The sequence below is a fragment of the Aphelocoma coerulescens genome, chromosome 2, assembly GCF_041296385.1.
Source record: "Aphelocoma coerulescens isolate FSJ_1873_10779 chromosome 2, UR_Acoe_1.0, whole genome shotgun sequence".
Classification (NCBI taxonomy): Eukaryota; Metazoa; Chordata; class Aves; order Passeriformes; family Corvidae; genus Aphelocoma; species Aphelocoma coerulescens.
In genome coordinates this window covers 101,927,380-102,071,558 of record NC_091015.1, presented here as the reverse complement: position 1 = coordinate 102,071,558, position 144,179 = coordinate 101,927,380, and the positions used below count along the sequence as shown (strand labels likewise).

At 38.3% G+C, this 144,179-nt stretch overlaps 1 long non-coding RNA gene across 2 annotated transcripts; it reads right to left on the bottom strand.

Annotated features, from left to right (window-relative positions):
• Nucleotides 1-41,705: 41,705 nt before the first annotated feature.
• Nucleotides 41,706-87,278, bottom strand: LOC138105833 (uncharacterized). 2 transcript variants are annotated; one of them, XR_011148719.1, is made up of 3 exons: nucleotides 87,227-87,278; nucleotides 51,863-52,024; nucleotides 41,706-42,692 (listed from the first exon to the last, which is right to left on the bottom strand). It is a non-coding gene; the product is annotated as an uncharacterized lncRNA (long non-coding RNA). The 2 variants fall into 2 exon arrangements; XR_011148718.1 differs by lacking the exon at nucleotides 87,227-87,278 and adding an exon at nucleotides 52,414-52,477.
• Between the last annotated feature and the right edge of the window lie 56,901 nt (nucleotides 87,279-144,179).

Sequence of the window (144,179 nt, the reverse complement as noted above, 5' to 3'; positions counted from 1 at the left end):
CTCTCCATTATACATATATGCACCTAGTTAGTCTGCTGAGCTCATGACACTTATTACTGATTTGCACTGTTGAAAAAGTAAAGGAAATTTGACCCTCAACGTGCAAATCTTGTATTATCCACCCCAACTTCTTGATAGACCATGATTTCCCTTTCCAGTACATATGGTTTTCCAGAACCATCTCTTAAACAGGACTGTTTCTACAATTTCTTCGTTTTTGGTGGTGGATTGGGTGTAAAGTAGATATTATTCTTAGAGAAGCTAATGTAATATTTAATATAGCAATTGATAGCATTTTCCTAACAATCTATTTCTCTTCTCGTTGTCTTAATGGTGGTCTTGCACAACTTCCACTGCTCACTGAAATTTAAGCTTTTAGAGGATAGAGTACTTTCAGCCTTAAATGTGCCTTAGAGTGAAGTCTTCCTTATATCAAATGTTGGATTCACTGGTTAAAATAGAACATTTACCTCTGGATATGCAGCAAGGTAAGAGAGTCTTTTGTTTTAATTTATGCCACTTTGTAAAACAGATATTAAAATGCTCTGGGTTTGGTAGTTTTGTTTTAGGTGGTTTGGGTTTTTTCTCCATAAAATATTAATTTGGAGGCCTCCAAATAGGTTCAAATGGAAATTTCACATCCATTTCTGGGGTTTTTTTTCTTTTTTAATGTTTAAGAAGATGCATAGGTAGTCACATCTTGTACTGAGTATGGAACCACTCAGCACATTGCTGCATGCTGACTTAGAGAAAGAACCTGACATATCTTAATTGTGTGACAGTGCATTTGTCACCACTAATTTTGAAACTGATTGCATTGGAATAGTTAGGTTATGAATGCAAACAAATGCCAGACAGCTGGAAGAGTGTGATAAGTCTTGTTTGTCTTCAAGGTGTGCCACTGAAGTAGTCTCCTCAGACTGCGGCTTTCCTTTCCTTTCCTTACACTCAACTAGCATCATCTTAAAAAAAACAAAAAACAAAAAACAAAACAACAAAACAGAGAAAGCTGTTTTAAATAAAGTTACAAAACAACACAGACACAAAATAATCATTGTCATTATGTTACACATCATACCAGATAAAAACATATTACAAAGGTCACAGCACAAGTAATAGCTCTCAAGAGGTAGTTTCAACGAAGAACAGCTTTTACATGAGTGTTTTTCTGTAAGAATCTTCAAGAATCATCATTTCATTTCCAATCCTTCAGAATTCTATCAATAACCATTTGGTTTCTCGACCCAAGTTTCCTTTACAGCAGCGCAATCAAAGCTATATGTACTGTTGTTAGGCATAAGTCATGGAAGTTAAACCTCCAGAAGGAGACATCATATTCTACTGAGGAACTCCAAGAAACATGTGGGGATTTGGACTGAGAAGCAACCAAACATGAACTACCAGTAAAGTGTAATGGCAAACAGCATATAAATAGGGAGAGGGGTGGCGGGGATGCGTGTACGCCCAAGCAGGGGACACCTAAAGGAGCCAGGAGACTCTTTCACTTCTCTGAAGAGCTGCACTAAAGCAGTGCTGAATCATTGCAAATTGTCATGTCCCTCCTTTTGGAAGGATGTTGAAGATACTGTGAGGTTACAGAAAGTAACAATAGAAATGATCCATATGCTGTATAAACTGCCATGTGGTAAAACATTAAAGGAAATCAAGCGGTTTGGCTTATCAGAAGAAAAACGAAAAAATAAAAGCTCAAGGGGGCTTAATTATAGTTGTGTAAGTACTGGTGCACTGAAGTGGCTTCTCATCTACTAAAGAAAGCATAAAAAGAATCAACAGCCATAAGCTAAAGAAGACAGATAAACTCATATTTAGTATTAAGTTATGCTTTTACAGCGACACTAGCTACCAAGGGAAGTGGTGGATTCTCCACAACTTAATATACCCAAAGCATGGTCTGGAAGTCTGCCTGGAAGATATGCTTTCGTCAAACATAAATCACTGAGCTCAGGAAATAAATCTATATGATCTAATGGTTTTTTCTAGCCCTTAGATCCCATGTATTTATAAAATGTGGTATAGATTAAAATTTAACTAATAGCTTAGAGACTTTCTTTGGTTTCTGTTAAATTATTGTCTGTTTTTAAATACTTAGTGGGTATCACGGCCTGTCTCTGTTTTCCCTAAGAGTCTGGCGTCAATTCAGAAGTATTTCTCTTTAGAGGATAATTTTAAAGGCAGCTAAAGCCATACTACTCACAGATGGTCATACTGGACTGAAGAGCAGTCCAGAAAAAAATGTATGTTTCATATTAGGATATCTCCCTAAGCTGAACAAAAAAAGAGTTTGAAGCAAGGGTATGTGTTTTGAAGTTTATGCTCTTCCACAGGTTACAGAATTTATTTCAAACAAGGGCAAGAAAAGTTCCAAAGGTTATTTTTAATTCCTTTTCCTCTTTACCTAGAACTTGTTGAAAAATAATTCTTCAAGAGTATTTTTTTCTTTTACAAAGAGCTATCGATGGACCTCCCTTTAATCAATAAGGAGATAAACACACCAATATTTAAATGTCTGAAGTTTCCACTGCTGTAATATGTAATCATGAACTAAGAGGTTTGGAAAATTTCACCCTCATGTCCTCAAAGTGGCTATCATTTTCAATTAGGACAATAATATACATTATTAAATATTCTTAAAAGAAAACTAAGTATGAATGTGATCACTGAAAAATCATTATTTCAATCTGAGAGATATAAGGAATCAAAATACAAATACAAATCACAGATAAGTGGAGAAACTAGCAAGTTATTAGTATTTTCTGTCATTCCCCAATTTCCCTCCTTTTAATATTGCTATTGTTACTGCTGTGGTTCTCACTTGTGACTGTAATTAGAATCTGCCAGGCATTCTTCAGATACAAAGGAAGGTGTAGATTCTGTTTGGAAGTGCATATTAATGATCATTGTGTTTCATATTGTTTCCATTTTTAAGAATATCTAAACAACGAAACTTTAAAATGTTTTCACTTATATGTGGTGGAAGTAATCACTGTTGGCAAAAGAGAGATCAAACACGGACCAGGCTTACAAATCTTTCTTTCCCATAAAGATCAATTCTGCCACACATGGAAATAAGGAGCATGCATTCTCGACAGATACGCTGATCCTTGCCTTTGTTATGGAGTGAGCTTGGACACATGGTGTGCACTGGTCTATGAATTGCCCTGGACTGACAGGAAGCTGAGCAGATGCTTGAGGACTGTTACAGACACTTTCACCCTCTCTTGGTGGCTTGAGGCATGACCATATTCCAAGTCAGGGTCTCTACCACCACAAAGAGGTTTTGAGTGAGGGAGGTTAAACCCACTGAAGGAACTGCTTTGTCCCAAAGGCACTGGTTGACTGGCGATGGAGTTGGAGCTTTAGAATTCCAGACCCTCTGCTTTGAGGGTTTATACCTTCCCTCCAGCACCAGTATAAGATCTTCCACAGCTACAGCAATCTGAAAATTGTCATTCTTCTTTTGATGCAAATCAACTTGGACAAACAGTCTGTCAGAAATATGGAGTGGCTGAGGTCTGCTCTGTGTCTCTAAAGGTACTGTGCTCCTGTACAGTCCTCAGTACTGTATTTCTCCATGTCATGTGGATCTTCACTCACCTGACAGTATTCATATGGCCCTCACGTCAACCCTACAACTGTTGAAATGGTGGCATCTTGACTACATCAGTAGCTACCCTATTGATTTTGCAACACCCATTTTGTTCACATCTCAGAGTCTGACAAAGGGAATAGATCCATTTCTTCTTTCTTCAGAATACAGTGTCTTCTAAAAAGTCAGAATTCCAGCTCTTGCCACAAGGAACACCAAATGCTCTCTATACCCTTAATCACATAGCCATTTCAAATAGTTGAGGACCACAGCTGCTTTATAACAAGGTCCAAAACTCCTGCACTATTGGGGTGAAAGGTTAATTTAGGTGGACAAATGAATCACACAGGACAGACCTCTGAGACAGATACACCTGACCTTGGATAGGAGGGTTAGTGAAGTCTACTGAGCCATGATCATTCTGCATAAGGATGATGACTAGCCATATCACAGCATCACAGTCAGAGCTGGAAGGGACTTCTAGAGATGATCTCATCCCAGCCCTCTGCTAAAGCAGGTTCACCTAGAGCAGCTTGCACAGGATTCACATCCAGGCCCATTTTGAATATTTCCAGAGACACTCAGCAACCTTTATTGACAGCCCCACATTCTTTTGCCATGCCTTTGAACAGCCTGATAATCTAGATAAATCTTCAGTTATACAAGAGCCAAATGTTATAAAATAAAATGCAGGCGATTATGGCCGTATCGGTCTAATGGAGGCCATGTTTCCATGTGCAGTGCACTTCCATTCAGTGCATTTTAACTAAAAACCCCCTTGCAGTAAGCTGTGGGAAAGCAGTAAAGCTAGAACCAAGCTCTACTCCCTGGAGGTGCCTGTGACAGCAAGGTGTGTGACAGTGGCACTAAAACAGCATTAACTTCACATGGCACTCCCTGCATCCTTGCTAACTTCCTGAAGGAAGTCTACCCCAATACCAAAGTGTAAGTTAGACTCACTGCTGGATATGTTCACACAGAAAGAGAAATTTGAAAATGCTTTTAGCCTCCTCTGCTGTGCAGTTGCTGCACACTGTGCTGATATGTGGGATTTTCTGACTGAATGGCAGTAGGACTGCTCTCACCATTGCAGGACGTCTCAGCTGATGTGCAACCACTTGCACCCAAGTTCCCCCCTCAGACAATTGCAAATTCAGAAACTGCTGGTCTCATTTGTCCTTCGTATACAGGGCCAGTTGTGTTTAAGCTGCCCACAGCTGTGTTATTTCTGTTTTATAGATGCTGCGTAAAGCTAGACTTTTACTCAGAATTTTAGAGACTATGCAAAAAGTATGATGAAATCCTGAGCTGCAGGCACTCTGGCCACGTTACAAGTATAGAAATGGTTTCTAAATGCAGTTAAAATTATGAAAGCTCTATTATTCATGATGACACTGATTATCTGCCCCCACACCTCACTGACAAATTCAGCCACTGCTTTTATATGAGATATCATACTTTGTCCACAGACAGCCCTAGAGGTAGGAATTAATTATTAAATACTGGTTGATGATAATTACATGATAACTTTATTGACCAAAATCAGAAAAGAATGTGTGATGTGTTCTAAATCTTCTCTATAAAATGAGTCCTCTGAGAAAAGAGAATGTCTATTCTGAAACAAAAAATTAGCTCTTATATAAAGCATCTTTAGAAACCCCTTTGTCAAAAACACTAGCATCATGTTCTTAAAGCATAAAATGGGAGAACACATTTTAATCCAAATGTTTTCCTTGTCAGCACTAAATTAAATCTAGATAATGAAGCAGAACAGTAATTCTAATTCACTACTGAGGATCACATACAAACTGTGTGTCCCTGAATAAATTCATATTTAAATTTAGTTTTGTATATTCTTGGGTCTTTCAATACCCACCTTTCCAGAAAAGGCATCTGACTTGTCTTCAAACTGAGTGGTCTTAAATGAAGCTTCCAAAAATCAGATAAACTTTACCAAAAAAATCCAAAACTTCTCATTATATTACATTACATTATTATTCCTTACAATTGCAGTCAGTAATAATTTTAATGCTACTGATTTGTTCTCTACAATTTTAGAAGAAAAAGTTTTTCATCAAGTACTGCTACTACTTTTCTGATTCATTTTAGATATCCTTGCAATAATAGAATTTCCAGCTTCAAGGGGGAATGTAAAGAGAATTTAGGTGAAAAATAACAGGTTTGATAGCTGCATGTTGCCTATTTCAGAATGTTTTAATTTATATCCAGGGTCTACGACTTGCACTTAACAGTATTTTACACCTACACAGAACTAAATAAAGAGATAGGAGGTATGGCAGGAATAAAAATCCACAAACATAGAGGACTGTTTGAGACAAAAGTACGAGAAATTAATTTTAAGATGCATATCAGAAATCAGACTTATAACAGAAAAACAAGGTGTCTCCGAACCCCAGCAAAATGCTGCCCTAGCATTTGAACAAAGCTTTAATCTTAGCATCATCCAAAGTGGTAAATTCTCCCAAAGAATGGGCCTAGAGACTGATATGAAATTCGATGCAAGTGACAATGAAAGGTAGGGCTAAACAGCCTAGTCTGGTGCTTTCCTAAACCTTGGCAGTCAGTGTGGCTCAGTCCCTGTTCACCTGCAGATCCCAGTCATCCTCACCGCATAACTCTTACTCTGTGCCCAAGTTCTGAGCACAAGACAAGCATTTCCTTCCAAGAGGAAAGTCAGTTGGGTTGAGAGGACAATTTGCTGTGGGATACAGGCCTTACAGATAGTCTTAGGGCACACAGTATCATCCGTGATACCTACTGAATCAACACAGACTAGTTTCAGTTGGGGGAAAGGGCCTGATTCTGTTGGAAAATCAAGGACTCAGGCACACAGCATAATATGGCACTGCATCCCTCTTACATTCTGAAGGAATGCTCCCCCAGGATAGTGACATCTATGCACACTTGCATTGCACTGCTGCCATGGCCTACTCAAGCACATGCAGCAGAGTCAGGGATGGCAGAAATGGCAAGCAGTTGGTGGACTCAGAAGAGAGCCTGTTGTCTCAAACAAGGCTGCCAACATGTTTCCCCCATGGTTTGCTAACTTGAAGCCTCTCCATGTGGTCATATGCTAAGTATGAAGCAGGGCACACTAGACAGATTTGCGGGTGAGTAGATGCAAGAGCATAGGGGGGGACAGGTACTGAGCCAGACCATGAGGAGAACTGATACACCTTGAGGACATAAACAGTCCACCTTTATCTAGTGTCTGCCTTGAACACAACAACATGGACAGCATTCCTGTCCAGCTGGCCTAGACGTCAGAACTCAGCCCTGACCTGGGTCACATGACTGTATAGATATATCTTTGTCTTAATTTGGGATTGATAACCCCAAGCGCAAATGTAAGGAACTCAGTACCTCCTTCTCTCCCTGTCCTTTAGGAGATGAAAAAAATCACATGCCTTGACGTGAGAGGTATTGGAAGAAGGTTGTGGGGGATGCAGAATAAGGGCTGTCTATTTTTATTCTAGAAGTGGGCCATCCATCCATTTCTCCAGGATAGTAATGCTTACTACAAGTGTAATCACTGTAACTGAATCATTATGTTGTCTAGATTTTTCTTTTCTCTCCTACTGCCTTGTTCAATACTCTGCCCTTGACAGTATATCTTTCCAAAGTCTGTTTCACTGAATAGTCTTTAGACAGTTCTGGTACTTTTTAAATACCACATTGAAAGTCAAGTCAGATAACAGATGGAAATCATATATAATGGCAAGAGAACAGAATTAGTGGAAGCTTTATAACAAAAACGCTATTTAGAAGAGAAATGATTAATCAGTATTGGTTGGAATCTCCTGTAATGATGAATAATTCAATATATAACTGGTAAGAGTATCACTAGACTGTATCCCTATACATTTGGTTCATCTGAGGAAATCGCTATGTAAATAGAAAGAGCACAGAAGCACTCCAAGGCCTCTGTAACAATGGGAAATTCTTTATTTAAATGATGGAATTAACATCAGCCTGAGGCTTTCCTGTGAATTTCTGATGCAAAGCTGCAATTTGCATATCTGTGAGTGTGTATGATATAGATTATCGCATATAAATAAAGATCTGCAGAGCTCTCTGAAATTTTCCTGTACGGATCTATGAGTAAGTAATAATGTACTGCCTATTTTGGATTTCTCTCTGCGTAAAGGGGCATTAACTGCTGAGCATACAAGAGTAATTTAAATTAGTGTTGTGTAGTATATGGGTGGGCAGCAGTCTCTCCACAGTGGCCCTGTAGCGCTTCTGTGCAGGAGCAGCAACAGCCCAATCCAAACTGAGAGTTTGGCCCCAAATATCTCCCTTCCCTGATTTCCCCTATCTCTGAAATTACCTGTTAGTATCCTGTGGGGTGGAGGACAGCTGTGCCTGTGGTGTTGCCTTCCTGAAACTCTAAGCAACAACAAGCAGTAACCAGGCAAAGTTCAGCTGCATGTGTGGCAGCAAAGGAACCACCCCAAAAAGCCTGTGAACTAACCCACAAGCAGCATCCCATCCCTCCCAGTGACTGACAACAGATGGCACCATCGCCGGCACCCTGCCTTAGGCAAGGGGAGAAGAGAGCCATCAAAACCAGGTAACTAACTCCACCTCCGACAGGGGATTCCCCAAAGGTAGGGCCTTTTGCTCCTTTGGCATCATCTGACAAAAGCAACAGAACAAGGTATGAAACAGCCTCAAAGGACAGACTATATAATCCTTGACCATGCACTAGCAACTGGCTTTGATTATTTGGCTGGACTGGAAACATCAGTGAGGCATTAACACCAATGTGGAAGATAGGGACATCCCAACGTGTGGGAGAGAGTCTTGATCCTTAAACCACTCCCACCTAGGATTTGAACTGCTGGTAACATCTGCATCCCCCTAGTAAGTTGTTGTCCAGCTATCCATGTTCCCCTTTGTTTATGTGGTGCCTCACTCTGCTCACCTAATCCTGCACTGATAATAGAAGTCATTATACAAATGAGAGGATAGAGCACAGATGACAACATAATCTATCATTTCTTCCTATAACTGTGATGCTGTATGACATTCATGCAGGCAGATCTGAAAAGAGAACCTTGACATATAAAGGGGCAGTACCACACTCACTTTGCCCATCATTGAAAATAAACACAAGGAGTGTGACAATTGCAAAAAACTGTGCTGCATGCCAGTGTTACTGTTCATAAACTTGACTTGTTTGACTTGCTCATAGACCATCCATTGGTCTATGAACTGTCACCTGTTTAAATGAGACAACTTTTTTTTTCAGAAATTAGAGTTCTAGGCTAGCTGAAGGATCTTCTATTGAAAAATTTTAACAACTGGAAGTGAATTTGGATTTCATCTTGGATTTCAAAGTGGATTTTGATTTTGCAGTTACATATTCAGGGATAATAATAATTGGCTAACAAAATACAAACTTTTCAGAAAAGAATGCAGAAATACAGTGTGTTTAAGACCTCACTTGTGATATGGATGGACTAGTTTTATGCCAGCTAGATAAGGTGTTCACTGAGAAGTAACTTACTCGAGGAAGATAACTAAAGATAAAACTTTTTTCATAAAAATCTATAGCAAGGATCCTTACAGAGGACAGTAAAAGGAGTAAAAGGCACCAGGATCACATGACATTCATACAAGAGCCTTAAAGGAACTCAGGTATTATGTGAACTACTACTGGTGACACACAGACTACAACTTAAAGAAATTTGGAGGAGTACCACTTTTATGTATGTGGTAGAGAACTGAAAGCAGGGTGCATTGGCAAATTGTTTAAACATCCAATGAAACCTGCTGATGAAACTAGAGAGGGGTTTGATGCAGCTTTAGTGAGAAATTCAGGTCCTAAAGATCTGCTTGAATCTGTTGAAGGTATGAGCAAGTATATGAGTAAACTGGAACAAAATGATACTATGTGCTTGAATTTCTGGGGGTCTCACCCAGATTTCCTTACCATTGCCTTCTAAAGAAAGAAAACTGTTATTGAACAAAAGGGAAGATGCAGGGGTATACAAAGATACAAAATAGTGTGAAAGGAAAGTTACAAGGGTGTGCCATGAGACTCTACACTGGCATCTATGCCCTTCAGCACACCACAAAAAAATGTTGAAAAGAAGGAAAATACCGAGATGACAAAGTTTGCTGAGACAGAAAGTTATTTACAATAGTCAGAATCAACACTGTGTAAAAAGCATGTCAGGGGAACATGCAGCTTAGTGACTGATCACATGACAGAATGTCATTAGAGATGCAATGCCAACACAAGAAAAAGGAAGGCATCCACAAAAAATGTTCTTTGCACAGTTTTGGAGTCTCTGTTATCTACTACCACTCACAAAGAGAGCAGAGAGCAGCTCACTGTTCTGTAGCAGGCAAAAAAACCAAAAACATTATTAGGAAAGAAAAACAGTAAACCAAAGTAAATTCATTATGCTACCATTATTTTTATAATAGTTCATACTCTGAATATTCATGTGGCTCTAGTTGTCTTGTTTCACAAGCTGACCTTACCCCAAAACACTCCAAACAGTAAATTTTAAAAAAAAAATGTAGAAAGAGGAAAAAATACAAAAGGGTGTGGAATAACACAAGGAAAAACAAACAAGACCAGGATTTTTGGCCTGCAAAATAACCTCCTGAAGAAGGATGTAATGAAGATCTGTAAAATAATAAATGTTCTTGACAAGGTAACTAGGGAACCATGGTTGATTTTTACCCCTGACAAAAGAACTAGGAATAGCAAAAAAAAAATCACTTTGAAAGTCTGAAACTAAAAGAGTATTTTCTTAATACAATGCACAACTAAATACTGGAAGTTAATGGAAGATGAATTTATTAAACCCAACAGCTATAACACATGATTTTCTGGATGCGATACATAGATCATAAATGAGTTAAATCAGTAAATCATAAAAAAAATCATAGGTTAAGTCAAAGGGATTATCACTATATGTTTTCTTCTCCTTAATACGAGCTCCATTTATTTTTCCACTGCCCAAGAGAGGTTAGACAGATCTTTGACTGGACCCAGACATCATGGGTCACCAAAAATGACCAACACCTTATAGTGGTAACCATATCACCCCCTTGCTCTTGCCTTGAACTTGGTGCTGAAATTCATGCTGAACTGCTCACAGGACTGCTGCTATCCACAAAATCCTGTCAAAGTACATTGTAAAGGAAGTAGAGACTCACAGCAATTCTCATTATGCTTTTTTCTTCCCACAAAGACTTTTCCACACATTATTGTGTACTAGCAAAATAGAAGACCTAACTGCTTCAGTTTTCACCTGACTACTACAGTATATTTTGAAATTCTACAAAAAAAGTTGTAAACACATTCAAACGAGTAAACAAGGAAAGAAGCATAGATTTGCAGTGAGTTAAGGGGCCGTGGTCACATATATTAGCACTACTCAAATGCACAGCTTTGCAGTACCTCACCTGGGCTTCCAGACTGTGAACACATCCATGGAGGATGGAGACACAGGAAGGAGTACTGGAATGAACAACAGATGAAAAGCAAAAGTCAAATGCTTAGTTGCAAGGCTTCATTTCTTGATAAAGTTGCTGGGAGGTCAGCCAAAAGAAATGAAAGAAAAGAAACAAGCAGCAAGCCAGAGGAGGTTCGTATTTGGTAAAGAGGAAATGTGTCAATACAAGGTTTTGGAGGTGACTGTGCAGAAGCAGAAGTGTAAGTGAAATAGCTTATTTTGATGTGACAGCATTCTTGCTAGATTTAAGGCAATAAGTGAAGTGTTGCTAGAAGGTTTCTAATAAGCAATTTAAGAAGTCCCAAGTGCCTGAACAAAATCTGTGTAATGAAGGGCATCAAGAGGATTCAAAGATGTTAAACAGGAAGGAAAACAAGCAGCACTATACATAGCAAGAGGTAATGAGAAGGGAGATGTAGAAGGAGCATCTGAACACAGCAGTTTTTGGTTTTAGTTTTCTAGGGCTACACCTTTTGCCACCCATAGCAGTGAATGCAGACCAGAGAAGAACAGTCACTCCAGAGTCATCAAAAGAAAATTAAGGCAGAGAGGGAAAAAAAAGAGTGAGTACAATTAGAAGAAAAGAGGAATTAGATACAGTATTCTTTTATTTTGAAAACTTGGGTATCTCTATTAAGAAAAAGATTATACTGAGGTAGCCAGAAATTACTTTTACCAAGGTTTGATGTTGTTGCTAAAAGCTGCCAGAACTAGGAAGCTGAAGACAGTTAAGGATATGAAAGTTGGGGTAGCAGCTTCAAACATCCATAGTGTGAGGTAAAATCACATAATGATTGAACCCTATCAGGAGTTTCTAGAGGGCAGAGAGATATAAAATTCCATGCTAGAGGACAGAAATAGCCAGAGTACTAAATAACACAGCACATAATGTGATTAATGAGGCAAATACTTTTAACAGGTTTGAGTTAGTAATTGAAACCTTGCAAAAGGCTGCACCCAAGAAACAAATTTATTTGAAGTCATCCTTGTTTCATCTTCTAATTTTATGCAAGGACCGGAAATTATGCATTTGTGCAATGCCCAATAAACTTTTTTTCTATATATTAACTAAGAGATAAAAAATGAAGAGGTTTTTCTGTCTGAAGTTTGTGAAGCAGCTGTTTACAGTGCGTTCTGAGGTTGAGAGAGGTTTCCTGGTATAAATCAAAGCCAGTCACATGCTATGTGGTATTTCCACTGTGTCCTTGATTATCTAAGAGCACAGCAAGTAATCAAGAGTATCTTTCCAGCTCAGCAGAAGCTATTTCCACTGACTTTCTCCGAAAAAGAGGCTCCACTTCAACTGAAGTATCTGCTGTAGGTGGAAAAATTGAAGGCTTTCTATTTTCCCCTAGGGGCTATGTGGCTTGTGTCCATCAGTAACCTAGCACATTATTAGCTACAGAAGTATTTACCAGTTATGGGAACCTGCTTTTCTTCTTCCTCTTCACTTACAAAACGCTGGATTTTATATTACTGTTCACAGATTGAATTCACACCAGCTTCACTGTTAAAATCCCTTTGTAAACATACACTCCTGTCAAGTGCCTGTGGGCGCGGCTACCAGTGCTGGAAGCCGCGGCTCTGCAGGGAGCGGGGAGGCACCTGAGGAAAAGCAGCTCTTTGCTGGTGGAGTGGTGCTCTGCTTCTGGTGCTCTCCCTGCCCAGACAATGCTTTCTCAGCTCACAACGGATGAGGCACCTCCTTCCCACCACCACATACTGGCTTCACAAAGGGTTGTCTTTCCTTAGTCTCAAGTTTCTCCTGAAGGATCAGACTGGTGTAATTTGAAGTCCTTATCCTTCCTTCCCAGTCTTCCCTGTTCTAGCATACCCAGGATACCTGTGCCTTTATCTCCTCTGGTATCTTCTCTGCTGAAAGCGAAAAAGGCATCCAGCACCAGACTCCAAACATCCAGAATTAACTGTCCAACCATCTTTAAGCATCAAACATCCAGCCTGGAAATGACTAACTAGAAACACAGAGCAGTTGCAAAACATTCCCAGAAACCCGTTCCTGTGCCTTAATTTTCCAACACTCAGGAGTGCTAACTCTCCAGACATACTGAATTTCATCTCTTAATTTCCCCCAGGTATTGAGAAAGGCATGTATTAGAAAATTTCAGTTTATACACGCCATCAGAAATACAGTTATTTGAAGTTTTGCATAGATCAATGTATCATTTCAGGAAGAAGCATTACATGGGATAGTAACTCCCAATATTTAAAAAACAAAATAAAAAAAAAGAAACAAATTAAATTTTCCCATGAAAGCTACTTAATATAAAGAGTGCCATCTGCTGGCACTGTTGAAGTGAGCCATTGTTCAGAGGCATCGAGGTTCAATAAAGTTTTGCTATGCCCTGGTAAGGGCACATTTCAACTCCAAGCTGTTTCACACTTTCAGTTTTATTTATTCATGGTATTGCCTTCATAGGAATAAAAGGGCAGTCAAGCACAGTGGTGTAGACAGCCCTTGTGTGAACAAGGGGGAAAAAAGCATCGTCTACTAATTCACATTTTTATATTCAAAGTGTGTTTTTGTTGTTTGGGGATTTCTGTGTCTATTTTGCTTTCTTTATCATCAATATATTTTTGAAACAATCATTTTGGAGAACATGAAAATTAAAAATTTATGAGATTTTCTAAAATACTTTGGGTGAGACTTTCAAAAGTACCTACTTTCCACTTCACCTTGTGCCAAATGTATTTGTCAAACAGCTTCAAAATTGTCAAACAATTGTCAAACAGCTTCAAAAATTCAACTTGCAGGTATCAGGTTGACAAGCATATTATTGATAAAATATCATTGTATACTTGCTTGGTTACATGAATTTTCTACAAAAGGATGTGGATTAAGCCTTCCTGACTCTTAAAATGCTCCTTAAATGCCTTTTAGAAGTACTGCTTCCTCCATAACCAGGATAAAAGAATGCTGCCCGCAATGAGATGTTGCCTGTGTCCTAGGTCCTGACCTGTGCCAACAAGGAGCTGAATAGTGAGAATAACTAGAGGGGATGAGGATGAAGGAAAAAGGAAGATAATGTACTACCTTCCAAAATACTCTTTTGTCTAAAGCCAGAGTTAATGTAACATTCCCCTTTGCTAGCTCAATGACCGCTTACTGAAGTCTACTTTGGTTTTGAGTGTTACCATTATTTTTAACATCTACACTTCATGCTTCCCTGGTGAAGTAAAAAAAAAAATCTTAGAAAGACCACATCCACTGCGGAGACAACAGACAACAGAGATTTTTATTATTATGAGACACCGGAGTTTCTGATTTCCAGCATGTTCACAGCACAAAGTACTTTATTGTCTTCCCTAAAAAATTTCCATTCAGATTGCAACTCACTCCCACTCCCTCCTCTTACTTTTTTAAAGGACATTACGTGACAAAGCGTACTAGAACAGTTCCTGAATAGTTAAGGTCCTTCCATCTCTCTTTTCTACTGATAACAGCTATTCCATTTTGCTTTTCTTAAAATGTTTTTTCACATCTGACTCTCTGTTTGACTTCCTCCACTTTATTGTGCAGTTCCTATGAATTATTGAGGCAGTTTCCAGTTAAATCTCACTATCCAAATGAAGCACTCCTATTTTTAACTACCCACTTTGCTATTATCCTCATAGCATTTACTTCCTCTCTGCTGTCCATTCTCTTATCAGTCAGGTTAGCAAAAAGCCAAGACGGCTGCTTTGCCAGGTACTAAACAGGCAAATATCTCTGCATTGGTGCTTTCACCAGTCTGATGATATACATTATCTTCCTAAATATTTGCCCTCTAGGTCTGGAAAATAGAAGAATTCCAGCAAAGCTCTTTGAACATCTTCTCCCATCTAGCACAACTCTTTGAGCTGCTCAAGGTAGTTTCTTATTCCTACAGTCAAATGGTGAACTGACAGTGAAAGGATTCTTCCCCAGCCTGTTTAGAATGACTTTCACACTCTGCCAGCCCCTCACAGCATTATGCTTGGACAGACATCACACAAGACTGTTTTCCATTTCCATCCACTTTGATGGCCAGTCTCTTAATATTTCTTATCCAAAAAAGTCATCTTTCAGAGCAGCCTTAGTTTCCTTTGAAACTTTGGCCTTCTCTCTCCCTTTTTCCTTTCTGTTTATCTGTTGTCTTCTGTTCTTCTTCGGCCACTAGCCTCTGCTGTTACCATTTATTCAATCTCTTCTTTCTTGCTGCTCAATATTCTGTCTCTAGAGGTTGCACCTCATCACTCCTTTCACAGAACAAACTCTTTCCATAGAGCAAACTCCTTCCACAGATTTTCCACACATTCTGGTATTTTCCTCTGACTTGTCTTCATTTTAATATATTTCTATAGGTCTCCTTTTCATCTGGGGATCTGCCAATCAACCCATCTGCAACTACAGTTATGTTCATGCTCTTTCCTTTCATCTTATCTGTCATATTCAAACACATTTCTGTATTCTACCCTCATTTCTAGCTGCATTTCAGTCTCTCACACTTTATTTTTCCTGAACATTATGAGATGACCCTTCATGCATATGTAAATTCTGTCAGAAACTCACTGAAGGATAACATACACTTACAGCTTCTGCATCCAGTCATCTTCATAGTTTCTGCCATAGTTTGGTCTTCTCCACTGGTGCCCAAGTTGATACATTTTTTTTCTTCCTTACCTTAGGTTTAAAATTGAACAAACCATCTGCATTCCAGTGTCCTCTCCAAAATTCTTTTACTAGACTCGTACCAGCCTCTAGTTGCTTTGATTCTGACACCTTCTTACCTACATTAGCCCACCACTTCATTTAGGGTTAACTCTGATCAAAGGCCATGATCAAAGACTTCCTCTTTGTGCTGTTTAAACTAAGCCATATGGCTTTGCAACACAGCTTATCTAGTCTTGTTTGAACTGGTTGTGCACTTCCACGCACAGCAATCACTTCCAATCATAGTAAGAAATTCATGTGGATTTTCTGATGCACTTATGCCAAAGCTCACATTACAGTTACCCCAGGCAGAGAAGCTGCCTGGTGCTTTGGAAGTCTGAACCAGAATTTCGCAACTCCTCACCCATCCAACAGTAAATACCTGGAAAAAGGTGGGCATGCTTTACTTCTGGGGCATTAGTTTGGTGGAGTTTCTTCTTTTTCAAATTTAAAACATCAAAAGAGAGTTCAAGCATGAACAAATGGACAGGTGATGCTGCTGATAATTTGAGAAAAACAAACTGAGAGTCTAAAACCTTCCTAATGAATCTGCAGATATTGATAAATACAGGGGAGGACTTAAAACAACATAATGTCCCTCTCAGTCCAGGCAGAGTGAGCTACCAATTAGAGAAGTCCTCTGACATGGCCAGCAATTTTCACTAAATAGTTCACTTGGGTCTAGACATTACTGATTCCCCCTTCACCTCTTTTTATTCTCAAAATAAAAATGTGTACCAAAATCTAAATTTGAACTTAACTCTGCAGAGGTAGAAGGTGAAAAAAGTGGATTTTCTTCTTAATGCCTAGAAGCATTTCAGTTGCAATAGAAAAAAAACCTTTCTGGAAAAACCCACCAGTATTCAAGATGTTACCCAACACTGCAATACATTACAATAATTTATAGGAAGGCCACCTCTGCAAAAAGAACCAGGACTGAGCCATAGAACTGGAAACACAACCTTTGATGAACTTCAAGTGTTTTTACATCTGAAACTTAGACCCTTAAATCACTGGATCAGAAATCCCTGTCATGCTGTCTTTGACCCCATGGTCTTTTCTTAGTTTTGGTGCTATAATTTTAAATTTTTTTTTAATCTGGAGACTGAAGTGCTGTATGCTATAGTTCCCTTCCCCTGGAATTTCACTTTACAATGATGTACTTATTATCTTGCTAATTTTTAGAATTTCTATCCTGAAAACATTATATTCAGAAAATACTAATGCATTCATGCAGCTCCCAGAACTCTAACAGCATGAACACTAATATATTGTACTGTTACAGCTAAAACTTGGACTAAAGAATCAAAATAAAATGTTTATAAATGCCATATATTAGACTGCCTGGTTTGTTATAAGGTAATAAACAGAAAAGCTTGCATCTAGTCATTCGTGGTTGTTAAATAAGATTCTTTGTGACTTGCAAAAAAACTAGAACACAATGAAGAATTATCAGTGCATTCTCCACGGAAGTCATCTACATGTGTTTATTTAATAAACAGAAGATGGCTTTATTATACACATTTGATTTCCATATGCAATCCTCTCCTTATCTGTCACTTGTATCTAAGCAGGGTGCTTTATACAAATCTGAAAATGAAAAATTCAGAGCAGGGCACAGGAAACTCATTTAATGTCGAGTGCAGTCAAAATCAAGATTTCTTTATTTGTAGTAACAACGCTGTTAAATCAGAAAATTACTCTCCTTTTCTGCATGTCCTTCTTCCTTTACAATTCAGTTGTTTGATCATAAATTGTCGAGTGCAATGACTTGTCTCCTCCACTTTCCACACTGGTCGAGACAGATTAAAAACTCCGGCATACCACCAACCAGTCTCAGCATACCATTAGCATATATATGAGATTTGAGACATTTTCTAATATTCTCCAGCAGAACTCATCTGTCAGCCAGGTGATGAATTATAAAAACTCTTAGCTTGTTTAGAAAAGAGGGGGAGAGTGAGAGAGAGAAAGAGAGAGACAGAAGAGGAAAACACAATCCCACCTTTCTTTTTCATTTTACCCATCCACCCTTGCAGTTAGTCATACAAATAAACACTAAGCTCAATAAAAGAGACACAGTGTGAGACATTTAAATACACGAGCAGCAGAGCACAATTAAAAGCTCATGGAAGGAGATAGAATTATGGAGTGGTCAGTGATCTACATAAATAATTTTTAACACATTTTTTTTCCACCTCATATTGACAAGGACTCCAGGTGCATTACAAAACCCACAGAACTATCATAAGCTGGTAAACCAGCACAAGGACTGTGTAGAAAGTAGTGGAATAATTAAAATGCAGAATTCATGCAATTTAGAGAAGATTGGGATATTTTTTGTAATTGTTTATGAGTTCAACAAGTTTTCATGCACATTCTGAAAATTTTGTGTATTCAACTAAAAAAAAAAAAAATTAGCATTCCTTATTTGCATTTCATTAACCTGTTTCATTTTTCTTCCTGACTAGAAGGTGGAAATTGGACAATGATTTCTTGTGATTTAAATGAAGAAACTATGAGCACTATGAGTAAGAAATAACAAATACATGATGTCACAAATAATGAATACTCTTTCAAATATGTCAGTAGATAATTACAGTTTATGAGAGCATTTGAAAACTATCAAATTGCTACATGGATGCTTTATATTAAAGAAAGGTTAATATCTATCATAATGATTTAAACAATCATCAACTCTCAATACTATTTGTACTATCTAATACTAACTAAAAATAATTTATATTTTCTGTGGACTCTTGGAATTAGAACTGGGAAAATATTAAAACATAGATACATATATTTTTCCATGGAAAAAAATTCCCAGGAACAAAGCTCTTCACAAGTTCTAGGAAAATTTGGTAAATACTGTTAAAAAAGGGAGAAAGGAGATCTTTTAAAACGTAATTCTATTTCATGCTAACATTTTTAGCATATTAACCTCAGACTGTGAACAAAAAGGGCTTTTTCCATACTTTGAAGGGTAAAAAATTGAGACAACCTTTTGTTTTCAAAATTGCACCTTTGTTTAAAAATTAACCTACTCAGAAAAAAAAAAAGAGAAAAATATTTAGAAGAAATTAACTAAAGCACTTATTTTTCATGAGTTGCACTAAAAAAATCATAATACATTCAAGCATATTACAGTGCAAGTATGACAAGACAAATTCAATTAGAATTTAACTAGAAGTTCTGTTAATAAATGTACAAGTGAAACAATGCATATAATAACTTGCTTTTTCCCAGAAATGCCTTTGAGATTTAGGGCACTACACATCAATCTGGCGTGAACTACGGAATAAAGACATCATTATTTTTTAGGTGGGAATGCGAATACAAAAAGTGACAGATTTATGTTGGTAAACAATTTGATAGAAGGTTGGGATATAATCCTATTAACAATAGTATGGCATTTGTGTTAATATACATGAGAGGTGTGTCAGAGGATAAAGGTTTTAGCCAGGAGAGTGATGACCTCTACGTGTACATGAACTAAGAAATTAATGTGTATAAATTATCTGAGGTATAAAAAAAGCATGATTAAGGAATAGTTATTTGGAACTTATATTGAATGCCAAGTAATCAACACTTTTCTGCTAAGCTGGGAAGCTTTTGAGAACACAAGTTAGCAGCTAGTGAGCTATTTTTCCAGTTGGAACACTTGTTCCATGCTTTAGTGATAAGCAGAGTTATCAAAACCATAATCTGGTTTCCATTTGCAGGCGTACACAATATCATTAATTCTTGCATTTTGAATGCTGAATTAATTTAAGGAACAGATATGTAACTGGTCCTTTCTCTACATGATAGTCACTGTCTGGTTGCAATACATCAGCATTTTCCAGGCATTTAATTTTGAAAATGATAAAATAATTTTTAAAAGTTTACATTCAGATGAATACTTCCCCAACCAAATACATCCATCTACCATCAAATAAAAGCAACAGCATGTTACTAGACACATTAATAGTCACTAATTAATAAACATAAAGATATATACACATGCAAACTATGGCTCAATAAGAGCACGATAAGAGAAGTAGCACACAACGGTTCTGTATTGCTAGGTTTCACTAAAGTCATAGAAAAGAAACATCCAGCTGTTTCTTTGTCCATTTAGACTGAATAAATTCAGTGAAATTACCAGCACAAGAAACATTACACTCAGGTACTTCCTCCTGATTTTCATTATGTTTTGGAGCTAAAACTAAGGCCCTTTAAGATTCTGAAAAAAAATCTACAATACTAAAGAAGAGTGCTCTAGGACTAAAAAAGATAGCTTTGGAAATCAAAACAGATGTTCTTGCAAGACTGCAAAGCCAGCGTTGTAGATTTAAATGATCCGGATAAGTTGCAAGCTGAAACTTTCAGAGATTTGCCAGCAAAACTTAGCAGTAAAAATCTGGTTAATATTAAAAGCAGAGATGCTTTTTCAACATAATCCTAAATGGATTTGTTGTATCTCATTTTCTTAAGCAGCTTCAGTGAAGAAGTGGAATGAGAAAAAGCAGCATGCTTTTATCATCTCCACTATGGAAAACGACGTAGGAAAAAAACCCCAAACCTGTAGGTCTAAATCAAGTCCCAGAAAGCTCCTATTTCTAATTGATTATAATTAGCAGTAGAGTACCAAATAAGAACATGGAATCTAAACTGACTTAAATCAACTTTGTAAACTCAGGCCCATCTGCTGGTCAAAGCTGAAACAAAGATCTCACATTTATGTTTAAGGAAGCTTGAGTCCGGCTGTGCACCAGGCATTAGAGCTGAGGACTTTCTTCTCCTAAAACACCACAAAAGTGTCTCTGCAAAACAGAAATTAGATTTTGCTTATAGGGTGGGTAATATATACTTAGTAGTTTTTCCTTTAACAGAGTCAAGCAAGTGGTTATTCTTCATTGATCCGTTCTACTATTCCCAGCTGTACAAGGAAAGAAGTGGAGAATAAAGCAGAGGCAGTTTCATTGTATGAAATAATAATCAAGATTATTGGCTGAAGAAGTCTTTTATCAATGCAAAATTCGTGGAGGAAAAAATATCACAGAAATTATGTTATTGGCACATTGATAAATGACATGCCTACTTAACTGGGATCACTGCCAAGGGATGGATCCAGCTTCATGCAGGGTTTCTGTCCCCCTTAACAGCACCAGCAGATAAAGTGGCAAGCAGTTTATTTTGTGGTGCTTGCAGATCTCTCCATATGTGGAACGGTAGGATAAATGTCCTTTAGTCATGCCATTATTGATCATTCTGGCATTAGTCTTACCAAGTCAAAGTCATCTAATATAGATGTTACGCATGTTGCAGTTGACTTAAAATGTTTAATTATTTGCCTGGGTGCTGCTTAAAATAATTTAAATAATCTCAACAAAGTGGAAATTAATATGTCATAATCAAGGTATTTTTTAAATATGGATAGGTACATTTCAAATGCAAAGACAGTAACAACAGACACATCCATTGCTGCCACAATGCTTTTGCCCCATGTTAACAACCATCCAGGCACACTGGTGTTTTAGCTGAACTTTCCACTAAAGCCCTGAAGGTAAGACTACATTCTAATACTGAGCAGCTTCAATGACTCAGAGGAAACTTACAAAACGTGGCTCTTTGCCTAGGTATTCTTCTATTTAGGAAGATTATTGATCCAGCTCGTCTCTAAACTCTGCCATTTCCCATCTGGAATAGCTTAGAGAAGGAAGAATGCATATCTAAGACCAGTTGTCTTTATAAGAAATTTATGATCATGGTGGAAAACAAGAAGGGACTGTATTCACCATCAAAATCTCTTTAAAGGCACCTTTTCATTGCAAATTATCGAAAACTGACCATTTCAACAGAACTTTGCTGAACCAAATTCCCCTTTCATTTTGACCTCTTTCACTGTTTGTTATTATCTCTTTCATTTTATCTCCTCTTTCCTTCTTCATTTTTTTTGTTTCCTTTGGCCACTTAATAAACAGACCTTTACACAACAAATGGATCTCCCATCCTTCCCTCCCAGGTTTCTCCCTCTCAAACTACTCTACATACAGCAGTGCAGTTATAATAGGAAGGGAGGAAAGTGATTCCAGCTCAGCCCCTCTGCAGGCAGCATTGTAGAAGATTTGAAGTCTTTGAGGAAGCCAGAGCTGGCTCAGACTTCTCAGTAATGTCAGCAAAATTGAATTTTGCCTTCTGAACACGACCTTGGGAGTGAGACACCCTTGCCATGGGTTAGGAAAATGCAGGGAGGAGGAGTGGCACCAGACTGAGAAGGACAGTGGAGAGCTCACAGATCTCTCCTGTCTGCACTGATGTGAGACAGTGCAGCACTGACTGGGTGTGAATCCCACCCAGGACCACAGGCTGCCCCATACATACTCACCCTTTCTGTAGTAGCAACGGCAGCCAACTCAGTCACAGTCATGTTGCTGCTCTAGACAACTCCTTGCTTTGCCTGTTTCTGGAGATAGTCCCATCAGCAGAGAAGGGCTTCCAATCCCACCTCCTAATGACCTGAGTGCATTCAGAAACTGCTTTGCTAACTATGAACTTCTCCAGCTGAATGCCAATAAAGTATTTTTCCCTATGTTTTCGGAAGTCTCATCCCAGCAGTCACTCTCCAGTACTATCTCCAAACACTTCCTGAATTCAGATTTTTAAAGGATTCAGAATCTGATAGAAGATCTACTTTCCTTCTTTCAGATGGTCTAAACTGCTCTTATTGATCAATCCTATTGATCTTTACTCAATTCTGATTGAGTAAAAGAAGCCAAGGTGCCCGGGAGCCAGCATTCAGCAGATGACCCGCAGTTTACAGTCTCAGATTTCGATCCACAGGCTCAAAGTAAGCCTAAGTCTTTCTTCAGATCCATTCATGTTTGGACAGCACAAAGTTTTATGTGAACCTCATCAATTGCAGTACACACATTAAACAGCAGGCCTGTACCTGGAGGTACAGGTGCACTTTACACAGCACTAACAGGCATGTCACAAGATAACAGCATGTCACAAAATAAAGTACATTTCTGTATAAACTTTCTCTGAAAAATCTTTTTGACCAACAGCATGTCACCAAACTTGCATGTGCAATGAAGAAGGACTTGGGTTAATGTAATGGTGAAATGGGGGGGCAACAATTGGAGCGTTATAACCTCCAAAAACATAGCATAGTATAAACTATCCTAATTGACATGAAGACTAACTGCACTGTGTTAAGGTGTAAAAAAAATGCTCAAATCCTGCTCTTGCCTGCTCCCTGATTACATAAGATCAACACTTTGCAAAACTGTTTCCAAAAGTCAAATTTTGAGAAAAGGCCGATATATTTTGTAGATAGTATTACACCCCAAAGACAGTATATTATCCTGTATTGAAAAATACAGGAATACCAAGACATCTAAACAAGGAATAAGGTAAGTAGATATGATGCTCATCTTGCTTTTATTGGAAAAACTTTATTAATTATTATTTTTTATTTTTTAAAAATTTATTTATTACTTTACTATACTACAATATTGGAACAATATTATTATGTTATAACAGAAAAAGCATAAAACAGGGTACAAAGGTACAAAGATAACAGTTAATTATCCAAATTTCTGTATAATTTATTTCATTAGATGCATGTAATTATAACTACAGAATTATTTAGACCTATTAAGAGCTAGAATATAAAACTAAGCTTTCTTAGGTAAAAATAACATTTTTTACAACATGTTCAGTTTCTTAAGTTATATTAATTACTTCAAGTATTTTCAAAACATACTGACAGCTAGATATGGAAAACTAATGCCTATTAAACAAAAAAAAAGAAAAAAAAATAAAGAACAATGTAATTTCTTTGTAGACCTTGAAACTATCACCAGCAAGAACAGGACTCCATAACCTTCCGATTTCAGGGGAGAATATCCCTGTAATTAAAATGGAACAGAGCTTGGGGAGTCAAGAAATTGCAGAAGAACAAAAAACATCAGGCTAAAAGCAGTAAATCAAGAGCTGACTCCAGGGAGGAAGGGGTAGATCAAGTGGGGCTGGAAAATGGGACTAAAATTCATAAGAGTTGGGCAGAGATGTGCAAACAGGAAAGCACAGTAATACAGCAGGAGAACTGAGAGGAGCACCCAGCAGAAAATGTAACCTTTGTATTCCTTGGTTCTGCTAGACTGTCTGGAGAATCAGAACCAACAAGTACTACATTACTTTTTTTTTTTAATTCATGTTCCTAATGTATTCAGAGTTTTGGAAATTCTAGGAAAATCTTTTTTCTATTTTAAACTTAACATTCATGCATACCCACTAACATGTTTCCAAAAAGCCTACATGGCTCAACTCTAAAGGCACTTGAGACATTCTACTTTCATCCAGAGGGGGACTGTAACCAGATCTCACACAAAAACATTTTACAGTAGGCTAGTTCTGGATTTCATTTGTTAAATTCTGCTATTTGTTATCTTTCTGGCTTATTTCCTATGAAGAAAGATGACTTTAAAGGGTCTCAAATACATATGTTAAGTGAGGACTTTGGTCAGGATAGAGGGAGTTTTCATGCCTATGTAAGGTCAGAAAAGGTCATTTGTGGTTGAGCATGTCAGAAATATTGTGGGAAAAGGTCCAGCTCCAGCTCAGGGAATTTGACATACATACATTTTTTAGGTTTAATCTGTGCTGTAAGATGCAGATCATATGAGTTCCACCTGAGCTGAGATGAAGACTCAGTCAATCTCTGACAAATGTCTGCTCTCCAGCATGATGTACAGGGGTGCCTACAGTCAACTCATATCTCCATTTTGGATGACAGTGTTTCCTAAGCCCTGAGATAGTCATGCAAATACATTACCTTTCTCATACTAACGCACATCTTACTCTGGGATGGGAGATGGTTGACAACATATGTGACTGTCTCTGTTCCGTCATGCACATATAGACCTTCCCTCAAGACATTTGGACAATGATGAATTCCATCTAGCCCAGTGCTCAGTCATACGCATGGTAAAATGTCTTTCTTTTCCAGAAACAGACTGCCAGAAAACTCACTCAGCTAAAAGCTAAGGGACCAAAGTGCTACATACTCCTGCAGCCTGCAGGAGCTGAAAATCATAGCTCTCACTTTTCCAGGAAAGACCCTTTATCCCTGGAATATTGATTAGGCTTAGGACCTGGTTCACCTTTCATCTTACCTGAAAAGGTGAGTGCAGTCAGAAAATAAAAGATGGGCTGAGTAACTCAATATGCAGCTTCAGCTTATGCAGTCTCAGCTCAGGTACCCAAATTACAGGAGCAGTAATACTCCACGTGCCATTGTCCCACACAGGCCAACATCCAGCTTTAAGCATTCTTCACTCTTTGAGTTTGTATCTCTTTATTGACTAGGTAGATATGGAGTTAGATAACTAGTTTATATGTCTTAAACTATCCTTGCTATGACCTTAGGTCTGTGTTCATTCAGGTGCTGTGTGTCCAACATGGGTTGTCTGATCCTGACTACGACTGCAGCCTGCTACGGTTTCAGCCCACTGCAGCAGCAGGAGAATGCTGGTAAGCATTGCAGACACTGTAAAAAACCACAGCATATCAAATAGAAATATGAAAAATTACAAAACACACCTGATGGTTGTAAAAGGGAGGATTAAAGTTATTCAGTGATTACAGTTGTTGCTAGTTTGTTCCCAACATAGTAGTCTACTACTTCATCCTCATGAATCCTTTTCATAAACCATTAGAAAAGGGTTACCATGTGCTTGGAATAATAATGCTATCCAGAATGGCAGAAATCTCTTTCTTAGCAAGAGAAGACATAAAGTCCATATCTTTCAAGACTACCAAAGACCTTAGCTCTCTTCAGGTTTATTTCCTACTGGTAAATGCAAAATAAGAAGAAGAACTAATTGCATTAGTAAAGAAAATGTTGATAAAATTCATTTAAGGAGTTACATCTCCTGCTACAACACCTGCAGTTAGCCATTTGACTCAATCTACTTCTTCATAATGCATCATAAAGCAGTAAGCATGGTAGGAAGAGTTTCAGTGACAGCCATAGTCATTGCTTGCCCTTGGCAAGACCCTGTCCAGTACCCAATGTCACAATCTAGCTATAGAAGTTCCTATTAAATAAAGTTGTGTTCAGACCTTTATGAACTGAATAGCAGTGAACCTAAATTATATTTTAATTAATCACTAAAATCAATGAAATATGTTCTCTCCAACAAGTGAGAGTTCTACCCATCATTTCTTCCCTCCGATATATTATAGATATGAATGTAGAAGTAAGTGAAACTACACCTCACTGGAATGAGGACAAGTAGTTTTATTCCCAGTAAAATTTGAGAGAATTGTGTAGGATGGCCAGATTGATGGTATTTACAAAGCCCTATCCTATGCTGTCACAGACAATCTTAAAGGATTGAGAAAGAATATGTTCCTGTGCACCGTTCATCTATCAAATCGGTATGTACCAATTTATCTCTTTTTCTGTCAAAATAAATTAAGCAACAATAGCAAATTTCTGCTGGCAAGTGACATGGTCAGAAGACTGGCACTAGCCTACACATGGCTGCAGTCTGGATCTCCCTCTCTCCTCAAATGTGAAACTTTCTTATAAAAATGTTCTGCGACTATGGAAATGTATCTGCATTCTATCCTCTCCTGAGTCCTATTAAGGTAACTGATAGACTTTAGATTACAGTGACTTGAAAAAAATTACTTTTTTAGTATAAAAAAAAAGAAGACATCCAGAGAATAGAAAAGAACAAAAACCTACCTTTTCAGTAAAAACAGAAGGCAACAGAAGCTTTGGAACAAGTGCTTGCCAATAGAAGGATTTCATGCTCTTGTTAATTAAAGGAACAAAGAAAAAACAGCGCAGCAGGCTGTATCCTACATAACAGCTTCTACTAATAAAAAGTAATAGACAATTTCCTGCATTCAATTCTTTTGAATACTATTATACAAGGTAATAGAGTTTTGGAAATGGAAGTCCTAGCAGCCTGTCAGAAAGAGCTTTCTTCCACTTTTTTTTATTAAATGACTAAGTGCAGCAGTCTGTGTCCTATCTCTCCCTCTTGCATCTATTGGATTGTATTATTTTACATTTTGATTGAAATGATGTCACCAGCAGATAAAAGCCTGGCCCAGGCATTGTAATTGAATCAGCCTGAGTTGTTTATTCTAGTGATCTACAGCAATGCTTTCCTTGTCCTAACACAGAATACATAAAAGATCCCCTCTTGTTTAACATGCTACTGATTAGATCTATTTTTTTTAGAAGAAGAAGGAATCAAATTGGGGGGTCGAGAGATTAAGAACTGGAGTTTAGGGGGAAAATTGGAAAAAACAGATGAGGAGAGACACCATCTGCAAAACTTTCCATGTGTGACTGAAAGTTTAAACAAATAAATTTCACATGACATCAGTACCAGATGCAAACAGATTTGATTGACAACATTTAAATAACAGTTAATGGGAACATCTACGATTTTTGGAAGGTTTTCATGCTTAGGTCCTAAATCAGACACGTTCAAATTTTTATTTTAAAATAATATTAATCTTGAAAGAAGAAATATTTTAAATTACTGGGGGGGGGGGGCTACTGCTATAAAAATACAGTGTGTTGGATACTAAATTATTAACATGTTCTGTTTTCAGTTAAAGCATTTTACATTTTAAAAAGAGTTAAAACAACCTTCCATTTCACAAGTTGTTTCAAAAGTTGCTTTCTTTATTAGTTATTTTAAGAGAAAGTCTGTATTTTTATGCTAAGTGCTGTTTCTTTGTTTTTTGTAGGTACACCCCCCCCCACATGCCCACATGTCCCTGCCCCCTCTCTGCCCCTTCCCCCCCACCCCCCCCAAAAGCTTCAGTCAAATAAAGGAAAAATTGCACTATTTTATATATATCATGTGTACACCTTCGCACAAAACTTCTTTAACTGCATTTTTGGTGGTGGTAGCGGTGGTGTTGGGTTTTCTGGTTTGGGTTTGGCTTTGGGGTTTTTACTTCTGGGTCTTTCCTTAAAATAAAGTACAATCATACAAGGTTTAGTAGTAGTGCCAAGATGAAAATAAGCCAAACCTATCAGGCATTTTCCAGAACTCTTTTCTAATTTAAACCTATGTTTTCAATTGTTTGCCTCAAGTCTGAAGCTGGAAGTTTATTTAATTTGCTGTCTGTAGGAGGAGGAAATAAAGATGTAATCTGAGAAAGTATTTAAGGGATAAATAGATTTTTTAATACAAATAAAGAACTACTTTATTAACAACTACAATTAATAAAATAGTCATGGAAATGGCTATTAAAGATATTAGTGAAAAATTCAATTTTGGAAACTTTTTACAATCCCATTTTTTAATATAGGCAACCACTGTAACAAGACTATTTTCCATAAGTGAATATTTAAGTCAGAAAAATATTTTTTTAAAAATAAAATAAAAATCCATCTACAATTTCTATCTACATATGAATTTACTGTTATTTCCTATTTGCTATAATGTATAAATTAAAAATACATTTCCTATATCATTTGCAGTCTGTTTAGCACTCTTAATGACCGAATTACAAAATTCACTTCCTAATAATTGCTGATACCTAACTAAAAGACCTTAGAGACTTTCATTTTTTTGTAAATCATTTATTGTCCTCAAGGTATCATTATCTGAAAGCATTTTTAAAATGCTTAATAATTTTAAAACTTATTAATATTTCTAGTCAGTGATGAACTCGGAGTTAGGAAGGTACAAGATGCACTATCTACATTAATAAATGTGTTTGTTTGGAGTGTATTGTAATGAATGTATTTTGACTGAAGTTAACCCTTTAATTTGCATTGATTAGATCAAGTTGGGTAATAGTCTTTACAGTTATCTTGGCTTTCAAAACTGCTACTCACTATGAAAGTACTCATTTCATAAAAACAAAACTGAAATAAAGAAGAAATTCATTCAGACCTATCATGAATGATTTTAAAACAAACCCATTGCTTCATTTATATACAAATGTGCATCACAGTTGACTTTTTAACATAGAGACAAACTGTTCTGTGACCACGTAGAGAGACCCAGACTCACCAAAGCGCCGATCCATATTCAGACCCCAGAGCTGGTTAAATATAATTTGCATCACAGAGGTTACACATTTGGTCTCTGGGAAAAAAAAAAAAAAAAGATAGGCAATGTTTATTTAGCCTCCCTTCAATACTCTCCAGCAGCTGCCTCAGGGAATAGCACTCAGAGGAACATCCCAATATGCCATGCTTTTTCTCACCATCACATTACTTTCTTGTTAAAGCATAAATGGTTGGTACAGGCAAATTGATTTCAACAAAGGAAAACCATTGTGAACATGAGCTCCAGCATTCAATCCCCTTAAACATGAACAGACATTTATTTATAATTCAGAGATGCAGAATTAATTTTTTAATAGCAATTTTCATGATTTTTGGAGTTTCCACTGTGAATTCCTCTGATGTCTGGAGGTCTGGCAAACATCCTACCACCATCAATGGGATTCCCTATTTTAATGGGAGTTGGTTCAGACACTGCCAGCAGAAAGGTGTGAAGAAAAAGAAAAGCCTATAACTTCCATTTATTGTTTGTAGTCATTTCCTTTTATTATTTGTAGACAGTCTCTTATGAGAGTCTTTCCTTGGGAGATTTGCAGCCACAAGCACATTTGATAAATCAGTTTAGGACTTGTGCAAGCTTATCAAAATCAAACTAAACTTTCAAACCTATTAAAGCTTGCAGAAAGAAATGTAAAGTGGCAAAACTTAATGCCAAGAAGGGAAAAGAGTGACCACAAAACAGAGAGCCAAACAGTAGTGCACTACTGATGATGTCTAAGCTGGAAGATAGACCCTATACCCTTCCTTCCTCCAGTGCTCTATGCATGTGGAAGTCATCTGTATTATCAACAAGATCACATAAGACAGTAATTTGTTGGGGTTTATGGGTGGGAACGGCAAAACTGAAGTTCAGAACATAGATTTCACATTAAATCATGTGCTTTTAAATCCTGAAAAAAACCATTTTTTTTTTTCCTGTCTTTAGCTCATTCAGGAACCTGAAAAGAGTGCTCAGCTAGCAGTGGTAGAAACATTACTAATATTTCAGGTCTGTCTTTAATCACAAAACTAGGTTTCAATACAAAATAAAAAGAGCAGCAAGATGCTGGAATTTCAAATACATCCTGTCTCTAACCAAGATATGGAATACAGGAAGAAATAAGGTGTTGATGATAAGAAATGGCAGTTTCCTTGATCAATTGTCTTGTTTTGGGTATAAACAATATCTCACAACCTAAATCAAACTCTTGCTAAAGCAACTCGAGTAAGAAACCAGATTTTCAAAAATGCTGTGACCCAGCAGAGTGCCCTGACGTCAATTATTTAGAAAGCTAATTGAGAAATCCAATATGCTATCATGCTTTTGAAAATTCTGATCCAGACAATGTAAATAACCGCCGAGATAGCCAAATACACGAGTCCTCCTGCTTTTTCTCAAAAAAATTCTGATACTGATACTTCAGCTGTGTTTTGTCTTTTCTTTTAAAAAATAATTAATTGTAGCAGCTATGCAGCTCCTTCATAAAAGCAAAACAAAACAAAAAAACTGTGTTACATTCTTACTATTAAGGAACAGTAAGAAAAAAAAACATAAAAATTAAGATGTTACCATGCGTCTTTAAAGCGTTATTATACACTAAAACAAAGGTAGAGACATGAATAATTCTTTGGGTATATATATGCATATATACACACATATATACATAAACATACACATCAGAAAAGCACAGGGTACAATTTCCTTCTATATTATTTATGAAAAGATCTAAAACCTGATTAATCACATTGTACAGAATGTGATTCTTTCATAAAATATACTGCAGTTGAGAGAAAATGTGTCTGTGTAGCATATTTTTTCGTCCAAAGTGTGAATATTAAAAAAAAAGTTTACATGTCATCCTGTTCCATCTTTGCATGTACTTGCTCTTTATCTCTAAAGCAGCATACGTTCCATATGAGAGAGGGGGTTGCCATGGTATCTGCACTTTAAAAAATTGAATAGCAGATCTAAAAGAAGCATAAAATCGATTTAACAAGTTGTCATGTAAGTTACCCTGGCCATAAGGATGAGGTCTATGCACCTATTTCTTCATAAAAATGTTTATTTAAAAAAAAAAACCAAACCACTAATTGTAATTTTTTTAGTCACAGAACTGAATACACTCTTTGTCATTAGGTTGGTCTCATCAACTTACGAATCAGTTGGGCATGCATGTGGATTTTCAATCACTTTTTTTCCCTTGTCTCTTAAAAAATACAAAAAGACACAGAAGCAGTAAAGAAATAACTCTAAGCAGTGATCCTAATACAGAAGATAAAATGCTGACATATAATGAGACAAAAATAAACCTAACTTAAAAATTCATTTATTAACTCTTACTCATTCTAAAGAAAAGATGTTTCAATAAACACCTTGAAAATGGGCACATTTCTTTTTTTAACTACTCAGAAGAGAAGGCTTCATAACTCTTATTTTGGGACTTCCTTCAGTCGCAGGCACAAACTAGTCACTTACATTTCCAGTGCCCAGTCTGCAGGGGAAGTCAGAGCGCTCTTGCCTAGTTTCACAGGAAAATTAAAGCAACTGTGGTTTTCCTTGGTTGGTTGGTTGGTTGGTTGGTTGGTTGGTTGGTTGGTTGGGTTTTGTTTGATTTGTTTTGTTTGCTAAAGAGAGAAAAATATGAATGGAAGACGACAGGTGGAAGATGACAGCTTGTTCCAACACTGCATCCTCTCAACTTCTCTGCAGGATAGGTTACCACCAACTCATTGAGTAAACCCCACACAGGATCATTACCTCTGCCAAACACCCTCCTTGGAGCAGTACAGCCTTTGGGAAAAAGTCTATGTTACCTAGCAACTACTAAGAGCCAGTGCCTTTTAATAAATTAACCCCTTCATATGAGAGTTGGTGACATCTCAAATCACAAAAGGACACTAGTGTTACAGTGGGGATACTGTAACACGCCTATATCAAACCAGGAGTCCCGTGGAAAAGAAATATATAAGGACGGATTCTTGCTAGATGTTTCAGAGATGTTTATTTCTCCAGCCGCATGGCCGGGCTCTGCCCAGGAACTGCTCAATCACGGACCCGAGGGTCCTTGCCCGCACAGGGAACACAAAACAACCAATGGGGAACGAGGCTGACCAGGGGCAGGGAAACCTCGTGTGTCTGTGCCCTCAGGGCCCCTCTCCCAGGGCCACATGGGAGGGGAGGGACCCCGACATTTCACCCGTTTTATTTTAATAAAAGGAGAATGAAGACAACTGGATAAACATAACAAGAACAGTTTCAAAACAAAACAAGCCACCCTCCTGAGTCTTTAAATGTCCAAACAGATTCTGTGGAACATCTTAGGGCTGATAGAAGGGAGACAGGACTCTCTGAGCAAGCTTTGTGGGGAAACTGAGGCAGGAGAGGGTTTAATTTCTTCCCTCCCCCTTTTCATCCCCCACTCGGCATTGGAAAAGGATTTTTGGGGAAACAATTATCAAAGGTATGGTTTTGTGAGGGAAACCATGGATGGAAAAACGGATTGGGAATACACTGGGGGTAATAGGACATAGGATAAAAGGGAAAGGTGGGATTAGGAAAGGGAGACTATAGGGGGGGTTTACAATGGAGATATTGTCTAACAGGACTACGATTTTTAGCATATATACTGCCTTTTACAGGAACACCATCAGGCCCAGTGACCTGCGATGCTTGTAACCCTTTTCTACCTTGTATGATTTTGAATTCCACCACCTCTCCATCTCCCAAGCTTGGGATGCATTTTTCAGGGTTATTCTTTTTAATAGCAGTTCTATGCACGAATATGTCTTGCTGGTTATCACATCTTGTTATAAAACCATAATTTTGCTTAACATTATACCACACTAGACATTTTATTTTCATTTTCAATGGGTTCAACTGTCAAAACTTGCCTGATGAAATCATTCCTGAACCTGGAAATTCTTTTAAGGATTGGATTTGTTCAGTGGAATACATAATCCCAGCTATGCTCAAATAGAATTATGCTGATCTCTTGCAAACCCATACAAAAATCAAAGGCCGCTTCACAGAGAGTTCCCAGAATTTTGTATGCCAAGTTTCCACCTCCATGGCTTGGCTAAAGTTAGCTCCCAGAACGGAACAGTCGTAAAACACAGCCAAGGTGGATGTTCAAGACAAAGTCCCCAGAGAAGCCAAAGACACTGCTCCTGGTGCAAGGTAGGTGTGCAGCCTTATTGACTTGCTCTCCACTACTCTGAATGTAAATTTCTTATTGAAATAGGAGATGAACATGAGTGGAAGTAAGAGAAGCTCTTTGGCTCAAGGATCCCAAATAGCTGGCATTATGGGGATTACAGAGCTCAAGGCAAATGCCAGAACTGTCAAATAGGGGAAAAATGAGTCAGTGTTAGGGAATACAGGCAGAAACTGTGCTAAAAGTAAGAAGGGGACAATCTCTCTACCTGATTATTTACTTATATCCTAGAACTCAACCATGGCTCATTGCTTGTCTAGGTTTGCTCTCTCTCAATGAAGTACCTCTAGATTAACAAACTAGCTCCCAAATTTATATAAAGTTCACCTATACCTACTGGCATGTGCAACCTGAGGAATTGGGATTCTCCCAAACACATCTCTCTATGCCATGATGCACCAGAAGAAGCATCAGAAAGCTCAGAGATCCAATGGTTGAACCACAGAACAACCATTACTGCAGGCTCTATCAAAAAGGACAAATGTGCCTCTTTTTAGTCACAGGCACTACCTGCACAACTCCTGTTATTTTCAGAGAGATGGAAACATTTATGTGAAGTTGGGTGAGAAGCTGAGCTAGCTTTTTTTGCTTCTTACAATGTGCTGAGTAGCAAAGATTTATTTAGTTTTGTTAAGGCAAGCTCATGTTTTCAATACTTTGTGTGGAAAATGAGGGAAGTATAATTAACTTCCACCTATCTAGAAGATCGCCATGCTTACAAAACACCTGAAGTATTCTACTGGATTTAAATCCAATGTCTTAACCAAAGAGTTCCCAGCTTCTGCCTGCAGTCTTTGGCCTAATTTATGGTACAAAAACAGTCTTGTCCAGTTATGCTCTAGCCATTAGTAAAACTCACTTGGCTTTTAATCCTAGTTCTGCCTCAGTAAGAAAAATGTCTAGTTGGCTAAGAGTTAAGATCTTTTCATGACATGAGTTCAGAAAACCAGGTTCATCTCCACGTCTCACAGTGTTCTGAAAAAGTATGTATGCAAGAGTAAAAATCCATTTCAGACAGAAGAGCCAATTTTGCACACTCCCTTTTATGCTTTATGCACTTTCCCTGAGACACCAAGCTAAACTTTATGGAACAAATTTAGGGAATTCTTTTTTTTTTTTTTTTTTTTTTGAAAGGAAATGTAGAAATTTTACCCAAAATGGTGAATTCAAGAATACATCTAAACCCAACTCTCCCCCACAAACATGGCAAACTCATGATAAAATTTGTAAAAGAGGCAACCCTGACTGACATGGATAAAAGGAATGCATTATTCTAGAAAAAAAAAGTGCCTTTGCTATAAATGACATTTCATATTTTAATTTCCATATCATTCTGAGCTTCTTTGCATTTTTTATTACTTTGGACTCAACTGTTTATATTAATACCCTCATCTTTCTACCAGCTAAGAGCAATTTATTTTGTATCTAGTAAGGCATTAAGTATTTCCAATTACTCCATCCAACACATGTTAGACATAATAGGTTTGTCAGCAAAGGACTGTCCATTTGGCTATTGTATTATATCCCTCTTCAAGTCTCTTAGTCTTCACTGCTTCTTAATAACCTAATTAATTTTAGGTCATGTGCATTTCTCACCACCATCCTGCTTCTTCTGCAGGAACAAAACATAAGAGTACCAGTAGAACCACCATAACTAATGTCAGGATTTTCTTCTTAAGACGTTTGATAAATTGTCTAAATATATATGTGCTTTGAGTTACAGGACTCATTAAAAAATAATCCTTTTTTAAGGCTGAGAACCATAATTAGATCAGGATTCGTGTCTGTCAAGTTGCCTTTTTTATATCACTAGATTAGGAATTTAATACATAATACATAATAGACCCCAGGCCTTCTCCAGAGCTACTTTGGGTTGGATCCACAGAGAAGGTAAGGGTAGAACGTATTTCAACTAATCTTTGAGGCCTACAAAGTAGCTATCAACATTTGAACTATACATTTGTTATTTTTTTATAGCCAGTGGATGAAAAGGCATTTCTGAGACACAGATCACTTTCTGAGAACTTTCTCAAAAGGTAGATGCCTCAGCTGGGTGAGAAAAGGGCACCCATGACGTTCGCTGGCTGTAAAGGGATTCTAGATGACTCCCCTAGGTCTGGAAGGACAAATCTGAAGTGAGGTGGAATCAGCCACATCCCAAGGGCTCAGAAGAAGTGCCTACCTGCAGATCATTCTCTGGACAGTATCTGTAACTGCTTTTGTCTTGATACAACAGCTGTGTCTATCTTCTAAGTCTAACAGGAATCAAATATGAGATTATCTTTTACATATATTAATTGGGTTCTGCTGTGGTAAGCCTTCAAACTTACCAGATCAAGCCAACATGAAAGTAATCAACTGAAGTACTGCACAGGTCCTAATCCTGCTGCTCGTTCTAAAGAAAACATAAAATATTTCTGGAAGATAAAATTCAGTTAATTTTTTTATAATGTCTGTTTTAGAGAAACAGAGCATGTATACATATAAATATTTAAATACACACACATATATATATCCATATATATATATATATATATCCACATATATGTGAAGTAAGTCAATAAAGGAACATAATGGGCACAGAATCAAAAGTTAGAAGAATTAAGCACGCAAATCTAAGTGACACTGGGAGTGTCAAAGTATTCTTTGGATGCAGATCTTCCCACCTTTAATTGAAATCCTACCACAAAAGAATTTGATAATATTTTCATTAACTCAATATTTTAAAATTTATCCGTAAATATCCTAGTTGCAATTTGCAATAGGCTTTGGCATTTTGCCCTGCCTACTTCCCTACAGTTTTGATTTTGGGCTGCTGGGTTTATTTCTCACTCTCCCATCTCAATGTTGTGACTTCTGTCTTACTCTGTGTCCTTTTCCTGGCAGGCTGGACAAACAGAAATAACAAGAAAATTTTGAGAGCAGAAAAGAACAATTAAAAATATGTATCACAAGCAATTCCTTTAAACTTGTTCTTGTGAAAATGCTGATTATGCATAACAAGCTCTTTGTGTAGAAGTATAAGGTCTCATGAATGTCTCCTACACTGGAAAGGAACAAAAGATTACTGAGCTGCTAAAATACCACTGTGAACCTGCTGTTTTGTTCTGAAAGCTTACATCCTAATTATAGCATTTTTCTTTTTTTCTTATTTAAGAGTCTTTTTTATCGCAGTGCAGACTGGACATAAACATTCCTTTGGATCCTGTGTGTAAATAATGAAAACATAAAAACTATGGATTTTTCCCCTATCAAGCAGGTTAATAGTTTAATTGTATACGGTTATTCTTACATTAAAAGCTGCATACCTGGCAAGCTTTATCGGGTAACAGGGACTTTTAAATGTGCCAATGTTTCTACAGAAGTAACGCGGGTCAATTGCAAAAGGGATAACCATAATGATTAAATCATTAAAATTTTGTCTATGCTTCACAGAGCATAGAGAAAATTAACTTCCCACCAACCTCATTTTTCTGCTGAACATGAAATAATGATTTTCTGCCAGTATAATTACAAAGCTAACATCTGATAGAGTCAGCATCCAGGGGGGATTATCACATGCATGAGTATTAGACCTCATTACCAGCTTGACTGCAAAATTATTACATCTTGTAATTGGATGGTGAGATTTATATACAGATTGGCTGGGTTCTCTGTAAGATTGTAATTACAAGCTTCGTTGGTTCGCTACTTATCACACGGTGCAGGAGGAGGCAAAAACAAGCAGAGGAAAGACCATTTCATTAAGCCATAACCCTATCAAGGGAGGAGCACTGTAACATCCCTGTATTTATTAGGCCAAACAGAGCTGTTTGCAGAAGGGGAGGCCATTTATTACCGCCTGACAAATGGGATTTCATTTATTTAACCTCAGTGATCTATTTCAGTAAAATGTACAAACGAGCCATCCATTTTATGATTCCGGAGTCAACGCCTCAATTATCTAAAGGCTAACTGACTGTTAAAGCACCCATCTGCTAGGATGAATTCATTGATTTAATTTGCTTCATGTTACTGAATGATTCTTAGCAGACAGGGAGGGGATGGAAGGGGAAGGGAAGAAGGGAAGGAAGGAAGGGGGCGGCTGGTGGTTTAGGAGAATGCATCAGAGTGATTCAGCATGCCGGTGTCTGTCTGCGTGTCTGCGCGCGCGCGCCACTGGGTTTTTTTTTTAATCCTTCAGCACAATAGAAGAAGGAGATCAATAGCAGCTTAAATTTTATGAGACAAGGAGTTAAGTTGTTCAGCTCGAGCCAAAACACCTTTGTTCTACCATAACAAGTAATCTGTGTGGCGGAATTAATATTGACAAGCTGGCTTCTTTGTAGCTAATTTTGTGGGTGCCTGAGCCAATCGGGAGCCTCGCAGTAATAGAGTTGTTATTAGAGTTCATTATAAAAGCTGTGGATCAATGGCTACACTGGGAGGGAGAGGACATGCTGCAGCAGAATGCATATGTATGCTCAAGGAAATGAAATCCTTTTAATGTCCTTGTAATAATTTATTCTATAGTTCTCTTTGGCATAAAAAAAAAAGGCTTTCAGAAACAAAATTAAAAAGGTTCCCTTGTGAGGCTTTTAATTTTATCATAACACTGAAACTGATAGGAAGAAAAGCAGGATTTCAGGGGTGGGGAAATTCAGGGAGACCTCCTTACCTAGCTCTGAGTTTTATTAGAAGTGGATTTTGTCTGGAAAGTACCACCACTCCCATTTTATCCAAATCACGCAGGCTGGTTTGTTGAAAGCTTATGCTGCTCTGAGCGTAGCATTGATGTCTTTTAAAACACCTCTTTTCTCCTTCCTCCCTAAACCCTCTGTCTCATTAAATCTGATTTTGACTTTTTTTTCTTTGATGAGGTGTCATTTTGTAGAAAACATCTTTACACTCAAGGAGAAGAAGTCACAAATAGCATGCTAAAGGCTTTTTCCCGTGTTTCTGGGAAGCAATGACCTGTATGCTGTGAGTTAGCACTTTCAGCAAGCTGACAACGAGTTCACAGAACACAGTTCTTTGTAAAAGGTTGCCTCTTTCAGCTGTAAAAGGGCCCTCCTTGATGTAAGTGTTCCCAGAGTAATAATCCATTTCTCTTGTGGCAGGCACCAGCTCATGCTATAATCTTTCCCACCAGCTCCAAATCAGTACAAGAAAGCTGTTTACTGGACAATTTTCCCTACATCTCAATGTCAAATGATACTGCATTAAAATGTGAGAATATCACAGTCTAAGAAAGGCAGGAGGATCAAAGGGAGCCCTCACAGTGAGTGAGTTGAAACAAATTAGCATCTTTTGGTTATGGTTTCCTAGATATAAAAATATGGCATTTTAGGGCCATAAGTTGTTTGCTTTTCTTCCTCTCCTTTATTTCACTATAAAAAAATAGCCATTTATTTTTTCCATCTCCCTATGCTTGTCTCTGCCAAAAAAATTGAATCACTTTCAATTGATGCAATTAGATGGGGTAAGTCCCTTGTGTAGACACTGTTGTTTCAATTCCAGCAGATATCATTAAGTCAATATAAGAGACTCTTCCACAAAAATAAGGCCATCAAGCATGAGCACAGTTCAGTCTGTTAGGTTTTTGGTTTGTTTTTTTTTCCAATTACCACATTTTTCTCAAGAATTGACAAAAACCAATCATTTCAATGTTCTCATTTCTTTTTTTTTTTCTCCAGGCATCTGTCTTAAAACTTAGATTCCTGCTATTTGGTACAGTAACAGAAAATATTCTGTGAGAGAAAACCAGTGAGTTAAAGAAACCTTGCCACCACATTTTCCACCGTCTTTATCTTCTATTTTCTCTTCCCAGCTAAAAGAAAGTAGAGGCAGAGTGTCTGGAAGCAGTAAGAGGAGGCACTGAGAATGAGCAAAAAGTTCAAAATACAGGCAATGTACAAAGGCAAAAATCTTAGGGAGAACAATTTTTTGTTAATTATAAAGTTTTGAATTTGGCAGTTTCTTTCTTTTCCTGTAACACAAACCCCACGCAGCAGTACAGGCTGGGGGCTGACAGCTGGAAAGCAGCTCTGCAGAGAAGGGCCTGGGGGTTCTGGTGAACAACAAGCTCTCCATGAGCCAGGAGTGTACCCGGGGGGACAAGAATGGTATGTGGGGGGGCATCAAGAAGAGCAATGCCATCAGGTCAAGGGAGGTGATCCTGCTCCTCTACACAGCCCCAGCGAGGTCACATCTAGAGCGCTGTGTCCAGTTCTAAAGGGCAACAAATTTGGCTAGGGGACTGGAGCATCTCTATTACAGGGAAAGGCTGAGGAAGCTGGGCCTGTTCACAGCCTCACAAAGAGCAGACTGAGAGGGAACCTCATCAACATAGAAGTATCTGATGGAAGAGGATGGAGGATGGAGGATGGAGCCAGGCTCTTCTTGGTGGTGTCCAACAATAGGACAAGAGGCAATGGGTAGAAACTGAGGCACAGGAAGTTCCAACCGAATACAAGGAAGAACTTCTTTACTGTGCTGATGACTCTGAACTGGAATAGATGCCATCCTGCTTGAACAGGGAGGTTGGACCAGATGACCCTCTGTGGTCCCTTTCAACCTTACCTGTTTTGTGCTTCTGTGATAATAAGCTTAAATCTCAGAATTTGACCTAAATATACCTTGATTGGAATTTCACTTTGAAAAAGGCTGAAAGAGGAAGTAAGTGTGACATACTCCCTTTTTCCCCTGTTTAAATAAATAATTTTTCCAGTCACCCTCTGTTAGTTCCTTTTCTCTTCATGACAGCTTATTTCTAATAGTGAAAGAATGTCAAAAGAAACCTATCTTTATGACTTGTCATGCTGTTCTCTGACATTCACATCCTTCCCAGGATCCTTCTGAGGGATCCTTCCGAACCTCCGTCTCGATGATTTCATTGTTCTTTGATGTTCCTTATTTGTCCAGTACAGAAAGCCTTTAAAGAAAGCATTTAAGGGAAAAAGAAAATTGGTAAATATATCTCAGAGGTCAAAAGGAGTTTCCATAGAAATAAAATTATTGCAAAATGAGTGAGATCCTTCAACAATAGTGAGAAAAAATAGCAAAAAACTTTTCAGCCACATAAGAGAAATGTGAAGTCACATCACAATGAGATTGACACAGAGAGTAAGGGCAACATGGATCTCACTTAAAAATTAAATTACCATCCTTATAGAAAATGGAGATAAAATACCATCCTTAGAGGTAAGAGCAAGACAGCTACCGGAAATGCAAAGCAGAATTTCCCCTAGCAAATTATTACTTATTAGATAGATATCTATTCTGGTAGGCCATCCTTTTATTAGCATACTCCTGTAAGTGCTCTGTGGTCAGAGATGCCAAGAACTACACACAGCTGACCTGTGGGAAGCGTAGTACAGAAATTGGAAAATTAATATTATGATTTCTCCTGTGCATCTGCCCTCACTAATTAATTTGTCAGGCCTTCAGCCAGACCTTCTTAGTGTACGTCCGAAGTTCCTCAGGACATCAAATTTCTTCTTGCAACATCATTTGGGACACTCCATATCAGTGTAACACAAGCACAGAAATCTTAAAAAGTTGGTTTTAGTTTTCCATTACCTTTCTACCAGATTTCACTGCTCTGAACCACTACTAGTCACTCTTTTTTATTGATTATTATTATTCTCCTACTTTACCCCATTTAAACTTTGAAAATTATTCTCTTTTTCTGCTTGATGGAGTACAGAAGGTCTCTTTAGCCTTGAATCCTTGATCACTGACTTTGAAAGTTACTTCTATACCTCACTGCAGTCTACTATAATTTCTATTAACATATCTACAGCTGAAATTCCTCCAGCACCAGATCAGTCTCTAATTCTCCTTGATTTCAATGGAGAGAGAGTTTCACGATGCAGATCTGATGCTCTGTCACAGCACTTGCTTATACTGACACCACTCCAATAATTTCACTGGGCCACTCCACACTTACACTAAGAAGAAAAGAATAATCAGACTGCTGTGGTAAACGGGTAGCTCATGGGAGAGACTTTCTTTGCCACATGTTTATCCTTCGTGGAGATGAGATAGACTGGGGAGTTGTATTTGCTAAGCTCTCTTGTCACTAGAAGAAATGTAGCAACCTTTAAGCTGCTGCTCTACCTGGATATCCCATAATACTACTACTACAGCAATAACTTTAGAACAATATACTTTTGGGTCTTTAAATGCAGTGGAATTTCTTTCTTTGGGGTTTCTGCCTGCTTTCTGAAAATATTTGAACAGCAGGGGAAGCCACTCACCAGAACACACATTCTCCAGCCTTGCTGCTCACAATCAACATGGGCAATAAACCACTGAATACAACTGTGTGCTGCATATGCAGCTACAGTAAAAGACATCTACTTTTCAAGTTTTAATGCTACTTGTCCTTTCACCTTACACCTCAAAACAGGCCTGGGGCAGGTATGTATTGCAGTATAAATAAAGGCCTTGGAACACACTATTCTTTAGTAAAATATGTGTTGTAATGAGATAACACTGCACCTCTAATAGTTTACCATATCATGAAGGCCTACAGTTATCTCAGTCTGAAGTCTGTCCAGCCTAGTCTTATCTACTCATTCAGTTATTTTTTTATTTACAAATTTTCAATACAACTCAATTGTCTATAAATAAACAAACAGATGCTCAGTGCCAGTTAGTTTGTCTTATTTCAATACAAGGGCCAACATTTTCACTAACTTTCATGAGAATAGCATACATGGTGAGATTTTTGAAAGAATGGTTTTTGTCTTTTACGATCTCATACTCTATCTAATTTACATGGACTAAGATACAAAGCATTTCACAAATTAAATATGTTCACAACTCAGAAAAGACATTTACCAGGGAAAAAAAGAATCAAACAATGTAGTCATGGTAACCTGTAATTAAAGATCAGATCCAAAAGCTTATCACAAAACTGGTATCTACCACACACACATGCTTTCTCATCTTACTAGAAATAAATTCTGGAGAAAAGCTGTGTCCAAAACCAGCAAATGTGGGTCGAAGGGTTCTTTAATAGCATGAGCTGGGTCAAAGAGACACCAAATTGGGATCTGCGTTGATAGTTCTAAGGAAATTTACTGAAAAGGCATGTTTATTGAATGTGCTTAGGAAGGCATCAAACTGTGGAGGTGTGTAGAGTACCAGATGTCCCTCAACAACTCTGTAGAAGCAAACATAGCAAAAACTCTGACCGAATAAGATAAAATCATGACAGCCGAGGTTGGAAGGCCTTTGAAAGACCACCTCATTCAACCTTTTATAGAAAAGGGAACCTAGGTGAGATTTGTTAGTAACCCAGTTGCATCTTGAAAACCTCCAGTGATTGGGGACTCTCACTCTTAGAGAAGTTGTTTAAGTGATTGATTGTTCTCACTCTGAAAATTTTCTTTCTCATGTCAAGATGAAACCTGTCCTGGAACCGGTTGCCCTTTGTCACCTCCACGTTGCTGCTTGTGAAGAGAAAGCCTCCATCCTCTTTGTAGCCACCTTTTAAGTACAGGGTGGTGAGATCCCCTGTAAGACTTTTCTTCTCCAGAGTGAAAATACTGCTCTCTTTCAGTTTTTTCTTCTAAGGCATTTTCTCCAGACGTTTGATCATTTTCATGGCTTCCTGTAGAGATGAGATTGAATATTTATAGTGTTATCACTTACTAGGACTCATAACTAGAAAAAGTAGTTAGATATATTTGGGAAGGACAGAGCTGTTGTTTGAGAGTCACCGTTGTCCCACCTGCTAACTCCACACCTGCCTGGTAATTACTTTGCTAATGGACAGGAAAAGCATCCTAACTAGGACAAGAAAGGACTCAGATAAGGGTTAGATTTGATCTAATAATCGAGAGATTCATGATCCCAAATGCATTTTCACCAAAAGACTTGGAATTCTGATGGGGCATTTGGGAACTACCATGTCTTGTAATAATGACAGTGGCACAATGATTAGTCCCCTGATCTACCTAAGTGTGTGCTTTTGGCTTTGCTTTAATCACTGGGTGAGCAAAAGACTCTGAGGATGTCATCTGTCAGACCAAAAAACCACCTGGTTGCTGAATGAGGAAAGCACTGCTCTGGAACTAGGTATTTTTAAGAATGTGTTTTCTATAATCTAGTTAAACGTAAGAGTATTTTATTTCTTAAGGACACGTTTCTTCCCCTGATTAGGAGGATATGATTAACATACTGATTTTAATGTAGCAGTAAATTAATTAATCATTTATTATCACTTAGGTAGAAAATTGGTATTCTTGGTTGTGCAACTAAAAATAATATTTTCAATAAAGCCTGTAATTCTGGTAATGAATCCTCAGGCATTCTTAGGAGTGACTTCACATGAACAACTCATATCACAAGATTAATACAAGACTAGAATAATTTTGTGTAACACATAAAGAGCTCTATCTTCATTTGCACAAAACCAAAATGAGCAAATGTCAGGAACACACCAGGACACAAAGGAAATATTTTTAAGTAAAAATTGGTAAACTCAGGTTTCTGCTTTTGCCATTATCTACAAATCGATATATTTTTTGAAACAATAGGGGATTATTGCTTCAAGGAAGATGAAAACACCACAGAATTAGCGAAGCACTTGCTCGTCAGGAGCATTTCCCTTCATTGTCCCTGTTCTATTTCGCCCATTGCATTTTTTTCATCAATATCATTTCTCTGCTGACAGTTAAGTGCCAATAGAGTCATCATACTAAAAGTCTTTGAGATCAAGAAAAACATACATCCAAACTACTGCTGTTTGTTATTTTGAGAAAAAGGGATTCATTTAACACATATTTTTTAAAGTCAGATGTTTCTAGATAGCAAGTTCCTCAAAAACATTTTCTAGCATTTCTTGTTTGTATACTAGCCTTGACAACTATGATCTCAAAGAAACCATCAGTGTTTGGGCACAGTCAGAAGCCCTTAGGAGTTCTGAAAACCCATGTTTTCCTGAATATAAACACCTTTGTGGAGGGTAGGGAGGAGGTGGGGAAGAGGATAAAATTAGTGATAAATTCTCCCCCAAAAAACTATTTGGAAAACATATTTAGAATTAGAGTCAGTACTTAGGCAACACCCCTCTCCTCATCAGCTTTCCATAAGCCATAATAGAGAGTCAAAATTAAATCTATTCACTTGTTCAGTCTTTGATGTAAGTGAAAAGCTCTATTCTTCAGTTTGTTCCTCTGCTTTCTGTGATTTCCTAGAACTCTTATTGAAGGACTGAGTAAGCCTAGGACTATTTAACTTCCAAAAGTCAGACAAGAAAAAAGGACTGCAGTTTGGCCACTTGGTCTCTATAACACTGCAGATCACTGGTGGGGACCAAACTGAGTTTTCTCTGTCACAGATACTTGCTTTAAGCAGAAGAGCACCCTCTCTCCTCATGGACACATGATTTGTGTTCCCTTAACGAAACTACCAGTTTCAGTCAAAATTAAATTGCAACATGGAACAGAACCTAGTATTTTGGCTCAATAAAGTAGTCACAATAGTTCTTATTGCCTAATTATAGTAGCTAATGGGGGGGAAGTTCATGGGACCTATTGCTTCTGTCTCTCAGATAAGTACACAAGTCAGCAGCCTGCAGTGCTGCATTCACCTGTAGGCATAGCAATGCTGAAATCTATTGTGCACAGCAGACCAGCTTCAACAAGGGACCAGGGAGCACTCACCTTGGAATATCCTACATCCCACCAGTGAAAGTGATTTCCTATTACAAGCACTTTACACCTCTTTTCCACTCTTTTACCAATTCCTATGCAGAAGGAATATGTATGCCCAGCTTTGCAAGGTCCTAAGTCCATGGGCTGCAAAGAAAGCAGTTTTTTCTTCCCTCAACCTTGGGAAAAGAGCACTTTCCTTCCACTAAAAATATCCACCAACCACTCTGGTTTTGTGTTTTTTTCTGTCTGTGAGTCATTTCTATGGTGGACTGAACATTTCTAGGAAAATAAATAAATAATGAACTTATATCACACAATTCATTTTCTTCCATATCTACAGTGACTGAGGCCAGCCTTGCAGGGACAGGAGCCCTGCTCACTAAACACAGAGCTCCTGGGGGTTTGTTACTTGACAAGACCATTCTTAATCATTCCTATCCCCTTCCTTTTGTGGGAAAGTGACAATGAAAAAAGAAACAGCAAAGCATGGCAAATGGAAAGCTAGGGAGAAGGGTGCATAGATAATACAACTCTGCATTCTTGTGAGACCAGGACTGAGTCCAGCTGAACATGGAGACAGTCAGGGTGCTGGTTCCCTATCCTTAGGATGCAAAGTGGGCATTGGCTCCAGCAAAAATAGCTGCCAAACTAAAAAGAGGAAAAGGAATATCTATGCTATCTCCCTACCTTGTTCCTTCACAGGATGGTTCCCTGCTCCCTCCACACCACATCCACCCAGCTCCTGTCAAGGCTAACTCAGCCCATGTCTGAAGAGAAAGGCATTTCCCCAGGGACTCTCCATGTGACTCTGGCCCTCAGGAGGCCCCAGATGCTTGCCATCTGAAAGGAGTGGTCCCATCCTACTCCAGGCACCAAAATATCTCATTACAGCTCTGAAAATAGCATTACATATATAACACACATATGGCATAACTTTCCCTCTTACACTGCAGGACTGTCAAATAAAGTCAGTGGAGTTGCAGTGATGTAAAATATGCATAAGTAAGGTAAAAATAAGACCCCTTTCTGCCCTCTGCAGCCTGATCATATGAGAAGCTGAACATTTCCCACTAAGTGCTTAGTGCCCTCTGCTCACATCTATTTGGTTTCAGTGAGAATTCAGCTAGCAGAGTTAATCTCTTACAACCTACTATTCTGATGCAATATGTTGCTCATATTCAGGAAATCTGAACTGAGTTTAGAAATTCCCAGGTCCCTCTGACAGTCAATAACTTACTATTTTAGTGCAATGAGCACATTAGCCCCGAACAGCTTGAGACTGCATTCTCCATTGATCAGATAAACAATTTGTGAGATATTTTATTACAAAATGATGCACCAATTTAGCGATCTTTTCATCAATGATGTGCTTAAATTGGATGTGAAATGCCAAGAAAGTTGCCTCCCCAGGGCATCATCAGCGAGAAATGTAAAGCAGAGGCTTTCAGTTAATATAGTTCACGTAGCAGAGTTTTATCTTTCAGTCAAATCAAATTTAAGTCAGCTGGTAATACATGTTTGACCTCCCATTATCTAAAGCTATAAATTGCATTGTAGTGATTTGTTAATCTCACCTTAAATATCCAGCAACCTTTATATCTTTTTTTTTTATGAAGCATGGAGGTTTCCTTCTTCATTTACTTATGAATCTATTAAGTACAGTTAATTACATCTCTGGTTTCTTGTGCCTACCCCAGTCATTCAAGAACCCTTACTTCTGTTGAATATAAAATGCATTACTGTTTCTAAATTCATTTAGGTATAGAATACCCCACTGTGGCTATAAGTGCTTTATTCCAGAGATAGCATGGATAGTCCCAATAGCTCACTTTCAGATTGCATCTCTGAATCACAAAAGAAGTGGAAAATGAATCATACAGTGTTTGTAATCTTTTCTCAAAAAGTATCTAAGCCTGTGTTAGCATATTTACTAATACAAATTTAATTAACAGAATGGCTGTCCTCTTTTATGTCACAGCCACTTCCTGTTGCACTTCTAACACAGTTTCATCTCGAAATTTCAGGAATGACACAAACCATCACGGTTCAATACACGACATAAATAAACAAGCAATATTTTTCATTTCCCTCACCACTGCTTTTGAAACAAGAAAGATATGGAAAACTATGTAATATAAAGGATATGCAGAACTACAGAAAATGAAGTATCTTCTTGGTATTTCCAGAAGAAAAAGTTCAGAAGTCAAAAGTCATGAGATTATGAGAAATGTATTTTTTTTAACATAAACATTCAGTCTCAATTATTCACTATAATCAGACTTTCTAAGAATTTCTTCACTTCAACATCTGTGTGATACTGAGTTTTGCCAGCTTTTAGAAATCTGCAGCCTGCAGTCAACACGAGTCCCTGGCAGAGGATCCAGAAAAGGCATAGTCCTGTGTGTTGGGCATTGTGAACAGCCCTAGGGAGAGATGCATCATAATCAATGTCATGGGGGTAAGAGCAGAGACTCACCAAACTCATTTAAAGGTGTAGCTACTAAGCCTTCATTAGATGGGTCCACTTTCAATCCTGGCTAATCTAAACAGGATTCAGACTACTTATATGTAAGATGTTAATTAGCAATGACTTGAGAGATGTAGTCTCTCTGCTTGCAAAATGAAAGAAACCTAGCTTTTTTATCCTGGCAATGCAGTTTTTCCAGCCTTCAAAGATGTCTCAGACAGACTTTTCTCTTGGCTTGATTAACAGGCCTTTCCTGTTAATTAATTAACATCCCTTTCCTCAGGTCAGACCCTCTCTGTCGGGGTCCCTCCCCCGCCATGGAGCCCTGGGAGAGGGGCCCTGAGGGCACAGACACACGGGGTTTCCCTGCCCCTGCTCAGCCTCGTTCCCCATTGGTTGTTTTGTGTTCCCTGTGCGGGCAAGGACCCTCGGGTCCCGTGATTGAGCAGTTCCTGAGCAGAGCCCCGGCCATGTGGCTGGAGAAATAAACATCTCTGAAACTTCTATCAAGAATCCGTCTCTATGTGTTTCTTTTCCACGGGACTCCTGGTTTGATATAGGCGTTACAGTATCCCCACTGTAACATAATGGTGGAGAATTGTGAGCAGAACGATCCCCAATCCCTAAGCGACTGATTTGTGTGAGTAAACCCTGGAAACTTTGGATTCCTCTTCTTGGTTTTGTTTTGCTATTCCATATCTAAACTATGGAGGAACCGTGGGAAAGAAATATATACCTCTCTTTGCCACATTAAGTTTTAAAGGGATCTCTCCCACTAACCAAAGCACAGGTGGTAAAGCACATATAGGCACAGCATTCAAACTTCATTATATTAGAGTACAGAGAACTTAAGATAATTTTATTAAGTCAAGCTTTATCCTTTGGTCTTCAGGATGTCTCAGAAGATTTAAAATCAATTTCTCCTACATCACCACTGTCCTTTACTTCAGCTATCGTCTTTGTTACTGTCTGTGTGGACTCCTCTTGCAAAAGAGCTCATGACACCAATAGCAAAAGAAAACACTAACACAACAAGAGACCTGTAATCACTCCTAAGCTTGCATTCGCACTCTGGGGACATTCAAATATCTAACCTATCATTTCACTTAGGCCACTGCATGTGAAAACCTTTACGATTGGATGCTAGAGATAAGCTCTATTGCAGGAGCTACCGCTAAAAAGCAGAGCTGTCAGTAAAACGCACAAAAACTCAGACAATTAATCTTGTAATTTATGATCAAAAAAGCAATACTGTTAGGTATTCAAAAGAGTTATATTCCAAAGAGTCATATTTCAAAGCGTTATTCCAGTAAAAATTCACATTAACAACCCTTTCTCTAGTACCTTTAACCTTGGTTCTCAATGTTTAGCACAAAAGTCAAACACAAAAAAATAAAATCAAGCTAGGAAAATATGTTCTGGCTCGCCTTTGCTTTTTGATACTGCTCTAAAGAGTTCTCTGTTCATTGCATCTCTCTGTATCACCAAGAATACTCAAGAACAAGCAAGAAAGGCAGTAATACATGGTATCACATAAAGAAGTGTCATGTGGCTTTTAGCTCATTCATAGCTTATCAACATTTTTGCTGAAGTATAGGTGCAACATTAATAAGCATCTAATTTGGAATTTTATGTTAAGAACACAGATGAGTAATTAGCAAAAAACTGTTGTTAGATGTAACATTTCAATACATTGGGGAGGGTGGGGTTGTGCTTAGTACTCATAGCAGCTTAACATTTGCTGAGTGTCTGAGTGTTAGTGGGGCTAACATCAAACACTAAAGAAGAAATCCTTGCTGGGACCCCAAAATCATCATCAGAATGTTAAAAAACCCAACCAAAATAAACAAACCAAAACAAAACAAAAAACAAACAAACAAACAAAAAAGTATAGAGAAAATAAGAAAATACTTTAAACTTGTCTTTTAATTTGATTTTTTTGGTTTGGTGCACTGTTCTAAACTTCTTCACAGCACTCAAATTTCTTAATGAAAACTAAGATGATAACATAATCACTCATGTCTGGGAATTAAGGACTTAAATAAATTTATTACTAAACTGGTACTAAATAATATTCTCATGGTATTATCAACTAATGAACAGTCAAGTCTCAGTACAAGCTACGTGACTCAGATCAGGTAAATTCTGAAATCTGAGTTCTCCAAGGCAGCTTCTGGGTACCATTCTATTCCCTGAGTATCAGGCACACTCACTGTAGGCACAAACCCTATTAGAGAGAGAAAGGGCACCCCACCAACGTGCACCCATGGATCCTAATGCAACAGTTCTACTCATGATACAGCTTCTCTACCAAAGCACTTGAAAGGTATGGTTCTGGGGAGCAGCCCAGAACATCTGTACTTATTTAGAATTAAAATCACTTTTGTAACAAATATACTGCTGTTTTAATTTTGAAAAAACTGAGCTCAGATAAAACTCATCTAAAGTATGAACCTTTTAACTACCATCACTCTTTCACTAAATGGTAAATTATCTCAGCTTCCAGATATACTTAGAAAATTGAGAATTCATTGCCACAAAATGCATACAAAGCCAAACTAAAAGTAAACCCATAAAGATGACCTTATCTTCACAAATGGGACAGAAAATCACTATCTAGAAGACACTGGAAGTATGTTACAGAAACATAGGATCATTTAGTTTGGAAAAAAACCTTTAAGATCATTGAGTCCAATTTAAAAGGAAAAATAAAGAGTTCTTCACTCTCTGACTGGCAGCAGTAATTAAACTCTTTGTCTTTCTATTTGAAAATATTATTGTATCTCTGCATATGGGAAAAAAATCCGTAAGAACAAAGAGATTTTGTAAAATATCCTGTAGTATAAGTTTCAAATGTGACAGAAGCAATCTGGCAGATTTATTATGGGTCAGGAGTCAGAGCAGATTTTTTGAAAAAACACCAGAAGTCTTATAAAACTATTATACTTTCTATGATGTTTTCAAAATTCAGAAGAATCTGCTTGTGAAAGTCTTGCAGGTTTGAGATAGTTTGTTTTGGGTTTTTTTCTCATTATTAGCTTTAGCATTTATTACACCCAAAAGTGATCCTATTTTTATCTCCACAGTCTGCTCTTGCTGTGTGCTTGCAAATTTCATAAGACTCTTTCAACTAAACAATTTCAATTTTCTATTCATACACTCAAGACTTCAATCACTATGGCTATTTGAAAAATTATATCACCACCAAGAGAAGACAAGAATTTATCTTTTGTAGGCTATAAAGAGGAAGATATTTATTTTCATTCCTGTAGGAGAGGAAGGTTGTGACAATAAAAGGTAAATGACAGCCACAGATTTCAATTGCACAGTCAAAAGCTGGGTTTGTTTTCAGAAAAAAACATGAAAATTGTCACACATTCTTACAGTTTTGCAGCTGCCATTTATATTCACAAATCCAGTCATGTGATTAGATTTATTTTGTTTAGTATCAAATCAAACTAAAAATATTACATCTACTTGTGAAAAAACTAAAATATGGGCATTTAAGACTGCAAAGACAGTGTTCACACGATCTTAATAATATTAACTCACACACATGGACATGCAGAATCAGACAGATTAGCATCTTTCCAAATAACTCAACCAATATGTTTTTTCAGATAACTGTACCAATATGGATAATTCTCATCAGCAAGGGTTTTTCATGTATTAAATGAAAGCATGATTCAATGACAGCAATGGAATCTGTCCTGGCACTTCTTGAAAGAGAGGAGCTCAACCATAATGTGGGATGTTGAAAAAAAATGTACCTGTTCTCACCTTGGAACTGCTCTGTACTAAACCTGATAAAAACCAAAAACCAAAAACCAACTATGTATATATATATATATATATATATAAAATATATATATATATACACACACACACACACACATATATATATCATTGAGTTTGATTGTCCACTGAGAGGAAAATTGTGTGGCTTTAAACTTATGTTGACTGAAAATTCAGATGCCTTCCTGAGCAACATGAAATTCAGGAATGCTATTGGATCTTATTTTAAAATTTGGGTTTTTGTTTAAAAAAATCAATGTTGCACAGTTGTGTTAAACAAAACATATGCCATTTTACTTCATACCACTATGCCAGACATAAACATTATTCACTTTTGAAATTCATAATTTTAAGAACATTGATAATGTATATGGGTAGCCAGGGAGTTACCAATGAAGTTGGAGAACAAAGATTCATAGAATAAGTAGCTCCACCATTGTCTACCTCCTAATATTACTGTGCCTCAAACTCTTGCACCACCAAAACAGCTCAGAAATTGTATTAGCACATGACCAAATCCACTGGGAAAATAATTTAAGCAGAAAAATTGAATGATACCTGGGTAATGTGTAAAAGCATTTCTGTGCAAGTCTGAAAATCCTGCCTGAAGCAATTAAGAAAGATGCCTTGACCAATTAAAACTACCCTAAAAGGTATAACAGCAGCTCTGAAAGCATTCCTTGCTGATTAAAGAAACAAGAAGGCCATGATAAATATAAATCAGAGTGTAAGAATTGTAGAAAATTGGTAACAACTTGGTAAAATAACTCAATCTATCATTATGCCAGAGCTATGGACAATTTAAAGGCATATTTCTCCATGAAAGCATACTTAAGGAAGGAGAGGCCAATCAGGACTTACTTTTTCAGCCCAAGGTGAAGAAAGCTTAGGCTTCTGACATCATTAAGAGATGTACTGCATTAGAATAGCAGCTCTGTTTATGGTGGTAATTCTGCTCCCCCACGTATTCTTGCTCATTCTATTGCCAGCTACACTATCCTGCTGTTAAATCTTCCTGAGTCCCTGCAGGAAAGAAGGAAGGATAAAAGAAGGGGCTGATGGACAGCTGACATCCAAATCACATTGTCTAATAACTGCTAGAACTTCCCTTCTCCCTCATTTCCCCAACGGTATCATCACACTTAGCGCGCTTCCACTGACTGAGTTAACGCATTACTGCGCCTTTCTTATTAGGCTTCATTTCATTTCCCTGCTCTAGCTACATAGCTAGATGTATGAATTTACTTTTCTGTCAAGTTTCCCCCTCAGTCTCCCAATCCCTTCAGCCCCAAACAGCAAAACATACACACACACACACACACACACACACACCCCCTCCTCTCTGTCAAAGTGCATTGCTGGTCCATGCCAATAAGAAACGCCCCTTCACAAAATCCTACTTTGCAGCCTACCTTCAAGCACAGTTCTCTCACAATGCCTACAGATAATGGCAGTCCGCAGTGGCAAGGCCAGGAGTGGTCTGAGATTTCTGAGGTGGTTAGGAGAGACAGAAAGAAAGGAACAACCAGGCAGAAGACATTGCATGAGTCTGAAAAGGAAGTGGCTCTAATACACTGTAGCGACATTAGGCACAGGTTTAACAAGCTTTGTTAACACATTTTCTCCGAGCACCCTGTGTGAGCAGGGCCCCAGTTTGCATTACCACATTTGCACTTGCCAATATGCTCACAGCACCTGACCTATTGCAGCCTTCAGTTGCATCTGGTCTGAAACACTGACTGTGAATTTTGGCTTTTCTTACACGTCCATGCAGTGTCTAGGGCAAGGTAGCTCTGAACTTTTATTGAGGTTCTTAAATGCTACCTTGATATAAGTGGCTAACAGAGACAGCAGTAAGAAGACTACATATTTAAGGAGCAACAACCATCTCACCACTTTGGTTGGTATAAATCCTGCAAGAACTATGGGCTGTATGACTCTACTAGCACATACGACTGTGCAGACAAATTACGTTTTTCTCAGTGGATGTCTACTTTCCCTTCAGCCACTGAGGTACTGGACAAGAACAGTTTAAATATAAATTTAAATTTTGTTCATTGGTTCCAGCTCATCTCTATTTCCAGTGTAATCGAACATAAATCTGATCACACAGCTTGGATAATATCATTGTTCACTTTATAGCCATGGCTCACCGTCACACTGGACAAGATCACACAGGGGATAAGGTCACGGAAACTCTCTGTGTGTCTTCTACCCTGTGATGTTATCAGGTACTCAACCCTAAAGCAATAGAAGTACACTGATAAAAGAGGGGAAAGGGAACTGTGATAATAAATCAACTCAACTGCAGAGAAAGTGCCAGGGAAAACAATATTGATTTTTTTTTACAAGTCAGCGCACAGATTTGTCAGACAAAAGAATAGAGATGTCAAAACCCACAGAATCAAACACACTAATATTAAGAGAAAAACATCCACACTACCTACAAAATACTAGAATATGTGCATAGCGATGTTTATCAGGAAGATGAATGTATTTTATCATACTCAGAAAATTTAAAGGAAATATTTATATGATCTGTATTTGTATTTAGCAGCTACTGTTTGCCCCACACTGATTTTGCATTAAGACATCTAAGTACAGTCAGACAGAAAGGGAGTCCACTGCAAAAGGAAAGTGCCTCTGGCCCAGCGAACAAAAGATGCTTCACTCCTCACCTAAGGGAGGTGACTCACTGGTCACCACCTCCCCAGGTGATAGCAAATTATCTTGCTTCTCTTCAGTGACTTAGAGGAGCTTTCTTTCTGAAATGGCCATGTTACTCTCCTGGAAATAGGGGAGTGGTCAGGGGAGGTCAAGCAGACAAGGCTATATTGGAGAGAGAAAACATTTAAGTTCTATTCCACTAATGAAATGAAGTATTAAAATTATATAACCTATTAAAATAAATATAGTAGACAACATCATAAACTTTGATTCTCTCACTGAGGATCATAAGCAAGTAGTAGTTACATGAAAGCTGAGTGTAAGAATAGACATAACTAGCAGTTCAGAGCAGTGATTCATCTGCTATCTAACACTTATCTTTAATAAATTCAGAGAAAATAAGGTCAGAATGACTACTACTTCAAATATTGTATCCTGCAGAACAGAAGTCCTTAAATTTCAAGCAGTTCTTCTTATTCGTATTCCCAAAAGCTGTTTGGCAAAATCAATTCTTTTAGAAAGACATTTAACATTGATTTGAAGACTTTATAAGGTGTAGAAATCATCAGTTCCACTGGTAATCTGTGCTAGTATTTTCATGCCTCTTAAATTACAGAGGCAAGATTTTCTCACCATAAAGGTATTTGGGCATTATAATCACAGCACTTTAAAATTTTCTTTTTTCGAAAAAGGGATAGACTGAATTCCTTAAAACTCTCATTATAACTCGTATTTCTCAGCACAAACATTATTTTTGTGGCTCCTTTTCTCAATAGTTCTAACCCTTTGCAGTTCTGGAGCTGCAAGGAGTTGTTACTCACATGGATGTGGGTTGCACCTGGAGATAAACTGATGTCATTTCCCCAATTCACAGGACTTCAGCACCTTTCATGCTACTGCCAGTAGGGTACCAGGAATACCCACAGCTACATGCCATGGAATGTGTGACAGGTACAAACTAATAGTGAACCACAAATCAGGGCACTGTAAGAACATTATGCTTTAGCAACAATTGATGTTCTTTAAATTGGACATGTTGCTTTCATTTGCTTGGCCTCGTTTTTATTACCATGTTTTTATTTCCACTGAATGAGAAGCAGTGCTAAAAAAGAAGAAAATGAACTGTGTTTCATCTTTGCAGGATGGTCACAAGATTCTTATTTAGGGAAGAAACTATAGTAGAAGTACCAGACCAGTTCTAGGCATCACTGGAAAGGTAAGCAGCAGTTTTGATTTTCAACACCTACTCTTCGCCAGCTGCCAACACACTAAAAGAATTATGATCTTTCAAATACTTTTGAATTTTATATGTACATTCTTTCCTGTGATAGGATTTTCGTTTTCTTTTCCCATCTTTTCAGTCTCTGAAAGGTTATTCCAAAAGAAGAAATATAATGCAGAGAAATATGTAGAATTTATTTTATTCCCAGTTATTTGATACTGCATCTCCGAATAGTGAGAAAATCCATTAAAATAGAGGCTGTAATGAAACTTCTTCTGACTGTAGTTTCCCCTTTGCAAGCTTCCCAAGCTTAAAACACGTCCATGCCATGAGGCACACAGCAGACCACTTGTGCCTGAGGTTCCCTTCTTGTAGGGACACTTCCAATTACTAAAGAAAAGTGAAGTGCATCATAGCCAAAGTTTTCATAGCTTCCAGCACAGTGAGGCAGCTGCCTGTGCTGTGAATCCTCCTCATAGCATGGGCAGCCCCTGGTCCCACCACGGAATTAGAACCTCTTCATGATGGGGACACAGCACACAATTTGAAACATGGGCTGATAAAAACGCCAGTATTTGAGACGGTTTACAGCTAATTTTGTTTGCTTGGCACAGAACCACAGAATGGGAACTGTCTTTCCACTATCTCTTCATGAAAAAATGGTAAACAAAATTTCAGAAGCAGAATCTGTGTCTTTCCTGTTTGTTTTAATTTTTGAGCCAAGTAAAATCGTGTTGAAGTGAGGGCTATTAAGGCAGCCATCCTTCAGCAACTTAAATGCTCTGATAGTCCCTAGAACCTTTAGGACAAAGGGTGATAGTGCTAAATACACTGTGGACAGGAGAAATACAAGCCACTGGATTAAGAGAGCAAGACTTTTGAATAAACACCTACATGTGATAAATGATACAAGCAGGAAATAACAAGTCTTGCTGAAAAAATACTTTTTTCCAATATACACTGGTTTGTACTTGTTCATCAGGCCTGTCAAACTTACAAAAGTTGTTTATTTGGATATTGTATGGGCTATTTACTACCTGGAGTTCTGAATTCCAACCCAACAGGTTGAGCCTATGGAGTCTTGGAAAAATTCCAAAAGCTCTAACACTGGATTCCTTGTACCTACCTTCGCATTTTTACGAAAACATCTAGACCTGATAAAACATTCCATGGAACCATACTTCTTAGACATAAACAAAATCCTATCTACTATTTTAGCAAGAAATTGCTAAACTCTTTCCTTAGAAATCTTTTTCCCACTCCACTATCTAATGATTAAAGTGAATGCTTTCCTTCCTTCTACTTTCCTGCAAAAATTAAGAGAATTCTCTCTGAACAAAAACCAAACAAATAAAAAATCCCTAATCATCCTTAAGGAGGTAGAAAAACCTCAGTTGTGTAGATGCAATTCAAGGTTTTTATATGACAACTTTATATTATTTATCTTACTAGAAACATTTTTAAATTACATTTATGTTTAAACTTCTTAGAAAAAAAACCCACACTCTACTGATTTCATCATTTAATGTTTGTTTGGTTTTTTTTCCCATTTCCCTTTATTCTCTTCCTGACTGTCCTGGTTTTGGCTGGGATAATGTTAGTAAAACTGAGTGCCTGTTCCAACTCATCCAGTCCTTCCCTGCTTTAGAGTCTCCTGCCTGGATCACTTTTCCCTATCTGCTGATATAACATCAGTATTGAATGGCAACAACCGAAATATTCATGACAAACTTATCTTGCTCAGTCTGTGCAGCTATTTGTCTGTTTTAAAGACAAGTTACTCTTATGAAAATCTAACAAGAACACAGCATGCCTGCTGGCATTTCTCCTCTGCACCAGCACATCTTATGAGCCTAACAAGGCTCATCCATCATCTGCACTAACCATGGACTGAGGTGAAAGGTCAGGAGTCAGGGATTGGAGAAAGTCAACTGTACGGGGACAGAAGGCATGCTGATAGGCAAAAGACTGTATCACTGTCATCTACTGGCAGCAGTGATTGACAAAAACAATATTGTTTGGTAATACATGACAATTATCCCTTTATTTCACATTTGCCTTTTGCTCTCCCCAGCTGGAGAGATGCAATAGCTACTGCTGAACGTCCATGAGAGACTTTTATGGCTTCTGCCATGTCTGTAGTGCACAGCATCTGCTCAGCTTTTAGAGGTGACTCCTTAGTGAGAGGCTCATGGTTTTAGGGTCCAGATTCAGTCATTTTGCCCTACACAGATAAGATTTCTTATTCCCCCAGAGGGTTCAACATCTGTGTAAAAGAAAATGGTCTTGCCACCATCTGACGTTCCTGATAGCACTGTTCTGGACATTTTTCTCTGCAAGGATGTTCTTTTAAAAAACCCTATCATGTTAGGCTTCCTTAAATCCCACAAACTTTATAAAATAAGCCTCCCTCTCTCTGAGCAGGGCTTTTCTTTCACTCCCAACTATCCATTCTAGAATCTGGGCAACAGTTTTCCAATTTCTAATTGCTTTCCATTATTCTAAATCTCTTAATCATAACATATGAGAGCCTAACCAATAAAAAACGTGCTCCAGTTTTTTTCATGTCATTTCTTCATAAAATTAAGGAGCAAAATAACAACAGTATATATGGGATTATTTTAAGAAGAGAAAGATGTCTCAGCAGTCTGCTAAACAATTGCATGTCCTTCTCTCTCAAAAAGATTCTATGTTATAAAAGTAGTAAAAAGTAATGCAAAGAATGTTTCCTAAATTACATGACCCTCCTTTCACAGTCCAATGAGCAAATGATAGGAACACTGATCTCAGAGGGGTGTTTTAAGAAAACATCCCTACAAAAAATATACAGAAATGTGGTATCCTGGATCTAAAGGGAATAGTCTCCATTTCTTAAATTTCTGATAAAGATAAATACAGAACCAGGATCTGTTACTGTCTTTTGAGGAGCCCAGTTGAAATTTAAATGCCCTTAAAATTTAAATGTCCTTAAAGAAATAATCAGGGTTTAAGCCCTGAAGGGATCTCTTAACCACTCAGCCCGACTTACTTTAACATTCATTATGTATCTTTCAGCTATCTTACGCTAGGCTGAAAAACTTTATCTTGGCGAAAGTACTGTTTGCCCAACAATTGCAGAGATTTTTGCCCTAGGACTTGCCAAGATGTGTGACGTGAAGAAGCCCCTTCCCAACCCACAGTACATGTCAGTGCCTGCCCCTTCTCGCTGCATGGTAGCAGCTCCCAGGGAGTCACTCTCATTGTGCTTTCCAGCCAGAATGAAGATCTCTTCAACAGCATTTTTTTCACCTCAGAAATACTTAGAGCAATCAAGTTACTGCAACCTTTTATTTTTCCTTCTCTCAGCCTAACAGCTGGAGGTTTCTAAGTCTGCCTTCTCAAAAGCCTTTACATCATCTTTGCAGCTCATTTACGCACCGGCCCCACTTTTAAAATATGACCACAGCCAGACTGTGGGGAACAGAACCATATTTAGCTTCTCCATATCCGTCTCACTGACTTGGTTTAAAGAGGTAAAAATCACCTACTTATTGATCCTCTGTGCTCATGCCTAAGGATCACATTAGCCATTTTGTCAGCATAGCATTGAACTCAGTAGTTGAAAATAATGCTGCAATAATGCTGTTAGTGTTCCAGTATGACACAGTTTATAGCTAGAAATTATGTCACCTATAATATGAATGTCAAAAATATCACATTCCTTTTTCAGTATTCCAGCCCAGAACTAATTGGAGGTCCAGAACCCAGGAGGTGTACACAGTACAGAGAGCTAGTCTCTCTTTCAGTCACAGCCTTTCAATGTTTTACATGCATGTCTTCATTTTTGCAAATAGATAAATACTTAATCTTTCAGAATTTTACATCCTGTTTTATTCTGTTGTTTCAAGGAGGATTTATTCTAGTAGAACTACCATACAGTCTTGGAAATGGTCAAATCACCAGAAAGTTACTAATCTTGGATATATACACCAGGAAAACTCAATATAAAAGATAAAGAGTAACTTAAGGATTTTAGTCATTAGTGGAACATTCTTTTTCTGTGCCCAGATCCTGAAGTCTTACATCAGCCAGCACATTAAACTCCCAGAAGGCAGCAGAGGAAAGGTTCATGTGAAAAAGCACTTGACTGCTGAAGGAGCCACTCCATAAAACTATTAATCCCCAAGAAGGACAACAGAGCTTACACTAAGGGTGAAATATGTGCAATTGAGGGTGCTACCCATTTCATTATTGATTACTGAATCTGCTGCAAGGAAGTAATGATTCAACACTCCTCCATCACCTAGTTCCTTAGCACTGAAGTTCTGAGGTATCAGATTTTAGCATCATAATCATGCTGCTTTTTCTTAAGGATTTCTGTTTCTTGTTTTTGTAGGCATATTAAGTCAAGCCTATTTAAATGGTAATTCCTGATTATGAAACACTGGAGAAAAACAAAATGCACCAAAACAAACCTACCGTCCATTTAGAAATATTTTTATTAGCAACTGTATAATACATTTAGGTGAGCATTTTTGACTATTAAAATCAGTATTAGTCTCACCCCTGAATTCAAAATTTCCCATGCTGAGAATAGCCCAGAACCCCTTCTTCCTCTGAGAAAGGCTCTTTATTACTCATCAGGCATACCAAAGCTAATGTCAGCATAAGGGTGGGAGGTTTTTCTCTTGTTGCTAAACTCGAGATAGTTGCAGGAGCTGATGAGGCATGCTCAGATCACTTAGCCATTCTGACTCCTCAGGGAGCTTAAAGCTGCCCAGAGAGTAAGATCTTGGACTGCTGAGACCAAATGTTTAAAATAAGGGCAGAAATATTAACTTAGGAAGCAGCTCAAAGCTTCTTCCTCCTTTTATCTAAAAAAGTTGTCATTTTCTTTTGATCACAACAGAAATTCCAGGTTCATTCATGCCATTTAATGCTAATCCATGCAAGACGGTGGATTTGTTAGCTGTCCTTCTGACTACATAAGTAAAATTTTCTGTTCAAATACTATTAAGCTTAGAATATTGAGTTTCTCTAACTCTACTCTCAATTACCTATTCACCTCTGGTAGTACAATAAGGTCATCCAGATGACTCAAGTTGCTTCAAGCATGCTATTTTAGCACCTCAGAAAAATCTCACTAGGCACGGATACAACTACCAAAAATGTGTTTTGGTGCTTTAAATCTGTCCTTTAATGAAGTCTACAGGTAATATCTGGGCTTCATTATGTACTTAATGAATAGCTACCTTTGAGGAAACAGTAACCTGAAATAATCTGTTAACAGAGTTACTGGAATCCATGTATAAAAGTGGATTCATCATGTAACTTTATTGATGTAAGTAATATAAAGATACTTTTCCCAATTCAGTTTCAGATTTTCAACATTTGGTTTTGGTAACAGAAAAATCATACTTTTAAGGTGTTAACTGAATTGTACTTTTCTCTTTCACAATGACTCTATTTAGAGACATGAGTTCCCTGCAAGAACAGTACAAACATCTGAACTCCACAGATTCACTTAAAGTGGGAATTGCTGGGGTTTTGAGCCTGTCAATTCTTATGTCAAGTATTGCTGGTATGCTTCTAACAGTGACTAAAGAACAAGAAGTTGTCCCTTGTTCCCAAAAGGGTACAATCTATGACTCAGCATAAGAAAGGAGATAGATTAGATATACAGAGAAACACAGGAAGACAATGAAACATTGGTTTGTGTGATTTATCAGTTAAATGACACAAACAGTGTGGTAAGGTAGATGTGAACCAAGTAAAAGAAATACCTGCTTTTATCAAAGATTCGCAGTGTCCAAACTGCAAGCAAGCTGTGTACCTTCCACCTTTCCAAAGGTGACAGTGAGGTCATTGGTTTGTCATAAATTTGTTTTCTCTTGACTAAATTTGTTTTGCAATTTGGTTTGCAAGGTTAATTCTGATTCTTATTCCAAGAACTTAAAAGTTCATAGATTTGCAGGGACAAAAATCCTGTGTCAAACTACTAATACATGACATTATGTCGGACTACATAAAATATTGTGGAACAGCAACTGCCAAGTATTTGAAGGCTAAATTCCATTTAGTGATCTAACTCAGAAGAACCTTTCTGTTTCCCTGATGTGCGCCTGTGGCCACCCAACATATATCCAAATTCTTTTCCAATGTGTGTTCTCTCTCAATATTTTTCGAAATCTCTAAATCTCCATTTGATGTGGAAAATAATGTCTAGATAACCCTTCTGTGCATCCTGTGACATTTTATCACTGTCCTTGGTTAGCAGTTACCTGGTTTTGTTTTACAATGAAGAGTAAAGTCAGGAAAGTCTAACAGGACATATCATTAAATGAAATTATATAGCACCAACTATACAAATAAACTTTTTTGTCTCAGTATTTGGTTACCCTTTTCAGTTGACAATGGGGTTAGTAAGATCACTCCATATGTAAAGCTGTCTCAATGCAACTGCCAACCACGCACTTCATTAGGTTACAGATATTATGTTCTTCAAACATTTTGTTAAGGCTTAATTTAGCATTCTTTATGATACACTTTGTCTGATGTGTCACTCAATGCAATACTTTTCCTAAAAAAAAAAGCAAAATCAAAAAAAAAGCCCCAACCTTGCTTGGCAACAATGAAATAGAATCAAAGAATATTTCAAGTTGGAAGGGACCCATAAGGACCATAGATGTAGATATTTCTACGGATTTTGAGCCTACATCTACAGTCTCCTTTGGCAAGGAACATCGTGGATTTCTGTATCTGTAACAGAATGCATTACATAGCTTTAAATATTCTGTATCTGATCCTATAATATTCTAAACATTTTTAAATACTCTTATCTGGTAATAAAATCATACATAATAAAACAGCATCAAAGTCTACTTTGGTCTATTCTATCTCTCTATTATAAAGTATTAAATATTAAATGATTTAGATAAAAGAAAGATGAAAAATAGGTACTCTTTCTATCACAACTTAGCATTAATATTTCATTAAAGTCCAGATGTGACATATTATTAAATACTGACATTTTTCTTCAGAATTAATTCTTCTTATCACTGATTTTTTAAATAATAATACTAAAAATTATTTTTTTCTATGAACCATTTAAATTTTGAAAAAGAAAAGTTACAGGAGTCTGTATTTTAATGAAGTGTGCAAGACTGAACCATGGCCAAAATCACTGTACTTGACAGATTCCAAATACTTTATTTTTTTAATTATTTACTGGAAATTTAGAGCAGCATTGAATGACATTCTCTTCTCCTTTTCAAGCAGACTACTTTTTTTGCCACAGAGGCGTAAAACTTCAAGTGCAAATCTGCTCAAAACACAAGGAATGAGTTGCTATTTTATCTAGGGAGCTGAATGAAAGGCAGGAAGGCAATCCTTCATTCAAATGTTGGGATGAATTTTTTTTCAAAACATATGAAAATAAACAAATACTATCAAGTTTTTATTTCCTTCTAGTTGTTGAACACACTCTTCCCGCTTCTCGTAGTTAAAGTTATTGCAACCAGGTTTTCCACAGGCTTTTGGTGAGTGTGCAAAGTATTTGTATTGATGGTTTAGTCTCCCAAAGCATTTGTAATGATAGCTTTTTTTTCCTAAATATATGATCTGTAGCCTGTTCACACCTCTATTTATATCACCATGAGCTCTTTCCATTCTATACTTGTTAGTGCCAAAGCTTTATTCATGTTCTGTTGAGATGCTTTGTGTCTTGTTAGTCCCATATGTTTTGGCCAATGCAACTCCAGCACTTAAATGTTGTATTATCCTCTCAGGCCAGGAACTATTCAAAAAATAAGAATTTTATTAAGTTGTAGCTGAAATTTTATCTCACTTGAAGTACATTATAGTTCATGTGTACTTCCTTCATCCCAAGGCTGGGTCTTAATAACTTTAGCCTGACAGTAAATAATGCAGCAATTGCTTGCATCACTTTCAGTGTATTGTGTAGGAAAGGCAAGCAACCCTTGGAGCCTGGACTATTTTGGTGAGATGAATGCACAGTGAAAGGGAAACAGCTCATTCAGCCACACATGTAACACACCACACACACACAAAAAAGAGAAGAGTTGGTGAGACAGGTACGTGTATCACACAGCACAACATAGACAAGGTTGCGATAAGTGATGAGGTGCTTATCATCCCTGCACAGTGTACATCCTTGCAGTTACACCTCTGATGACCAAGAGCTTTTGGGTACACACACATTATATGATAAAAAACATTTCAAGTTTCATGGCAGAGAATCATAGAATTGTCAGGGCTGGAAGCGACCTGCAAGATTATCCAATCCGACTGTCACCCAGCACTACCACTGTAACCCCTAAACCACATCACCCAGCACCAGATCCAGCACCTCTTAAACAGCCCTAGGGATGGTGACTCCACCACCTCCCTGGGAAATCTATTCTAATGCCTGACCACTTTAACAGTGAAATTTGTTTTCTAATATCTAATCCGAATCTCCCCTGTCTCAGTTTAAGGCCATTTCCTCTGGTCCTCTCACCACAGTCACAGCAGAAGAGATGGCCCCGCCTCTCTACAGCTTCTTTTCAGGGGGTTGTAGAGAGCAATAAGGTCCCCCCTGAGCCTCCTCTTCTCCAGGCTAAACACCCCCAGCTCCCTCAGCTGCTCCTCACAAGGCTTGTTTTCTAGAGCCTCCATGAGCGTTGTTGCCATTCTCTGGATATGCTCCAGCCCCTCAATGTCCTTTTTCAAGTGTGGGGCTCAAAACCGAATGCAGTTCTCAAGGTGTGGTCTCACCAATGCCACATACAGCATGACAATTTTGTTTTCCTTTGGAGCAAAAAATGTATTTGTTTTTGCTGCCCCTGTCCACTGCCCTAGCCATAAACTCTTTGACTCACACTGTCAGGCACTGTACACACATACACACACATAACCTTGCCACATAAAAGCTCATGGACTTGAATAAGTACAGTAGGCCACTAAAGAAAAAAAACCAAACCAAACCAACCAACCAACCAAACAAAAAAAATACAGGAAGAAAAGAGACATTGGCATGATTATGAGTAAAGTTCTTCTAAGAAGGTGGAAAGCACTTGTTACTAGATAAGCAAACTGAATGGGTAAGGTAGTGACATTTTTCATCTTGTTTTCTTTGTTTATTCAAGTGAAAAAAAATCAATATTCATGAAGGTAAAAGCACAAATATCATTGGGGCAGGATTACCTTAAACACTGCAATTTCATACCAATTACTTCTTACACAGACAAAGTGTAAAATTAGTTTTAGCTACTGTTGCTCTCTATGACCACATTAAACAAAGCCACAGAAGTTGTTTGCTTACTTATATGCTCAATAATAACAGACATTGATCAGCCTAATTGCAAGTGTACATTTATACATCACTGCTGAAGTTATTTATCTCTGCTAAAGGTATTCACCCATCCCATTAAGTTATTAAGTCACAATTGTTCTCAAAAACATTTTATAAGGGCTTCCATAAAATTACAGTATTTAGAAAGAATGCTGCTTGAAATCTCCCATGTAATTGTTTTCTGTAGAAGACAGAAATTAAAGATCATCTCCACAAAACTAAAAATGTATTATAATTCATAAAAATTATGCATCATAATCTGGACCTGTGACGGAGTTTATATTGCCCAAGAAACATTTATGTATATAAACATAGGAGAATCTATCACTTTCATAACTCATCATCATGTCACTGTATTATAGTGCTCAGCTTTTGTACAAGATGGAGTTAATCAGCATCCTTAATTGATTGTGAAAGGGGAGTGTTTCTTTTCTTCACTTTATTTCCATGTACATCATGGACAGCAGGGGAACTGCTGCCCTTGTCATGTAATAAGACACAAGTTCACAGGTAAGCTTAACTAAGTCTGCCAATTTGATTCACTCCCTGATTTGCTGCAATGGCCTAATCCTATAGCCAACTTCAACACACAAAACATAATTTATTCCTAAATACCAATGTGGAATAAATGGACCTGATCCCTTGAAAGACAGAGATACACAAGAGACACAGACAATATGATTATGAACCATGTCACTATACAATCCTCTAAGACGGTCCTTCAGCATTAAATTCTTGCACCTTCACAAACCCCAAAATACCTCAGAAAAACAGAATATCCCCTTGTTGGCATAGCATAAAATCCCAGTCTCTTAAGCTGCCAAGCAGCCTTCTGATGAGTTGACTAATAGAATTTATTAAAAAAATAACAAAAACAAGCAAACAAATATAATCATGTCAAATGGCAAACCAAAGCAGCCTTTGGGGTAGAGACTGTAGACTTGATAAACATCTGCAGGGAACTGAACAGAAATTTTGTGACCAGGAAGGCACCATGGTAACAAATCAGGGGAATGGTCTGTGAACTTGGAACTGCCAACTCCCAAAGAAGCATCAAGAAATGCAACTTCGAAGTGAAAAATATGAAATCTCTGTAAAAGTGGTTATGAGATACCACTGAGCATTCTGAAGCAGCTACAGACATGTGCCTGCATTATCTGGAGTGCCATAGTATCACTAGTCAGGAAGCAGCAAAAGAGGCTTTTGTGATCCCTGACCCTGGCAACTACACATTTTGGGGTTTTACTTCAGTACTGCTTTCAATCCATTTACCACTGTAAACATTACCTCGCAGCTCATAGAATCTCTGAAGATCAAGACAGAAACACCTTCAAGTCTCCAGAGCAGCTCTCTGCTAGTGCAGACTTTTAAACCTGCAGCCGACCACGTGTACCTCACATCCATGCACTTGGCAGTTTCCACCATGGTGAGTCCCTGTCTCCAGCAAAGGAGACCATTGCCCTGTCTGTGGGTGTCCCCTGCTTGTGTAACTGCCTGCAAACAGTGGTGTCCTTGTCTAAATCGAGCAGGAGACAAAGGAGTGCAGAAGGCATGGACAGGCATGGCTCTCTTTAGCAGCACAGGTTTCAAGCCAGCCACAATGGACCATCTGTGGGAACCGGAGATGTGTGAAGAGCTGCTGTAGCTGTGCATGGCTCAGTGTTTTCCACGCCACAGATGAACTTCCTTGGGATGGCACTCTCCTAAAGACTAACAGAACATTGAAAAAAAAGGCAGTGTATCTGCAGTTCACAGGGCGTACCAAATGATTTTCAGAGGCTTACGTTATAGGTTTTATCTTCTGACTCCTTAAGATGACCATGTAGAAGTGGCGGATTATACATGCATATCCCTCCTGGTATTTTTCTTGCCCTTTATCAATTATTTTCTGATCATAAAGCTATAGAATTAAAAGACAGACTGCACAATTTTAATTGACCTTTTATATCTTCTGTATGTTTGAGCAATCTTAATGTTATTCTCCAAAGAAAACCTCAAGTCACTCAAACTTCAGAGGATTTCTTTTTATTTTTCTTATTAAAGGGAGAGTTTTAAAAAGTTTCAGAATTTAAGTAATTTGTGAGTCTTCCTTAATTTAATCATTTTACTGATTGTTAATAGAACTGCAGAATTGGGTTAAAGTTATGAACTATCTTTTAAATTTCCTTCAGTCCTTTACTTACATCCTTGGCCCATTTCAATTCTTCTTTTCTTGCCTTATTTTATTCCTTACTTTCTCCATTATTATGTAGCTCATTCCTACATTGCCATCAAAACAAATACAAATAACACCATTTCAGACTTTTGAGAAGATCTTGGAAGTCCTTTTCCTTGTTGAGGACATCCAGTTACTGAACATTGATATTTACCAACGACCTTTGAAGTCACTGACATTAGGGGCTAATGGCTGCTGCCAAATAGAAGCAACAAGCACTGTTTTGGAGACCTTAGGTAGAAGTCTGGAAGAAATCTGAACTCTGGAGACAGATAGGAAGGCACCTGTGCAGGCATCAGAACTGGCAATGAAACCAGTGGGTAAGTTCTAATAGATTATCTGGACTCTCTAAAACCTATTTCCCATTTATGTATATGTTGAATAAACAATACTAATATTATAGGAAAAATATATTAGAAATTGTATTATTTCTTCCAACACTATATGATTTCAAAGTTCAAACAACCTGTCAAACAAAAAAGTTGCTCTTTATATCTGAAACTGAAGCACCAATTTTTGAGCTACATACAAATTTAACACAATTGCTCAGTCAGAACAAGTCTACTACTGGTACATAAAAGAAAATACTTTCTCATCCCTTCAGTTAAAGATTTGAAAAATCCCAGCCTCCCATATCACTTCCCTATATCCTTCTAGGGAAAGCACCAGCAAAAACAAAGAAGAGAAGTGAAATTTTCTGCGCATTCAATGCACTATAATCTTCAGCCTTCTTCATGAGTTGCAACAGAATTCCTGCACCTACGTTCTGTTTGTTCTCTTTTACTTCAAGCCCTGGCTGAAAAGAAGACTGGAAATACTTTATTAGCTCTGAACCACTGGAGAAATCCACTACCAATGGAAAATTGTCCACCAGGATTTTTGTTTATTTATTTTTTGTCATACTTACATGTTTTTCATTCCTTGGGAGCAGCACAAAACCACAGAATCACATCAGTTAATCATGCCACAATATACCTATTACTTCTAAGTATAGAAATAGAGCAGGAAAAAAACTTAATCCTTCTCATCTCTGTCTCCCTCTCAAAAACCCCAGAACCAACAGATCGTAAGTCCTTCTTAAGACATCACAAACAAAACTTTAAAAGGCAAAATCTACTGTTTTTCCTTTCCTGTCAAGTTAATGCTGAAAGTTTGATACAGTATTTATTTTTTCTTTATCTAATTTCTAGCAAGTGCCTTTCCTTAAAGAAGGAAAACTGTGGGATATATATTCAACAAAAATTAATTCCTCAGGAAAATGGCTCATACCAGATGTCTGTGAGCTGTTAGCCACATGTTGCCAGTTGAGCCTTTTGTTGTCATAAGCTACACACAATTCTTCCAAGTATTGTTCATTCCTTCTAGTATCACCAACTAATCTGATTGAAAGACCAGACAGTAGGTTCCAAATTCCCAGATGGGGACTGCCTGTAGCAGCTAATAATTTTCACACCAGGAAAAAATAAAAAGCTCTTTTCATGTTAAGAGTGTTTTATTTTCTTTTTAAAAAGATACCTCAGATCCACATCTTTCCACATACTCATTCAAGCCACTTGCAAACATTCTTGCACATTTTCACAGTCTGTTGCCAAAATATCTAAGACTAACAGCATCAAATTACCTCCTCACCTTTTTGATTTTCAGACTCAAACTTTTTTTGGCTAGTGTGATGGCTGAGGAAATTGCAAGGTGCTAAAACAATCAGATAAAACAAAACAGACCATTACCTCCTCTTCCTGGCATATCCTGCTCTCCTTATGGAACTTTCATATTTGAATAATGATAGAATTGGCTGTCTCCTAGCCACCTCTATTATAAAGCCAATGCACTTGCAAGAATGGAATTAAATGGAAAAGAGAAATAGGAAATACCTTGATCAAACATAAACCTTCAACCAAAGAGGAAGCCTGAGCTAGAACAGCACATCCAAAATGAACTTTCTCATGCAACTTTCTCTAAACTCCTAACGTTTGCACTGAGCTATATACGCTTTTCAGCTACATACAGTATCTAAATATAATACACTTACATAAGCCTTTTCAATTTTACTGAATTAATTTATTTATTAAAACTGAAATCTTAACATAAAAAATGTACATTTTTTCCTCCAACAAGAGCTCTTTTTTTTCCTTGCCATATTGCAGGACTGGAATATTTGAGACTTCTAATCTGTCTCTGCAGAACTGATGTCAAAGTATAGTGCAGTCTAATTTTAAAAAACAGAAATTATAGAAAATCTCCCTTCCCAAACTTCAGCAGCTGAGCACTGAGGACCATCATAAGAAGGCAAAATGTTAGAGGTTATTCTTCCCCTTGCTATCTCTGAAAATGCAACAACATGTAAAATGTGTTATCTTTCCCATTAATGCAAAGTGAAATATGGTTTTGCATGCTGTCTTACAGAGATCTGTGAAACAGGAAATGATTGCTTGATGGGGACAATGGCAATCAGAAGCATCAACTGTGTTACTATACAACAACATGGAAGCTATCTTTTATCTTAGAAAGCTGCATTTGCTTGAGTTGAAGGCATATTCATTGACCTGGAGGCCTGTCAGGAATTATGTCATACCCACAGAAACTCAGATCAAAAATTATTTTTACAGTCCATTTAAATTTGCATCTACCCTATACTTTCATGCTCTTTGTTCGAAGCCAAAACTTCACAGATAAATTTGCATCTCCTTCTCCAAATTCTTTCATTTATGTTTTTCCACATACCTGTATTTCCGTGTGCAGACAGAAATGAAAGGAAGTAATAATTCTGCAGTATTAGCACTTAACCCTGAAAATTACAACCCTACCTTTAAAATAGTTCTATTCCTCCACTATTTGCAGTTCCAAATTTCTCCTTTGCTGTTTGCAATCAAATTTACAAATGCATTCAGAAGGGTTGTTCTTTAAGGAACATACTGTATGCTCCAGGTTCAAAAATGGTCCATCCCCACCTGTAGGAAGTCAGGCAAAGATTGCAGGACACCAGTGTAGTTAAACAAGGAGCTCCTGACTAAACTTAAGCATAAAAAGGAACCATGCAAGGGAGGGATGCAGGGTCAGGTCATACAGGAGAAATATAGGTACTGAATACCCAAGGATGTCATTAGGAAAGCCAAAGCCCACATGAAGTCAAATCTAGTGAAGGATATGAAAGGCAATAAGAAGGGCTTCCAGAGGCCTACCAACAGCAAAACGAATCATAGGTGAAAAAGCAGGACTGACACTGAATGGGGCAGGGAACCCAGTGATAATGGACATGGGTAAAGGTACATCACCTCGAACTTCATTAATAAGACTTCCTTCAGGAATCTCTGGATTGAATCTATGAAGACAAGAGCATATCTCATTAAAAAAAAAATGTGCTTGAGAAAGCTAGAACTGTTCAGCATGTGACAGAGAAGGCTCCCTGTAATCTTATCAATGTGTATGCAAAGGTGGAAATAAAGATGATGGAGACAGACTCAGTCATATTCAGTGGCAGGGCAAGAGGCAAGGGGCACAAAATGTAATAGAAGAAATTTGCTTTTAACATCAGACAAAAAAATTCATTATACAAAAACTGGAACAGGATGCCCAGAGGTGTTGTGGTTTCCATCCATGGAAATATGGAAAACTTGACTAGGCACACTCCTGATCAACTTGCTTTAGCTGCCCATGCTTTGTACATGACAGGTGGACTAGGCCATCTCCTGAGGCCCTTCCAAACTCAGTAATATTGTGATTCCAAAAAAGGTTGCAAATCATGTATCACAAGTACCTCAGAAATAAAGGCTAGGAACTTCAACATTTGGTTTAAGTTGTTTGAAAATCTGTTTCACTGACCACACAAGACAGATGTCAGCAGTGGAAAAGCAGTCCCTGAAATATGTTTTTTCAAAGTGGAAAAAGAATCTAGCACATTGTTCTGCCACTCAAAATCCTATTATTCAATAAAGATCTGAATAACTTATGGAACTTAAATAGTAATTACTCAGTGATGTAAATAGTCACTAACAATCATCAAGTGGTAATGATTTTGTGTGTTATAAAGCTTGATGCCTTTCAACATTTTGTAAATGGTCTGGAATGAAGTAAAAACTGATTCATTATCTGATTTGTAAATCCACCAAAGTCTGCAGAATATTAAGGTAGAGAGAGCAACTGTGCAGAGTGATCTGGAAATTAATTTAGTAAGTTTAAGCCCATTCATACAGTCAAATAGATACAGAAGCAAGGAATATCTGTTTGAACTTTACTCAAGGACTCTATCCAGTAAAACAGTGACTTCATCCCTCATGACTCCTAAAAAATTGTCAAACTGCTGAATAACTTCCAGCCCAGTTCTGCCACCAAAAAAAGGCTACTGTGAGTGTTGGTAAACAGAACAACAGTATGTGACAATATCAAGATACACTTTACCTCTTTGTGTCCTTGATGAGAACTACAGTGAAGATACTTTAATTCTACTCTCAGAAATAATAATTAATTATATATAGACAGAGGAAGTGCAGAAGTGATTAAGACTGAACAAAGCCTCACATTAAATGAATTCAAGGATTGCATTGGCTTAATTTACCAAGAGTAAGTTGTGATTTTGAGCAAATAACTATATTCATTGAAAAAAGCAGTTTAAAAGGCTGTTTAGAGGAGAAGAGTAAAAGCAGAACACATAAGTGCTCACTAACACTAAACAAATTAAAATAGAATTAAGTTATCATTTTTTAACAATGAGACAGAATATTGACTCATCTTTTACAGGTTTGAAACTTAGGCTGCCTACACTTCTGAAAGAGTATGATAGATTATGAGTTGTTAAGCTTTATGCATGTAATGATCTAGGGGCTATGCTACCTTGCCACCTGGAACTAAATGATCTAATGGTCCTTTCTAAGACAAGATCAATTACTTTGTGAAAGTATCAAAATAGTCACATTTAATTAAAACGCAATTTATCCTTGTCAAAAATTAAGTTCATTATGAAGTCACCTGTGTGACACAGGTTAAATCTGGGGGAAAAAACTTCAGGTAATCAGTATCCCCCTGTTCCAGTAGCCACATTTTAAGGCATATCCTCCTACAGAAGCTGAACACTGACCATCCATCTATTGCACTATAAAACATTTCCTGTATTTATTCTATGCTCCCTGATTGTTCAGTCAGAATTTGCTAATGTAAGTTTTACACCTCTACTGATCTGCAGAATATTTACAGACTTATGACATGTTTCCAATCAGAAGCATGCAATTTTAACAGAAACATAGCATTAATGCTAGTAACAGGTATTAAAAGTCTCATTAATACACTTATTTCAATTTCTATTAAATTTATATTTCTTATTTCTATTTAACAGGTTTAATTACATTTCAGTGAAAGAACAATGTTATTCCTTTTACCATACACCCTGTCTTCTCTACAGGAGAGCATCTGTACAGAGGTGGACACTGTTTTACACTGCACTGAGTTCAGCAGCAAGCAGGTGGCCACAGTCCCTTCCCCTCTGGTGTGTAGGGGCTCAGGGCACATATTGAGGCTCAGCCCTTCATTCTGCAAACAGAAACAGGGGAGCAGATGATCACTAAGACACAAAGAGCAGAGCTGAGAGAACTGGATTTCTGCTTGGAGAATGAACATTAAACCTGATGAAGCAAGACAAGAAAGTCATCTTGACAGCAGCAGATAAGAACATGTTTGTTTTCTCCTCAACAATATGGCAAAGCAAAGCTACTTCCATTTTGGAGCAAACCAAATTACTTCATTTTCTCTGGCAAGAAATGTTTTATTTTTACCACAGGTGTTGCTAAAGCAGACAAAACAATGGATTGGAGAGCTAGAGCTAGGCACAAAACCGAGATGGGAGATGGCTCTTTTTCTCTACGGAAGCCCTGGTTTCACAACAGCCAACTCTTTACATGCACAAGGCTACTTAACTGCTCTCCACCTGAGGAGATCTGAACTCAATACCTGCTCCTTGCAGAATGTCTGAAACACAAAGCCCTTGGTAATTCTGATGGGATGTTCTGCTGCTTTTCCTGTTTAAGCTATTCCAATCTGAAATATCTCTTGGTACAATGAGAGAAAACCATTCTGTATCTTCTTGTAATGTTCAGAGCCAAGAACCCTGGCAAAAGCACGTTTTACTTAATGCATGAGATCTAACTGATTGGCTGTAGCTTACATGAGTTTCTACACTGCCCATCAACCACTTCCAAAAACCTCTTGCAAAGGTATTTTACTTGTATCTCCCTTCCCCAATAAAACATTAAATAACCCACTACCTAACCCTCTGAGATTTCCTGTGATACTATCACACAGTCGTAAGTCACTGTTCCATCTCCTTTTCAGAAAATGACACCCTAAAATAGTTTGAGAGACTTGTTTCTAACCAGCAGGTCCCTTCCTAACCCAATGACACCCTACCCACTGCATCTATTTTCTAACATTTTTCTTGAGCGAAATGGCTGGTTGAGTGACCACTAATTCATCTCCTGCTGAATGCAGAGCAGAAAACATCTACTTCTCTGCAGTACATCCTGATATATAAGGAATGATGCCTTTTCCATCACAGTATTTAAAACTGCATCTTTCTCCAGTACTAGCTGAATCATTCAGCTCTGTAACATCATAGCACAGTGCTGTTTTTATGAATTATGGGTCTCTCCTGAACACCAAAATGCTGAGGTTTTCATTTTGCTCTGCCAATATACACCTGCAGTTGGAATAAAACATTCTAACTCTGCAGACACGCATATTTTCAGTTCTCTGAGCTAAACGAAGAAGTGATAGCAGACAGCAAAACAAGCTTTGCTTTGTCCATCTGTGGCTGAAATGCACTGTTGATTAGACCTTGTGTTCCTCTTCAACTCTAGGAGGGACTTTACTATCTTCACAACCCTGTGGTGGAATAGTTGTGTCCACACTTTGCTGGATTTAACAGCCTAATGTCCCAATAGGAGCTATTATTAAATTAAACAAGGGCTAGTCCAAATGGATTTGATTTTATGGTGACCTTTATAGTGACAGCATATTCAGGGAGGGCTTTCTCAGAGGAGTGAAAGAACAGATGGGCAGCCAAGGCTAGCAACTCTGTTCACTTTACTGCATGGGATATTTTTTCCCCTTGTGCTCCCCAGACGTATTTTCCTGCTTTATTTTTTGCCTGCAGTTTTAATACATTTCTAAAAAATTATTTATACATGTATTTGTATGGTCCAAGTCCTAATAGCATAAATATCACTGTTTATCTAAGTCTTTTTAAAGCACAATTGACCCTTCCAAGGAACAACGTTAGACACGACAGTGTGCAAGATTCCTTCGTTCACTTCAGCTTAGGGGTCTGACTCTTTTGAAAGCCTCCTTTCTGTAGCAAAAAGTCTCTAAAAGTTTTGTCCTAAATCAAAAGGTTCAGTATACTTGCCTTAGTGCTCACTCCAGGACTTACTTTCTATCATTCCTGGTTGGGAAATCCATTGGATGCCAATGATAACTAATGCAGCACTCTGAAGAAACAATGTTTTCCAAACAGATTGCTGAAAACATACAGATGTTTGTACAACACCTCTTTCTCCCAGGATGCTTACCAGACATCTATCACTGCATCAAGAAAAATGTAAAAAACAACACAAAGCACAAACAAACAACAAAAAAAATGGGCTCAAGCATTACCTACCAGATAGCTCTAACTGCAGTACTGAAAATAATTCTCTCTTTACATGAATAGTTATTAAGGATATGCGAATTCAAAAAACATTTTATCATGTAAGGGTTTTTTCCACCCTTACAGAGAACAGCAACTGCACCCACTCTGTGGATTACTTCCCCTAGGCCCTGCAGAGCAACAGGCATATCATACTCTGCTGCAGGACACATATCATGAAATAATTGAATGAACTTAGTTTCTTGTGCATGCTTTCTCTTTCCAGGATGAAGCCCTCAAACATTTCTTCAAATTTTCTTATTCTTCCAACAATTACTCTCTCCTGTTGAAAAGGGTTTGCCATTATTTTACTACAACTAACATCTTTTCATGCTGAGCCCTTTACATATTTTCAGACTGTTTTCACATTTTCACATTGCTTTTCTTCACACAGAATTGTATTTACCACATTCCTTTACAATACTGTGTTCAGAAGCCTGTGCCCTGAAGTGTATCCATCTTCCTTTGGCTACATAGATCTTCTGTTTCAACGCTTGTCCTTGGCCTCATTGCAGCTTATGTGACACGGCTCAATTTAACTAAAAATTTAAAAAAAAAAATCCTGTTTGATATCAGACTAATATTATATTATCATCCATTTTCTTTATCAGGAATTATTTTAATCCAGCAGTGCTGTTATCATACTTGCTCGTGTTTTGAGGTCTTGTAAACCCTTGCAAAGTGATACAATTCCACCACAATTCTTGTCTCTTCTAAAACTGTGTCCATTTCTTTTTGTCTTCCAGAATGTGCCATGTCATGACCACCTCCATGTTCTTTTTGGGGACATCAACATTCTTTCATCCTTGCAGTATTTTGGATCCTCCATCATGAATGGCAGGATCAGAGGACAATATCTGCACTCCACATATTTATATTTAAACCTGCTTGCTTCATAGGAAAAAGTCACTTTTGTCAAGTGTTAGTTCTGAGCTACACAGTAGCCTCTTTTTTGATTATCTGCTTTCATATACTGCCTATTAAGTAATCACAAAACAGGAGGAAAGGAAAGGAAAGGAAAGGAAAGGAAAGGAAAGGAAAGGAAAGGAAAGGAAAGGAAAGGAAAGGAAAGGAAAGGAAAGGAAAGGAAAGGAAAGGAAAGGAAAGGAAAGGAAAGGAAAGGAAAGGAAAGGAAAGGAAAGGAAAGGAAAGGAAAGGAAAGGAAAGGAAAGGAAAGGAAAGGAAAGGAAAGGAAAGGAAAGGAAAGGAAAGGAAAGGAAAGGAAAGGAAAGGAAAGGAAAGGAAAGGAAAGGAAAGGAAAGGAAAGGAAAGGAAAGGAAAGGAAAGGAAAGGAAAGGAAAGGAAAGGAAAGGAAAGGAAAGGAAAGGAAAGGAAAGGAAAGGAAAGGAAAGGAAAGGAAAGGAAAGGAAAGGAAAGGAAAGGAAAGGAAAGGAAAGGAAAGCTCTTCAGTCACATCACATGCAAACAACTTCATATTTCTTTATTTTCTTCTATTTTCTGTTCAAAAATGAAACTCAGATACTTCATTCTTACATCATCCCCATCTCCTTTTCTTTTCATCTGCTTTTTCTCATTTGATAATACTCTTTTTAATTTGAGAAACTAGCATTCCATACTATATTCACAATGATTGTACATGATGAATTTGCAAAGTGGCATAATGAGGTTCTGATTTGTTCTCTGTTCCTTTCACAATAATTCATAATATTCTATCTGATTTTTGACTGTCACTCAGCACTGCTCTCCTGTTTCCATAAGGCTATCTATTACCACTCAGAATGAGATTTAGGGTTGTAATAGTCAACTCACAACCCATACAAGAATATGTCAAATTAGGACCATTCTTTCCTTGTCGTGCCCCCTCCCCCACTCCCAAGGGCATCATTATCCATTAATCTACATTGAATTTAATCAGCTGTTTTATCATAGCATTCTTGGATTGCTTTGCAGCTCTTTATCTTCGGTAGATGGTATCATCAGCAAACTGCTGCCTCAGTATTCTTTCTTCTTCTGATCATTTAGGAATATGCTAAAGAACATATTGCACCAGAGAATAGTCATCGTCATTGGCAAATTCCCTCCACTGTGACAAATGATGTTTTACCCACACCCTCCTTTACCCTAGTTTATAATCCACTATTAGTGCATATGAGAACCTTCGCTGTTATCCCATGACCTCTTAGTTCTTAGATGATTTTCCTGAGAAACCTTGATAAACTGCTTTGGGGAATACATTTACTAAATCAGAAAAAAGTGTCAGACCTGATTTTCTTGTGTTTTTTAACAGAAGATGAAGGCTTATCCTAATACATGTGTCTCAGTTTTTGAAACAAAACTTCAGGAGGAAACACTCCAAAGTGAGTGTCTCCTCCAAAGGGAAAAGGGCGTCCACTTTTCCTCTGTCAATGAGACAAATAGGTCACAAGAAGTGAAAGTGGGAAAAAGAAACCAAACTGTTTATTAACACCCAAACAAAACAGGATAGAACAGGATAAAAAAACCTCAAAATACAACAAATTCCCGGAGAGGGAACAGACACATGAGCTCAGACCAGTGCAGAGACCCCACAGGCCCACTGGGGCCACCCCCACAGGCTCGCCGGACCAGCGAGGAGGGAAGGGAGGCAGTGAGGCAAGGGGAAGGAAAGGGAAAAAAGAACAAGAAAAACACCCAACAGAACCTTTTCCCAGCTAGGTGGAACACAAAGGAAACCCAGAAAAACAGTACAGCGCTCCCAGTGCACTCCCTGCCCACACCCTGGAGCCCCTTGGGCTGAACCGTTCAATTGGCCCCTCAGGTCCATGGCTTAAAACCACAAGAGCAGGTCTGTGTGATCACAGCCTCCTTGCTACTTGCAACAGTCTGCTCATGGAAAGGGATCAAAAAACCAAAATGGCATCATGTTTGTTACATGCAACTGGACCTGTAACTGGGAAACATCACAAGGAACCTGAGAAACAGTTACAACTCCCCAAAACCAGTACTGCCCAATTCCCACTGGAAAAAAATAATATCAAGGACTAACTGTTTCAGGGAATACTTGCAAACAAACAGATATCTGTGTGAACTTCAGGGGCATCAAGTCACCAGAGTAAAAGTTCTAGTAAGAGATTAGACTAACCAATAGTTAAATGATGTGTGGTATAAGAAGCATCTGTAGTGTTTGACTGTTGAGGTGCACTTATTGAAGGAAGTAATTTTTCAAGAGATAAATTTGACTTGAACGTTCAAGGGAATAGCTACCTAGGATCAAAGCTGACACAACTGATAAGAACAGCTTTAAACTAGGAAATGATAGATCTCCAAACACTAGTGAAAGAAAAAATAGAGCGTAAATGAGAACCCAAACATGGATAAAAAATCCTGTGGTTACAGGAGAACATATGGTAAATAAAGAACTAAGACCATGAACAGCAATCAGGTAAAAGATGATGACATCCCTGAGTCTGCTCTATATAAGAATGGAGTAAGAAACACCTTTAATGTGTAAACAATTCTCAAAAGTTTCACCAACACAATAGAAATCTTGAATTACATTTACAGGATGTAAAAATAAATGTTAAGGAGAAAACATAAACTTGACACACAGAATTCAGAACTGGAGTATAGATATAGAAGGACAGATACCATTCAGGAAAGATAATTCTAAAGATGAACAGCTTTGGGGTATGAACAGCTTTGGGGTACGAAGAAAGCATTTATGAGATCCACGGTCAGACACAAATTTTGATAATGATCACTGCATCATTGGAAAGTGAAATATTATTAGCTATTGTGACAATATTTTCTTTGACAGGAGACAAACTTCCTTACAAAGATTAGAACTGACAACAGTGAGTAGCAGATAATGATAGGGGTGGAGGCAACTGGCTATTGGATGTTACAACCAAGAAAAGCACGTAACACACAGCCAGAGCTAACAAAAACTTACACTGTTTAAATTTTATTTTGCCATGTAATGAAGACTAAAATAGCTTAACATTGAAAGCTGGGTTAGTATAAATTAAATCAAAGGATGAAAATAATAGTTTCATAACTCAATTATCATAAACTTCAGTAAACCCAAGGGACTCTTCAGGGAACCCAAATGAACTAAGGAATTCAGACACTGGAATATCTTTCAGTCAAAGATAGTAGGATACCTAGGAAACTGAATTCCAGACATCTGGAGCAGACTCCCGATCTGACTACATTAAGAAATGTTACAAAGTAGGCTACTAGCTACAAGTGAAGAGCCGAAAAATACAGCAAGGATTATGAGGGCCATTTAACCTCAACAACAACATGGATATTGAACGGAACTTGCCAATTTTTTTTCTGGCACAGTACAGCAAAGCAGAGACAAAAATTAAAAAAAAAAAAAAAAAAAAAAAAAAGTGTATCATGATTTGGTGAGTTTGAACAAAAAAAAAAAGATTATATAAATTGGGTCAGGAGCTGAATTAGTGTTCTGCATCTGTTTTCAAACAGACTTTCATGACAGACTATGAGCATTGGCATGGACATCAAGAGGAATACACAACAGAAATTATCACAATTGAGGTAAAAGTACCAAAAATTCAAAGCACTATGTACCCTTAACTGGGATAAAGTAAAACTTCTTCCCACTGATAGAAACAAATATGATAAGGAGGAGGCTGAAACCTCTCCCTTTTTTTCCTTATCAGAGGACAATATTGTTGACAACACACAAGAAAAGGTTGGAAAAAGACTCAAGAGGTTGAGCTTTGATTTTAAGTCAGCAGAGTTTCTCAGATCTTTGCCTTTGCACGAAGACAGTTCTGGCAACTTTTTTGCCATTCCAAAAACTCAACAAGGAATGGGACATTCCAGCCCACACTAACTGTGACTTTCCATCACCACATGGAAATAGGGGTGCGAAAATCCTGCTGATCTTCAGAATTCAGCAGCTTTCAGAATCACCTTTCACTCATGCTTTGACCCACACATGCTTTAAACCTGAGTCATGCTGCTGAAAAATTGACTACAATCTGCACTGTCACATAGCAGTGATCTTCAGGTAGATCTTTAAAAGTAGCACATCTCTGCCAACAAACACAATACATAAGTAACAAAATGTCTGAAACCATCAACAAGAACATGCCCAAACCTAATGACAAGACAAACTGAGGAAATCTTCAAGAATTTCAGGAAGACACACCCTCTAAACACTTCATGCCACTAATGGTCCAACAGTGCTGACAGGCATCACCACTGGTGGCATCTGACCATACACTCAAGACACAATTAACCAGAGGCTTAAGCAGCAGAAGTGAGTGCAGAAGTTTCCTTGGTGACAAAAACATCTTCCATGGGATGAAAAGGGAGTGAGGAAAGATCTCCTTATTCCATTTCATCTGGCTCTGGCAGACACATCTATTCTTAGGAAGTTTCTAAGCTCAGGACATCTGGGCTTCAACCTTTCAGGTACATCCTGGAACTGGTATGCCACACAGATTAGCTACATTTAAGTTAATCTTGATATTTTTTATCCAAATGGCACCTATATATCCATGCTGTAATACTGACATTAGCATACTCTGCAGTACAGTGAGTGAACAGGCTGAGTCACAGCAGGGTCCTAATCTCAGATTAAATGGATCTCCAAGTACCTCTTCAGTGTATCTGTACATCAGTTTATGCAATTTTGAGTATTTATAAGAAAAATTAAGCTATTTCACTTTCTATTTTCCTGCAGAACTCCAACCAGACCTGTCACTTCCTTGCAAGGCTGGAAATACATGTTAAAGGCTCAGGAAGTGGTCATCTTGATGAAGAATTCTGGTTTATAATTAAGGTCTTAATTAGGGGCATAAACTAGCCTGTAAACAAACTTTCAACTGTGTGTATACACAACCTATGTAATGAGATCAGACTTCATGCCTTATTGCACAAATAGCATTTTTATTACAATAAAACAGTATAGTACTACTTCTTTTCTAAAGCATACCTATTACACAGTGAAGTCATTGAAGCTACAGGCAACAAATAGCTGAATAAATGCTCTGCAAATACCGTCAGTATCATGTTGTCAAATACTGTCATTTTTCCTGATTTGGAACATGATCCCACTAAACTTACGCATTGGTTCTTCTCATTTGAATCATGTTCAAAATGATATGAACTTGCTGACACTTATGACTCCTTGTAAAATTATACTTACTGCTTTATATAAAAGTGCATATATATATATTTATACAAATTAATGTATATTTTAGCAGAATTTAACAAACACTTCATTTTCTTAACATATCTTAATCGGTTTTACAATATATGATACAGTGGCAGAGTCCAAAAAAAGTGGTATTACACTATTTTTTTTTGGCTACATCCTCAACAGAAGTGACAGGGATTTTTGATTAAGCAAAGAATGACACTTATCATACAACAAAAGCACAGCATGGAACATTCACTGAGGTTAAATACGCTTCTATCTTCATTCTCTGGAGCTGAGCTCTTTAATGTTTTACTGATCTCTGCTAAACAAGTCCTAATAGTCCATAGCTCCTCATTCTTATCCTGTACTAGAACTCTGAATTCTCACAAAATCTACTCAGTATGTACACCAAATATTTATGAAATGCTTCATTAACCAGTATTTCTCTTACAACAGAGTCCACAGGGAGCTTTAAATTTCAACACATGGAATAAACAGCAGTGAAAGAATGTCACACTTTATTTTTATGTATGATGGATATGTTACAAATTGCTTAGAATGATTTTTTATTTTAGATCTTGATTCTGCCAAGAAGACAAAAACAGACAAAATAGGCACATCAGCCAGTGATAAATATTTATTTGAGCTATATTTTATCCTGAAAGAGAGAACCACCATTTCTGCAGTCAGTTTTCAGAGCCACTTTTATATCTGTGTCATCAGTTAGAATAACAAAAAAAATGAAAAATACCATTTCTGATTTCACCTAGAGCAGTCATTTCAGCCCTGGATCCAGAAACTAAAGGTGGCCTGCTGCCAAGTGGGAAGTCCTGCACACCTGCCTTGTCCTCAGCCATGCTTACATACAATCCACCTTGCCCAGGTGTTAACACAGCTGCAGTGTGAGTCAGGTCAGGGTCTCATCTTTTTTCCTCTCAGGTTACTTTTCCCTCAGGTCACTACAGATTCAGCTCACAGTATTGCTACATGAAAACTTCTGCCAGTAGAAGGGATGGGACAGAGCTGTAGGCAAGAGAATGCCTGGGTCTAAGAGACAAAACCACATCTAGTATTAGCAGCATGTACTTCAGTCATCTAAGAGTGATTATAGACACTTCTCACTCTAAGATACTCCATGACACTTTTCACAACCACACCATTAGATTCCTGTCTCAGTAATTACTATATTAATAGCTATTTAATCTTCAGTTCATGCAATCAAAAAAAGATTCTTATCACACACAAAGTCGTTTTGTACTGCCAGAGACAAAACAGCAGTTTCAGCACTTCTCTCAAAGCACAAGGAGTACTCAGTAACTGCAGACTGTGACAGGATGTGCTGGACTCACACGTAGCCCGTTCCCCACTGCTCTGTAGGTGACAGAATCATCTCTGTGAGACCCTCTGTGAGACCCTCTAACTTGTACGTGCACCTACAGATGCTGAAAAACAAAATGAGCTCCTGGTGCTGAATCCATAGGCATCAGGACTGAGACACACAGGTATGCATGTGCACACACGCGGATAAATACATTAAAAAGTAACACTTATGTAACTGCTGTATTTCTACAGTACCTCTGTATTTGCCCTACATGTGTATGCATGAAATTATGTTCTCCTTATCAATAAAACTCTATTACAGAAACATATCTTTGTTGCACAAATATGTGTGCATATACAAAATACATATAGATGCTATATATCTATCCAGCATCTCCACACAGAGGCCTTTACATCATATATATACACACACACATATTTTGCTCCAAAATGTTACCCAAACATCTCATAATTTAGCAGAGGATAAAATTCTCATCCAAAGTTTTTGAACCTCAAAAAAAAAGTATGATTCTGTCATGAAAAAATAGCTCTGAGATTCTGATTTTAAATACCATAAAAATAAAACTTTCATCTATCTTACTTTCCATAGATGTAAGAGATGGAAATGTTAATGACTCAAATAATCAGCCACTTACAAAAGCAGCAGGATGCTTTGCTGAGACCAGGTTTGCACCCCCCAACCAAAGGGGAGAAGGAGATGTTTTTGTGTGGCGGAAAAACCTCTGCTCTGCATAAGACACAGAGGGTGCCCACCCACCACCAGAGGCTGACCATGACAAACCAACCTCTGTATAGCAACAAGCTGGGTTTTGAGCCAGATAAGGGAGAAGGCTGATAATAAGCAAATCCTGATAGGTGGGGTAGTGCTTTTTATCTTGCCAATGTCCTCCACTTCACAACTGCCTCAGGTGAGGAAACTCCCCCTCCTAAACACACATAGGCCTGAGGGTGTTCATCCCTTCTGATGGGGATAACTAGCTCAACTATGCTGATGTGAGAGGCAGCTGTCATGTCTTAGAGGGTGTCATACACCATCAAAGACCCCCAGAGTGCCCCCAAAATCATTTCTGGGGCCTTCCACCTGATGACTGAGCATCATCCACAGTGTTGCAACAAACAGTGTTAAACTCATCCCTAGGGGAGGCACCTAAGTGTTCCCACCTGAGCTGAACCTATTTTAATCCACAGAACTTTATGTGGTGGGAGCTTCCCCCACCCACAATGAGTCAAGACTGTGATCATCAGACATCTAAATTTCAACAATCAAGTCTCATTGCTGGATCCACTGGTGGTGATATCTTTCCACTATCTACTCTTACTCTTTCTTTCTTTTCCTCATGTACTTTCTGAAGTGATATCTTTGTACGCTTATATTGTTATATTACTGTAGATAATAACCAAGACAGCTACATACCTCCTTTCCATTGGAAGCAAACTGTTCTAAAATAAACCCTACACATAAATATAGATATATAGATAGATAGATAGATAAACACTGGTCATTCAGTGTCATTTCACTCCAATCCACACCAAGGGATCTATTAACAAGAACCTCAGTTCCACTTGCCTTCAGGGGCGGGTTGTAACAATAGAGTACAACATTGCCTAGAAAAAAATTACTACTTTAATGACTACTACATGTGATGTGTTTTTAACTAAACAGATCACCAGTTTCAGGCTAGAATTAGAACTATTCTATTACTTGCTCTAAACCTAGTACAGGAATGAATTTATATACACTGGTATTTTGCCCAGCTGTCAAGGATGCAAGTTAAACAAACAGCCCAAGTAAACCTGTAATTCAGTATCTATCTTTAAACTAGCAACTACCATCAGCAAAACCTCTCTAAAGTCCTTCAGTGTGGAAGCTGCATATCTTTAGATGCAGGAGAGCAAGCTGCACAGAATTTAATTACAGGTGGGAAACTGGAATAACTTTTTAGGTCAGAAAGTTATGTCACTCCGCAGTGACAGAACAGCAGAAGACTGTGACTTCAAAAAATTACTTCAGATACCAACACAATTTTCACCTGAGTTGCCAACACAGACTTCACACACTACAGCACCATGAGCAACCACCCCATCCCAGGTCTAGCTTCAGAGGCAGTTGATTACAGCAGATAATTCTGCAGTTACCCTGGGAGGAGGTACCCCAGGCTCAGCCAATTCAGAAGAATCTACCAATCTTAACTGTCTCTAAAGTGTACGTGCCTCATCCAAGGCTGAGATTCCCCCTTCTTTCTCACTAGACTGCACTGAATTAGCTACCTCTTGCAAATGGTCATTATAGTGAAGACTGATAGAAAAAACACATTAATGACATCTGCCTCCTAGGTGTTAGTAGTCCAAAGTAACCAAATTTGCCCCTCCACTAAAGACAATTGCCTTGACTTTTCTCTAAACGCTTGAGCACACAGACAATTATTTCCTGCTACCTGTCCAAGTTGTTTCTATTTTGTGCCATTATCTTCCTAGTTTTGCTGAGCTTCTGAGAGTAACCTGATCTTTTCTCTTCCTTTCTATGTCCTTCTCACCTGAGGTAAATGAAGAACAATTTTTAAAAGCTGCTATCTTACTGAATTTCTTCTTTTTCATGCAGAATGGAAAATTACGTGTGTCCTTACTACTCATGTATTCAAGGACTATCTGCCCCCCTTTGGCTCTCTTATCTCTCAGACGAGTTTCCTGAAAACCTGTATCTTCCACATGTTTGAGTTTATTGGTCTACTTCCCTAAAATCCACCTGGGTTTCTCACTCTCCTAGTTATTGGCTTGATAATATTTTTAAACCCTTCTAAACAAACTGGAATTATACAACCATTAAACAGCAATTAGAAAATCGTTCCAGTGGAGGTTTTGACCTTGAAAGAACCCAGTGTGGCATTTTTGACAGTGGACATTTTGGTTCTATATTAAATTACTAATTTTGAATGAATGATCTTGTAGACAGACTGCTTGGGCTATGAGAATGTCAATTGATTATGCAGTGTCTGCTCAAAGTAGCATTGAGAGGATTATGCACTCTATTTTCTAAGGACCATAACTGGTCCTTGGAACAAATTGCAGCATCTCTGAAGTGATTCACACACATTAGGCCCAAGGAATAAACAGCCTGATAAAAAGCACATAACACATTTCAAACCACATTTGCACAGGGAAAGTCATTAATCAATCACAATTCATATGAGCTACTGGTATCCCTATGTAGGAGGCAGATAGAAGTCTGGTGATTTTGAATCATGACATAACCTTGGAAACCCCCTTTCAGTTGCACCAATAAGCATACTATTCAATCACTAATAGTTCCTGGTTCTTAAAACAATTATTTAAACTTTAATAAGATCCAAGCTTTTGATTTTATCAAGTCTCTAACCACACAAGTTATAGCTTTCTTTTTTCTTTTAAACATATGTCTTCTGGTATCTCTTTTCTCAGACTTTCCTTTTTTTTTTCCTTCAGCTTTTACAAAAATTGTAATAAATACTTAACCACCACTCATTGTCAAACCTGTTAACTTTCAGACAGCCATCTCAGGTACCCTAGTATTACATATCTTGGCTCTATTTGGGCCCTTACACCTTAATTTAGCTTCATGGATAGCTTCATTTGAATTTTGTAACTTGTGCTGGGTTCTGTGCTGCCACAGCCAAGCTCATCACTACTTAAAGTGATCAAATCCCATTTGAGCCTATACAACTTGCAACCATGCAGACTTTCCAAAAATATATGAGTACACTTACTGCAAACCAGCGCCTTCTATCCAACTTAAAGAGAAAAACCCAGCAATTAACTTTTCCTCATTGTCTATTGTGGCTCACAGTTCAGCAGAGCCATATCTCTGTCTGACATCCATGTCAGACAGCACAACATCATCACTCCACAGATTTTCCAGCTGGCCAGGAGTCTGAGAATTGCTGTCTTCAAGGAGCCAAATGCAGACAGCAACTTAGTCACAAAGATTCCTTATACTCCCTAGATTTACCCAATACTCAGTGGCACATTTACTTCTATTTTTATAGAGCTCAGATCTTCTGTATGAGCCATTGATCTTGTTAGCCTTTTTGTTTGTTTCAAGACCATCCAAGCTCATGCATTCAAGAATCCGTTTTGAAACCCAAGGAGGCCAACACAGATGGTTTTAACCATGTCAGTGTCAAGTCACATTCAAATGGATTTCCTTCTCCTTGCACAAAAGCAGCTATTTTTAAAAACTGTAAAACTGCACACATCTGGGAGTGCTTACAGTACTAGTAATCCCTATATAGTATATGTTGTCATCGCTAGTAGGAATTCCCTCTTCCTTCACCACAGGCCAAAAGAACACAACTTCTTTTTGAAGGAGCTCCAGTTCATGTGGGCTTGATTTCAGATTTTTGGCCATACACTTATCACAGATTATTAGTTATGTTTCAGTTCTGAGAGTTTCTACTATGCAACACAGTCACACTACAAATACAGAGACAAGTATGGCACACTGTATTCTTTATTATCTCACCTGTTTCAGTTCATGCTGAAGAAACAAACTAGAATGAGGAGTCAGGGATAGTGAACATCCATGTTTCTGGATAGATTTTCAATTAACTCCATCAACTGTCTCTTCTCTGATGGGCTTACTTGGTCAGAGGATTACTGAGTGGTTCCGTATTCTTCAGAAAACAGCTTATGCTAACCTCATCCATTACATCAATCTTCACTTTTTTGTCCCTTTAAAAAATATTAGCAGTGTTCTAGAAAAAGAGTTTCTTGTTCCCTTTCGTGCTTTTTTCCTAGTCCCCTTTCTAACAGATCCACAGCTTCATGCCATGCAGCAACCCTCCTCTTTGTTGAGTATTTGCTAGTTTTGAGGGTTATTTAGCAAAACTGTCAGGGAGTTGTTTCTATTTCAAGGAATTCTGCTAATTTCATCCCATTAAGAAAGCTTTAAGACAAGACTCAACAAATCCCTCCTCTTCACTGAGCTCCCACTCATTATGTCTAGCTGCCATTATGGTTTCTATCCCTGGAGCCAGGAAACACTCACTGAAAAAAACAAAACTTTGAAAGCATACTGCTCTCTTGCAAATTGCCTCACTCAGCCCACACCTGCACGAGGAACTCACATGGATGAAACTTTTGGATGTTTTCCTTGACACTTATTAAGAAGTTATCTATCATACAGGAATCCAAACTATTACTATAGCCCTTGTATTTTTGCTTTCCAGCTTTCCTTATCAAATTTCACCAGTCAAATACCCAGGCTCACTTAGCCCATCTTGGTTAAATGCATGTTATCAACCACCACCCAGTTGATTTCAATGGTTAGAAGGATTTACATCATGTCAGGAAGCAGCAAGGGCCGGCTGCTCCCTGAGGTAGTGCAAGCCCCAAAGTGAGGATGACGCAGTGTGGGCAGTGCCCTTGCTGACCACAGCAGTGTCCCACATCTGAACCCAGGACACAGATCACACTGCTTACTGGGAACAGGGCCCTCTGGTAGTGCCAGAGAGGGAAAAATGATGAAACACGTCCGGAGACCATAGAGGCTCTCTAGCAAGGAACGAGAGAAAGAACTGGAAATAAGGTTACAACTGAGGTCCAAAGTCAACCCAGACAACAAAAACAAGACAGAACACAGGCAATAAAAAACATCTAAAGGCATCCATTTGGGAGACAAGCTACCTACAACACAGGTCTGAGGTCTCTCCAGGAGTTAGGGTCACACCAGAAGTCCCGAGCCAGAGCTGAAGTGGGGCTTCTGGGTCCATGGACAGGGTTGATGACAGAGGCCCCATGTGAGGCCGGTTAGAGCAGTTAAAGCCTATTGGAGCTCTCAGAGCCCTGATATTTTGCAGTTTCCATTTGTTTTGTACATATTTAGTCCCTCAATTTCATTTTTACCCCATCTATTACCAATTTTCCTTGCCCAGAGTCATCATGCAAGTGCACTTTACAGCCAATCCTATGTTATTGCTCTCCAGCTGTCTAGATCAGAACTAAAATTTTAGGTTCACGCTTGCAATTTTATTTCCTGCTTCTATTTTATAGCCTTCCATTTCTCCAACAACTGAATCACTTTTCACATCTGACACTTGTGAATGTCAGCTTGACTCAAATTTACTGGTATGTTTTTTGTGTCCAGGTCATTGTTTTCTTTTTTGTTGTTTTGCACAAAAAGACCAAATAACTGAGTTTGGGGTTTCTTCCCTCCTTCATTTGCGTAGTGGTGTGATTTGATTGCTCTCTGAGTTCAAATGGAAGCTCCCCTCTGGTTACTGGCAGTACATTAGCCATTTGCTACCATGATTGCTCCAGCCTGGTCCCACAGGAATAGCAATCATCAGTTTGTGCCTTGGAAACTGGATCCTGTTTCAAGCACCTGCACAGGATCTGCTCACTAAGAAGCTGCCTGACATTTATCTATCTGTAAGCTGGCTCTATTACAAGTCACAGATAATGGGCTCACAATTCATTTAATTAGGAATAAATGTGTAAAGCAAATGGCACAAATTAATATCTTTTATCCCAAGCTCAAGTCTCTTACAGACCTTTGCTGCAAATGTTTATGTGAAACTAGCACTCCCTTTTAGACTTATGGAAATTGCCCAATTCCTCTTTCACTTCTTCTTCTTTTCACTTCTCTTTCTTTGCCTCACTCTTAGTCAATTCAGCAAACCAGGCATCTTGACCAGCTTTGGTCAAGATGGAAAATGCCTTTGACTTGCATGTAAGTCTCAGGTTTAGATGCACCATTGCATAAGCATTTAAGCCATTTATACATCTCCTCCATTCACATTTGGAAACAAAAATGTCAGTAAAGCTCCACCTGACTCACTACAATAATTTAGTAGCAAATAAAGACAGCAATCACGTAACTTATGTCACACAGTTGTGAATCTATTCATAAGGCCTAGACTAACATTTTAATATTTCCACAATTGATGTTCATCATATGAAAACACAGAATCATAGAATGGTTTGGGTTGCAAGAGGCACAAAAGATCATCTAGTTCTAACCCTCCTGCCACGGGCAGGGTCACCTTTCACTAGACCAGGTTGCTCAAAGCCTCATCCAACCTGGCCTTGAACACTTCCAGGGATGGGGAATCCACAGCTTCTCTGGGCAACCTGTTCCCAGTGTCTCACCACTTGCACGGTAAAGAATTTCATCCCAATATCTAATCTAAATCTCTCTTCTTTTTGATTAAAATCATTCCTCTTTGTCCCATCACTATTTCCCTGTGCAAGAACTCACCCTCTCTCTTAGTTTAAGCCCCTTTAGAGGTGTTTACTACACTTCAAGCTGAAAGACTGTGCTTGCAAGTCCTGGGTGTCATTATTCCAGGCAACTTGTGCCTTTATAACTCTCCTTTCCCACAGGTGTCTGGGAACCCTCATTTCTCCTCCCTCGCCACACAAACCTCCAGGACAAACCCATTTTTAAAAAATCTCGATAACCTTCTCAGGGGTTCAAAGCCACCATTAGTGCTGCCTAGCGGGCAGCGTTGAAGGCCCAAGATCCACCCAAGATCGTGGATTTATTTACGGCGGGCTGGGAGGCTCTCCAGGGTTTGCGTCGCTTCCCTCGCTCCCTCTTTCCAACCCCTCTCTGCTTACCCCGGGCGGACCACAGGTATGCGGTGCCGGCGGGCCCCGCTCCCGGCCCCGCTCCCGGCCCCGCTCCCGGCCCCGCTCCCGGCCCCGCTCCCGGCCCCGCGGCGGCCAGCGGAGGGCGCCCGCCCCGCTTCCCTCCCTCCCTCCCTCCCGCCAGCCGGGGCCGGGGCCGCGGGCATAGGCGAGCCCGTGGGGATGAGGGGCTGAGGGGGTGTACGGGCAGCCCCCGGCCCCGGCTCCCGTGTCGTCCCGCCGGCCGAGCCGCTGGAGAGAAGGGGCGAGGGAAGCGCCGTGTCACCTCCCCGGGGCTCTGGGGTGCCGGCTGCCTGGGGCGGCCCGAGAGGCAGCGAGGAGCCGCTGGCCTCGCCCCGGTGCTCGGCACAGGCGGGCGTCGTTCGCCGGTTCGCGATAACGCTTCTCCCTTTTTTTCCTCTTCCCCGCCTCCTTCCCCCCCCCCCCCCCCCTTTTTTTTTTAACCAAAGATGTCCCCGTACTTTATTTGGTAATCTAACGGCATGTGATTTAAATCAATATAAAATTCAAATACTTTTGTGCCACCTGTTGGATTTTGCCACTAATTACATGTAGCTGGAAGCACACTGCCGTGTTCAGCCTGGGAAGTGCTGCCCTTAGTGCCACCGGGTGCCCTTACGAAAATACTGCTTTGTTTGCTATTTTGAAATGTTTTCTCTCTGGGCAGGCAGATAGAGCTGGTTTTTTCCTCATACAAACCTAACCTATAAATTACAGACTGCATTCAATGAAGGCCCAGTGTGATGCAGGGCTGGAGTTAGGGTTCCTGTGATAATGCAGCAATAATTATTTGGGAATGTTATTAGCAAAGGAACTCCAGTCTGAAGGCCCGGGAGGCAGAAATGGCTGGTTCTAGGTACACAAAGCCATAAATGCACCTGACAGTTTCCGTGGTTCATGAAAGGGAGGAGTACTCCAGGCTGTTGCTTTCCTCATGCCTGTGAATACACAAACAAGTACCAGCACTACTGCTTAGACTATCAATCATGGGCGGTCATACAACACAAAGCATGCCAAGTGTTATACAGCTGAGACTCTCAAAAAATAATTTAGTCTGACCCTTCTTCAATAGCTGTCAAGTCATAATGTCAGGACACATTTTATCATATAAGAATAAGCCGATTTTATTTCACATTGCAGTGGACAGATTTATTCATTATAGAGTAATATTTTTTAGAATGACCAGGGATAAATGAGCTGTAAGTAATACATTCCTATAAGAATCTGAAAATTAACCAATGATTTTATCTGGATTTTACTAGAAGAGAAAATTAATGACCTCTGGGTTATCAGCTGTCTTACTTGTTATTTTTTTGTCTGCATGTAATCACACCACGGACACCTTACTGTTCTTTGAGATCAAGAGGTGCAGAAGCAAGTAGAGAAATGCCTGGAGAAGGAGTGGCGCTTGCTCTTCTTCCCAACTGTAACTGTAAAACTGGATGTGGGTGGTCTCCGTGATGACCCCTCCTTATAGTGACAGGTGAAGGGCCCATCACTGCTTCTCATGAATTGTGGGCCATCTCTTCAGTGGATGGGAAAGTACACTAAAACCAAGAAGCATTCTTCCACGGCAAGACCAGGAATAAGTAAAGTCCCAAAAATTGATTAATTTGCCTCCATTTACATTTTCGTATATTATTTTCCCATTTTTAAGCAGAAGGTACACAGGACGAGAAATGCATAAAATTGGGGGTTGTCATTGGTTTTGGTTTTGCATACAAATACAACCATATCTTTGGTGTGTATGTTTCCATACTGTATTCTACTTTTGTGTTAAAATGCAAATGTTTAGAAAGATATGAAGTACTGTTTAATGAAAATATACATGCTTTCTAAATTGTTTGTGCTATTTAACTCGTTCCATGCAAAAGACTACAGAATTAGATTACGAGATTAATAAACTATATCAGGAAATAGTGTGTACAATACAGTATTTCAGTGCTGGCATCTGTCAGTCTGAGTCAGAGAAGGCTTTAGTAATATATTTGACCGAGTCTTCTGTTAGCAAACGGTATCTTTAAACTGTTTCAATTGACCCCAATTTTATTGACTTTGGATTTTGCCATAATCCTGCTTCAAAATCTTCTCTGGTTTTATGAGAACAATTTTCCACTGTTTGAACAATCATAAATGCCCACAAAATTTACAAGATGGCAGAAAAACACACCAAGTTAAATTAAAGTGTTTACACACCAGTACTTTGCTCTTGGCAAGTGCATAAGTGACTTCACAAGATGCAAATCAGTGCACATTACATATTATACATTGTCTTTTTAGACCAGTCTGTAGGCAACATGAGCACGTCCTGGGGCCCCAACACAATAGCTGGGTTTTTGTTAAGTTTCTACAGGCTCATAAATAGCATCTCAGGCTTTAGTTCCTAATGTGGTAAAAAAAAATATGATGGCTTGTAATAAACTGAAGCCCAGTTATTTAGAAAATGCACAACTGACTTCTTTGCTTTCATTCCCATCAACTTCTCTCTCATGTGGATTATATTAATAATTTCTTGTCAATTTATTTCTACATATTCAAATAAGCCAAGAAGCAAGGGAAAGAGTCTTATACCATTTAAGATCTTTCCTACAAGAGAAAGAAAAGGATTTAAAAGAAGCAGTTGCAGTTCCCATTTAGCTGGTACTTTTAAAACCAGTTGTAAATAAGTTGATGAAATCTCTTGTGCAGTGGATTTTAAGATTTAAGGAGCCTTTCTTACAGTGGAGTCAGTAAAAGTTTAGTCATTTTAAGCCAAAATTGAAAGAGAAGTGCATCAATTAAGGAGGGAACAGTAATTTTTCTAATCCTCTTTTTTAACAAACCTGGGTAGACTTCTTTGATGCAGAGAAGGTTAGGAGATAAACATTTGGCTTGGTATTGATACCAATCCTTTCTTAATTGAAGGAATAACTATAAAAGATTTGAAAGTGACACCTTACTATAATGTCAGAGACCTGCAGAAGTCATGACACATATGATGCCTCAGCTGCATGAAATCTCAAGGAATGCAAATGCAAACATTCAGTGAGATGGAAGGAGGCCAGAAGGGAGGCTGAAAGGGTGGGAGGGAGGGAAGGAGACATTCATTCACTTGCTGATCTCTTTGCAATTTGAACTGCAGAATGAGCAGCACTTTCCAGTGACAGACTGCCTGGAAGGGAGCCCAGAGAAGGAAATCCTGCACAGAAAAAGGAGGAAGAAAGACAAGAAGAAGGAAGGTTAATGGTTCTCCTTCAAACAGGAGAACCACATGGACTAATCTAGGAAACCATCTTAGTTAGGAAATGTTGCCCAAAGCCTCTTCTTCCTGGCAAAGAGCTTGACACTGCCTAGGTTGTGACTTCCACCAAAATACATGCTTTTCAATTCTGCCATGATTTTAATTTGCTGTGCTATGATTTCTCATCTTATAAGTTTAGTTTTAATGCTTTTATTTTACAGCCCACTCAGAAGGGAGTCAGGTTCCTTTTTTCCATTCCTCTGCATTGCAAAAGCCCTGTTTTTCTCTTCTTTTCACTTTTTTCTTCTTTTTCCTTATCATTTATTCCTTTGGTTACCCCAGAAGCACCAATTTTGTTAACTGATCTGTGTGATACATTGCTTGATCTTTCTTGCTTCTAAAGTAGTCATAAAAAATAGGCTAATTATGGGGGTAGAGGAGTTGAAAACATATAAGACTAATATTTATTTCTTGGAATGGCAAGTGTTACAACTACGATTCAGGCTTAATTTTGCCTGGGAAAAAAAGGTTCTGCAATGACTCCAAACAGTAAAATATTTTCTGTAGATGTGGAAATATACTAGTGTGGGCAGATTTTGGAGAAATATGCACAGACCGTGCAGAAATGTATGGGATATCATTTTCCTGGTTCATAAGGGATGCATTTTAGGTGATGGTCTCTGTGTTTCTATAACTGTGGGAGGAAACCTGACATTAGAATGTGCATCCATCTTCCTGGACAAAAGAAAAGATCAACTTCCCAGAAACTTTTGTCACGGAGTCAATTCCTAGACAATGACATGTAATGCTAAATAAATCATTTTTTGAATTACAAATTGAGAATCCGTCACCCTGGATAAATGTTATTCATCGGGGGAGGGCAGGGAAGGATGACCTAAGAATAATTGTCTACAAGTATTCAGAAAAGAATCTGATTTGTCACTCCCATTTTGAAGTGCCAGTGTGAAAGTTGTTGCCAGCTTTTAAAATCTCTCCTTTGGCTTTCAAGTAATATGTATATGGTTAGAAGCCAGTTAGAGAATGATGGTGTGATTTGGTGATGCAAGGCAAATGGCACAATTTAAAGTTTTGTTAAAATCTACTCTCTTTAGAGACTTAGATAAGGCCTTTATTTGCTTTAGTTGTGCTTGGCCATCTTATTCAGCATAGTTACCAGACTGATATTAACGAGATGTAATGTGTAAAAGCAATGCCATCACTTTGCATTTTGTAACTGGTCTCTTCAAGATAAGGTCTTTTTCAGCTGTTTAAAAAGTGCGATGACAGACTATGCATTCAAGCAAAAGCAGCTGTTCTCTCTCACCAAAAAACGTGACCATATCCTCCATCACTGCCCTAAGTACCTGGAAGCTAAGGTTGTATTCTTCTTTCCAGTTCACACTAGCAGAATTCATCTACAAGTGTCAGCAGGAAACACTCAATTTACCTGACAAATCATAAAACAATATTTTATGTTGTAAAGAAACTTTGGACTCTGCCAATGTGCCAGTCAATAGCTATGTACGATGAATCATCAAACAAATATTTCAGTGCATGGGCAAAAAATAAATCTAGGTTCAGCCCACATGCCAATCAATCAGAGATTGCCTGAAGAATCATGGAACACATTTGGAGACAAGTAAAAAATTTCTAGGCTCTGCCAGGATGCTGGGCCAATCAATCACGGTGTGGCTGATGAATCATGAAACACACTCTGCAGCATGTCAGCACACATACGTGGTTGGCACAGTTCTCATCATCCCGAGTTTGTCTTGCAGTTATTGACTGAAGGTGAATTATAGGACTGTTGTTTCTCCCACCTACTGACCTCTGCAACCAGCCACTCTTAAATCCTCTTGCCCTACACTTCATTAAAAGTGGAGATTCAAGACAAAGGTTCAAACAGGAGAGCAAACATGGTTCCCATGTCAGACAAGTTGTTAACATGCTGCTGAAAGCTGTTGAACACGTATTTTGACAACAGAACAGACACCTACAAGAGTGTTATTCTGTTCAAAGTCTGCTGTGCTGTTTACATGGAAATTTAACATAAGACATAATAAATATGTAACCATATTACATGATATTAAAGAAAAAAAGATTAAAAAGTAAATCAGGAATTTTTACTCACTGTCCCATTGGCAATCTTTTTACCTAAGGAATTCCTAGCTTTACTGGCATTCATTCACCAGGTGAAGGTGGGAGGGCACCATGGGACTGTGATCATTTTGTTCTCCTCTCAGACAAAACTGTTCAGCACAAAATATTTCTCCTCTGTAATGCTTCAACCTTTTACATCTTACATCAAAGTCATCTGTGTGAAATTAACATTGTCTACAGGCCTGTTCTCCTTTGTCTTGTGATTAGCCCCCATTAGAAATATTTTAATAGTATGCTGCAAAGCATTTTCCCTGATTACATGAATACTCATCTTGTGTGACATTTTCCACTTAAGATTTCTGAGTTTAAAAATGTATATTTGAAAAAGCAGCTTTTTTACCAGATACTAATTCTTGCAGAATTTGGCTACTCATTGTATCCCTCTATGTAATATTTTATGGTGCATTTTTCTAGACCAAGGCAGAACATAGCACAAGAGCAGGAATAACATTTGCATAAATGACAGGGGCAGTCACATTTGAAAAAGAAAATAGGAGCAAAGAAAAATCCCATACTCACGCCACATTTTTTCCATAGTCAGCAAGGCCATGTCATGAAATGGTAAAAATTTCTTGCAGGTATTTCATCAGTAGGTGTTCCATTTTTATATTAAAAAAGAACAACCCGGGTCCTGATTTCCCTGGACTATGCTGTTCAGTTCCTTATGGACTCTTTAACATCATCATCATCATCATTTTAATAAACAGATTTCTCAAACTTTCCTAATGATTCTTCAGCACCCATGCAGCACAGCATGTACAAATGTTTTAATACAGCGTTGAGAAACATCCCAAGCTGTGGGAAATTTAATTATAACCTCTTGTTCTACCACATACAACATTATAATCAATTTGATAGAAAGAAGTTTGGTTCCCTATGCCAGATAAACCATTACTGATTTCATAGGAGTAGATAAAGAAAAAATAATGTTTTTAATGAAAACCTCAATTATCAACTAAGGTAAATTTTGATTTGACATTTTATGTAACTTCTGTTACTTCTTCGTACCCATTAATAATTTATTGTCTTTTCTTCTGATGGTTATTAGCATCCCTATTCTTATTCTGAAACTAAAAATGTTGGTGGCCACAGGGCAACAAGCAGTTTAAGTTGCAAAAGGAACTATTTGCAAAAATATAATACACAGGAATTATGGTGTTACACCTTAAATGTAAGTGGGTAACTATAGTTAGTTCCCTTTGATGTCAAGGTGGTGGTAAGCGTGTTGCAAGATTACATCTATGAATAATATACTACTGGAGGAAGTGCTGGGAAAGGATCATAAGTTCTGAAAAAAAATACTCATGTGTGTATATTTATTTTCATGTATATTCTGAACACAAGTGTATATATGTCAGACAGGTTTTTAAGGAATCAAAGGATAGGTGAGATCTTTCCTGCATAAAAATTAACTCTTGTCACCATTAGAGGTCCCTAAAATTTGCACATATAGTCCCATCTCAAGTTAAAAATATGCTGAGATGAATAAATAACAATGGTAAATAAATAATGAATTGAGAACTTACATAAAAAATACTACTTTTGATTCTACCATTTTAATTTCACTTTTCCCTCTTTGGAAAAGTGCATTAAAAATATACTCCTCCCATCCTGTGCTGGTAATATCAGCAAGATAATTAAATAATACGAATCACCAGGGCTATGTCACTGACATTATCAAGGGATATGACCCTTTATGTTCATTATTTTAAAGAACAAGTACTTTTCCTATTGTGGTCAGTTAATGTCCATTTCTTTATTTCAAGGTGAGTTGTGCCACACTGTCAGCCTTGTTTACTTATGCTTCACTGAATTAGGCTGAGGAGGATGCAGAAAAAATTACTATAATATTTATGAAATAAAGACCTAGTCCAGTTCGCTCCAGGATAAAAATATGCTTTAAAGACATCTGCCAACTTCAGAAACACATTGATTTGCCAGCCTGTGCTTGTTAGAGCCACCACTGAGAAATAAACAACAAAACTTGGAAAAGTGAATCCTTCCCAAACCCAAATTTTGCAAGGCTTATTGTATACAGATGCTGCTTTATTCCAGCAAATGTGTGCCAGATATGCACAGCTGTCTTTCTGTCACTTTTGATCCACCTCAGTGTGTCTCCCCTGCTAGTTCTGTCTGTACCTTGTTGAAGGTGTTAGAAGGGAAAAAGTTCATTTCTCATTTTGAAACTTTCACTTCCCTGGTATCCATCCCCCTCATATTTCAGTGGGGCTCTTATGTCTCTGTGATGTAGAGGGCACAAATGGATGAGAAGGTGTTCACACACTGATCAGATATAAAAACTCATATCTGAGTTGCCCACTACATTAAATAAAGGCCTAAAACAATAATAAGGTGGAGGTGCTAGTCCCTCCTCTAAAAAAGCCAAATACTGATACTTTTCACTTAACTGCCTGAAGCTTGTGATTTAAAGGATTGTTTTCTCTGCTGATAGCCCCAAGCTGTGCCCAGTTTCTCTACAGACAAAAGGATAAGAGAGATGGTGACAAGCACACACCCCTTTTATGAATCAGAGGAACAGCGCTCTTGTTCCCCAGGCAGTTGAAACCTGAGCCACAGTTTTACAGCTTGGCACTTACCAGCTGGCTTTCACGTGAAAGGCTTTTAAAATATATACATACGTTCACGCACACACACGCACAGAGTAAGATATTTTTGATTCTGATGACAGTTACAGAAATATAGAAAAAATGTCTCTAAATCATGTTCCTTGTTGCAACTGGGGCTCTTTGTATCTTCTCCTGTGCACCTTGGACAGGGGGAACAGATTGTGCTCTCCTCTTTTCATCAATCTTTTATGTATTTGAAGGCTAATGTCATATCCCTGTTCAGATGTTTCTTCTTTAGGATAAATTACTCCCAGGTTGTTCAACTTCTTCTCATAGCTGATATTTCCAAGTAGCCCAGCCTGGATATTTTGCTCTTGCTATTACTTGGAGCATGTTGATAGAACAGAAGGTTTACTTGTGTATCTTGGCATGGCATTTCCATGTTTTATCATCTCAGTGAGGTGTTTGCCTTTCTTTGTGAGAGCCTGGCATTGCTTGCTATCCAGTTCACCCTGTTTGCTACCTGCCAACCAGTCCTACACTTTGTAGAATGGATGAATTCTTTAAGTACCTCAACCACCAGCCCAGATTGAAACAGGGGAATCTAACACATTGAGTTTTCTCTGCTTTGTGGATTTATTTGGGCAAAAGAGTGCCCTAGAGTTCCTCTAACTTTGTAGACATTTGTATCTGAACAAGTCATTCAGTAACCCTTTTTAGGTAACGGCAATAAAAGGAAACTGGCAATTCTGTGATGTGCTTTGTTTTGCTTTGCTATACACATATCAAGTAGGTCAAATGAATCACCCACTATCTGATTCAAAAGTCAGGAACATGAACAAGGAAATTGGAAACAAAGAAAAACAGGTTTGTCAGGAGAGATGGAGAAAATACTAAGAAGAAGAAAGTGTTAAGGAAAAGACAAGAGAGAAGAAAGTGGACATAAATTGTGAAGGCTTCACGGATTTTTAGAAATAGTTGCAAAGATCAAGCAAACAGTACCTGTGTGTGAGTACTGAATGGAGAAAATGCAAAGTGAATATAAGCTACAAAATGTGCAATAACAGATTCTGTATGTATTGAGAACTTCTCAACTAAGCAACTTAACTACGCACACGAAGAATTCTCAACAGCAGTTGAGAAGCAGAACTTTCTGTTAAGGAATATAGCATGTCCTTTGGAAGAGGAAGTTGGTTTGTTGTGGCAGATGCAGTAAAAAGAAATAAAAAATGGATGCACATAGGAAGCAAAATTTTGGTCTTTCTGGGTTAAATACTGACGTGTGAGAAAGAGGCAAAAGCAGAGAATAGAGGAGAAAGTGGAGCAAATTGAGTGGAAAGGAACCAGAATAAAAGGAGAAGAAAAGCAAAGAGGAAGAGAAGTGTGGAGAGGGAAAGGCAAACACAAAGCCATAGGCTGAATTATATAAAGAAAAGACAGTCAAATGAGTTTGGATTAGTTTTGTCTACCTTCAGGAAAAAAACATACTGGAGAAGCATTACATGTAATTACACTGAAAATATGCTTTTGCAAGTCACCTTTATTCTTTATGTGAAAAAAAAAAACAAGTAAATGTATTACAGGAACATTTTTGTACTTGTCCATCTTGAAGTATCCCAGAACAACGTTTTACATTATGATGTATCTTTTGCAAGATGTCTTAAGCAAATGTTTTAAGTGTTTCTTACTCAAACTAGTCCTTAAGTAGATTAAAACAGTAGAAAAATATATGAAACCATTGCAAAAATTGTTTCAAGTTCTATGCTTTCATTACTTTAAACACCTTACCTGAAGGTTTTTTTTATATTCTTTTCATGCACAGAAGAAATTGGCCCAAGAAAAGAAACATTCCTGGATAATGGGAAGCAACATGTGTGTATTTCTAAAAACGGAGAAACTCTTTGAACATCTTCCAAAAAAGTCCAAGTATATGCACACATTCTTCCAGCTAAAAGGAGAACTAACACTTGCTGTCTTCTTACACATTGCTTCATTTTATCTTTTGTATTTATACAACTACTGCTTATATCCTGCAGTCGACTCATTAAGAGTAGTGCTGGCTGGGTGCTCTTCCTCCCCACCCCCATCCCTGGTGGATCTTCAGGAGGAATTTTATCTCAGGGGAGAAGAAAGAAAATTATTTTTAGATAATCCTTGCACATGGGAAAAAGGGCACTGCTCATTATAAGGTATCTTAATCACACCGTCTTCTACCTTGCCTTCTGGTTCAGCACGTGAAGGTGGAAAGCAGCAAGAAAGAGAGCAGTACCTTCCACCCTGCTCCTCAATCTTGGTGTTGCTGACATTTGAAGAAGCCGGAAGGAATCGTTTAAAGAATGAGGAGACGTGAATTACAAAATAGAAAAAAGAGGTGGCAGCTACTGCTCTGCTTTCTCCTTTGCTTCTGCAGTCATTTCACTCTCACAGTCTCTCAGTCAGTGAATGGGAGTGACTCTTGGAAACAGAATTAATGCCAGGTGTTACCTCCTGACAATAAATTGTACGTCCTTCAATCAAATTATTTAAATTATCCTCATATTAGCTGGTAAAACATAACATTGGGGCACAGTTTAAGGAAAGAAATTTTGTGGCATCTGAAGTAATTTCTTCCCAGAGCCAAGCTCAGAAATATCCAAAGAAAGGGGAGCTGCTTCAACCTAAATAAAGCATGAAATTGAACAGGAAGTAGTTCTACTCAGAACAGGCGGTAAGGGGACAGACGATGGAAGCTATGCTCACATGGCTCCAAAACTTAATCTTGTGTCCCACCATGGGATATTTAGGATGCAAATATTCCTTATAAAGTCAAAGAAGAAGTCAAGGGAGTAGTGAAACATTATTAGGAAGCTAAGTAAGTCATTCATGGAACAGAGAGCTTTAGAAACAGCACAGTCTGCTTTTCTCTTCATGCCAGTTATTATTTCAGCCAGAGATGTCTTACAAATGAGAAAGGCAAGCCAAAGACAAAGGCCTGAAATGGCTCACTTTTGCTTCCTCATTTCTGCCTCCTCATTCTAGCCACATTTTTTATAGTGTCATGAACTGGCAGTGCATAAAAAGCGATACTAATGGAAAGAAACATGGTACATACCATGTAAATTGACAGTGGTGGTTGGAAATTGGGAAGGCACTGAGGAAAGGTGAGAGGGAATTTGGAGGGTGAATGAGCAGCATTTCACAAACAAATTTAGTCAGCAATGTCAAAGAGGCCAGCCATATGTGCTTTTATTTATTGTAGGACAAGGATCTAAATTTTTTGTTTAAAAAGCACATGTAATTGCACAGGAAGTGCCAGAATAAAGAATTAAATCTCACTTGTATCATGTGTGAAACCTGTTTCTCCTTGGAAACTGCAGTAGACCTGCAAAATGTATTGAAAATCCCCTTTTTTGTCTTCAACAGCAGACTCAACTTGAACCTAACCTGGTATATAGAAATAGACCTAAGCCTGCAAAGTCATCCATCTTACACTGAATTCTGTCTGATGAGTTGCTCTGCATTTTGGTTTTCAGAAACACCCACATATCCATTTCTCCTCTAAATAGAGGGTGAGAGAACAAATGGGCCGTGTGTCACTGAAGGGGTCAACCTAGTTTTGTTCTAATGTCCTGAAATAAATCAACTTGTAAAGCAGAGACTCCTCACAGAGAACTTTCTGTCAGCTTTCCTAGTTACAAGTACTAAGAGACACTGCAGGCTTTCAGATGGTCTCATTAAGGGAAAAAAGCAGTCTCTGATGATATTCAGTCACAATCTAATTTATTATTTTGTTTGTTTATTACAAGTTAGTTGTATTATTTTTCTTTAATGTATTTGGATGAAGTCAGAAATATAATTCAAGGCAATATGGTTTTATGATGTTTGCTTCAAGTGTGAATGAAGCCTCATTTACTCATTCAGAAAATAATTATATAAGAACCTGTATGAGCAAATACATAATTTATGTACAACTTCTGTGTGGGAGATGGATCCTTTAGAAAATCTAGTGTCCTGCTAACATGGATAGGCAACTCTCACACTTTCTAGTGTTTTGGACATAGCCTAGAACAAAAATCATCATTGCTATTAGCGTGGGATTTGACTGAGAGGGGGCATTGCTAAGGCCCCAAAAAATAGCAGGCAGGTATTATAGAGAGAATGAAAAGAGAAGAGTTTTAGCATCAGCTTTCACTCATTCAGAGTCTCACCTGTCCACTGGTGTGGAGAGCTGGCAGCAGCTCTTTCACTCATTTTCCTCTGAGCCACAAACCTGCTATCAGGTTGCCCAGTTTGAAGGAAAGGTGTGCACCAGCCCCTTCTAGAAACAATCTAATGTACCAAACAAGTTGGATTTCAGTTTTGAGAGCTTTTCTGGTTGCTGTTATTGGCTGGTTACTTAAATTTTTTTCTAAACATGGACATGTTTTGCAGCAAAAGATAAACATTACAGCCCTCATTTCCTTGTGAATAAAATCACTTTTATGCCAAGGTTACCAGAATCATTTAGATAAAACAGACACATCAGAGCAGACCCATGTTCAGTTTAACCCAGTACTGCTTGCCAAGAGTGCAAGTACAGGACAAGCAAAGTGGGATTTAACAGTCTCTTCCATAAAACTGTCCAAACACCATTCAAACCATATGAACTTTTAGCACTCACAATGTTCTGTATCAGGGAATTCCACACTTTAATTTAATGTTAAGAAAACTACAACCTCTTGTCATCTGCTTTGCACTTACTAGTTGGTGGTTTTCACTCCTAGGTTTTGTAGAGAAGGAAAACAGAGGACAGGCAGTTCCCTTTCTATCCTCTTAATGGCACTCATCATTTAGATGCCCGTTGTGCACCCCTTCAGCCATCTCTCCAGTCTGCGCTCTGGTTTCTGTGTGTCTCAAAAACCATCCCAGATTTTTGATTGTCCTTGTTGCCCTTGTCTGAGCCTCTTGCATTTCTATCATTTTATTTTTGAGATGGAGCAACTAGAAGTACACAATGTGTTCAAGCTCTACATGCCTCAGGGATTCACCACCATCAGGTGGTGGCAGAGTAATGTTAGTCTTCTCTTCTATTTTATATTGCTTTCCTTAAAATTCCTAACATTCAATTTCTTCTTCTCTCTCTCTCTTTTTTTTTTCCTGCTAGTGAATGACTGTGTTAGTTGCATGTTTTCACAGAGCTCAAAACCCCAAGACCTTGTTTCTGGATGGTAATGGTCAGCTCAAGATACACGCAAAGTTAGGATTTTCATCCCATGTACATTATTTTACATATGTCTGTGTTAATTAGCATCTCTATTTGTTTTGTAATTCAGTACTGTGAGATACTTCTGCACTTCTTTTACAGCTAACTTTCCATTTCACTGCCTTGAATTATCAGCAACAAACTGGCACCAAGGTGTGACCTTTTCTAGATCACTTATAAGTAAATTGAACAGCATCAGCCGCACCTCAGTTGCAACTGTGTTCATTCTGAAGTCTTCAAGTGTTCCATAAGAAAGCATGAAATTTTGTCAAGTCTTTGTTTATCCATATTCTTTACTGTGCGAGTACTACATCTATCTTAAGGAGGCAGGTTGTCAGATGGTGTGTAAGCAGACACTGAAAAGCCCAATCTTCATTCTTTTGTGACTCCTGCCAACATCACAGGTCTGGGAGGTAAAAAGACAAAGGCACCTACAGTGAAGCAAGAAACAAAGTTGAGAAACCCTTGTGGGAGATACAGAGCAAGAGGTAATGACTTCTAGGAGTGGGAGACTGAAATAGAGGAAAACCTGGACATAACCTGGAACTGCATGGATCATCAGAGAGAGTTTCGATACCAGAAGTGGCAAAGGGGAAGTAGGGGAAAAAAAATAAATGAAGAGTTAGAGGGATTCTCCAGAAAGATACTCCGTACCAAGGGACAGAAGAGAAAATCACTGCCCAGAAGTAGAAGAAAAAACAGGTAAGGAAAGGAGGGACTCATTTAAAGGACAACCGTTCCCAGTCTTTCCACTCAAAACTGTATTTTTTCTTTCAAATAAGAAATTGTGAGAGAAAAGTGGAGTCCTAAAGGGTATAAAGTCACCAGTTACTCTATTTGCCATTATAACCTGACACAAATCTCACATCAGCTGACAGTGGCTTTGGTAGAAACTACAGAACAAATATCTGTGTAGCTCAGCAGTGCTGTAAGTTTGAGAAAATAATCTGCAAGTTAACAGCCTGTAAAAGAAAATGGTAACAATCTTTCCTAAATCATCTCCAAAGGGAATTGCCCATGCTGCATGTATGTGCACTGGTTTATAATAGATAACAATTTTCTCAGCAAGACCCAATGGATAGAAGATCTAATTGACACTGTCAAAAAAGCCTGTTGTCACATTTCTAAACACAGCAGTTGTTCACAAGGCACTGAAATCTGTGCATCTGGCAAAACCTCCCTCTGATCTGTAAAATTTTCTCACAAACATTATGCTTGAATCTAGGGCTGATTTTAAAAATCTTGTTCCTATTGCAGAGCTGTCTCCAAACTGCAGATGAGAAAATCATTTAAGAGACAGCAAACTCCAAGTTGGAGCATGCTTCACATTTTGGTTTTTGTTTCTCATTAGCTGAAATGATATTTCTTGGCCAGTATTTTTATCTGATTAATTACCAATGAGCACCAGAGTGATAACTCTAAAACCTTTGCATCATTCACTGTACAGAGAATAGTGCCAGAAAAAACCAAGTTTTTCAATTATGAGCTGCCAAATTCCTTTAGCCTTGTTACAGGAGATCCACTCAGATTGACAAAATAATTCATTTTCATTGCCGATCTAGTCATTTTCCTCTCCACTGAGACTGTCAATAACTGCCAATTGTGATGCTGAAAATTGTGATGTTTTATGAGGCACTTGGCTTGCTTGCTGGTGTCAAGGGATAGGAAGTATGTTTGACAAATTTAAATTGAATTTGTGCCCTACAGAACTGGTAAAATCTTACACCCAAGGAAGACTTTCATGTCTCACTGTTGAAAAATGATCCCTGAAAATATATTTTAAGAATAGAAAATAACTGTCAAAGAAACAAAAAGATGTCTTTTAGAGGTCAGACCTCTCCAGATAAAATGATAAAATCATTGACAAAAAAATATGCTGTGATAAAATTTTTCAAAGGAAATTTAAAAAACAAAATTCTTTAAATGCATGGATTAAAAAAAAAAAAAAAGAAAAAACCCCAAGAGACAATAAGAAGTAGGTGAATAAGAATGGAGTAACAATGAGATGAAGATTAGAGATGGCTGAGATCGGGTCCTCTAAATCAATAGTCTTCATCAGTTTCTCAAAAATTATGAAGATTAGCATTATAGGGGAATGGTGAATGAGAATGGGGTCTATGGAAATAGAAATGAATTAATTTTAAGTGAAAGAAAAGCTGTAAGGTTTAAATGGGGGCAAGAGGGGGGAATAAAAAAAGTCAACTTGATAATCTCCATCCCAATATGCTGAGAATATTGATATTCACAGTAGCATTTACAGTGTCACAGTGGGTTTGGTGTAATACCATCTGATCGAATTACAGTGCAATGTATGCACTGCCTGTGCTTGAGGAAAAAGGGGGGAAAAGTGCTCGGACAAGTCTGTGTCTTGTCATACATGATATCAATATACACTAGACATTAGGACAGAGTTTGAAGTAATTAGCAATTAATAAAATGGAGATAAATAGAAAGGGAGATAGAGTGCAATGTGGATTTAGCACAGGTAGACTGTATCACGGAAGCACATAGCCTTTAATCAGAGACATAATTCCCATAAGAATGGGAATGAAATGTACCACAGTTACTCAAATTGCTATAAAGTGGTCGGTACAGCTCAAGATGGAAAATTATTACTTAAGTGGAAGAAGAGAATGATGACTAGAAAAACTATAAAGGTCGAAAAGTGGGAGGTAAAAGAAAGACATCAATGAGTAGTACTGCAAGAGGATGTATGTGGCTAAAGTGAGGATTAGAATAAGACTTTCTTATAGATTGGTTCTAGGATACTTTTCTATTTATTCAGCATTTTCATTCATTGTCTTGTCACAAGAAGCAGAACTGAGATAATTAGATGTACTGATGACAAAATATGGGGAAGAACTGTCAATAAAGAGAAGAATCATGAGTTTCTGGGGAAATATTTTAATATAATCAGATGGAATTCAATAGGGGAGGGTCACCACAAGTCACTTAATAACTAAGACAAAGCACTTCTGCTAGGACCAGGTTATTTTAAAAGAATTGAGAAGCAGAACTGCGTGGGTGTATGAGGCAATCACGCTGATCTGCTTAGGAACATGAGGCAGTTGTATAAAAGCAAAATGCAACCACCAGGTGTTCTGGTACTAATGCTATTGATAAAGGCAATGGGAAGCAAATGTTTGTCAAAACAGAGATGTTTCAGGCAAAAGTGACTAGTATTTTTCCGTGAAATTAGGTTTTACTAGCGAATTTCCACCCAGCTTCAGCAGTGCCACAGTCCTGGATTGTCAACAGCATTCTCACTTGGGTTATCTCTCAGCGTCTTCATGATACTTTTAAATAACTTGATATAAATGGCCCATCCAACCTGTACCCGATGGCCAGCTGATGGCATCTTTTCACTTCCCTAAGCACTCTCAGTAGCTTCTTTTTTGATTGTGTTTTTGACTGCCGTAGTTGCCAAGACTTTTGTTAGCAAGCACAGGCTGCCAGCTCTGCATCTGGGCAATTTCTACATTTCTTTCTTACCCCTTTTTTTAAGCTTTGCAGCATGAGATGCTCTGAACAGCTGGGCCTGCTTGGAAAGAGCACAATATTTAAGTATTGTTTTTTATTCCCAAATGTTTGTAATCAAGTATTAATCTGGAGGTGGCTCAAAGATTGACAGGACTTCAAATCCAAAATTTTCAAACTTGTAGCTCAACTTAATTAGTCCATGGGCTTCCTTCACAACTTTTCACAAGGGCACTTCCATAGTGGCTCTTGGAGTGCCTGGAGCAGTGTCTCAGAAGACAATAGGTGCTCAGTAGAGGGAGTTTCAGTCCCCACTGCCTTCATTTTTCTTGCATTTGGCACTCTTGCTATTTGCTTAAAGATAAGCAGAATATTGTCTCTGAAGAGTGCCTCAGATTACAAGCAACCAAAACTAAGGATTTTACTTCCACGAGAAAAATCTCCCCCATCCCAGATGCTTTATGCAAGACTGACAATACATTATAGTTCAGGGATCAAATGAAAAATACATTGTGGTAGGGGAGAGGGGAGATTGTCTTTTCCTTAAGGAAAAATTAAAACATTTCTTTTTCTTCTTGCTTGAACATTATGGAATGCAGAGCCATCCTAACTCCTGGCAACTCTTTGTGTTTACCTAGAAACTAAGGGCAGCTTCTCAGGCAATTTTCAAGGCTGGGTGAACCTTGGAAGCTCCCTGGAAATACAGGGATCTCCATCCCACCTCAAAGTCCTTGGATAAGTCCCTGAAAACTGTGGCAGCACCTTTACTGCCAAGGCAGACACTAATTCACAGCAGACTCTAAAGCTCTCTGCCTTCCCTCTGAAGGGTTTGTCTGAAGTATTGTCTGGAAGTGGTGGATTATCCAGTCTCAAGGAGGTCATCAGTGGCTCAGAAGTGAGGCATCTGTTTAATGAGACTTTGCCTTCATCCTCACAAAAGCATTTCAACAGGATATTTTGCCAAAGCCTGGTTTCATTTTGTTGAATTGATTTTAAAATATTTTATCAAAAATTCCTTGGATTTGTATTGCCTGTAGGCATTAACTCTTCACAAAACATAGATAACACTGATAATATAGAGCTATGTTATAATTCATCATTATTATAATATAATTCATAATTAATTCATTATTCATATTAATAATATGAATGGCTACTCATAGAACTGACTTTGTAACAGTATCTGTGAAAGGATGTGGCACAAGTTGTCAGAGTTGGTCTGTATAGTTCACAGGGAAAAACTCATTCTTAACATGAACAACAAACATTTTTTTGCCCTGAATGAATCAGGTAGCCCCCTGCACGTATTTGCAGTGTTTTATATCTATTGCCATTACAGTGCTTAGCAGTTTGGGTTCAGTGCAGATCCCTGAGCTTATCTCTAATGTCTGTTTATCTCTCATCTCTGCTAATGCAAAGATTAGTTTCTGTGAACACTGAGATGGATCATCTCTGCAGACTGCTAGCTTCTTGTCGCCAACTCCTTGCTTCACAAAGGCTGAACTTTAGAAATTTCGTTGGCCTTTTTCCATCTTAAGTTCCCTCACTCACAGTCTGTCTTCCTAAAAGATATTTCATGCTCTGTCAGGATCCTGGACAACAGAGCTGCTTTTCTCTCACACTGAAGAGGATCTGCTTGGCTGGCACTGCTCACTGCCTAGCAGTGGGAGACGATATTGTGTGTCTCACGTATGGAGCTGTCTCTAATTAACCAAACGTCTGTGGTTCCAAAGATAAATGTGGGTGCTGGGAGACTCAGCTCTATTGTACAAGTCTGTGTGCCATCTTCAGCATCTTGGTTCTGGGCTTAAGGAAAATGTTTTCCTAATTTCTCATTTTCAGTGGAGTTTCAGTGCTTGTCAAGCAAGAAGAGTGTTTTATCAGCTGTCCTAGTATTTCAGGCCTTATTTCTGGCAAAAGTTTCTTGCTCTTTTCTCAACAAGAGAGTGAAAAGCTTTACCTTTATAATCACATCTGTGTTTCCCAATATCAAGATAATTATATATGCAAAATATCTTTGCCTGGGAGACAAGTATACTTTGAACTGAACTCCATGCTAGTAGTGCAAATCTGTTCAAGTTTTAAGGCCCATTTTCCTTTTAAGCTCTCACGTTTTTGCTGTCCCAAATCCTCATTCACCAACCATTATTTCACATTACAGAGAGAACTGCATGTTTCATCTAATTGAACCAATCTACAGATTTATTGAAGTAAGAACACACAGCCTTGCAGACTTCTATGTGAATCATCATACATCTCTCTGAGTAGCTAAAGCCCATATCTAAGCACACTTATGCATTATCAAGCTGTGGAAAAAGTGGGTCAAGACAATCATGCAGGATGAGGACAAACTGATGCATCAGTCAGATATTTAACATTCAGCATTGAGGTGTATTTTCCCATCATTTTGTAACACAAGGATTCTGACATCCCTCGGTACAAATGTATTTATTCTGCAGGATAACTTTTCCTTCATTTGGAAATCCAAGCTCATTGTTTCGGCTACTGATCCACTTGGTGCCCTTCTTGTTTAGTACACCTTTGTCTGCACCTTCAGGTACCTTCCTCCTCTTCTCTGTCCAGCCCTCTGCTGGGGGTGTCACCAAGGCCATGGAGTCAGAGAACAGCCAAAGGCTCGCACCACTGATGCCTCTGCATCCCGCTGAGGGCAGGATCAGGACTAAGAGTGTAAATGGGGGCAGCTGAGCTATGACCATATTGCCCCCTTTTGTACTTCATGCAGGAAAAAGAGGGTGTCTGTAAGGGATAGTTGAGCATTACAGCATCTCAAATGTCCTTCATTAAATATTTCCTTGTATACATCTTTAGTCTTCAGCACCATTACTGGGGTGCTTTTGAAAGGCTATAGCTTTCTATAGATTGGTAAATTAAAACTGAAAGATAGGATCATAGAGAGGGCAATGCCAAAAAGCTTGATGAGAAGAGCTATGCATAGCAGATAAGGAATTCATAATATTCCATTGAAGACACCATATGTCCTTCCAACAGCTAGTCATCTTTAATAAAAGAATTTAAAGCAAGGCTTGTTCTCAGTGTTAGTCTGTAGTCCAGATTTAGCAAAAACCTTCATTTTGAGAAATAGCATTTTTAAAACACTCAGAAGAGGAAGGAAAACAACACGGTGCTATTATAAAAACTAACAATAACAGGAGCTAAGAAAAAATCCTTAATTATTAATTTTGTCCCAGGAACTGTTCTTATGAAGTGTTAATAATATCTTTGAGCTAAAGAGAGGACTGAGAAAAAATGTTGCATGTGTACCTGCACATGCAATATCAAAAAATTATTCTACCTTTTTCATTTCAAAACACCAGATTCATCAAACTGAAATCATTTCTCAGAAGTGTTTTAATTGCAACATTTTTCCCTTTGGACTTGGGATTAAATTTTTGGTCCAAATGAAAGAGACAAGCAGAAACTATTCCCCAAGTGACTGTTGAACTGGGACGTGGAAGCCACAGGTGCAAGTTCCTGTCTGTGTCAGACAGAAGGAATTTCACTGCAGAGCAAGTATTTCATTTCACATGAGTGCCTCCAGTATTGCTATTCTGAGAATAGCTCTTTTTTTATGTTTTACTTCAAGGGAAAAAATGTTTCAAAGTCTCTTGTTCTTTTTCATAATGGAATGAACACAAATTTCAAAATCTCCCACTTCTTTTTTTTTCCTGAACTTGAATTCCCATTTTTTAACTAATGCTACAATCACATGGTCCATCTTGTATTTTACTGCCAATCTTACACGTCATAAACAGAGTCTCCAGCTACAGAATGAATTATTTATATGAAGGGAGTGAATCCCAGAACGTTGCAAGTTTCCTGCATGAATACTTTTGTGCCTCTCGTTTGTCACACACTTCATCCCATATTTGGCTCTTGTCAGATTGAGAGCAAAGGCCGCGAGTTGCTGCCCCAATAGGAGCATCTTCTCTTCCCCTTTTATTTTAGAGCCCAGAGGACATAAAAACATGACACTGCTATACTAGGAGTGCTTTAATACCCCCTTTGTGTCTGCCCTGTCCCTGTGCTTGAAGGGATGTAGGGAAGATGGAAAGAGTTGTTCTTTCTTAATGTCTTTGCTCATGGGTAGGGTAAGTTCTGGCACATCATCCACATTTGCCTGAATATCATGCTATGGTTTGTACAGGTGCTATGTGGATATAGAAACAGTAAGTGGAATAGCTTTTACATTTTCCACAATTTCCATTAATTATTAAATGGGAAGGAGTTTCCTACAATTTTAATAACACTTTACTATTTGTTATTTAAAGTCTTTTTTTCCCTAGTCCTATAAAATTATCTGATTTAGCACTCACAGTGCTCATGAGGCGGGTGGCTTGCAGCAGACCCCAAGGTGTTGGTTCTTCATTACAGAGAAAGACCATATATCTGAATTCTCCCTTTTGAATTGCAGGATTCTCCTCCAGAACTGCAAATCTGGAAGAGTCTGTCGAGAACAGGAAAACCTATGAGCTATGAAAAAAGTTCCTAATGAAAAGCAGTGGACCTGCAGAAAAAACTCTTGGGAGATAAATACCAATTATGGAGGGTACCTCCTTTCAGCAACGCCAGGAAGAAAGCAATATACACACAGAAGAGAAATAAATCTAACTTTAATTAGGTCAGAAGTGCATGTGTCTGTAATAATAAGCTTCATAGATGCTGCTGCCTCTTACTTTCTACCCCTGCTCCTCTCCAGCTCCAGGATGTGACTCCATGTTTTAGATGTGTCTCACCAGGAGCTCCACAACCTGTTGCCTGCAATGGCCCTGGTGCATCTCTAGAAGGCTTTGAGTGCTTTTTCTGCCTTAACTGACAGGAGCAAAGCCTTCTGGGATAATTAGTGCTGCTTCAATTGGACAGGTAGCGGATGGGAAATAAACAGATTCAAGAGCTCAAGGGACATCCGTGTTGCTGTAGGCAGGGAGGCAGTGGAAAATAAATATAGCTAAGCAGTTGGAAAAATATTTATTTATTTATGCTCCTTTCCTTTTGAGATGTGAGATGAGGACCAGCCCCAATATGAACTCATTTTTTTCCTAAGCAGTTGCCAACTCTCTCCAGCCCTTGAAAATCGCATCACACATAAGTCCATGGCCAGCTACAGTGATGACCCATTTGGAAATGCTTTTCCTTATTGTTAACTGTGAAAGGAGATAATTTGTTACATAAATAATGAATTAGATGTGTATTAATTTAGAACTGCTTGTCTGAATGGTTTGCAAAGCAGCTGTGTGATTTTAGGCAGTCATATGCTGTCAATTAACAACTTATTCTAAGCCAAATCTGTGTAAGCTTATTATGTGTATCACACAGTGTGGAATTCCTTCATCGGTTTTACTAATTCTAGCTGTATACTATTGGCTGCATAGTAGTTTTAAACTGCTAAAGATTAGTAAAAATCCCAGTTAAATTACTGACGTGCAGAGGGAACTTCCAGTTGCATTCCAGCTATTAATCTGCTAGTGATACTTTTCATGTTGTTGAGAAGTTGGGAGACCTCATTAAAATCCCCAGTTTTTCTTTATGGAAAACTTAATACGAGTCCAGAAAGGCAACAATAAAACTGAATATTCATAATACATTACCAATATTTTATTCAATTAAGGGAGGGCGCTTTTAAGTTCATAGTTAGACAAGCAGCATGGCTGATTGCTATCTGTCTTTCCAAAAGCAATATGCCCTAAAATTTCAAAGGACTGATCTTGTGTCCTTAGAGAATTTGGAAAAATCTGAGACAACTAATTATGAAAAAAAAAATGCTTAGAAGAGATTATTTGAAACCTTTGACAAGTTCCTTTTATTTTTCAAGTGTATTGTATATAAAAACAGTAATTCCACATTTTGATTATTCTGATCTCATTGAAAGATAAAACTTGAGGGGCTGCCTCCAAACAGTATAATTATTCAGAGCGTCTCTTAACAATGCAAGTTTTCTCCACACAATATTTCTAAAAGGATAGTCCTAAACTTGCTATTGGTGTTTGCAATATACACCACTGTATAGTTTAGACTGAAGTACACAAGGATGACCATATCCAGTTTTCTGCAAAAGTGTCCCTTCTCTAAGAATGTGGTCATTGCTAAGAAAAAAAAAAAAAAAAAAAAGACAAGCTTTTATGCAAAGTTCACGGCACTTTTTTGCCACAAAACTTTAGCCACAGTCTCCCAAGCATATGGAGTTTTAAGCATTTTCACAGGACGAATTGCTCAAGCTGTGTATCAAGTCTTAATAAAATCACTTATATTGAAACTTGTTCCATTAGAAAAACGATGCAGAATCTTGGCTATGACTCATGCAAAACTAAAGCATACTAAGCCTGTGTATTTCTGTGTTTTCCAGTGTTCCAGTGTAATGGCTCCCCAACTTCTCACTCACTCACATTGTCTGGGCACATTGTCTGGGCACCTGACCCACAGCTAAGCAGGAGAATGAACAATTCTGTGTCATTGCTAGGAAATGTGTCCTACTGTAAAGAAACTTTAGACGTTCTCTATTAACAGTGTTCTCTACTAGTGCTTTGGGATATGTGCTTCTCCCCCCACTGGAAGGAAGCTCTGCCTTCCATTAAGCACAGTGTGAATATGCTCAGTCCTGACTGCTATAGTCTTCTCCATCTTGATGTTCCTTGCTTTCTCCATTCCCTCTCTTCTCCATATGAAGTTTTTCTTCCATTACCTCTCCAGCTCCATTTTTCTCTCCAATCTATCAGCTCCTTCTAAGACAAATCAAATTTTTTCAGTGCTGGAGTTCAGTATTTCTCCTGTCCAGACACATGGAAAAGAAATATTCCTCTCAAACAAATATTAAAAAAAAAAAATAGAGTAGGAAGGCCTGCATAAAAGTTTGATCAAAATGTCTTTGGGATGCAGCTGCCTGCAGACAAATTTAGTCAACAAACGGTGAATGTCAGTGTGACCACTCTCTGATCCCTCTGTTAGTAGAATAACTCAACTGCAGCTAAGTGGGCAAGCTGTTAACATGATATAAGAGTAAACAGAACTGCCATAAAAATGAGAGGCAACAATTTTTAAACCTGATAAAAAGTATTTTCTTGTGCAGAAAATGTTTCACACACACTTTCCCTTGGAATGAGATAACATTGACACCAAGAGCTTAGAGCAAGACAGAGAAATACAGCGATTTCTACATAGAGTGTGAACATCCAGTTACATCAGACAGATTTCTGTTAAACACTTCAGTGACTATTATCTGATCTACCAGAGTCAGACCAGGATGAAACTTTCTTAACAGCAGATTATTTCATAATTTCCCATAACAAAACTTTCTGAACCTTCTGCTGAGCCATTCGGCCGTTCACAGATGTACAGAGAAAAGGAAGTACATCAAATTAATAACTTGAGTTTTCTTCATTTAACTGTAAGCAAAAGAAGTAGCATTGTATCAGATCATGTGTGGATATTTCATGTATGTTAGGAAAAATCACAAAGATTCATCCTGACTTTTTCAGGTTTAAGTTCTTCTTCATAACTAAAATGAACTGCTCTTACATTGCATTTCTTCCTTTCTGCATCTGTCTTTTTCCAGTTTGCCTTTTCTGCCTCTCCATACCTCTACCTGTGTAGTATAACCGCGTACTCTACTTCTCCCCTCAAACTGGCAAATTCTGATTCCTCAGCTAAGTTTCTCTAGTAAGCCAAGCAGCCAGTAAAATTAATAACATTTTCATAGCATTTCTTTTTAATACATTCTATTGCTTAATTTGATTATATGATTCTGCAGCTGAAGAAAAGAGATAAAATGTCAGACTATTGTACAGATCCAAACCAGCCCCTTTGAACTCTGATTTTACAGCAGAAGCATCAAAGAAGAATTGCTACTCCAAGGCTTTTTATCAATAGAAACTGTAAGAAAGAAATGATAAAAGAACATATTCACATTCTTACCTCAATTTCCCATTCTAACTTCAGGAAGTTCCTATTGAATTTGATGCTGTAGGATTAAGCCTTTGGGCCCAGATACTCAAAGGTACTTAAATGTTGCAAAGGTAACTTTTATTCCCCCTGTGACCTTATGGATTTCTCAACCCAAATACAACTTTGCAGGCAATGAATAGTAAGAGTGATATTTTTTTTTCCTTACTAAAAAAAAAATAAAGTCAGAAATCAACAGACCAAGGATCTGTTTAAATCAGCTGTGTCTGAAGAGCAGACAAGTGGGACTAGACATAGTCACCTGCCTCTGCAGTGGCTCAGAGTGACCTAAATACCTCCACCTACATTCTGGTTATTTTTGTGTGCAAGGGCTGGTTGATGTCCGTACATATGTAAGAATGGTTGACATGCCCAACCTGACTCCTAAGCAAACAGTAACTGAAAAGGTAGAATGGAACAGGATGGGAAGGAATAGAATAGAATAGAATAGAATAGAATAGAATAGAATAGAATAGAATAGAACAGAATATTGTCAGTTGGAAGGGGCCTGCAATGATCATCTAGTCCAACTGCCTGACCAGGGCCAATTCACCTAGGTGATCTGATGCAGGTATGTTGATTTGAGAGCCAGCTTACTCAGTTGTTATGTATCTGTCCACAGCGTTGCACTGTTCATTGCAGACCAACCAGCTCTCCTGTTGAGGCCCTCCCACTGTCTACAAATTATGACATATCGATTGCAAGAGGGCAGACAGCCCATGATTAGAGACCTCATTTGACAGGTAGGAAGGTGACATTCAAGCCCTTGACTTGGAGATTAGACTTTGATCTAATGTACAACCCAATTTTGGGCTGAGGCAGGGATCTCAGCTACTGTTAGCTCTCAGGTTGACCTCAGCATTTAGGCTGCACAGTGGGTGGCCACTGGTCAGCCAACTACATGTTTTAAACACCCATCATGTCCAGTGGTGGGTTGGCAGAGATTTTGAGCACTTCAGTGGGATGTGTGTGCACAGGGATGCTGAAGGAATACCTTTGGAGACCTGGGCCTCAGTTTCACTACCCTGGAGAACCTGTTTTCTGTTTCCAGTCTACTGTGATACTTCAAGGGCAGGACATTCTTGTCTTGAGTGTGGGCATGCATCATCATGATGGAGTCTGTGGGCTACCTTCATCCGGTGGCCCTAATCTGCTTGGTGAGATAGGACAGGGCATCAGCCCTCAGCCCCCACTCTCCCCTGCCCTTGCAGAGCATTTGCTTCTCCGGCTCTCTGGTGTGAGACATAAAATAGTGGAGCCAAGTAGTATCACAGCTGCAGGGGGATAAAGGATTTCCAGTTGTATCTAACCTGCTGCTGCCTCAGATTCCCTCCCCAGCTGCATTTGTCAGACCCACCATCTTTCACTGTGCTCCATCACCTCTCACCCTTCTCTGTTGCTCCATTTTTATGGAAATTCCTTTATAAAAGGAAGACAGTTATATTTATAATGTAGAGCATGCTGGAATACTTAATCTTTCACTTAATTTTTTTCAAGTGTGCCTTACTCAGACGTGGACTGATAAGATGAGAAGTGCTAAAACAATCTGTGAAATGATGCATGGACTTTTAAGCAAATTAATAAGTGCCTTGGAGCAAAGATATATATAATCACACAAAAACCTGACTTTTTTCATAGGAGATATATCCTTGAAATACTGTTTTATTTGGTTAATTAGAGTTATGGGGTGGAAACATTAGCTTTCACGAGATTAAAGAGAAACTTAAAATATTCAGATGGGAATTTGTTTTATATCATACACTACATATACACTTAAATATGAAAGTTTGATCCTTTAATATTTAACCAATGGACAGTCCACTGAGACATCTCTTTCATTTCCACTGGGGTCCTGGTACAAGCACCAGCTAGTTTTAATAGACATCACACATTTTAAAAAAAATAGGTGCAGTTAAGACACAGTTCAGCTAAGAGCCATGGGGCACAATATGTTGCATGGGTCAAAAGCGCACGTCCTAAAGGAACTAGTGAACTAGAACAGTGTCTTTGTTATTAATCCGGAAATTGCATTTTTAGAACATATATTGCTGACTATATAAGTCTCTTTTTTTTCTTTTCTTCCAGTAATTTCTTTTTTCACATGAACAGAGCAAACATCTCTCTTTGTTCCTTATAAAGATCTTTTAACTTTCCTGTTCCAGCTAGACAGTAACAATCCCTTATGCATCTTAACATTTATGTTTATGCAGGCTACAAATGTCCATGCTCATACTCATACCAGACATCTTTAATACACACTTCCATCTGCCAGCGACCTGCCCGTGACCTTCTTCAGAAATGCAAGGTAACGTGGCTAGCTCTATTTCTGGTCCTTCTGAAAAAGGATTGTCAGGTCAAATTGTGACAGTTTAAGTGTGATGTCTGATATTGACTGCTGTCCAGCAGGGACTGTAAGCGCTGCGTCTCCCACTTCATTCAGGACCTTACTATTGACTTGCACTATCATCTTAAGGTTAGTCTTTTATCTCCTATGCTTCCAGGCAAAGAAATAAGTGGCACTGGAGAAAACTGCTGTACTGCAGCCCAGGGACACTGCTCTTGTGGAGCTATTGGCTGTATGACTTCAATGCCCACAAATTAGATGACCACAGCACAGTGTATCAGAGACAGCTGTAATTACTAATTAAAGCATGTTTCTGTAGCTCAGTTTTAAGTAAAATAACTTTTCCAATATACCTTTTTCTCTGTGTGTCTGTGTGTGCGTGTGTCTGTGTGTGCATATGTATACTTTGGACAACATGGGACAACTTCTTTAAAAGAGAAGCCCTTGTACAATGAGGCAAGAAAGTAAGAGAGATACTAAAAATCAAGCAAACAAAGAAACAAAAAAATTAAAAATACACTGCTGAATGCCTTTTCTAACTGTATTTTATTGCTAAAATATTATTATTTCACCTTTTTCTTCCCCTTTCCACCCTCCAGGCTTGTCAAACCACTTTCCTAACACCCGTATTTGTGCTTGCCAGTCCTTTCCCAGAGCAGTGCACGTCCTCAAGGTTATTTCACTTCCAATTCTAATTTTTTTTACATAGAAACTAAATGTGGGACATTAGGAGCTTTGAAGTTCTTTTGATAGAGTAGGAACCTAAAAGAGCTTGCAGGTGCAGAGGATCTCTGCTGGTTACTGGCCAGGGTCACTAGCAAAAGGGCAGAGAGCAAAAACATCTTTACATTCCTATTTTTCTCCTTTTCAATTTATTGAATCTTCTACATAAATAAATCAGTTGGAGTTAAAAACTGAGTGCTTCAAGAATTACAGAATTCTGTTTGGTCTGATATTTGATGTAATTTAGTTTAACAATGGAATACCAGATTCTTCAAAATATGCAAGTTATTTCAAACTCATAAATGTCTTGTGAATAGACACCATTTGAAAAATAGTTTGTAAATCAGCTGCACTACAATTTCTATTGTATTTAATTGGAATGATTGTTATTTGGACTGCAGATACAGCTTCAGTTTAAGTGGGTGGCATTGCACCATCTGCCATATTTTATCCCAGGATAAAAACATATTACTTAATTTTTCCTGTCCACTTTCCAGGTGCAGTTTTTCACTTAGATTATTCCATAGCTGGTATTTTCTCTCCTCTCAACATGAAACTCTACCCCAGCCTTGAGGAAATCTTTGCTGAAACAAATATATCAACTGTGATTTTCTTTTAAATCTGGATTTTAGCAAACGAAAAGTTGAAAACTCCTGCCTCATTCCACAAATGAAAACTTTGTTCAGTGTTGGCTTAGAATAGCTCAGTCTTGTTCAAAGAGATTAGCAACAATGGGTTTTCAATTTTTACAGTATAAATCCATGATTAATCTAAACATATTTTAATGCTCCTTGAAGCACAGTATTATTTTCCTAATCCCATATTTGCCTCATTGATCCCATCCTTGCTTATTTTCCCACAACAATGCAATTTATACAAGACTGTAGCTAAAGTCTTTAGAGTTAAATCAGAAAAATTATTATTATTATTGCTATTATTATTGTTATTATTATTATTATTACAAGAGTCAATAAGATAAAAAGGTAGACCTCTTTCCATCCTTCAAAAATGGCCATCATCCAGAAAAAATACTGAAAGATGAAGTGTTGCTGTGATAATTTTCTACTTACTTGGGATTCTTGAGTATTTACAGATGCTGCACATATGCCCTTTCATATTGGTGAGAAGAAAAGTTAACAAGGTGTCATAAGATACTAGTTAAAAATTTTGCTCACTAATATGCTGCATGTAAAAAAGGAGAACAAGATTTTAGAATGATAAGGAGATTTTCTTGGATTTTGAATCATATCAGGATATTTCCAAGAACACTGTTTTTAAATATTTTTTTTTCATTTCTTAATGAAGCCTATTTTCTATTTCTGAGTAGACCTCACTATCTGAAACAGTAATGAAAAAGAGTAGGGTAGTCACAAAATACGCCTTCTGGCTCACAAAATGTTTATATTATAAAATAAAATGTTTTCCCATATTTTTTTTTTAACAATTAAGACCTATATTAAATAAGAAAGGCCAAAGGTTTATTCATGGCTCCTCTTTAAAATTTAAAAGTTCACATGTATTTGTTAAATGTCTCCTATGGCTGATGCCTCATAATATTTGCAACATCCACCAAAACCACTGGGAAGATCAGGACATGGGCATTATTTAGTCTCTATTTTTAATGTGCAGGTTGTAAGCAAAGTCAACATCATGAGCTGAAAGTTTCACAGATTTTGCTTTGCATTAAATTTCCAATGGCCCTCAGTAAAAACTAATCATATTCCTATCTGTTAATGTCCCTACTTCCAGACTGCACTCCTTTTCAGATTGCACTCCTTTGCCATAAGTAATCTTTATTACTGCTAAAAGGCTTTATACTCCCCAACAATATTTAGGGAACTCAAAACACATTTTTTAACCTTTCTATGTAAGTGCAATACCCATCCTACTCACCACTGATCCTCCAGTGACTATACAGGTTGTTTTAGCAGGCAAGATATTTTGCAGGCTGGATGTTTTGGCAAACTGCTGTCCTCCAAAGACTGAGTACAGCTGTGATACATGCAGCCCCAGGTGGCTCTGCAGTGCCATGGTAAGATGGACTGGAAGGAGCTCCTGGCTTTGGGGTGACTGGAGCAGGCAGCTGCCCAGGCTTCCCTTCCATTTCCCATGACAAGAAGTGGCAGCATCCACGCACTCCATCTGGTCTGTAACCAGTTTGTTTCCTGTCAGAGTCAGGCACCTCTGTGGCTCCTCCTTCACCCATGGAGGATGTAACAATTGTCATACTGCAACAAAACATGCAGTGGCATTTGAGTCAGGACACCTGACAGGAAAAAATAAAATGCTACCTACATGGAGAAGTACCCCATCTCTCACTGGTGAGGACTCCTAGCTTTTCCAAGGGCTTTCTACACTCAAGTGAACAGGGACACCTCTGTGGTTGCCCATTATGTATGGGCCCATTCTGGAATTTACTTGCTCTCTAGCAACATCTGCTCATACTCAGGGAGAGCAATAACCCTCAGGGAGCTGTAATACCCTCCCCCAAGGCTAGCAGCAGTTGTGGGAAGGCTCTGGAGTTTCCATTCCCTGCAGGAGCAGGGAGGGTGGGGATGCAAACCAAACTGCAAGGAGCCAGGCAGAGCCTGGGCAGATGGGTCTTCTCTTTGTTTATCCAGAGAGGCCATGCTCAGTCCCAGTTAGCCCAGTAAACACATCAACCTTCCAATACTTCAAAGAGAAATTCCAGCCAAGACATTTTAGACCTGGTCAAATTAAATTTGAGGGTATGAGAGGTTCAGAGGTTTTAGAAATAGAATACATTATTTACAACTAGAAGTATTTATTATTCAAGCCATTCAGGAATGCTAAAAGAATATTTAATAGCTAACCTATTAAATCCATATTTTGTGAATAGTCAGATAATTTTGATTTTTTTCTTTCGTCAACTTGTTTAAGTGCTGTGCTGAGAAATAGCTTATTAAGTTCATGTCACAGATAAGACTCTATTTTTTCTTCATGGCTCATAAATATGCCAAAATAAAAATGAATAAATATTTTTTTTCATACCTTAACACTATTATTCTTAAAACTCTATGTAGTGTTTGTACAAATTAAAAGTGAAAATATGTGTAATATTTAATTACTGCATTTAGATTTCATATCTTGTATGGCCATTGAGCAGGTAACATTCTATTCCACTTGAATATTGCCTTTAAATGTGAGCAGAAGAACTGCCAATAATATGAATTTCAGAAAAATGTTGATAAATCTGTGAATGATGAAATCTTTGCTGTCTTGAAAAGAAGAATTAGCAACTATTTCACATATCAAAAGAAGCTTTTAGGAGATTAAAAATCACAGAAGTGCAAAATAGAAATAGAGTGCAATCATCTTAAATTATAAGCAGGCTGTGCTTTTATTAAATTCTTTATGCAGTGTGAAAACAACTCACGGAGTCATAGAATGGTTTGGGTTGGAAGAGACCTAAAAGATCATCTAGTTCCAACATCCCAGCCATGGGCAGGGACACCTTTCACTAGACCAGGTTACTCAGAGACACATCCAGCCTGGTCTTGAACACCTCCAGTTACAGGGAGTCACAGCTTCTCTGAGCAACCTGTTCCTGTGCCTCACCACCTCACAGTAAAGAATTTCTTCCTAATACCTGATCTAAACTTGCCTTCCTTCATCTTAAGGTCATTTGACCTTTGTCTGTCTCTACATGCCCTTTTGAAAAGTCCCTCTTCAGCCTTCATGTAGGCCCACTTTAGGTACTGGAAGGTGCTCTAAGCTCTTCTCGGAACATTTTCTTCTCCAGATTGGATATCCCCAACTCTCTCAAACAGTAAAAACAGCAAGAGATGTGACTGCAATGTTTTCCTGGTTTTATATACTGCAGCATCTTTTTTATTTGTTTGTTTCTTTTTATGCTCTCTTACAACACTTGCTTTCTCATTTTTTTAATTGGATTTATTGTGCTCAGCACCTTCAATTTTCACCTTCCTTTTTGATTTAATATCTGAAAAATTTGCAACTGCAGTCTTTTTAGAATGTCTTTTCTTCTGAAGCAGATGGGATGCAGCTTGTCCTGCTAAGTGGAACTAAAGTTTATTAAATATGTTGTATATATAATATGTGTAATATAAGATTAAGCTCGCTTTACTGTTGCAACAAATAGTGCTATATACTGACTTATTCCAGGAATCATTTTATTAAAAGTTCTCAGCCTGATTGAGAGTAATGGTTCAAGGAGTTATCAAGTTTATAGTCTGTTTATTCTGTGAGTACCATTAACTGTGTTTTGTTAAAGAGTGAAAGAGAGTTGTCAAAAGGAAAGAAAACAATTTTTCCTGCTTTCTGTATGTACTCTGGGAACCCTCTGGAGGGAAGAGAACTGCACTCTTTCTGGACACAGGCAGCATGAACTGCTTCTAGGACATGAGGGGGAGCTGACATGGAAGTCTGCAGAAAGGATTTGGCACAAGGAGGGAGCCTGTGCTCAGAAGAAAGGAGACCTCCCTCCAGCATTATGGAAAGAAAAAGACTTTCCTAAGCAAGGGGTCTGAGCAAACCAAGGACTGTTGACTGTTCCTGGTCTGAAAGGTGAGTGAGGGGGACACCTTGCCCTGTAAGGGTACAACAGGCAGGAGAGAAGGAGTTCAGAGATTTGTGTTCAAAACTTATATAATATGGGTTACCTGACAAATCTGTGATCTCCCTATATGAAGAATTATTTTATTCTAGTTAAGCAAATTTGTTCTCTGATAAAGTCTGTCTGTAGAGCCAGGGAGCCATTTAGTGCCCCTGAATGACTCATTGAGAAAAGGGTGAGCTTTCCCACTCTCTGGCCAGTTCCAGATTTGGCAGGTGTAATTCTGTGTTTATTCTCTGTGAATGGTTTGCCTGCGGTTAAACATGGATATTATTTTGCACCTTATACATTTCTGAACAAACAAAAAGTTGGAAGCAGCATGTCTGACATGCCTGTGACAATATGTATGGCCTGAGCTATAGCACAGCTTGTGGTGGAAAAAGGTGGTATGAGTGATATGCTCAAGTCTGGTAAGCTATGTTATTTATCGCAGGGTACTTTTTTATATAATTTTATGTAGGTTACAGCAAAAAGGATGGCTGTTGCTCATTTAGACTGTCACAGCACTTGCTTTTGCTCACCTACCCACCTGCATAAAACCAGTGATACAAATTTATCTGATGTCATTTGCATCAGACCCCCAAATTACCAAATGTTACTTACTTCAGACCTGAAAATACCAAACAAACTTGAGGTTAAACTGGAGAAAGATTCAGGATCCCATCTCCTACCTAAGCCCACTTTGTGAGTGACTAGTTACAGGCATGTCAGAAAGCCCTGTTCATGGGGAGGAAGCAGCCTTGGGCAAACATAGTCATATTTGGGGTTCTAGTTTGTTTCTGCTCATATTAAAATGCACCACATTACTAGGTTGCTCCAAAGTGAATGAAGGTTTTGAGTTCAAACTGAGTATTTTACCCTGTTTTACCAAGCCACAAGACTCAGTATCATCTGTGAATTGTACATGTACATCTTACATGCTTTTTTTAGTAGATTTTCTTCCAGAAAATTGGTTGAATTGCATGGGACACACAGAGCTGAAGAATCAACCTGCAGTCAGTAGTCCTTCATACTTCCATACATATATATAAAAAGTCAAACTTTTAATGTGGAAGAATACATGTTTATAGTCTCATAGTGACAGCTCTTACTAAAAACATTATGCTTCATCAAGGCAGGTGCTTTTATCAACTGGATTGGTTCTGTCTTAAAAAAAAGCCACCAGAACTCAACTCTAATATTTTCAGGAAACTTTACATCCACCAAGAGGATTTTAAGCAATTTCATTTCTGTCTGTCAACTCCATGTGCACAAGGTTCAGTGTATCTCCACCAGGATGATCAGTCTGATCCCCGGCTTTGGTGGCTCTTTAATGGGGCAGTGTGGGACTAGATGCATTGGCCTGGTGGCCACCACAGCTTCAGAAATCTCCCAGATGTCTCTCCATCACACCCCTGTGCACCTGGAGATCTCTTTGTCTTGTGTCTCTGCTGGACGACCAGCATGAAGGGCATACAGTAGTTTGTAATTTTCTTATTTATATTTGCTGTATTATTTATATTCATGCTTCTTGCTTATTTTACTTTTTTGTGAATTGTTTTTTATATGAGTTACCATATTAATGGTTAGTTTATTTGTTGCCCTTCTGCATAAACTAATTGCAGAAAACCTGTCCAAATTCTACCAAGAAAAGAATAACAATCCAATATTTGCTAGTACCTGCTGTTTCTAATATAGGCTGCTCAGTGCACAAAGTCTATGTAATGGGTGATAAAATGTCCTTTGATTCTGCATTTCTGAGGTTTTTCAGTCTGCAAGTTAAGTCTTTTTTCCTTTCTGACTGTTGCCATGAAGAGGATACATCCATACACATTTCCTGTGTTTTTTTCATAAAACATGTCAGAACAGGGGTGATTGGTATAAAGTTACTCTGCCAATTTCAGCATGTCTTGAACAAAATGTGTTCCAGCCAGAGCACTGAATTTATGTTTAGGGCTGCTATTGTTTGTTACTCTACACTGATGGAGATACACACGTTTGTATTTGTGCACATTTGTGGTTACCAGTAGGTATATGTTTGTCTGCTGTTTCAGGATGCTTTGATGAGATATTTTTCATAATCTGGATGAGGCAATGCTGTTTAAATCAGAGCCAAAAAGCATATCCTTTCTTTGAAAAGTACTTTTTCCTAGAATATTTTTCTGTAGTTTTCATTTAATTGCATAGATTTTCCTCATAGATTTTTCTATGCTTGAGAAGTGTCTTTCCACCTGAGATACACTTTTTGTGCCTTGAACTTACGATGCATTCAAAATAATAACTAAAATAATGTAAGTTCTTATTTCAGTTGATTCATTTGTTCAACATACACCAATTTAACTGCTGTCAGCATATTTCAAGAATTTATATTATAGTCAGGCACAAATATTCCTAAAAAAGCTGACATTTTTCAAACCTACATGCTTCTAGTCTTACAAAGAAATTAGAAAACCATCACAAACACTACTAGAAAATACTTTGCTATAGATTTGTACTACTTTGTTCACTCCTAAACATTCTGTGGACTGTGTTCAGCAATAAATAACTACTGAGACTATCTGTTCTTTTTCAACTGAAATCGTGTAGAGCTCTTATTTTAGAAAGTGCATTTGGCTGTGTTAGATTAGTATAAAAACCAAGGAGTGCATGACTAGCATTCTGAAAGACACTGATAATAGTGGCTCAGGTATAATACACCCATCATGTGACATCCAAAACATACAGTCATTCACAAACTACATGTCTAGGTTTTGGATACTGTGTTCAGACTATAGCTGCAAGTCCTCTCAGAACAAGGTAAGGTTTGTAGAGAATGAGAGATCTCCTCCTTCATTTGGCCAGTTTATCAACCAGATGATGTTATTTTGCCCTGAAACACATTTCTGCATTTGCCATGGGTTCTGCTGAGCTCAATGACAATTATACCTGCAAGTCAAGGAACAGACTGTTCCCATAGTATTTATGAATCATGATGGAAAGAAATGAGCAGAATTCACTACAGTTGCCAGCTCTTATACCTAAACCAGAGCAAAAGCCTTGTCACCAAGAAATGCTGCTGCCGGGACAATCAAAAGGATGACGCAGGGCATTGCAGCATTTTGCAGCCTGTAAGTAATTCAGAAAGATGTTGAACAATATCCACAAGAGATAAATATCTTAAAAACAAATTCAGAAAATTTTCAGCCAAGAATTCCACAAGAATTAGCTGAAAGGCCTTGATGGTTGATACTAATCTTCAGTACAGCTTGCAATAGCAGAAAAACTTCAGATGCCTAGAGAACATTAATTTTGTGAAAGCTCTTAATAGAAGGGCAAGCCAATGACCTGCATAACTAAAGACCAGAAATCCTGGTATTAATCCAGGATAGATTAATGAAAAAGTCATGTAGGATTTACATCCCAAAGTATTAAAGGATATATTAATACTACCACCAGTCATCAGAGCATATTGGAAAGTACATCTTGTCCAAAAAATTACTTGATTATTTGAGGATAACAGATCACAAACTAGTTTCAAAAATTTGGGTATCACCTACAGCAGAAGATATTTCTATTGGGGTCTGTATTTAGCCTAATATTAGTCAACATTTTAACCAAATCTGTAGCTCTCACTGATCCAACTGAATTGCAAATGAAACGGAGAGGAGGGCAGGCCAGATATCCTGCCAAATTCTAAGCAGTTAATCAGTCATCTGCTACCAATACAGGCTGGGGTATCAAGGAATTGAGAACAGCCCTGCAGAGAACTTGGGGATACTGGTGGATGAAAAACTGGTCATGAGCCAATAATGTGTGCTTGCAGCCCAGGAAGCCAACCACATCCTGGGCTGCATCAAAGGAAGCATGGCCAGCAGGTCAAGGGAGGTGATCCTTCTCCGCTACTCTGCCCCACCTTTACTGCCTCCAGGTATGGGGTCCTCAGCAGAGGAAAGCCAGGGATCTGTTTAGAGCATGTCCAGAGGAGGTCATGAAGATGATCAGAGAGCTGGAGCACCTCTTCTGCAAAGACAGGCTGAAAGAGTTGGGGCTGTTCACTCTGGAGAGCAGAAGGTTCCAGGGAGACCTTAGAGCACCTTCCAGCACCTAACAGGGACCTACAAGAGAGCTAAGGACAAAATGTTGAGCGTTTGCCTGTTGCAAAACAAAATGGGTAATGATTTTAAACTAAAAGAAGTTCCATTTAGACTATATATAAGGAAGAAATTTTCTAGATTGATGATGGAAAAATGCTGGAACTGGTTGCTCATAGAGATGTCCCATACCTGGAAACATTCAAGGACATGTTCAGTGAGGCTCTGAGCAACCTGATCTAAAGAAATCCTTGCTTGTTGCAGGCAAGTTAGACTAGATGACCTTTAAAGGTTCTTCCACCCCAAACAATTCTATGATTCTATGAAATTCTTACATATAAGGAACAAAAAGAACACTGACCATAACCACATGCTAAGACATTTTATCCAGGTAAACAGATGCGTGAAAATAAGTTTCCGTTATGGTAACTCAGCAAAAGGGGCATCTGTGATCCACAGATACACAAAGAGTAATAAATGAGGCAAAGCCAAGGTGATTTCAGCTACACCTTATGGCCTTGGTGAGACTGATACTGGAACACTTCCTCCAGCTTTGGTGTTCTTATTTCAAGAAAGATGTTGAAGGTGCACATCAATTATTTGAGAGCTCAAAGAAAATGCCTTGCATATACAGAATAAGGATTCTGCTCAGCTTTTAATAAATGACAGTGAGAGATGGTCTGCTTGCAACATTTTAAATATCTACATGGCAAAAAACCCCAGTGACTATAAAAGGAATTTTAATAAATCAGGAAAGGCATGACAAAACAAAGCAAAACAAAACAAACAAACAAAAAAGAAGAAAAACCAAGACCAAACCAAAACAGAAAACCCAGTAGATGAAAGCTAAGCACAAGGAAATTGTGGAAGAGAAGGATATGTTCTAGTGCAAGACTGCAAGAATGATTAATCCCTGTAGCAAAGACCAATGGACATGCAGTTTCCCCACATCTTAATTCCTTCACACAAAGACTGAAAGCTTTTCTGTAAGATCTACATAAGTCAGATGTAACATAAGCACTAATTAATTAAGAAGCAAGTTATTAACCTCATTACAGAGGTAGATGCTCATATTACACAAGAGATCAGACCAGATGACCTCCTGATTCTTGCTGTCCTTCAACCCTACGAATTCATGTAAAGAACTGAACTGCTCTTGTTCCAACTCAACTTTGGTGAGTTACTGGTGTGTGGATGTTTGATAGCTCATTGCTTTTCACAGAAAGCCCACTTCTGGAACGACCATTCATGAATCACATGCAAATCCTCTGCCATCTCCTTTCTCTGAGGTGCAAACCATGATGGTTCTGATTTAAAGCAAGACCAAAAAAACGATCATTAGGAACTTAACTAAAAATATTTTAGTTGCAAATTACTTTCTGCAATGTGTTTGCTCAAGCAGTCTGTTCCACAGCTGTCACTTAGGTAGTTCAAAATACCCAACACAGCATTATATTTCTTTTATATGCCAAATGCTTGTAATGAACGCCGTTATGTAACCTGCTGGTGAAATAGGCGTCACTTCACGGAAGATACTGTAGAATGTGGTACAGGGAAAAAGGGGCGGCGTGAAGAATATCTTTTTAACTCCCAGTTAGAACTAATGATGACAGTCTGTCAGGAAAGAAATATGAAGGTATGTAATTATTGGCTGGCATGCCTCAGGCATCACCCAGGTGTTAACAATACATAAAGGCTGGGCATGCAAGGACTAACCTCCTCCAAAGGTTCTTTGGTATCTATTCCCCAAATATTTTAATACTGCCATTTGCTTCACTGTATTGCTGGACTAGCAACAATTGGTTAAGTCAGGGTAGTAACAAGAAGCACACATGCATATAGTTTGATTTTTTTTCAGGTGTGATGAATTCACACCCAAGATAAGTTATTAACTGAATTGTACAAAAACAAGTGTCCCTGCTAAACTGCTGGTGAGTGGTTCCTAAAAGTAATTCTTTTGCTTCAGTAGCACAACTCAAATGCCCAAATGTTTTCTTTCATTACAGAAGGTAAGCAACGATTTCTTCCTATTAGATGAAGACTCACAACAGAAATTGAAAATCAGATCCTTTAATTGTGGTTAACTTCTGATTTAATTGGATATTCATTGCTCAAATTTCTTAAAAGTTTTAGTTCTTCAAAAAGGAAGTTGAAACTTGCACTGTAAAATTGTTACTCAAGCACCTTATGTGAACAGCTAGTGGTGACACACTGCAGCAATAAATTTACAGACATTTTGTAGTCTGAAGGTTAATCACCCGGATTATTCAATTTATGCTTACAAATAACAAAGCAATGGGAGAATTCTGGATCAGTTTCTGAGTGATTCATAAGCACGGATGGAAAATGTAATCCCAACAACTACCTGACGAGCTCTGACACACACAAACACCCACAGTCTGGCCCACAGAGCAAAACAGCTCTTGTGGTTGCAAAAGAGTTTCCATTTATTCCCTGCTGTGCAAACTTAAATCTTCCAAAACTTTTCAGGCCAATAATTTCTGATGCTTTCTCCTCAGTCAGTGGATTCAAGGTATTTTTTGATATAGGGCTTGGTTCTTCAGAAAAGTCTGAAAAAAGATACACAGTCACTTTAAAATAAAAAGAAGCTAAAACATCATTAAAAAATAATATGTGAAAAGGAAACTGTCTTAAAGCCAGAACAATATTTAATTTTAAAATGTCAGCTTAGCAAGGAAGTATTTCTCCATATGCACGGTGGGCTTCTCAGAAATATTTGGTTAGGGGCATGATTCACTTCAGACTGATAGTTACTTCAAAGGCTTTAACTGAGGCCCTACATGTACATTTGGACAGTGGTGAGCTTTACCATGCATAAATCTGTAGTTAAGTACACACAGAAGTGCCAAGTCCAATTAATTACTCCAGCATGGTCAAGGTAATTTTTCAAATGCTTCAAAAACACAGGAGTCATCCAAAAGCCCTGCTTCTCCTAAGTCCATCACCTTCTGCAAACAAGACTGTCCTGAGACCTACAGGGCTAGGCTCTTGAAGATGCCGCAGCCTTTATACCTTTTCTCACACTTCCAACTGAACACAATGTCTCTTTGCTTTCTTTACCCTTGCTTAATTGAGCTAATCAAATGAAATACCTGTGTTGAGCCCAAAGGGCAGCTGGGGATGTGGCTATGCTCAACAGGCACTGTGCATGGGGATGTCCAGTTGGGCACTGACAGCAACACAGCCTTGGTGTAGCTCTGCACCTGGGCTAAATGCTGTCACTTCTGTTTGGATGGATAAACCACTCCCAGGTCTGAACCAATATGAACAGATCCCTGGTTAGTGCTGTCTGAGGAAGATCGGAACTCCACACGCATTATTTCAGCACAGCACAGCTGGATCATCTCAGCATGTATCCAGAAGTGTGCATTGCATAGGGAGTGTTAGCCAAGCCAGCCTATGACTCACCAGAAGAATGGAGATAGGAGCAGCTACCTGCTCATGCCTACAGGTACCAAGTAGAGTTCTGCCCCAAGTGCCCTTTTTTTCCTCACACACCATCTTTAACTCCTGCAAAATATATGACTTGCCAGACATGTAGAAATTCTGAAGTATATAACCCTTGTTGTGATGATTCAATTATGAAATCTCCAACATCTTTAAATACTAGTTCTATGTTTGAACAAAATTTTCTTTAATTACTTCTGTAGATGGCTCTATTTGTCAATGTCTATTTTGTATTTTCTACCAAATATTTTCTTGTAACAAGAAGAGAAGGTCACACTGATTTCCTTTACTATTTTCTATTTTGTGACTGCCAGAGCTTGCTTTCAGGCACAGATTTTACATGTAATGTGATTGAGAAGTACCAGACTCTTACTGTTAGTATTATTTTATCACTCTACACTCTGTTTCTTTTTCTTGTTGGATTTTAATGCATACAAGTGCCTTGGAGTAGATTGCTCATTGAGTTTCATTCAACATAATAAATTTTTAGCTGCTAGTTTAAGCTTAAAATCACAGCTCTTAGATACAGCTTACCACACATCCTTTAACTCTCTTTCCTCAGATCGGTTAGTGCCACCCATGCACCCTAAGGCATCAGTGTCTGTTCCAACTCTTTAATTGCTGTCACTCCCTCGTCTGTTTCTTCATTCTCTCTTCTATGTTCCCCCTTTTGCACCCCAGATGGGTGTGGTGCATTTCTGTGGCAAAACGTCTTCAGAAACAGTGCTTCTTAGCATTCCTAGAATGGGTTGCAAATGTGCGCTGCCAGATTTCATCCCGCTGTAACTCTCACCAATCACCCTTGTCGTGTTTTTAAACCCAGCTGAAGATTAAGCACCACGAAGCCTCTCGCTCAACCTCCCCCTTTCCCCCCCACCCCAGTGGAATGGGGAGGACAATCGAAGTAAAACTTGTATGTTAAGAACAGTCTAATAACTGAAAATAAAGATACAATAATAATTGTTGTTGATGATGATTATGATGATGATGATAATAATAATAATTATGATAACAAGTGATGCACAATGCAATTGCTCACGCCCTGCTGACCAACACCAGACCCCCTTTCCCAAACCTTCGGCTGCCCTTCCGGGTAACTCCCCCAGTTTATATACTGGACATGGCATTCTATCCCAATTTATATACTGGGCATGACATTCTGTGGTGTGGAATATCCCTTTGGTCAGTTCAGGTCACTGTCCCAGCTATGCTCCCTCCCTGGTTTATGTGGGTTTGTTTTTTTGTTTTTTTTAATGTACCTCCTCACTGGCATGAGACAAGGACAAAAACTCCTTGATATAGGATAAACATGACAAAGCAAAAAACCCAAAACATCAGTGTGTTATCAACACCATTCTTGTTCCAAATCCAAAAGACAGTGCTGTAACAGCCACTGAGAAGAAATGAACTCCACCTTAGCTGAAAAGATGACAACCCACATCACCCCAGCTCTTTGTTCTGCACCCCATCACCTCAGCAGCCACAAATGTGCATCTTATCCACGACTGAGAATGTGTCCTCCAGCAGTCATAAAAGCAAGGGGAGGCAATTATATTTTCCCAGAGTGTGAGCAGTACCAGAAGGAGCTCATCCTACAGGTGTTCGGTGCTTCACGTCTGGGGAGCGCCTCTGGCTTTCAGTATATCCCCCACATTACGTGTGTTGTAACCCAAGGTAGTACAAGCATGCAGAAAACAGTGGTGGGCAAATTGAGAAACTCACAGCTTTGCATGCCTGTAAGGGGTGAGACAGCCTGTGGTACACCAAATCTCTGCAGGTGCTTTCTCTGAGGGCCAGCTAAATTGAACCATTATAGAGCTGCCACAGGCAAAGAACACAAAATTGGGCAGTTAGCACAGCTCAGCTGACACGTGTTAACTTGCTAGGCTGCATGTGCAAGACCAAATGTTTTCTATACCTTGCAGTACACTTTTACTACCCATCAAAAATTACCATGCATCATCGAAATAATCAGGCTTAACATTAAAAAATAATTAACCCCAAAACACTTCTGCTACAAATTTTCATTCTGTTTACTTGTCCAGAACAGAACAAAGGGAAGCATTCATGGAATATATTTGGGATCATGAGCTCTGCTGTTTGTGGTGAGGAGTGGACAAACCAAGGTTTAAGAAATTTATTACAGAATAAGAGACAGCAGGAATACGGTGTAGTGGCAGCTGCAGCAGCTTAGCACTGTGCTCTGATGGCACCTGCATGAAGTGAGGGGCACAGTTATGCTGCAGAAGCCTCTGTAGCCCATCAGAAACATCATGATCCCATGAGGTCTCTTCAAGAAACAAGCACTTTTGGTCACTCTCTACAAATGCAGCATCACTACTTAGCAATCATCTCTCTACAGGGATAGCAAATGTGAAAAAATACCCCTGTTATTTCCCCATCATAGAAATCTTGGGAAACAACTCAGGTTATTTCAAACCTGAGCCCACTTCAGCAATAGCCCACTGAGATTTACAGTGCCAGATCGGTAGGGTGTGGAACAACCAGAAGTACCACTGCTGTGATAGAGTGGATCGCCACCCAAGTAAATTTGCCCTGTTCCTCAGAGGTTTAGTCCTGGATGATCATCTTCTTTGCCCCTGCTTATCAGAGGCTGCTTCAAGAATGCTATCTGTGTCAGCCCAGTGCCAGCCCTTTGAGGATTTATGAAATAAGGGTCATGATTTCTGCACCTCTTAGTAACAAAATGAGAAACTAGGGTAAGACAAAACCTACTGATTCAAAATTATGTTCATTAATCTTTCTGCGTTAATCACCCTGCTGCATGCTGCACCTTGTAAAGCTTGTATATCTTTTTGTAACTAGCCTCAGATCCCTTTGTAGTAGTCCAGACTGGATAGGAAAAAGGCATAAATGACAATGTAACTGCTTTGTAATCCATTTATTCCATTTGTTAATTTGTCATCATGCTAAGTACCAGCAAAACAATGTTCTTCAAATGCCACATGAGTGCAACGCATCAATCATGAAAAGATGCAAGACACACAAATATGCTTTAGGATGCTGACTTCACTGCTCAGCTGCTTAGCCTCTGGTTTGGTTGGTTGGTTATTTGTTTGTTTGGTTAATGGGTGTTGACTAAAAGTTTGTTGTTGTTGTTGGGATTTTTTTTTAATCAGGACATGTTTTGTATTGCTGGGAGTGTCTGGGTGGAGATTTTGGTCCTCTCTAAACATTTTTCATTCCCAGAATTTCAGAAAAATAAATTATATGCACATGCAAAAATAATTACATGGATTAAAAGAAAAAAGTTTTGTTCTAGTTGTGTACAATCATTTCAGTACAACTCAATTAAAATGCTGTATAGAAAGCATATTTTCCAAAATTTCTTTCCTATTAAAGCTGTTTATGGTTTTAATAAGGAGTAGAAAGAACCTGTAAGTAATCTTATTATTTCAAGGAATGCAATTTTAATACTAATTTTTCAGGATTTTAATTAATTAGGTAGTTTAAATTTCTTTATTTATTCATTACAGTTTCATACTTCACTTTACAGTTTTGGGTGAGAGGTATTTGAAGCCTTAGGGGAACAAGTCGCAACACAATCCCACTCAAACCACACAGACCAAATTTCCTGAAGACATGCATTTTATTGTCTGGTCCCTACTTACACTCATAATTACCACTAGAATAAACAAGAGTTAAATAAAGCTACTGCAGGTTTAAGTCTTTGTCCATTATAAAAAAGGGGATGAAACTGTCCAGATGTAAGTTGTGGCTGTTGGCATTCTTTGCCTTCCTAATCCTTCCTGCTCAGCTCACATGTCTGAAGTTAGCCGGCATTTAATGACTATGAAATGTGCTTTTTCTTCTTGTGCCTCCTTCTACAGAAGAGAGGCTCAGATTAGTCTTGCTTTGGATTCATCAGTGCATTTAATAACTGTTAATTTTTGCACTGCCTTCTCATACTGGCATGGTGGCAGAAGGAAGAGGGTATTCAGAGCCTGAAACACAGATTTCAAGCTGAGAAATTCCAGCTGAGATCCACAAGCAATTGCTCGGGGCAGTGCGAGATCCACTGCAGTGAGATGGGATACTGAAGTGTGCTTGCAGGAGGAGCCAGCTACCAAGTCCAGGTAGGCTGATCAAGCAGTCAGGTTGACCAGACCAGCCTTTGCATGGGCACAAATGGGTGGATTTCACAACTTCTGTTTATGTTTAGAGTGTTTGCTAATAATAATACAAAACCTGATGTGAGCCAAAGTACCTGATAACTCATGTCTGAGAAAAATGAGGGTGGTGTGGTGGTACTTAGTGTTGTTGTGTCCAGTCATCGAGCATCTCATAAATATTCAAAGTGGGAAGTTCCTTCTAGCTCTGCCCAGCTCTTTTTGTCCACTGCAGGTCTGGCTGCTTTCAGTTTTCTTTTAAGCGTTGTGACCCATATTCCAGGCTGTTCTTTGGACTCTGGAAAGTTACAGAGATGCACAAGGAGCTTCGGAGGTGTTTTGAAAACCCTTGAAAATGTGGTTTGCAAATTCAAATTAAGGTTGTTGTGGGATGTGTCACATGGCATCTCTACAGAAGAGATGCATCAACTCAAATTGCAGACAGAAGCCTTGGGGAAGCAATTGTTCTCTTAAGTGATTAAGGACTGAAATATTTTTTTCAGAAACCTTGCAGCAAATGCTAAGCTTGCCAAGAGCACTAGCCAACAGCTTGTTTTGAGTAGACAGAAGTCATGGCAGGAATTTTCAAGTCTTGCCAAAACCCTCATAACTATAAGTCTGATAATCAGATATACCCACAGGTGAGAAAGCATTCTCACAGTGCTTTGTAAGAATCTTTTTCTGTTCAATTTGCTCTTGATACACAATAGCTAGATTTTTGCAGTCAGACAGGGTGCTTTCCCAGCTTGTAACTAGTACTCTTAATTTCTGTATGGATCCATCTCCTGTTCAGATCCATGGGAGCAGCCTCTTTTGCACAGCATTTGTACAGTTTTGCTTGTGCTGAAAATCCTTCTCAGGAAATTACTGTTTCGCTGCCTAGTTTGCCAACCTTCAACGCCATGTATTATGAGTCATAAAATATTAATCTTGAGCCTTTAACAACATAAATAAGAATCTTGTTTAAACAAGAACAAACAATCACCCCACAGTTATGCTACTGTGAATTAATTTCCCATTACTTTGATGGTGTCAGACTTCCAGCCTGGATACTTTCTTGCTAGTTCTTGAACTTTCAGAAATAAAAAATAACAGTAAAAGAGCATAAGAGCATAATTTTCTTTTCATTTTCATGATAGACATGCAGATATTAGCCAAATGCCTAGATTTCAAGTTTACTTCAGGATCTATTGACTGACACTAAATAATTGCATGCTTCTAACTAATTGCTCTATTTATTTAACTAATAACTTGAAATAATTTTAATATTTCTCTAATTTTAAGTATTACCCTAAAACAGCAATAGCAAAAGAAAAGTGAAAGGACTCTTTTAGCCAGCAAAATATATAACAGAAGGAAATGAATTACATTTAAAAGTCATCAGACTTTTAACACCTCTGCTAAGCATCAAATCCAGAGAAATAATAAATAATGCACTATAGCTCATGTTAATTCTAACATTATTCATTCATGAATGAACAGGAATAGGCTGCCAACTCAATAATGGCACTTTTCAAGTATATCCATGGTAATGTAAAAACTATGTTGGCATTTTGGGTTGATTTTTCTTCCCATAAAATGCAGGTATCATAAAACAATGTGCAGGGAACTGGCAGGATGGAGGATACCTAAAATAGTGTGGTGGTTTTTTTTAGTGAAATCATGATCAGGATGGGGGCGGGGGGGAACCTTGTATTTTCTACAAAGTTTGAATTCCCACAAGAGAATGTGACAGTGTCTTTATATTAGGTCACGTTCAAACCCAGCACAATTACAAAGCAAGTAATATGGACATGACATAAGATGTTTTCAAGCATTTAATAAAGGGGATGCTGGTGACATAATTTTTAAGTGGGTAGGTTACCTTTCCTTTTGTGTCAACAGAATTGTTATCCACTCTCAGAAGTGTTTATATACGATGCTAAAATGATAAAATCCCCAGAATTCTAAAACGTTTTGTCACTTGGCTGTACCTTCAGAGTAAGCAACATTTACATGAAACCAAAAGATCTATCTACTGAATGTGTTATGTTGTACAGTGAAACTAAAATATGAGGTTTGGAGCACTTCAAAATATTTTTTTTCCACTGTCATTAGGTTGATTTGGGTTGGGCTTGGGTTTTTTAACAGCATAGAATTTTTTTATTAAGCTAACGACAACCTTATAAGGTTAGAAGTCCTTATTTTTGTCCTCCAGTTATTACAACATAATTGTTTGAATAAGAATAGAACTTTCTTTCTTAGTAACATATTTCCCACAACCAAACAGTTGTTGTAAAGAGCAGAAGGAAAATGTATACGCATGAACATACAAAGCCACCGCTCATATCACATTATACTATCATTCTATTTTCTTTTACCATTACAATTCTAGGTTCCTACACTTTCAGAACATGTGTTCAATGCCTATGCAAACTATAAATAAAAAAGGACAGTAAGAAGAAAAGTCTTTCTGCTCTAGACACTTCCATGGCTAAACACAATTTCATTTGAAAGACTTAATTAATAGACTTTCCATTAACTGACATGCAAAATAGATATTAATTCATTTCCAGTGTGAGGTTTGCATACACAGTGTCTGCGTGTTCACAATGGGAAAGTGCATCTTGCTCTGTAGCTACTCTGAATTCTAGTTCGATAAAATGTAAATTATTTTGTATATCCACGTTCCTGTTAAACAAAAAAAAAAAAAAAAAAAAAGAAACAAACAAACAAAAAAAGTAAATTTAGCTAAGCTAAGGAGATTATTTCTTTGAGCAAAAGTGAATTGTCACTTTTGTTGCAGAAAATGCTGTTATTGGAAAATGTCACACATGGAAAAGTAAGCCCATTTTATGGTAACTTAGTTTATATTTGAAGCTCATTATTGAAGTTTTCATATATTGTAAGGGACTCTATCATTTCTAAACTGTGTGATTTAATGCCCTAGAAGTTTTAAAGCATCTTATTTAGGTAGAACAACCAGTCATATTTTATAGGAAATAGTGTTCCAGTTCATGGAGAAGTAGAAATTCAACTTAAGCATATAAAAATCACTTTCGGTAGCTGTAATTTAACCTTACAAAAATGAGCTTTTCAGACAAGAAAAATCTTAAATTTTATGTCCCGGTGCAGTAAACCACAGGATGTCAAATCTCTTTTTTTATTCCAAAAGTGCTGGGTTTAATTTTTATGTTTTTACTCAGCCTGAGTGCGGTAAGGCTACATTCTCTGTCTGGAGAAAAGGAGAATGGGGCTTTAGTGTGAAAGATGAGTCTGGTAAATACTTTTGTGAAATAATAAAAATAAATATGTCAGCTTGTCATTAAAAGAAATAGGTTGTCATTTTTTGTTTATTAGTCCTGCCTGCAACCCAGGGTTACCTACTGTGTATAAATAGGTTTGCTAGATAACTTGGTTTCCTGTTTCATTGTAAAAACATTTGGAGCAATTTGCTCATTTATAACTCTTGTTAGGTGAAAAGTTTGGGTTTGCATTGTTTCCCTTAAAATCTGTACATTTTATATAATAGAGGAGAGTCTATTTTAATTCTGGCTTATCCTGATATTATCTGTCAGCAAAGTAATAACAGTGCAGGGTAATAGCTGAAGTGGTGGGAGAACTTCATAGCAGAAACAGAAGGAGCCTAATGAGCACATATATAAAAGGAAAAAACACATTAACAAAACCAGAGAAGGGTCGGTGGTCACAAGAGCCACAGAATTGCTGGATACACTGTAGGCTTCTCCTGAAGCCTAGTATAAATGTCTCTATTACAGCATACACCTTACAGTGACACTGGTCCCTTTGTTCCTAAATACAACCTTGTGTAAAGATGGAGCGCTGTAATTAAAGGAAATAACTAAAGTAAATTACTATTTACAGCAACTTGAAGTAATACAGTGCTTATTTTTTAAAATGTGCTTGGCTCAGATGACTTTATTTAATCATGCTTTCAAATATTTCTGACACAGACATCTATAGGTTTGATCTGCTTGTAAGAGTTGTTTTGAGAGCTCGCTTCCTGCCTTTGCTCATGGCAGACAGAGAAAGTTAATAAACTTAGGACATCCATAGAAATTATCACTTTCTCCTCTACATGGCCAAACAGGCAAGATATCTCATCCGATTTCAAAAGCCAAGACAAAAGGAGGAAAGACTACAAGCCCCCATAATGAAAGCACTGAAAGGTGTTTATTTTTGGATACTGTGTCCCAACCCTGGGACTTTCTCCCTGATGAGATCTCTGTGTGAAAAGGCACAGTGCAGCTTTCAGGCTGCAGCCGTACCTTCTGGTGTGCGAGAAGAAGGTAGATTTTGATGCCTCAGTGACCAGATCTCCTTCCAAGTAGTTTGCTAAATTCCCACTGGCTAGGAACAGCAAAGCTGGAAGTGCACTAGATGGAAACCTGGGGCCGTGATAATTGTACAAAGGCCTGCTGAGATTTTCCTGACTGCTTCCAGTAAAAGAAAAGAGTCCCCTACTAGCAGTGGTAAGTCCCACAAGAAGGAACAGTACAGTATGTTCACTCATAAATGAATAACACTTATTTTATAACATGAAGTTATAGATCCAGGTGCCTTAATGGAAAGAGGGCTTAAGCAAATACATCACTGGGTAAAAAACTTACCATTTTCCCCTCAGATATGGCTTAACTTACAGCCCTGCTATGAGCCTAACAGAAACGATGTTCTGTAAGCATTTAGAATCTGGAAGATTTTTTTTATTTAGTATTATAACTGATACAAGCAGGATTCTGTGAATTTCATCTTTTTTGTTTCCACAATCTGTAAAAAAAGGAAATCAGCTTAAAGGGCAATGTGATTGACCACAAAAGGTAGGAAATGACATTGTTATGGCAGGACATTAGGAGAGGAAAACCTGAGGGACCAGATTCTGATCTCCCTTGCACTTTTCTATGGTTGTGTAACCATCCCAAGAAGGGCTGTAATACTAAATACAAGTGATTAATCCCAATACCTGTTACAAAGTTAAAGCTTCCTGATCTTTTTTTGCAGTTCTCATTTTTAAAGGCTATGTAACATTGTACTACAAAAATGATAAAATCCATTGACCATTACCTGACTTCGTGCACATTTCCACAGCAGCGGAGAATAATCTGAAATCCCAGGAGCACAGAAGTAAAAGGCTACTGGAGGTGAGAAGCTGTGCTGACCTAGCTGTGGGGATTCAAGGCACAGCACTGGTTAACCAGGAAATGCCACAAGAGTGAATCGTCTCCGTGCTCATGGAGTGCCTGATTTTGAGACTGCCGAGCATTAGACAAAGCAGAACTGCAGCTGTAAGCTAGTCTGCACTTAGAGTGTTGCTCTAAGATGAAGGCTAAAAAAAGTGCCATCAAAATGCCGTGTGAGTTCTCAAACAATTAAACTTATTGTCACACAGGTAGTGGGAAAGACTATGGAGAAGGGAGAAAATGCACCATTCTGTTCTATCGACATAGTTCAAGTATCCCTGTCTCAGGGTAAAGCAGAAAACATAAAGTCATGATATCTTTTCTTAGGCAAAAAATCTGCACTTGGACCAAAGAGTCATTTATTCCAGCATTATGCCCCAGACATTCCTAACAGTATCTGCCTGAAAAAGGCCATGTGAACAATGTACAGGGTAGTAATGTTCTCCCTACTTGTTCTCCTTACAATTTCTGCTTCTGGTTTTGAAAGAGGATGAGCAAAATTAAATATCCAGAGTGAACCTCACCACAGGATCTGCAGTTTTGCTTACCCTTGGCTGTGGAAGGACTCTCAGCCTTACATAGCTAGAAGTGAACAGGGAAAAAGGTGCCACCCAGACCAGCTGAACTGCAGGGTGAGGGTGGAGCAGAGCAGTGGTCACACCGTGGGGGTAAGTGTAGGGAGATTAACCACTGAGAGTTTAAATCTCTTGAGTAGGAGCAGGTGTCTCTAAAGTAACACATAAATTGGACATTTGAAGTATTATCAGAGTTAAATGAGTGGCTGGAAGAGATTATCTGTAATCTTGGATGACTGCAGAGCTGCCATCTCGTCCCTGAAAAGCACCAGGTCAAGTGTAATGCAATGGTGCTGGTTAGTGAGAGGCTGGAAAGGGAGAACTAAGCAGCAGAAAGAGCTCTGGGGTAAAAGGTGGGGCTGGCTGCACACAGAATAAATGTGATACCTGAAACTTTATCCAGTTCTGCTTGTGCCCCAGACATGAAGTGCCATATTTTGATGTCTCTTATCTGTGCATCTTGGAGGGAAGAGGTAATTTAAAAAAAAAAAAAAAACACAACAATTTTTTCTAATGCTTTATCTAGGCTACTTGGGAGAAATTAGAGATATTAATCAAAATTTTAGCTAAAAAAAGATTTTGGCTAACACTTATTTTCAGAACAGTATTCCTAACACAGGGGAAAGCCATCGCATATAAGGCCTTCAGGATCCAAGATTGCTAATTACTGGCACAGTTCTCCAGTCAGTGTCTCCTTTAGCATCCTCCTCTCTGAGTCACGAAAAATATTTTATAAGAAACACAATATAATGCTGTAAAGAATAATTATTTTAGGTGTATTTGATTTTGATTATGCTACCTCTTCCTGACCTATCATTGACCTGGATCCTCTGCTTCTAGATAACTTTACTTTCTATACCTATGTCTTTCTTTTATTATTCAAAGACATGAGAACCATGAAAGTAACTTGATAAAAAAAATCTTTTGCTACTAAACTAAAATCAAATTATTTTCACTTTTTATAAAGAAATTTTTACTTCTCAGCTACAAAGCCAGTCAGTGAAAGGCTAATTTTAAACTCACGAGATATTGACAAATAAAGTGACATATTCATGTTTGTGTAATAAGAGCCAGTAGTGGTAAATCAATCTTTCAAATAACTCATTCAGAAGCATTTTCATTCAAAATATTTTTATCTCTCTTTGAGAAATGTGGAATGGTTATAACTAATAAGCCTGCATTTCATACAAATCATTAAGCAATTAGAAAGTGAATGAAAATAATTTCCTTCTCAGAAGAACTCAGCACATGAAAGAAGCAGCTTGGAAAACCCTTTTGTATTATTTCTAAAATCATCTTAAATTGTTATATGATAAACAGCATTTCTGCTCTTGGTACTTTTTGAGGAAAAGGAAAAACAATATAAGCCATTCAGACTGAAAGTATATTCTGATATTCAGTCCTGGGAACATGTAGTCAGTACTGTAAACCAGGGTTTAAGATGTTCTGATCTAAATAAAACATAAACATTAATGTCACATTTTCCTTTTTTTTTGCAAAGGCAGAAGACTGCTGCAGGACAAGGGCTGTAGCAATGAGCCTCTAGGAGAAAACTCAATGGAAATGGGAGTAGCAATTGACTGTTAGAAAATAGGTTTCTAGTAAGAAATAAACTCCAGCTGGACATCTCTGTGATAAGGGAGATGATTTTAAGGAGTCCAAAAGGCAGAGAAAGCCAGGGGTTGGCAGAGGAGACGTGTAACTGTACTGATGATGGGACACAAAGGGAAACGGGTAGCTATGGAGGGCCCAGGAGAGGATAACAATCAGAGCCCGGGCAACTGGGTGGATAGGTGGTGAGAATCAAACAAAAATCCACTGAGTTCATGTGGGGAAAGAACATTAATAAACTGCATTAAAAAACTCTGGCAGTCGAAAGGCCTGGGAAGTGGCAGTCGGATTTGTGGATACACGTTCGATCAGGGAGGAGAGCTGAGCAGCGCTGAGAGGAGCAAGGCAGCACGAGGCACTGCACCCCTGCCCGCCTCTGCCCCGGTCAGCCCCTGTGCCAAGAGGGGAATCCGTGTCACCCAGCAGTGGGTGAGCTAGCAAGAGTGGGCAGGGGAGGGAGCAAAGGCAAAGCAGCTCCATGCAGCACCTGGCAGTGGAGGGAAGGGTGCTCCACTAGCTCTTCCACGGGGGTTGTTTCTGAGGAGAAGCCAAGGAGCGCATCAAGGGTTGTTGTGCGATGATCTCCAGCGTTTTGTTCAGGGCCTGAACCTTAGCTGTGGCTGAGCCTGGGAGGAGGAAAATGAAAGCAAGACAAGAACATGAATTATTAATATTCCTACATGATTGTGCTTAGGAAGCAATAGACAGGGAGCTGGATGGAAGGAATAGGCCTTATACTGGGGAATCTGCGGGGATAGATGCACCTCAAAAAAAAAAGAGATGGAGAGGTGGCATTTTATTGTTATTCTTACAGCTCTAAAAAATAAGCAATAGTCACTTATCATGATCAGGAGGAAAAATGTAGAAATTAAATGCTATGGAACTGAAGGCTGCAATTTAAGTTTAAATTACGTCAGAAACACAACAGAGACTTCTTTTGCCTGGAAAATTTTGCTCTGTGGCAGCCATAACAGCAAAGAGTTTATCTAGACCTAGTTGATCTACCTCCTGGCATTTTGCCATTTGTGATTTGATTTTTCTATGTGTGCATTTAATCATAGCTTGAATGCCAAGCTGTTTTGCCAACCTTCCTACCACTTGAGTGTAGCTAGTGGTTTCTGAACACCATTCAGGAGCATTTGCAAGTCTCTGTGCCTTCATATATGCTCATCAGCTGCAGTACTAAGATACTCTTACTGAATAGCAAACTATTTCAGCCAGACTGAGACTTGCAGGCCATCAGTGGGAACTGGGCAGCCACCATATACAAACAAGGATTCTTGAAAAATCAAGGCAATTGACATTCCTGCTTGCTTGCCTGCATTCCTGTTATTTGGCATTCTAAACATAGGCTGTGGAGAGGAAATGTGTCCCCCTGTTTCTCCAGAGAATTTCTGTGGCAGTAGCTTCCTCTGCTCACTGCACAGCAACTGTTCACATAAGCGAAAAAAAAGGAATGCAATTTATAATATATGTTTTTCACAATAACTAGTAATACGATCAATAACTGGCAATAGAAATGTTCTGCTAGTGGCAAGGAACATTTTATGGTCTCAGCTCCATCAGCTGACATTGCTAAGAAATACACACCATGGTTTCCTTCACAAGACAAACAATATTGCAGCTACAAATTCTTTGTGTTTCTTACAGGCTTGTTGTAATCTTTATTTTCTTTTACATTTTATTTCATAGGATATAAACATATGCTTTGTCCCATCCTGCAGCACATCTACAAAACTTAACATTTTAATTTATATTTTTGCTGAATCACTCCAGTCCAAACTTGCTAATGAAGCTTTGGGGGTACCTTAAGGGTGAGATATTTGCTGTCAGCTATAAGTAATATTCTGTAAATCTAAATCCTCTCTGGACATTAGAGTCTAGCATTAGAACTGCAAGTAATTGCTTTTACCTCTCAGATGGGTAAAATCAGAGATCTGAGGACTCAATCACAATGGCTGATGCCAGGTATTTCTGCAGAAAATGGGTTGGCCTCAGGCAGTCAGTGCCCAGACAACATAGAATCTTGTAGAGATGAGCCCAGAACTGCTTTAGGAAATAAAGGGACATGTGATCCCCTGACAACTTGGTTAATGTGCTTCCTTTAAAAAGTTCTGCCTGTGGTCTCCAGGTCAGCTCAAATAAAGTTTATAGAGGCAAAGATCTGGAAGACAGCTCAGGAGGTCATCTTGTCCAGTCTCATTACCTAAAGAAAGTCTACTACACTTACGTTATTCTTGAGAAATGTTGTCTAGGCTTTGGCACCTTCATCACTGGAGGTCTTTACACGCAACCAATTTATTCCTCTTTATCACAATGAAATAGCTTTTAACATCTGCTCTGCATGTTCCTTTCTGAATTTTAAACCCATTACTCCCTGAATTACCCACCACAAATTCAAAAAGTAAAAAAAAAAAAAAAATTTAAGATCAAAGTTCCCTTTGTCTTGTCAGAAGCTTTTTGTATATCTGAATCCTGTTGCACTTCCCTCCACCCCCAACTCCTAGGTGGGTACATGCTGGGGACCATGCATTTGGTCTTCATCCCTATTGTGGACCCAGCCAACACCAAGGATCTCTGTCAGCTTGCAAGCTGGATTTCTTTCCTGGGAGTGGAGATATCTAGGTGTTGACAAAAGGCAAGGGGAAAGGATGTGATTTGCCCACAGAGCCCACAAAGGCCAAGGTCTGCAGCCAGACCGTGGGATGGAGGAAGGTCTTTCTTCCCACCATGTCCAAATGCGACCTGCAAGATCACACTCCAAAGGCACCATGACAAAAATTGCTCTGGCAAGATCTGAATTTTGTGAAATAAATTCTACTTCTAGACACTATAAAGTGAAGATACTGAAGTTTTGGCTTCTCACTCATGAAATGTTTCCTTGGTCCAGTTCACTGTCACAATCAGTATGGCTACACACAAACAAGTCTGACTTATTCAACTGGTTAAAAAAAATACAAAGTCAAGCACAAACCATTAGCTTGTTTTCCTGGATTGGTTTTCTTTCATTCCCGTTACCCAAATTCAACTGACATAAGGAGAACAGCAGGGCTCCCAGGCTGGAAAAGGGGCTTGCTCTTTTCAATGCTGCCAGGATGTTGGATTGACTCCAGAAACAAACTGCAATATCCCACAGGCTCTTTCCCTGTTTGATGGGGAGATAACAGGTGCCAGATATGGTATCCTAATGCACAAGTCTATATATCAATGCCCCTTCTGAAGTCAGGAGCTTGGTGCAGGGTGTCCCAGCCCAGAGCTTCAGTGGACAGGAATCCTTCAGTTGGACTGAACCTGGAATCCCAACAATATCCGTGTCCCTCAGCGCAGCTGACTTTGATGAAAACTACAAATAGTTTTCTGACTCTTATTTCCCCATTTGCTTATCTCCTTATCTCCTATTTGGCACTGAAGGCTTTTGTAGCACATTTGTAGAAGGAATACCAAATAGTTGAACAGCAGCCATTGCTGACATGAAGAGGGAAGCCCAGATTTGGTATATACACACAAAAGATTTTAATTACAAAATTTTTGGTTTATACACTGATTACCTGCTGGAAATATCACCAAGCCTATACAAACAAGTCCAGAGAAGCAGCACGTGAGCAACAAGTGACTGTTGAGCTTTCAATGCTGTGAAGGAATATATTAAAATACTTCCCAGGAGAGTAAGCATGATGGAAAATGGATGGACTGAAACAAAATTGGAGTTCTGTCATCTTT